A 144179-nucleotide genomic window follows, 5' to 3' on the forward strand; every position below is an offset into this window, starting at 1 on the left:
CTGGGCACTATAGCCCAGCACATTTGACCCAGAAAATTAACCATCACAGGAACTTAGTGAAGGCAAACTTACTGACATACATGAGGAAAGTGTTTGTGTTGGATGAAGGTATTTCAGAGGAAGTGATGCCACAAAAAAAAAAAAAAAGAAAAGAAAAAACCCATTTCACATTAAAGAAACTATTGGAATATTTCACAACACTGAAGGCACAAAGGATCAAATGTTGAAAGCTGATCCAGACTTAGAAAGTCTGACAATTCACTGAGGCACAGAAAAGATTCTTGCTTCATATCTTCAGTTACACAATAAGAAAAAGAAGGGAAGCACTGTTCAAACTACTCTATAGAAGTGTGAAGAAATAAAAACATTCATTCTCAATGTTTCTAATGTTTTAAATTACAGTGCACCAACCAAATTAGTTTTACTGTTTTTCATCTACAACCTATAGTAACTTAGTTTTTAATGTTTCTATTAAAAATTAAATTAAAGATCACGGCTGGGTGTGGTGGCTCATGCCTGTAATCCTAGCACTTTGGGAGGCTGAGGTGGGTGGATTGCCTGAACTCAGGAGTTCGAGACCAGCCTGGGCAACACGGTGAAACCCCGTCTCCACTAAAATACAAAAATTAGCCAGGCTTGGCAGCGTGTGCCTGTAATCCCAGCTACTTGGGAAGCTGAGACAGGAGAATCACTTGAACCTGGGAGGCGGAGGTTGCAGTGAGCTGAGATCATGCCACTGCACTCCATCCTGGGCAACAGAGCGAGACTCTGTCTCAAAAAGTATGTATATATTAAAGATCACATAACAATCCTAATTTCTTCCTATTTATTATTAAGAATGATATGACTGGCTTCTGCTTGCAAGGTCACTGTCATGGTCCCACAGAACCGTGTGAAGTGAGTACTGCATATGTAATAGTTCATTCGAAGAGATGATTTGGTGGCTCAAATGGAATCCTTTTTTCCTAGAAGGATGGGAAAGGCTGGCAGCTCCTCTGTGTGTCCTGAAGTTCCTAGTAAGGTGCGGGTGTTTAGTAAATGTTATTGACATTGTATTAGCATACAATGACTCTGGGTCAGATGAAGAGCAGTGTTGTAACATCAATAGAGCCTTACAGACAAGGTCTAGACTTGGTCTGTCACTAAACCCATCTAAGCTTCAGTTTTCTAATCTACCATGTGAGCAGTGACAATAATGGTCCTGTCTACCTTATGGGGTTGATTGGAACCTAGCACGTAGAAGGTGCTAAGTAAATGTCTATAGAAAGAATAAATGATTTGGGACTCAGTTTGACCAAGGGTAGTTACCCTACAAAGTTCTCATAACCCTTCAATTATAGTTGAGTTGCTGTTTTACACAGGAAGGCTGCCTGAGTGCTGGTTAGAATGAAGGTGAGGACAAATATTTGGAGAAAGCAAGCCAGATCCATTGAAGGTACATATATTAGAACCCCAAATGGCTATTCCTTTGCTCAGTCCTCTTTCTCGTTCCCCTTGACCTTTATACTCCTTGAATGCAGCCTGAATGGTGCAATTTGGGAAGAGAAGAAAATAAAACAAACTTTGAGTCTGACCATGAGGTCTCTGAGTGGCACATATTCTTGTATTTTTAGTTCTCTCTGTTGCCTCACTTCCTTAAGCAAAAACAAACAGAACCATGCTCTAGACTTCCACTCCAAATAAAAGATCAACATCACAACTTCCCACCCTGAGCTACTGTTGTTCTATATGTTCTTTCATTTCAGCTGCCACCCCAACAGGTTTTCCGAAACTCTTGTTTCAAAGGCAGCCAGTGACTTCATAATTTCCCATAGCCTCTACTCGGTACTTCTGTTCTCTGGATGATCAGAGAGTAAAGCTTTCTGCCTGCTGACCACACTCTCCTCTTTGGTGCTGTCTCCCTCCATGTTTCTGTGACATCACCATCACACAGAAGGCCTCAAGACTTCTTGCTTTTTGTCCCTAAATGTGACTGTTGTCCCATGTTCTGACATTGAGCCCTTTATATTTTAGTTGTAAGAGTTCTTCTGAATGAGCTCATCATCCCAGCACTATGGGTATCTCAAAAATCTATCTCTCCAGCCCTCATCCCTTTCTGGCCTCATGTTTCCATTTATATAGCTACTAATGTCTCAAGTTCAACATGTCTGCAGTAAGTCTGCAGTAAGAGAATATTTCAAATGCGCTTTTCCCTCCTCCTGCATTCATTCAACCTCATTAATTCCAGAAATAGGTCCTGGCCCAGGCTAAAGAGTTAGACATGGGGGAAAAGATCACTCTAGATAGATGCAGAGAACAAAGGGAATTGATTTTTGACTCCCAGGTTTACATAGATATTGATATGGGTCTAAAGTAAAAGGTCTTAAATGTGTATTTTTCAAGAGAGTATTCCAGTCCACCAGAGGAGATGAACTCTCAATGACATGAGTGGAAGTAGCTTTATGTTTCTTGAGCAAGTACCACTGGTTGCAAGTGCCCTGAAAGCATCATGGAGGCAGGTACAGGAACAACATTAAATATCTTTCTTATTGCTGCCTGATGAGGACCATTAAATATGTACCAAATATCCATTGTTCTTTGATTGCCTCACAGGAGGAACACCTATATATATCCCAACACTTTGTCGTCAGCATCTTCTCAAATGACTCACCTTTTTGGTTGGCCCATAACATTTTTAAGACTCTGAGAATGTATGGTAAGAGCATTTCATACTGAAGGGATGGAGTGGCCAGGAAGCTTCTGTACCTGGGCAAATGGAACAGCCAGAGAGCTTTAGCTAAACTGGTGGGAATACTTCTATTAATAATTGTCTCTATCAAACTGATTATCTCCTGTCCTCCCTGTAAACTCCTGCCCTGTACCTGCTAGTTCTTCTTTCTAAGTTCCCTATTTTTGTTAATCTTAGATATGTAGGCTCAAAACCCTAGAATCATATTCAAAAATTTCTCCCTCTGGTGGGCATTTATGGTACTTTCTGCTCATCACATTTCCCTTTCTCTAGAAATATCCCACATACTCTCCAACTTCCCTGCCCCAAAACACTAACGGGAACGTCCATGTTCTTATATGATCCCAGTTTTTCACTCATGGCTATTTTTTATTGGTTGGTCCCAGCGTAGGTATTTGAACCAAGGTGGGAAAGAGTCCATATAAGAAAGGCTTAAGCTGCAACAAAACACCTGGCAGACGGTTCTTTAAATCATTTTTTCTCATATAACAAGAAGTTCAAAGGTTAGTGGCCCAGTGCTGGTGTAACTTCTCATGGATGTCATCAGGACCAAGGTTCCTTCTTTCCGACTGCTCTGCAAACTTTTACATGGGACTTTCAGAGTCTTAGTCACAAAATGGTTGCTGCAACTCCAGACATTATATCAATATTACTATAGGGAAGAATTAGGGAGAAGTCACAGGGACTGAAAGGATAGGTACCATGAGTTAGTCCCTTTCATAAAACCTCCCTGAAATGGTATCTATACCTTTGTGAAAAAATAATTTTAAAATTACACCAGTTAAAGAAAAAGCAAGTTGACAACACTAAATTGCATTGAATATTTAGACTATACATATAAACAGCTTTAAGAACCAATTATTTTAATAATCTATGTAAGCATTTGCTACTACAGACCTAAAAGTTTAAAACACAAATTCTAGGAGAAAAAAATGAGTTAACATTTTAAAAATTCTACATCCTTGGTAATCTTACCACCCCTCCCATCACCCCACCAAAATTTCTGATGAGTTGGGCAGAAGGGTGCCAACGCAAACACAGATTTTCAGCAATATTTTGTCACTAATTAGCCTGAGTTTCTGTGTCTATCTGAAAACAACAGAACTGAGTGAATTTGGTAATACACTGATTAACTTTGGCTTTCAGAATTTTATAATTGTCGAAAATAGTATAGTTTAGTAAAAATAGTGAGAATTCCAGGGGGGGGTGTGTGTGTATGTTGTTAGAAGGCAGTAAAGCTACCAGAGGGATAAACATTAGAACTCTCTCTAATATGCACCAGCAGGCCTAAAGTAAGTTATGTTCAACAGGGCTTTAGGAGAAGGAAAAGTTCGTAAGGATTTTGAGAAGCATGTGGAGTTTGAAAAATGATGTTTATGTACTAATACCTATAAGGCCAGTCAGAATCATTTTTGGGATACGGTCACATAAAAAATAGTTGGAAAGCAATGCAAGAAACTAAGCTAAAAAACAGACAAGAACTTCTACTTTACACCTTACTTGCTACAACTTATTAGAAACTTTTTATTTGTCCCAACTAGTTTTCTGATGTAAGAAATTACTTAGATAGGTGATGTCTTTTTTCGCCCCCCCCATACCGACAAATACAACTTAAATATAAGTATCCCACTTGGGAACAATTTGAACCTCCAGAAAGGTGATTTAAACTCATACTAACGAAGTTATTGAAGCCTTTCTTAAGCATTGAATAACAGGTTGTCAGTAGGGAGGGTGCTAGGAACCAGAGGAAGAAAGGAGTGAGGCCCTTCGTATAGAGAGGCTAAGGATGAGAGGGATGGAAACCTGGAATCTAGTATGCAATTTGCTCAGGATCAGCCTTTGTGACCGGGCAAATGTTCAAAACAGTCTGTTCTTACTTAGCTTTAACTAACTTTATGGGCTTTACTAACTTTATGGGTATTTTTGGCAGAATTAGAGCAATAATGAGGGGGTTTCTTACAAATAAACGTACCAGGGAGGTTCCTTTTCATTTGATGAGGTTCATTTATCATCACCAGGCCCAGCCCAACCCCATCACAGGCATCCAGTAGAGGCCATCAACCCTTCCCACAATGACAATTCTTATTTCCTTTCCTCTGTCTCTAACTTGGCCTCCTGGCAGGTTGCACTATGACCAAAAGCTAATTGTTTTTCTTCCCTAAAAGTAGCTTAGTCACTTCTCAATTCAAGCCTTTACTTTTCACAGATTCACAGTGGTGAGGCTTGGGCAAGCACACCCACCTTGCTAACATCATGTCCCAGTGTGAGAGCTGCCAGGTGCAGTTGTGTGTGGATAACATGCCAATTGGTCTGACTCAAAAGCCATTGAAGTTCCATCAGTGCATCCTGCCACTAAGAAAACACTTGTTGGAAAAGCTACTAGTGGCTTAAATTATTATCTACTACTAGAAATTAAAATCATCCCGGAGACTTATGGGACAAATTAGCCCATGACAATAGTTCTCACACTTTTACGTCCAGGAACCATGGAGCTGTGGTATGGTTACAGGGGAGACAAAGACCTGCCTGTCAAATCTGTTAGCTTCTTTCCTCATTTCTTTAAAGGGTGGGGGAAGGGAGACAGAGTGGGAGGAAGTGAGGATATTTGCCCTGCCTAGTTTATAGCAGTTGTTGTAAGTATTAAATGTGAGCAATATTTGGGAGCACCCTACAGTAGTAGAATAACTATTTTTTAAATTCTTATTTGTTAATCACCAAAACACACCAAGTCAGGAATTTTCTACTGGTTGACCAAAACAGTCACGTTGCTTTTCCTTTTTCTAAAATAATCAAGTAGGCACTATAGAAGCAAGGCCTGGGGAAACCTTTTTTTTTGTTTTTTTTTTTTCTGAGACAGAGTCCTACTCTGTCAGCCAGGCTGGAGTGCAGTGGTGCGATCTCGGCTCACTACAACCTCTGCCTCCCGGGTTCAAGCGATTCTCCTGCCTCAGCCTCCCGAGTAGCTGAGCCTACAGGCGCACGCTGCCACGCCCGGCTTTTTTTTTTTTTTTTTTTTTTTTTGTATTTTTAGTAGAGACAGGGTTTCACCATGTTGGCCAGGCTGGTCTCGAACTTCTGACCTCATGTGATCCGCCCGCCTCGGCCTTCCAAAGTGCTAGGATTACAGGCGTGAGCCACCGCGCCCGGCCCCAGCCTGGTGAAATCTTAAGGACAGAACTGTGATGTGGACTGGATCACAGAAAGTCTTCTAGATTCTCTTCCGAGTCCATTACTAGCTTCTCCCACTCTCTTTAGAAAACCATCCTTAAGCAAGGAGTTTCCCAGCCTGCCCATCCCCTCTAAAAACTCTAGAGGACCAGGACCCCGGGCGAAGGGCGTGTCTATAATCTACAGATCCTGAGCCAGGCTCTGTATTCTGCAAACCCTGTTTGAAAATGTAAGCGGGACTGGGATCTCTGCCACATTTCCGCCCCAGTCCGCCCTCAGCCTCCCAGCCCTACTCTATCTTCTCTCCTTGGCTGAGTAAACAGCCGACCCGAGGTTGTACGTGACAAGAAAGCCTTTTTTATCTCTCCGGTCGCTTCCACAGCACCGTCCCCGCCCCGCTCTCTTCCCTTCGGACCAGCCCTTCTGGGCGCGTCGGCTTCTTATCTCCCGCCCCGCGCAGGGGCGCTGCAGGCGGCGATAGGAGCCGGAACTACAGCTCCCAGCGCGCCCCACTTCCCGCCCCCGCCCCGCGCAGGGACGCTGCAGGCGGCGATAGGAGCCGGAACTACAGCTCCCAGCGCGCCCCACTTCCCGCCCCCGCCGCCGGGACGCTGCAGGCGGCGATAGGAGCCGGAACTACAGCTCCCAGCGCGCCCCACTTCCCGCCCTCGCCGCCGGAGCCCGACGCTGCAGCGGCTCTTCCCGAAAGGTTCTTTCCGCCTGTGCGGCTCGCCGGCTCAGTCCTCCGGTGGTCTGGGTCGGGGCTCAAACGCCGGGCTCTGGGACACAGGCACTGCTCCGGGTGATAGTGCGGGAACATGGCCTTGCAGCTGGGGAGGCTGAGCACAGGCCCCTGCTGGCGCGTGGCACGGGGCGGCTGCGGAGGGCTCCGCGCCTGGTCCCAATGTAGCGGTGGAGGGCTCCGAGCCTGGTCCCAACGCAGCGCAGCCGGACGCATCTGCCGCCCCGCTGGCCCGGCTGGCACGGAGCAGAGCCGCGGGCTGGGGCACGGCTCGACGGCGAGAGGCGGCCCCTGGGTGGGGACAGGGCGGGCCGCGGCGCTGGCGGGGTTGGTGGGGTTGGCCGCCGCCGCCTTCGGGCATGTGCAGCGGGCGGAGATGGTGCCCAAGAGCTCGGGGACGCGAGCCACTTCGCTGGGGAGGCCGGAGGAAGAGGATGAGCTGGCCTGCCGCTGCAGCAGCTTCATGGCTCCGCCTGTGACCGACCTGGGCGAGCTGCGAAGGAGGCCGGGCGACATGAAGACCAAGATGGAACTGCTGATCCTGGAGACCCAGGCCCAGGTGTGCCAGGCTCTGGCACAGGTAGACGGGGGCGCCAGCTTTTCTGTGGACCGGTGGGAGAGGAAGGAAGGTAAGGAGGCCGGCCCCTGGCGGGAGGTGGAGACGGGAAAAAAGGGTCAGGTTCCAGGTTGCAGACAGAAAATATAATAGTTCACAATATGGGATGGGGTAGGTAGGGGGTACCCACAGAGAGGCCGCTAATAAAAAGATGGACACGAAAGGGTCACCAGCCCTCTGCTTGCAGGTATGGACCCGGATCAGCTGTCACTGTAGTACTGCATTTCAAAATCTTTGCAATTCCATAGCAGCATTTTTTTTGTAGAACTCTTAAGGGGTATTTGCAACGAACAAGCTTAGATGTCCAAAGTTCGTTATTGAACATAAATTTCAATAGATTGTGGAACACATTTTGTCTCCTTCTCTGGGTGAATTTGCCCTTTTTCCTCTTTAGGAGATGGAAAGAACTCATCTCCTGTGCGCTAAGTGTCGGCTAAACTCCTCCAGCCAGGATGTCATGGTGTCAGAATCTTCCCACTTCTTTTTACTGTTGCACAAGATATATTTGATTGGTTTCTCAGTGGCACTACCAAATGCACGCATCAGATTTCCTGCTAGGGAAATCTTCTCTTCCACTATCAAAATACTTGAGCATCAAAACCCAGTTCTCATAGAGGCATACATTCATGACCATGTTGTTGCCCATACAGTGAAACCCCACATCTTGAGTGGAAACCTGAAGGATTCCTGACTTTTCCTAGCTGGAAATACAACAGCAGCTTCTCACTGGCAGATTTTGAGCTGTGATACTGCCACATCTATGTTAAATGAAGTTCAGTCTAGTTTCTCCATCTTTTCAAGCAAAGACCACCGAACCAGGACACAACCTCAAGTACTAGACCAGCTGTGTGATCCTCAGAAGTTACTTTTTTATGGCTGTTTTCTGATCTATGATATATATATATATTTCATCTCATTTAATCCTCATACTACCCATATATATATATCTCCATATATATAATCTCCATATATATATCTCCATATATATATATCTCCATATATATCTCCATATATATATATCTCCATATATATATATCTCCATATATATATCTATCTCCATATATATATCTATCTCCATATATATAATCTCCATATATATATCTCCATATCTATATCTCCATATATATATATCTCCATATCTATATCTCCATATATATCTCCATATCTATATCTCCATATATATCTCTCCATATATATCTCTCATCTCCATATATATATCTCCATATCTGTATATCTCATCTCCATATATATATCTCCATGTCTATATATCTCCATATATGTATCTCCGTATCTATATATCTCCATATATATATATCTCCGTATCTATATATCTCCATATCTATATATCTCCATATATATATCTCCATATTTATATATCTCCATATATATATCTCCATACATATATGAATGGAATATACGTGAAGTGCTTAGAATATTGTCTGAAGCATAGACAGGATTTAGACAAATTTTTGCAGCCACTTGTCAGCAGTTTGATCTTGGATAAGATGTTTGTCCCTCTGGTCCTCAGTTTTCTCATTTGGAATATATGAGGGTTGTACTGGATCATCTTATGTCCCATCCAGTCCTAAATGTTCTTAGAAATAAAACAAGCCAAACATGAACTTTCATGAAACATTGCCCTTGCAGTGACCCTAGTACCTTAAGAAAAAAAATTAGTAAGGCTGATACACGTGAATACTAATGTGCATCTCACTCACTCTAAGGTTCTGAATCCCTTCAAAGTTTGATTACCTACTGTTTCTTAATTGCTTGTAAATTAAAAGGCAAGCAGCCCACTGAGAAAGAAATTTTTGAAACATTATTGATCTCTTAAATTCAGTAATAATAGAACACCCTTCAAGTCTACCCATTCCTATTTTTAACCTTAGCTTTCTCTCATATGTCATAACTGATAGATGCCATTCTGAACAGTAGAATCTGAAGGGAGAATATTCCAGTGATTTATTTTAGATGATGGCAGGAGAATGTTGAAGAAATATTCAGTTTAGTGATATGAGAAGGTCCAGTATTTGCCCAATATTAATAGCATATGTCATAAAGCTAAGCTAGTTATCTAATTGTATTGTACATAAAATGATAAATACACTGATATAAAAGATTTGGGAAATGGGAAAATAACCATCTTCATGCAAGGGTTGCATTCTGTTTTGCACGTACTCTTACATTCTCTCCTTTTTTACATTTCTATACACAGGAGGTGGCGGCATCAGCTGTGTACTTCAAGATGGGTGTGTTTTCGAAAAGGCTGGGGTGAGCATTTCTGTTGTTCATGGAAATCTTTCAGAGGAAGCTGCAAAACAAATGAGAAGCAGAGGAAAAGTTCTGAAGACTAAAGATGGTAAATCAGACAGTCTTGATAGTCTCTAATAGTCCCTGCAAACCTTATTTTGCCCACAAGTTTTATTTATAAAATAAATATTGCTTCTGAAAAAAGCCATTTGGGTTCATATGCTGCATGTTGACAAATACTTTTTTAAAATTATGTTTTTAAGAGACAAATTAAAAAGCAGCTTTTGAGAATTGACTTAGAAATCATATTAGAGTTAAATTGTATCAAGCCATTCAAGGTAACTGAATATAGCTCACTACTCGTATTTTACTTTCCAGGTAAATTGCCATTTTGTGCTATGGGCGTGAGCTCTGTTATCCACCCCAAGAATCCTCATGCTCCTACTATCCATTTCAACTACAGATACTTTGAAGTAGAAGAAGCTGATGGTAAGGGTCTCAGGAGCTATGGAAAGTACTGTTGTGCAAAATGTGCATTTTAAAACAGATAAGAGGGCATAACATCTAAAAGTGAGAAAGAATAGTCTTAATTAGGTCTCTCAGGAGGCATATAAATGCAATTTCTTGGCAAGTGCAATGGATTATGCCTGAGACATGACAAGTATGAATGGGGCCAGGCATGGTGGCTCATGCCTGTAATCCCAGCACTTTGGGAGGCTGAGGTGAGCAGATCACTTGAGGTCAGGAGTTCGAGACCAGCCTGGCCAACATGGTGAAACCCCCTCTCTACTAAAAATACAAAAACTTAGCTGGGTGTACTGGCACACACCTGTAGTCCCAGCTACTCGGGCGGCTGAGGTGGAAGAATCACTTGAACCTGGGAGGTGGTGGTTGCAGTGAGCGGAGATTGTGCCACTGCACTCCAGCCTGGGTGACAGAGCGAGACTCCGTCTCAAAAAAAAAAAAAAAAAAAAAAAAAGAATGGTATTGACTGACTCTAACCTTCCCATATTTCCTCCAACATAGAAGGAATGAACCTGAACTTCAGTGTGCACCCAGAATTCTTTGCAAACATAAATTCGTTACATCTGAAGGAACACCTTATGTACGAGGTTAAGTTGAAATAGAGAACTTGCTTTTGGAAAATATTTTACATATGCATAGCTTTGCTAGTCACCAGGGCATTAGCAGTGGGTTTAAAATGGGATGCAGTTGATCATGCCTCCTGTGCCCGTAGTTCCAGCCTGTCTTTTATCTGATACCACATGTCAGAGTACATGTGCAGTGCCACACCTATTCTTATTGGTGTCTCTGTAGGTGATGGCATTTAAAGTCACTGCTTTAACTTTTCATTTTGAAGCCATTCAGCTTGGTTCAACCTTTTATGTTTAAAGTTGGTAACTGGTATTGACAACTCATGGACCTGTGAGCACATGAAACAGTTATTCTCAAGTGGTAAGTTACCTCAGCAAGTGTTTTTACACTTTCTAGGAAAGGGGAGGGGTTGGCAGTGGTTCTTAATACAAGGAGTGTCAGAATCTCCTGGGGAGTTTTATAAACTACAGATTCCTGGGCCAGAGATGTGTGTGTGTGTGTGTGTGTGTTTGTGTGTTTATTGTGATCTAGAAGAGCTATTTTAAGCTCCTCATGTGATTCTCATATACAGCCAGAGTTGCAATCCACTTCCTGATCCACCAGCGTACTGTTTTATCATTCACTGCCCTGCATATCATTCCTTGCAAGTTCCACGCTTTCTCTTTCTTTCTTTTTTCTTCCTTCCTTCCTTCCTTCTTTCCTTCTTTCCTTCCTTCCTTCCTTTCTTCCTTTCTTCTTTTTTGTTGTTGTTTTGTTTTATTTTGTTTTTTGAGATGGAGTCTCACTCTTGTTGCCCAGGCTGGAGTGCAGTGGCGCAATCTCAGCTCACTGCAACCTCCACCTCCTGGGTTCAAGCGATTCTCCTGCCTTAGCCTCCCGAGTAGCTGGGATTATAGGTGGCCACCACGCCTGGCTATTTTTTGTATTTTTATTAGCAACGAGGTTTCACCATATTGGCCAGGTTGGTCTCGAACTCCTGACCTCAGGCGATCTGCCCGCCTGGGCCTCTCAAAGTGCTGGGATTACAGGCATGAGCCACCTTGCCTGGCTGCTTTTACCTCTTTTTTTCTGCCTAGGCCTTACTGGTCTTCAGAGCTAAAATCAGTTAAAATTTTTTTTATTGTCATCCATTTTATGCTGAATAAATTAAGCTGCTAAATTAAGTTTCCTAATAGAGCCAGTAATGCTGAATCTCAAAAGTCCACATTAGAATCCCATGTCTTGATTTGGTAGGCAACAAGCAGTGGTGGTTTGGTGGTGGATGTGACCTCACTCCAACATATTTGAATCAAGAAGACGCTGTCCATTTTCACAGAACTCTAAAGGAGGCTTGTGATCAGCATGGTCCAGATCTCTACCCCAAATTTAAAAAATGGTAGGTAAAGTTACCGAACTTTCATGACCCCAAAATTACATTCTATTCCTTCTGAAGGCAACTATTATGTCACTAAATACCCTCTTCTGCTTATGAAAATGGAACTAGTTTTCTTACTTTGCTCATCAGAAGAATTAGAATACTAGTTTTAAGTGGTTGTATTAAATTATTTACTTAGGAATATTATAATATAAATTGAGTCGTAACATCTTTTTATTCCAAGTGATTTAGAATGGTAGACTATAAACTATAAGGTGATCTATGCTTGAGAATGAGAGGCTTTTAAATCTAGAGTGGGTTGTTAAATTCTCATTCCAGATGAGAATTATTATTCCTGATGTTGACTTGGGAATGTCTAAGGGCATGGGAAGGGTTGGAGAACCACTAGAGGGAGATGCCAACATACCAGAGATTTTGGCCAAGGAGAAAGAAGAATTAGAGAATTTGTTAAAGAAATTCTAATGATAAGAAAACAAACAAACAAAAGTTGGGAGAAGACCCAGAATATTTGTTATCATCAAATGGAATCTTGGCACAAATTGTTTGGAATATGGGTGATGTACTCAATTCTGCTTAGAGCTAATTGGCATTCTTGAAAAAGGAAGGACAGAAAGACTTTTTGTCTTTTTGCTTTGTTTTTAGAGCTAATAGTTGTGGAATGTTAATATCATTTATGCAAGAGTATGGAGTTCAGCTTTAAAATCGTCAGGAAAGATGAAACATTTGAATATTCTCCTCTTGATTTAACATTACTACTGAAAACTACACAGCCATGGATGCATGCAGATACTGGTTGTTTGTTTTTTCCTCTCTCTCAGAACTTAGCATCCTTCCAGGAGGACTAACAGAGTAGACAGTTCTCTTTTTTGGTTCCTTTTTCTAGCTATTACTGAGATGACTTTAAGCAGTGTTAGGTAATACAATATCTAGGATGCTAGCTAGTTAAAAAGAAGTTTTTAGTATAAATGCTTTTGTTTGAATATTTGTCCCCTCCAAAACTCATGTCGAAATTTAACCCCCAATCTGGCAGTATTAAGAGCTGGGGCCTTTAAGAGGTGATTGGGCAGAGCCCTGATGGATGGATTAATCCATTCATGCATTAATGGGTTAAATTTATGGGAGTGGGACTGGTGGCTTCATAAGAAGAGACCTGAGCTAGCACGTTCAGCCCCCCGCCATGTGATGATGTGCGCTGCCTCAGGACTCTGCAGAGACCCCACCAGCAAGAACACTCATACTAGATGAAGCCCCTCAACCTTGGACTTCTCAGCTTCCATAACTTAAGAAATAAGTTCCTTTTATTTATAAATTATGCAGTTTCAGCTATTCTGTTGTAAGCAACGGAACACTGACTAGGAAATAAGTAGATCACTTAATTTTATAATGTTTTGAAGAGAGATTTTGAAATAGTATGATTTGGGTTAAAAACTGACTTTACAACCTTGCTCAGATATACTTTTTTAGACTATGTTAATAAAATGTGCATATAAAGAAGGCCAACAAGTCACGATTAAGGTGAATTCTACCGATGCGTCAGTTCTAGGGATTTGCATCTATTGTTTTTTGTTGTTGTTTAAGCAATTGAAGCTGTATTTAAGGTAACGTTTTAAATAGCTTTTAGTTTTTGTTTGAACATGTTTTTCTATTTAAGGACCCTTATGCAGAGATTATCAAAAGAACTACTTTTAGGATATAAACTATTTTACAAGTTTAACAGTTAGGAAATGGCTTCTTTTTTGTTTGTTTGTTTGTTTGTTTTGAGATGGAGTCTCACTCTGTCGCCCAGGCTGGAGTGCAGTGGTGCGATCTCAGCTCACTGCAAGCTCTGCCTCCCGGGTTCACCCCATTCTCCTGCCTCAGCCTCCCGAGTAGCTGGGACTACAGGTGCCCACCACTACACCTGGCTAATTTTTTGTGTTTTTAGTGGAGACGGGGTTTCACCGTGTTAGCCAGGATGGTCTCGATCTCCTGACCTCGTGATCTGCCCGCCTCGGCCTCCCAAAGTGCTGGGATTACAGGTGTGAGCCACTGCGCCTTGCCCAGGAAATGGCTTCTTAGGAAACCTGTTCTAGTAGTCATAGAGGGGAAAAGACTCAAGAACAGATTAATAGTTTTATGTGCTGCCTCACAGGGTAAACTTTCATATGTCTGATATGACATATGAAATAATAAAAGATATTACCTGAACTTTTTTTTCCACCAACTTTTCCCTCTGTCTTTCATGCTATAGAACCATCAGATTTTATTGCTGAAAGAGACCTGAGAGATTGTTTATAGTACCTTCCTTTGGTGAATAAAGAACTCACTCAAGAGAGCTTGGATTTGCACCATGGTTGGTGTCATTGTTAGTGGAAGATTCCTGTCCTCCTGCCTCCTACAAAAGCAGCAGTGCTTCCGAAGGCAGCAGCTTATTCCAAGAAATACAGTGTCGATATTGGACTGTTTCTCTTTTCACTAAAGTTCTTAGAGTTTCACATCCTTTACAGAGACTTGTGTGAAATTGCCTGGTTGCTTTGAAAATAAGAGGATATGCATTTTCAGCCAGGCGCGGTGGCTCACGCCTGTAATCCCAGCACTTTGGGAGGCCGAGGCGGGTGGATCACGAGGTCAGGAAATCGAGACCATCCTGGCTAACATGGTGAACCCCGTCTCTACTAAAAATACAAAAAATTAGCCGGGTGTGGTGGTGGGCGCCTGTAGTCCCAGCTACTTGGGAGGCTGAGGCAGGAGAATGGTGTGAACCCGGGAGGCGGAGCTTGCAGTGAGCCGAGATTGCGCCACTGCACTCCAGCCTGGGGGACAGAGCGAGAGTCCGTCTCAAAAAAAAAAAGAGGATAAGCATTTTCTACCTTGGTGATATCTGCAAAAAATCTGTCTAAAGTCCTCATTTCATTTTCATAGTTGGACAGCAAGTAAGGACACCATCCTGACATTAGTTGAGGATAGTGCTATAACCTGAAAGGCTCACATTGATTTTCATGTCTCTTTTTTCCATTTGATCCCTGGTTTGGCGCTGCTGTGTTTTCTAGGTGTGACGATTACTTCTTTATAGCCCATCGTGGAGAGCGGCGGGGCATTGGTGGTATCTTTTTTGATGATCTTGACTCTCCATCCAAGGAGGAGGTGTTTCGCTTTGTACAGAGCTGTGCCAGGGCTGTAGTTCCTTCTTATATTCCCCTTGTGAAAAAGCACTGTGATGACTCATTCACCCCCCAGGAGAAGCTGTGGCAGCAGCTCAGAAGAGGACGGTAAGTGACTGGAGAACGAATTCTTTCATGGCTAAGTGGGGGAGGTGGAGCAGCTCTTAATAATAGCGGGTGTTGTGTTGTCAGATACTTTGTAATAGTTGTGTTAATTTCTTTTCATAGCTAGATGAATATTAAGTGAATTAAAAGACATTGTGTAAAGTAATATAATTATAGCAAAGTTTATTTAATTTATCTATACATTCGAGACTCACAGTAGGCATGTAGTAAGTACTTAATGAATTTAATTCTGCTGATTTCTCTTAGTCTTCTAGTAATACCCTCCAGCCATATGTCAAGATGTAGACATCATTTAATGTCTTTGCTGCTTTGTAAATTTGGAATCACACCTTTTTTCCTTCATCTTAAAGATTTCACGGAAGTTATTTTAATGGAAATAATTTCAGAAATTTTGCCGGCCTCTACATTAGGCATTTTGTATCTGATGTTTTTCAACAAACCTGTAAGATAGGTGTAATCATCTTTTTTCAGAAAGTTAAGTCTGTTGCCCAAGAGACACAGCTGGTAAATTTAAGATCTCAGATTTGGAACTGGGTCAAAATGACCTCAAAACTTATAGTCTGTGCAGTGCCTAAAGTTAAGCAGCTGAAGCAGGTTTGTGCTTCTTACCATGATACTCACTTTAACCACCCTGTTCTGTGCAGTGAGCCTGGTGAGCTCAGTGGGGTGTCCAGTCTGAGGCTGTCTCCAGCCACGGTGTACTTGTAAATCCACTCCAAGTTATACAGCCTGCTGGCCCCAATCAGTTTCTCATTGCCACCTTAAATGCCTGTATACTACTGAAACATGGCTATAAAATGGATTTTCTCATTGACGTTAATTCTGTGTTAGGCAAAAGAAGCTTTGGGTACTAAAGAGGTAAAGCTTTTGCCTTAAAGAGGTCAACTTAAATAATGTTTCCAGTCTAAAGATAAACATTTGTGTATATCCTTTCTTATGACTGCCTATGCTATCTGGTTCCCATTTATTAACTTGAAAAACATGAGAGTAAATTTTTAGAAATTTCTTAAAGAATGCATCTATTTTGGAACATGTTTTTTGTTTGTTTCCATAAGTTATTGAATATACCTTTACCACTCTTTCCTTCTTTCACTTGATATTTATTTTGGGGCCCCTGTGATGAGGCACTATCTTGGCTACCAGGTGGCCGTAACATGGACCTGCCAAAAAGAACCTCATAGTTTAGTGGCGAAGACATACCCAAGAGGACAATTTAGAACTCTGTGCAAAGTAAAGTATTCTAGTTTTGCACAAGATTTCATAGGCAAAACTTGGCAGATTTTGTCAATACTAATTAGGTGAATCCTTTAAAACTTCATAGACGGGAGTGATGGTTTGTTTTGCGGTTTTGTTTTTTATACATCGTTTGATGGCACATCATTCTGAAAGTCGTTGTGTGTGTATCATTGCATGTCTGGTGTCATGAGATAGGCCCAACTGTGGGGTATTAGATTAATTTTCTATGGTATGGTGTGTGCCTGTTCTTCAAAGAACAGTCACACACTTCTTTCTGCCTCCCTTATCTCTGGGCCTTAAGATGACAATAAACTCTGGGGCCTACGATAACTCCAGCTCTTCTCTGGGGCTATCAACACTGTCTTTGGTTTCTAATACTGCAGTCATGACCAGTTATGTGTATCCTTTTCACTTACTGTTATCCACTTTGCCTTGTCTTCACCCTGTCCAAACACAGGTCTCCCTTTCAGCAGTCAGTCTCGTTCCCTTTTGACTTTACAGTCTCTTATTTGGCAATCTCATCCAGTTTCTTGCCCACAGTTACTGCTATCCTCCCCCAGATCTTGAATGTCAGTCTTACAGTTATCCTTTTCATAGGAAAACAGAAATTAAAGGCCTTTAACTTATTTGTTCGTTGTATTCTGGGAAAGGGAAACAGGATAAAATTTAGGCATTAGTTAAATTGAAGGGATTGGTTAAAGTCCCTAACTTATAGGCACCCCAGAGAGGACAGATGTATGGAAAGGATCAGAAAAGATTAAATAATATTATTTTAAAAAAAATATGAAAATGCTGCAACTCAACACTACCTTTTATTATGATTGCTATTAATCTGCAGAGAGACTGAATTATATGACTGCTTATTAATGCAATTAACTACTTTAAGAAAGAAGAATATATAGAATATCAGATCTATACCAGGAATAGGAGATGGAAATTTTTTATTAAAAAAGAAAGATCAGATCTAAGTGCAACTTGGTGGGAGGTAGAGAGTCCAATGTAGAGAAAGGGGCATCGTTCACTCAATAAAGGAAGGGATCCAACAGAATATTCATTTAGGAATCTTTACAAGGGTCTCTGCGATAGGTCTTCAAATACATCAATATAAACTAGAGAACCATACCCATCCCTTAGAGAGATGTTTCAGAAAGATAATATCAGGTGAAAAAGGTAGCCAAAAGATGAAATTATTTTCCATGGTCTTAGAAAAGGATTCAGAAGATTCACTTAAATTATTTTTTGAAACAGACATAAGAAAGTATTAAATAGTTTTTTGTACATAAAAGTCAGTGATAAATGGTGAGAGTTAGAAAGGGAGCATAGATAAAATTCTTTAACTTTTGCAGGGCTTTTGACAAGTTCCACATACAAAAGGTGCTTTTAAAAAATTAAAGTATTGTGGGCCAGGCGCGGTGGCTCATGCCTATAATCCTAGCACTTTGGGAGGCCGAGGCAGGCGGATCATGAGGTCAGGAGATCAAGACCATCCTGGCTAACCCGGTGAGACCCCGTTTCTACTAAAAATACAAAAAATTAGCCAGGCATGGTGGGGGGTGCCTATAGTCCCAGCTACTTGGGGGACTGAGGCAGGAGAATGGGTGAACCCGGGAGGCAGAGCTTGCAGTGAGCTGAGATCGCACCACTGCACTCCGGCCTGGGCGACAGTGTGAGACTCCATCTCAAAAAAAAAAAGAAAAGAAAAAATTATTATGGGAATCTAGAGAATATTTTGCTATAGATGGGCATCAAGACAGTCACCAACAGGTAAATAAGAATATGTGAGTGAAGTTTAGACCAAGGGAGTAATTTCTGAATAAGATAAGAAATGATCTGAAAGGGGCACTGTTTATTGAACTTTCCAGATTATGTATCAGTCTAAATTCTTTTGAGTAGTAGAAATTGTCCTTTTGAAATCGAAGCAGGAGACCCTTTTACATCCTATGTTAAAGGCAGATGCAGGGTTTTAAACTGGATGGAGTCCAGATCTGACTAGGGCAGTTAATATACTGAACCAAGTTTTGGTTGATGCTAAGGGTATTTAAAAAAAAAAAAAAAATGAAAACACTGCAACTCAACACTACCTTTTATTATGATTGCTGTTAATCTGCAGAGAGACTGAATTATATGACTGCTTATTAATGCAATTAACTACTTTAAGAAAGAGGAATATATAGAATATCGTAGTCCATTATTAATAGATTATTGTTAGCTGTAGTTGGCCTTTCAGATCAGAACTTTTACGCCATCTTAGTAGTAGTACTTGTGAGTTACAGGCAGCGAAATGAAATCTTTGACTCCGAAACATTCCAGATTATGAGGAAGGCCAGAAAGAGCTGGGTTATCCTGAGAAGGGAGGCATTTCTTTTTCTTAATTGTTGTGCTTTAAACTTCTCAGCTTTGTGTCAATGTCAGTTCTGTTTACTTTCTATGTTGGGGCAGAATCTATATTCTATTGTTTGGTGGGTTGAATACCCTTTTATTTCTGCCTGTCCAAATGGAGAGCTCTCAATGGGCTGTAGGCTGGTGTCCTCTGTGCCAGTTCCAGCTGATGGGAACTGGGGGGAGGAACCCACCCCTTTTTAAGTATTTGTTATGGGTTAGTCTTAAGATTTTATTGAGCTGGCCCTTAATGTTGTTTGATGTATTTATGGCAGGTATGTAGAATTTAATCTGCTGTATGATCGGGGCACAAAGTTTGGCCTCTTCACTCCAGGATCCAGAATTGAAAGTATCTTGATGTCTTTACCTCTAACTGCCCGGTAAGGAGATGACTCATTTTATAGTTTGTAGTTATCCCTACACTCCCAATTCCCAAAAACGCACAAAATATGAACGTTAACACCGCAGATATCATACCTAGGTCTTTGTTAGTTTTGACTTTGCTGATTTTATCAGAAAATCACAGTCAAATAAGGCAAATCAAATTGGGTATTTTAAGTGGTACCATGGTGAATGCCACAACTCTGAGGGCAAGGAGAGACTAGAGGGAGAGAGAACACAGGCTGAGTCATGGTGGCTAGGAGGTGAGATGGACCTTCTCTGCCTATTTGTTTTTCTGAGAAGAGGTATGCATAAGTATTAAGCTAAAGAAAGTTTGCCCGTGGATCACCTGAGGTTCTACACTTTATGAAACCCTGGTTTATATTAAAGGTGTATTTTGGCTCTGGGATATTAATGTTAGCCAAAGCATACCCAAGACTTATTAAGCAACTATTTGTTTGGCAAATAGTTTTTTTAAAGGTCAAGTTGGTACAAGGCACATCAGGCACAGTAGAAACAAAGAAGTATAAGGCTTTTTTTTTTATTCTTAGGATTTTATTTTTCATTTATTTTAAGTAAAGAGGTATGTGTGTCATTATTTTTTATGATCTTTTTGCTTTTGTTTTGGACATGCATAGATGGGAGTACATGCATTCACCCTCAGAGAATTCCAAAGAAGCTGAAATTCTGGAAGTTCTACGCCATCCAAGGGACTGGGTGCGTTGATGCAGGCAGAGTGGCTGTGCAGGGGTTTGGAGGGCGCAGGATGTGTGCTCTCCATGCCGCTGGTCGGCACTTTGCCACTGTGTGGCAGTTACCCATGCCTTAGTCTTCTCCACTCTGCACCCTACCTCGTGGGCAGGTGATAACATGTTTTGAATGCTGTCGGTGATGAATGATGAGATGGCAGATTGTCAGAGTCAATTGATTAAACCTCATTTATAATTTTAGTGTCATTTTATATGACTAGTTTACAAAATAGGACATTGAGTTTCCAAGTATTGAGATAAGGGAATGTAAATAGTATTATGTGTATCAGGAAACCTCATCTTGTTTTTGTTCATGTATTTTTTAAAGTTTTCCTTTCTGCCACAAAAATCTGTAGTGAAATATATTTTATTTTCATTAATTCAGTGAAGTTGAGACTTCATAGTAATTTTAGAATGCAACTTGAAGGTAAAAATTTTACTTTGTCAATACTGAAGTCTCTGCTGTAATCTTTATATATCTTTCTCCAGAGAACATAATATTGTCACGTAGATACACATTTTTCTAATAGGTATTTGGAAGCACTTGAAATATTCTTAATTTCTGCATGTGTTACAATTCAGTTATTTCTGTAGTTTGTAAACTCTAAAGTGACATTACTATTATTTAAGGGATGTCTAAGTTGTAATTTTGATTTTTGTGGAACATTGTTTGTTAATGTTGGGATTCTCTGCACTTTTGAATGTGAAAGCTTACATCCCTGAATTCTGATACTTAAAGTTTTCTATTTCAGACATCTCCATGTGGAAGTTGAGACTAAGAATAATCCTAGGGATGTCATGAATTTAGGCAATGTTTCTCATTTGGAAAATGAAATGAGAAATTATTTCCTTCTTTAAAGCAAATATATATAGTATGAGAAACTTGGAGGCATTTCATACACACATTTCTTAGGAAAATGGACACGTTGAAAATGTCCTCTTTTTTATATTATAGATTCTGCAGCTCTTTGCTCTTAAGAGAACATCACAACAGGATTCTCAATGTATGACTTCTTTGTTCATATATTATGAGTGTATTACTTTATTTGCTTCATAATAAAGTTTATAAGGAACAGCATCTCATACATATCATTATCTTGGGACACGTTGAATGTTTGTGATTGTGTGTGGCCTTTTTAGGGCTGGAAAATGTATGGATTCTTCAACTGACTTACAACAGATCTGCTAATAAATTTTATTATGAAATAAGACTAAGAAATATTTATATTTTTTGTTACCAGGATAATATAGGAAAACGCAAATATTTCTCAGTACAGTTGATCCTTGAACAACATTAGGGCTAAGGGCCCCAACTCCTCCTTACCGCACGCAGTTTCAAATCCTTGTATAACTTTTGACTCTCCCAAAGCTTAATCACTAATAGTCTACTGTTGACTGGTAGCCTGACCAATAACATAGTCAATTCACACGTTTTATGTTATATGTATTATATACTTTTCTTACAAGCTAAAGAAATGAAAATGTTATTAAGGAAATCATAAGAAAGAAGATATATTTGCTATTCATTAGGTGGAAGTGAATCATCGTAAAGGTCTTTATCCTCATTGTCTTCATGTTGGGTAAGCTTAGTGGGAGTAGTAAGAGGAAGAGTAGGTCTTGCTCTCTCAAGGGTGGGAGAGGTGGAAGAAAATCTGTGAAGAAGCAAAACTGTTCAAACCTGTGTTGTTCAAGGCTCAGCTACACTAATGCCATAGTTCCTCATTCCTAGGTATTTTACTCAAGAAAAATACAAGTTTTGTACTCAGTGGTCATAGCAGCTTTATTCAATAGTCGAAAATTAGAAACAACTCAAATGGCTAACAGCAGGTGAGCAGATAACTTGTGATATATGCATATATTAAAATACTAAGCAATGAAAAGGAATAATTATTGCTAATGACAGTAACATGGGTGAACATCAAAAGCATTATGGCAAGTGAAAGCCACACATAAAAGTACTTACTATATGACTACATTGTAAGAAAACGTAGAAAAAGCAAAGCTTTAATGACAGAAAGCAGATCAATGGATGGCAGGGGCTAGGGGATGCAGGTTTGTGAAAGGGAACAAAAGAGTATTTTGAGGTGATTTAAATGTTTTACATCTTGATTGTGGTGATGGTTATTAGACTGTATATACATTTATCAAAATTCACTGAACTTAAAATCATGGAATTTTATTGTATATGTGAATAATACTTCAATAAAGCCAATACTAGGAAAAAACAATATAGGCATATAGGAACAAATGTTCAGATCAACCTCAGTTTAGCTTTTAAAAAATAGGAAATCACTACATAATGATGATATAATGCTAAAATGCTAGCCAGTTTAGTTGTGTTTAAAGCTATGGCGGGTAAATGAAGATAAAATTTTTCTGTGCATTTGTTTTCAGTTCTTCAATAACCATGCATTTCTACTATGGATTAGGCTATGTCTGAAAAGAATTGCATAACTACTGGAAAATAGATCATCCTACTATTATTCAAAGTGAATTTCTCTTTCAAATTCTTACTGGTGTTAATTCAGTCTACCTGAACAGCACAGTGCACCTCCAAATGACCTGAACACCTAACTGTCTTATGCATGCAGATTCATGGTAATAAAGGGTGTCTGGAAGGGAGAGATGGAAATTCTCTGGAGCAAATTTTTAACCACTATTTTCTGTTCATCACTGTACTCTGCTGACCCTCCTAGTCAGCTGAGTATTTGAGATAAGTGCTTCTGCATGCTAAGGAGTACAAGATTTGAAAAGCCAAATGTTTCTTTATGACTTATCCTTCCATGTGTCTTTTGCTGTTACAATATTTAGAGGCAGGAATCTTCTGCAGGTTTTTGACTTGCATGTCTGTACATAGGTGAGGATGACTCAAAGGCTCAGCTCATCTTGGACTGCAGGCTGCATTGCCTATGGGTGGCTCAGAACATGAATTCCATGGAACAAGGCAAAGGCAGTGTGGTGGTTTTCTGTTCTAAACACTGAGGTTATGTAGTGTCACTTTCTCCACATTCCACTGGACTCCTGACAAGTCTGTCATTAAGGCCAGTTCCAGATTCGAGTGGAAGGAAATTGGATCCCAGTCATCTTCAAAACCTCCACACAGCCTTCCACACTCAAAACCATGAAATAGATTGGACTCTTAACCCTCCACATTACCCTAATAGTTCCTGGTGAGTCCCCCTTTGAAATGACTCCTGGTTTCCTTCCTCTGCCCTTTGCCACCACCCTACTTTAGTCTCACATACTTTCTCATCTGAACTTTTGCAATGCTCTCCCTGCCTCTGGGCACTCTGACCTTTCCCTCTCTTCAGAATTATTTTCCTAGGTCCCATTATCACCACCCTGCTGAAATAGTCAAAGAATCTCCTCTCCGGACAGAATTCTAAAGTCAGTCTGACATTCAAGCAATCCACCATTTAAACCCTACCTCGTGTTTCAGATTTATCTTCTACATTTCTCTGTGCACTTCAGTCTCAGACCATATACTCACCACTCACCACTTTTCCTGAACTTCCCCCAAATTATACCCCCTCTGGCCTTTTCTCAGGCTGCTGCTATCTCTGCTTGGAATGTCTTATGCGCCCGCTCATCCTTCCATGCCCGTTTTAAATCTTCAAGAAACCTTCCTTGGAGTCGATCTCTTCTACCCTTTCAGCACATTTTACTTTTAGTGTTGCTCTGAACATATTCTATTTACAGTTATTCAATCCATATCCCACTTATTACAAAATATTGAAGGTGGATCTTTCCTTATTTATAGTACCTGCTACCCAGTGAATGATGTGTTAACCTTTGTTTTCCAACACTGTTTTGCAATATATTGTAGTATCAAGCTTAGTGTTGTTTAGTTGTCTGTGTAACTGTCTTATTCCTAGTCGGTGAAAACAGAAGTTCCCAGTATCTCTAAAAGCCCATTTAGAAATTGTTTTCAAGGATGTATTGTATTATCCCTGCCACAAGTATGAATTATGTATTTGAAATCTCACATTTTAAAATTTCATCTTTCTTCCCAAAGAAACACATAACAATCCAATTTCATAATAAACCTAAATTAGCACATTGAAGTAGCGATGCTTAGACATTTGTAAATGGCTTGACTAAATTCCCTTGTACTGTTACCTGAAATCAAGTCGTAAGTTGTACAACATAAAACCTCACTGATATGGTTAGGGTTTGTGTCCCCACCCAAATCTTACCTGGAATTGTAATCCCCCAAATCCCCAGGTGTCAAGGGCGAGACCAGGTGGAGGTGATTGAATCATGGGGGTAAACCACCCCCATGCTGTTCTCGTGGTAGTGAGTGAGTTCTCACAGGATCTGATAGTTTTATAAGGGGCTCTTCCCTCCTTTGCTTGGCACTTCTCCTTCCTGCCGCCTTGTGAAGAAGGTGCCTTGCTTCCCTTTTGCCTTCTGCCATGATAATAAGTTTCCTGAGGCCTACCAGCCATGCTGAACTGAGTCAATTAAACCTCTTTCCTTTATAAATTATTCAGTCTCGGGCAGTTCTTCATAGCAGTATGAAAACAGAATAATGCACTGACAGACCTGTTTCTTCAAGTGTTTTTTTTTTTTTTTTTGAGGCAGAGTTTCACTCTTGTCGCCCAGGCTGAAGTGCAATGGTGCGATCCTGGCTCACCGCAACCTCCGCCTCCTGGGTTCAAGCGATTCTCTTGCCTCAGCCTCCCGAGTAGCTGGGATTACAGGCATGAGCCAGCACACCCGGCTAATTTTTTGTGTTTTTTTAGTAGAGACAAGGTTTCACTATGTTGGCCAGGCTGGTCTTGAAATCCTGCCTCAGGTGATCCACCCGCCTCGGCCTCCCAAAGTGCTGGGATTACAGGCATGAGCCACCGTGCCCGGCCTACAAGTGGTTTTATACTGGATATTCACTAACATATACCAGCAGAGCAAGGTAGTTGAACTGCATTTCCTCTTCCAATCAGTGTAGCCAGCTCTATTCTAGATGCTAAGCTCATTCAAACAGTATTTTCAATAATCATTTTACTGTTAATCCCTTCATATTTCAAAATGTGTTTGAACATAAAACTTGTCATAATCTAACCCATCATGGTTTCAGTGGGTTGATGTAAATACAGCCACGTAGGAAAGTAAACTGACTTTGCAGTCATTTAGAGTTGCAACATTGACTCTGTCATGGATGTGTTTTCTTATGAGATGGTTGAGAGGTATCAAAGTTCACAAAGCTGTACTGGCTGAATGCCTCTTATGTAATAGCAAGTGAATAATGCTTTCATAAATAAAAGTCTTTATAGCAATTTATCTGTGCTCAGATCTGGTCAAGGTTGCTTCCGCTTTCTGACTTGATGAGGCAGACAGGCTTTTAGAATCTGTTCCACACCTGCTGCTTGACATTCTTCTAATCATTAGTATAATATGGAAAGTCAGCAATTTCTTGTAGTTCAAACTGTAGTTTATTAAAAATAACTAGTTCAGATGTCCTCAAAGAACATTTGAATTAATACTACCTGAATACAGGCTGGGCATGGTGGTTCATGCCTGTAATCCCAGCACTTTGGGAGGCCAAGGTGGGTGGATCACCTGAGGTCAGGAGTTCAAGACCAGCCTGGCCAACATGGTGAAACCCCATCTCTACTAAAAATACAAAAATTAGCCAGGCGTGGTGATGGGCACCTGTAATCCCAGCTCAGGAGGCTGAGGCAGGAGAATCGCTTGAATCTGGGAGGCAGGGAGTGCAGTGAGCCAAGATCGTGCCACTGCACTCCAGCCTGCACGACGGCGCGAAACTCTGTCTCAAAAAAAAAACAAAAAAAAACAAAAAACAAAAAACTACCTCAATACAAATTCTGCTGAAAGTACTTTTTGTTTTTTAATGTGTACTTGATCTTATATGCTATTCAACGTGAGTGTGGTGCTTAAAAATAATGTATTCCTAAGAAGCAAAACTAAGGACCTACTTTCATCTTTACCTCTCTGCCACCCACCCCGACTCTTCATCTTAGTAATGTGTGGGAGATATGGTATCTCCCCAAACAGCAAGAGGCAGTCTTCAGCTGACGTGCCCTCGTGTGTGGAGCAAAGACAAGCCATCGCTGCTGTGCCCTATCAGAATTCCTGACTCGTAGAATCTGTGAGCGTGATAAAATGGTTGCTGTTATATGTCATTAAGCTTGGAGTGGTTTGCTAAACAGCAATAGATAATTGAAGCAGATTAAATGTCATTAACAAAAATGAGAAGAGCAGTTTTGAGGTGCTTGAAATGCTTGCAAGCTGCCTGTACCAGTATTTAGAGATGTGAACTCAGGAGAGCTCAGTCTAGAAACACAAGTCTACCAATTTTGTAAAAGTGATAGTTGAAGTGGAAGAAGGTAAGCCACCCAAGGAAGTGCATGCAGTGTAATAAAAGAGCATCACAGACCGAACTGGGGGCAGAGAAATGAACATGGGATGAGGTATCAGGAAAGACAGCTGAGAAGCAGCTATCTGAACAAATAGAATAGGAGGAAGGAAATTTAAAGAGACAAGTGGGATGTGATTGTAATAAAGGCTCAAATATTACAATAGTTGTTTCCAAATAGAAGATGTTAACATATTCTATACTCTATGTTAATATGTTTGATAAATTGGGATTTAAGTTAACACTTAAAAATGATCCTAGTCTATACATTATCAAGGTCTTCTCAGATACTAAAATTTAGATGATAAAATTATTTCCATTAACATACCAGGTAGTGTCTCCAGTTTCTCAAGAATATGAGATTCTTCAAAGAACCAGTAGGTGGAGCAGAAAATCTAATCTGCAGGGGTTTTTTTGTTTGTTTTTTTGGTGGGGAGCGGAGGAGGAGAAAGTAAAGAAAAGCGAGGAAGGAGGAGGGAGAATGAAAAAGTGCCTGGAGGAAGAAGGAGAAACGAGAGAAGAGGTGGAGAACAGGACAGAAAAAGAGGAGAGGCAAAGGAGAGAAATGAGAGAATTATCTGAAATCTGGCTCTTGTTGAACTATGCTGTTGTTGGACAGATTATCTAAAGGAGTTATTACATATTTAATCAAGCATGGCTAATTTGACTATGCTGTTTATGTCTTGTCAAATGTCTCCACTGTGTTTCATGTCTCACTTTATGATTGGGAGATTCTGAAGTTGGCAATGTCTATAATTCCAGTAATGTTGAATGTCTAAATGCTTAGCATCTGAGTTCCTTGGCCATCTCTGAACTGTGAGTTGCCTGAGAAAATGTGAACATTTTTGTCTGAGAGTGAATAATGTTAATTTGACTCTCAGAGGAAACACAATTCTAAAAAGATTGAGGGCTATTCATCTAAATGTGTGTATTCAATTTAGAGTCTATACCCCAGGGGGTGTGTGTGATTCAGTGAAGAAAGGTAAGAAAACATTTTTATCATTTCAAAAGCTCTGTTTGTGTGTGACTTCATTATGTCTACAATAAATTGATCTAATTACGTGGGTATTTCACAAATAAGCAAGCACATTTTGGGTGTAAAAAATCAGCAGCTTGTAATTGAAAAATTGCTTATTCAAATAGTGTATACGCTTTTACAATTTGATGGACTAAAAATGAAAGTGGAGAAGAAAGCAGAATGTCTTGATAAACCAAAGAAAGAATATAATGACCATAAAGCTTGGCTTCTTGCCTCTGGCCAGAGTTACAGGGCAGGAAGTGAAAGGATGCTAATTTCCCATTGGTTTTAGAGAAAACTATGGACACTGTCTAAAGAAATGGAGAATGAAGATGTTAAATACAATATAGTAAAGGTAATCAGTAGACTAGAAATATAAACCAAACTAAAGTGAGAGACTTTAAACTACAAATTTAGAAAACAACAAGAACCGTATGATAAAGCTATAGCAAACATACCCATCCTATCAATAAATAAAAAATGACATACATATCAATAAATAAAAGTATCATAACATACTGTTAAAATATTTCAAGTGGAACCATAAAGAAATAGATGCTATATAAAAGAGATACCTTTAAGACAAAATGCTTCAGAAAGTAAAAAACGATAGCTATACCAGGCAAGTGCAAACTTAAAAAAATGAAGGAGTTATGATACTCATACCAGCCATCATGGAATTCACATCTAAAAGCATAACATAAGAAAAGGGTACTTAAAATGTGAATGTAAAAAGGTATAAATATCAATGGACCAAAGTACATAACTATATTCACAAGGAGAAAAAAATCCACTGGAGGAGCTAGACTGATGCACACTTGAAGCTGTTGAATTATTTCACTTAGTAGCCGACAGAGCAAGCCAGGGGAAGCATATTAAAGATGTAGAAGACCTAAATTACATGAGTAACAAAGTATCTCTAACTTATATATATTTTGAACTCTGAACCCTGAAAATAGAGACAACCCTTCCAAGTACCTAGGGACATTCATAAAAATTGACAAAATTCTCTTCTAAATTACAAACTCCATAAGAAATTTTAAAAAACAGAAATTGTACTGACAACATTCTCTAATCATAATACAATAAGACAAAAATGAACAAGCAAATAAAAAACTAAAAACTCCAACATCTTGTAAATTAAAACAGCTTTTTTTCTTAGCCCAGTCTTGGATCAAAGAGGAAATATAAACCAAAATTACTCATATCTAGGAAATACTGATAATATAATATACACCCTATGAGACATAACTAATACAGTGTTTTCTTAAAGGTTTAAATATTTATATTGATAAAGAAGAAAAAATGAAAATAAACTATTTCTCAATCAAGAAATTTTACAAGACAACCAAGCAAACTGAAGAAAAGGAAAAAGAGAAATTAGCAGGCAGAAACAAGATAAGGATCTTCAGTATCACTACTATTATTCAATATTGTATTAGAGATGCTAAGCTAATAAGTTTAGACAAGAGAAAGAATTAGAAATACAAAGATTAGAAAAGAAGAGGTAAAATTGTTTGCAATGACAAAATCTAGAAGCAAACCAAGTTTAATAAATGGAAGAATAGATAAATAAATTCTGGTATATTAATAAAATGAAATGCCCTAGACTCATGTTATGTGTATATAAATTATAGAACTGGGAAAATTAATATGGATGAATATCACAGATATTGAGTGAAGATAAAATAACCTGCAGAACAATACATGCAATGTGGTTCCATTTGTATAAAATTCAAAAGATGCAAAGCTAGGCCATAGGCTATTTAAAGATACACTTAAGTGATAAAACTAATGAAAAGCTAATGACAAATACCAAATTCAGGTGAATGGAGAATGGAACTGAGGCAGGATTCACAGATGGCTTCAAAGTTCTTAGTAGTGTTCTACAGCTGGATTCTGATATACAAGTGGCCATTTCAACATTTCAATATATTAATAGAATATTTCTTAGTATCTTACTCATATTTTATAAATATTAATGTGTATATCAAGTATTTAATTAAAATCTTTTAAGATAGGATCAGAAAAACTCTTACTCTGATACTAACAATCACTTCTGTGGGTTTTCTTGTTGGCATCCTGATATGTGTTTCTTTAAAAATCAAGTATTTTTTCCCACATATTTAAATTAGTGTGTATGCTTTGTGGAAATCTTGGAAAATAAACAACGGTATTAAGGATATAATTACATTTTATTCCACCACTCAGAAATAACCATAAATACCCAAAATTTTGGTGTGTTTCTTTCCAGCTATTTTATGCACATTTTAATGTAGTTAAATCATATTGCATATAGAATATTGAATAGTCACTGTTTTCTTTTTTATGCCTTAAGCATCTCCCCCTGTTATTTAAACCTTTCAAAGGCAGATAATTGACTGGGGCTGGAAATACGGGATTTCTTGAAAGTGAGCAAGTGAGCTACTGACTGAGGGCTCTAGCGATTCAGCTGCCCCGTTTCTTTATGGGAACTTGGTCTCCAGCTGGGCAGGAGATTCAAGGGCTTTTTTTTTTTTTTTTTTTTTTTTTTTTTCCCAAATAGATAATGAATAGTTCTAGAGAAAAAAAAAAATACTGCTGGAGGCTTTAATATTTTCACTACAAAATGATTAGCTCTTTTCTTTGCCCCTAATTTCCTCCCAGAGCTTCCAATTGCTTCTTAGTGCCTCTTTATGAGAATAGATAGCCAAGGATAGCTATATGTAGAAAGCTAAAACTGGATCCCTTCCTTACACCTTATACAAAAATTAACTCAAGATGGATTAAAGACTTAAATGTAAGACCTAAAGCTGTAAAAACCCTAGAAGAAAACCGAGGCAATACCATTCAGGATATAGGCATGGGCAAAGACTTCACGACTAAAACACCAAAAACAATGGCAACAAAAGCCAAAATAGACAAATAGGATCTAATTAAAACAAAGAGCTTCTACACAGCAAAAGAAACTACCATCAGAGTGAACAGGCAACCTACAGAATGGGAGAAAATTTTTACAATCTATCCATCTGACAAAGGGCTAATATCCAGAATTTACAAAGAACTTAAAAAAATTTACAAGAAAAAAACAACCCCATCAAAAAGTGGGCAAAGGATATGAACAGACACTTCTCAAAAGAAGACATTTATGCAGCCAACAGACATATGAAAAAATGTTCATCACTGGTCATCAGAGAAATGCAAATCAAAACCACAATGAGATACCATCTCACACCAGTTAGAATGGCAATCATTAAAAAGTCAGGAAACAACAGATGCTGGAGAGGATGTGGAGAAGTAGGAATGCTTTTGCACTGTTGGTGGGAGTGTAAATTAGTTCAACCATCGTGGAAGACAGTGTGGCGATTCCTCAAGGATCTAGAACTAGAAATACCATTTGACCCAGCTATCCCATTACTGGGTATATACCCAAAGGATTATAAATCATGCTACTATAAAGACACATGCACATGTATGTTTATTGTGGCACTATTCACAAAGCAAAGACTTGGAACCAACCCAAATGTCCCTCAATGATAGAATGGATAAAGAAAATGTGGTACATACACACCATGGAATACTATGCAGCCATAAAAAAGAATGAGTTCATGACCTTTGCAGGGACATGGATGAAGCTGGAAACCATCATTCTCAGCAAAACATCACAAGGGCAGAAAACCAAACACTGCATGTTCTCCCTCATAGGTGGGAGTTGAACAATGAGAACACTTGGACACAGGGAGGGGAACGTCACACACCGGTGCCTGTTGGGAGGTAGGAGGCTGGGAGAGGGATAGCGTTAGGGGAAATACCTAATGTAAATTATGAGTTGATGGGTGCAGCAAAACTAACATGGCGCATGTATACCTATGTAATAAACCTGCACGTTGTGCACATGTACCCTAGAACTTATAATAAAAATAAGAGCAAACAAAATGACTTGAATCAATGAGAAAACATTAGAAAGAATAATAGATAGCCAGGGTCATCAGATATTTGAGGAAAAATCTCCAAATATAAGAGAAAGAGAAAAAATAAGTAAAGAGACCACAGACAGGCAGGCTTCTAATTAATATATAATAGAACAGATAAGAGATTAAACTTTGAAATACAGAGGTAAATAGAAAGATCAAAAAGATTTAAAAGTTGTTGCTTTTGGGCAGCAGGGTTGGGATGAATAGAAATGGAAAGGGAATTGCTGGGTTTTGTCATAACCTGTTACTACTATTTGATTGTTTAACTGATTTTATTTATTAGATTAATAAAAATATTAAAGAGTAAAGGCCATGGATTTTTAAGCCCTCAAAACATTTTAATTGTGCATATTTTTATCATATAGATGCTTCTTATTAGAAAAAACTTTCCATTCTGTTACTTTAGTTTTTATCATGTGTTGCCATTACAATTACCACTGTTCTTAAAGACCTCTTCCTGTTTTTGACCTCACTGTTGAGCTGAATAAAATACACGTTATCTTCTAACTAGTTTTAACTTTAAGAAGTAAGATATGTTCTGAGAAAAGTATTCTTTAACAGGTTCCAATTATTCTTAAAGATTCATAGAACTTTATACATGGTGCCCAAATGTCTTTTCTGTCTATATTAATAATAAGTAAAACTATTGTTTATAAAATGCAAACTAAGTCACAGATTTTGTACACTTCAAGGTATAGGGGAAGGTATTTTATAAAGTGGGTGCTGGACAATGGTTCAGATGTGTGACCTTTTTCAAGTTTTTGCTTGAGAGTTGAGAAGTTACATTTAAATCACTGATCACTGTGTCTAGGGTTATGTTTTCTAAACACAGCAGCCCTCTGGCTCAATCATGAAGATGTCTCATGAGTTCCAGAGGAACTTGGGTGTATTTCTGTTTGTATAGAAAGACACTAAAAGAAAAGCATATTCTGGGTTTTACAGCTCTACCTTATTTTCTTCAAATTAAATTTTAGTGACAATTTGAAGGAAATGCTATCAATGCTTCAAAACTCCAACGTAGTTTTTTTGTGCTGCCACCACAGCGTCATCACTTCATGGTCTGCTTGGTGTAAATACCACAGGGATAACCAAAAGCATGAGACTGAAGGACACTTTCTGTTTAGGAAAAATGGGTAACAAGTTGAAGAATGCTTCTCCCTGAAATCTTTGGGCTTCCTCTCAATGTTGTTCCTGTTGTGTGGATAGCTCCACCCCAGCTACCCACACAAGAACCTGGCCAGGGTAAAAATCAAACCCTGTGTCTCAGGCCACAACAGAGTTTGATTTTTACCCTGGCCCGGTTCTTGTGTGGGTAGCTGGGGTGGAGTCCTCTCATTCTTACTCTGCTTTTGTGGTGTGAAAGTCTAAGTTAACTGCTGTTGTTCTTCAATTTATTAGTGCTTTGCTATAATCTTAGGTAAAGTCAGAAAGCCCATCAACTCATCTTATTGACATAGGGCAAAAGTACACCTGAATTTTTATTAGTTCAGAATTGTTTTAGAGTAAGAAGTCTTACTCTATAGTCTTTGTATATATGTACAAAGAGAACACAGCATTATGTTTTCATTACCTCGTACATCTTCATTCTTGAACCTTTTAATTTCTCCCATCAGAAAATATTTTAATTACATAATGTTCAAAAAATTTAGGTGGGCATACTAACACAAAATGCGTTTTCTTTGATTTGTAAACTTTTTTTTTAATGAAGAGTTTTTGCTTCTTGCTTATATCTCTGTGGTTTGATGTTTTAGCCTCTTGATTAATCTCAATACTTTCTATCCTATGACTAAACTACTTTCCCTTGCATACACACTTGGATTTCTACTGCACATCTTTTAAATTTTATGTCATTTATCATCTATATCTCTTCATCATTTTTTATTGATTTGTGTAATTCATGTCTGTTCTTTATTTGTAGAGAATCTAAATCTAGTCTTACATAATTGCTCCAAATGACGATAATCTATTTATTTATACTTCTAATTTGTATCAGAAAGGACTTAAGGTGACATATACAATAATGCATAAAATAGAATGAGATGAATTCAATTAAAAATAAGAAAAGTTGACAAAGGGAAACTAATGGTGGGAAATTAAGATGAGGCCAAGAGCAAGGTCAGTGTCCAAATGCTTGCCTAATAGAGCCGCAGTTTGGCTTCCTGCTATATCCCTGTTTTTTGTTCACCGGCTTCATATCCCTCCGTATGTAGCTTGATGGCCACAGCCTGCTTGTGATAGTTAGGGTTTTCCAGAGAAACAGAACCAACAGGATGCATGTGTGTATGTCTGTATATAGCTTTATTTAAGGAATTGGTGAATATAGCGACAGGCAAGTCCCAAATCTGCAGTTCATGCCTGCTGCCAGAATTCTCTCTTGCTCAGGAAGGTCAGTCTTTTGTTCTGTTTAGAACATCCACTGACTGGATGAGGCCCACCCACTTTATAAAGGGCAAACTGCTTTCCTCAAAGTCCACTTATTTAAATGTTAGTCTCATCCAAAACACTCTTACAGAAACATCCAGAATAACGTTTGACCACATATCTGGGCACTATGGCCCCACCATGTTGACATAAAATTAATCACCATGCCACTAAAACCTGCAACTTGCCTTTAACCTCCACCTTGTCTTTCTTTTCCTTCCTACATGCACGCTTTCCATTTTCTCTAATTCCTGAAGCTTCAGTTATACTTCACTTTACTCCTTTTTTCTCACACCTTCCGCTAAAGACTCAGGATTCCCAAGGGGTCGTTAGGCCACGGGTTCCTATTTCCTGGGTTGGGTGAAATTCTTCTCCCTTCTGGTTGTTAACTACTGCTTTCGAATAAGTTCCTGGTCCATCTTGAGTGTCCTGCTTACATCTCCCCTAATGGCCCTTCCCCACCCTCTCCCTGTGCCCTACCCCTGGCTCTTTGTAAAAATTCCTTACATTATTACAGGCCCATCGTGAACCATTTCTGCTAAAGGACTTTACGGTAGGAATTACCTTTGCTACATTAGGCCACATTTTCTGGGTGCTGATGCAGCTGTATACAGGGTTACGTGAGTGCTTGTTTGAGTGTGTGTTATTGTCGTGAGAGTGGACCAATAAAGACAGTCCCTGGGAAAAGTTTCCCAGGACCCAGTGGTCCAGTGTGTCTCTGCTACTAGAGGAAGAATGTGGTCTGCCACTCTACTTCTTGTTCCCTGAAGCCCAGACCACAGAGAGGGGTTGTGGGAATCAGTCTCTGCCTGGCAGGTTTTTGAAGCTTGCAAGGGGAAGTAACTCTCTAGCTTTCTTTCAGATAGAAGAGAAAAAAAAACAAAAATGAAATAAAAGTAAGACAAGTGGCTGTAACACAAAAAAACTTTATAGACAGAGATTCAAATATAAATCTGAATTGTTCACCCTTTTACTTTATAACCAGGCACCAGAGGACCCGTAAATGCATAACGATCATTTCTGAAATCTTTGGTAGTATTCCCATACAACCTGAGCCCATATTTCAGACCAGTCACAGCTGTGTGATTTGGGGGACATCACACAGACTCTACTCTTAACTCCTCTGTAAAAGAGAATGAGTAATGTGTACCTCCAAAAATTACTGTGGGAAGTCAATAAAATAACATGTGGGAAAGAGTTTTACAAGCTGTTAAGTGTTATGTGGACATTAGGTATTCAGGAAATCAGTTAAAGACACAGTGAAGACATTAAAACAAACAATCAGATATTTGATACATAGAAAGCTGGGCAAATGACTGTTCAGCACTTTAAAGGTAGAAAGAAGAGGAGACTAGATCAGTCAGAGAGAAAGAGTTTAGTCATTTTCACATCATGATTCTTCCCGTCCCCGTGGAAAGTATATGTGAGCATGTATGTTTATGTAATATAGATAGATGTGTCAGTAAATTGCCTTTCACTTTCTCTAGTCAAAATCAAAAATAATAATTTTTAAGCTAGGAAAATTCAGTAATTTGATGAGGGAATTTGGCTGGAGAAATGAAAAACAATTCAAGGACAGGTATTTATAAATATATCAGAATATTATACATGTATTTTCATATGCACATGTGTTTTATTTAGGAAGGAAATAACATGTTAACTTCTGTGTATTTTAATTTTTTATTCAGCATTGACTTCCCACCTGTTGTTTAACTTTTTCATTCTTTGTTTTTTTTTTTTTCCGTTGTGATCAAGTGCATATTGAAGACCACCTTAGCTTAGCTGAGAACGTTGTACTTGTGAAGCATTTGAATGTGGGCCACATCAAAGGTGAACAAAATAATACATTTCCTCGCCCTGCTCAAGTATCCTCACCCTGAGAGTCTGCCCCTGTGGGCCACAACACTGCCACCCGTAACAGTCACACCTCTCTTTAAACCCAGGTATATTTGGTATCTGTAACTGTCACCTGACTCTCACATAACACTCAGTCAAATTATTTATCTCTTTGTAAACTTAAATTTACATTTAGATGCTCTATCTCTCTTCACACCAGCTAGTGCTAATACCCAACACTGAGGGTGCCAGACAGTGTTCTAAAATTACTTAAGTTAACTTAGTCAATATCTGAAATAACCCCGAGGAAGTTATTCTCATTGCATGCATGAGAAAACTGAGGTATGGAGGGTTGAAGTTTTTGCTCACCCCCACAGAGCCAAGTGTTGAGAAAAAGTAGTCTGGGCTGGGTGCCATGGCTCACACCTGCAATCCCAACACTTTGGGAGGCCAAGGCAGGCGGATCACTTGCGACCAGGAGTTTGAGACGAGCCTGGCCAACATGGTGAAACCCTGTTTAGTCTCTGCTAAAAATACAAAAGTTAGCCAGGTGTGGCGGCATGTGCCTGTAATCCCAGCTACTTGGGAGGCTGAGGCACGAGAATCACTTGAGCCTGGGAGGCGGAGGTTGCAGTAAGCTGAGATCACACAACTGCACTCCAGCCCGGGCGACAGAGAGGGACCCTGCCACAAAAAAAAAAAAAATAAATAAATAAATAAATAGTCTGGCCTCTGACATCACTCTGAACCAGAATTATGAAAGTTCAATATGAATCAATACCTTGTCTCACAGTTTAGGTGACTCCAGCCCCTAACCATTATTTGCATTCAAGAAAGGAACTGTAAATGTCTTATGGTTGTTACTCTTTGAAAACAAATCCTATAGTTATGGAAACAAACAAATAAAAAATGCTAGAGAACTCATATTCTCCTAATACCATCTTTGATTAAGCTTTTACTGAGTTCAGAATTAAGGAATGTTAACGATATGAAAGCTTTTATAGCACTGATTTTTTTCAAAGTACCAACCTGTGGTTTGGTGACACAACTATAGAAACATGGATAAAAACTCCCTATTATGCAACAAACCACTTCCTGCATCTGTTTATTCATTTATTTGCAGTGTTTTCACTAAACTCTTATCCATTTGTAGGGTCATATACTTGCAACTGTATCACTATATGTAGCATAAATATCACAAACTGCTGAAGAACATGGACTTGGTAGCTAGATTTTGAGGTTAGAATTCAATGTAATTCTGTATAAATAATACATACCTCAATAGGACAGTAGAAAAGATAACCTATGTTAACAAATGTAAAGCAATTAAAACAGTGCCAAGCACATAGTAAGTGCTTTATACATGTTTACTATTACTATTAAAACTCCAAAATTTCAGGAAATATACTTAGTTCAGCCTTCTGTAATCAGAAGTTTTGACTCAATTTAACCTGAGAAATAACAAAGTGAATGCCAGGCACGGTGGCTCACACCTGTAATCCCAGCACTTTGGGAGGCTGAAGCAGATGGATCATCTGAGGTCAGGAATTTGAGACTAGCCTGGCCAACATGGTGGAACCCCGTCTCTGCTAAAAATACAAAAGTTAGCTGCACTTGGTGGCACATGCCTGTCCCAGCTACTCAGGAGGCTGAGGCAGGAAAATCACTTGAACCTGGGAGGTGGAAGTTGCAGTGAGCAAAGATCGTGCCACTGCACTCCAGCCTGGGCGACAGAGCGAGACTCCATCTCAAGAAAAAAAAAAGAAAGAAAGAAAAAAAGAAGAAAGAAAGAAAAGAAGGAGAGAAAGACAGAAAAGAGGGAAAGAAAGAAAAGAAAGAAGAAAGAAAAGGAATGAAAGAAAGAAAGAAAGAAAAGAAAAGAAAGAAGAAAGAAAAGAAAGAAAGAAAGGAAAGAAAGAAAGAAAAAAGAAAAAGAAAGAAAGAAAGAAAAGTGAAGCCTCTTCTCAGAGAACATCAGATCTTAGTTTTGGAAGGAAATCCAATTGTATGCTGCTCACACTTCTAATATACCTAACAGGTAATAATAGTGATTCTGCTTGAACATTTCCAGTGATGGAGAACTTAACTATCCCTCAGAAAATTTCATTTAATAATTGGATAATTTAGTTATGAATAAATTTATATTTTATATTGAACAGAAATCTACCTTTCCATAAATTCCACCTACTGGTTCCAGTGGTTAAACAGCAAAGCAGTGGTTTTTAAACTGTCTTGTGCAGAAATGTTTCAGAAGTTCTTAAAATGTTTGATCAAACTTTCATTTTTTTAAAAAGACATTTTTGAATCATTTGTTAAAACTGAGAATTTTGAAGGATGTGTAATATCCTTGGGAAGATTGCCTAACTTCTCCAATTCTCATCTTTTTCATCTACAAAATGAGTATAATTAGTAGATGAAAAATAAGTCTTCAATAAATGTTAACTGCATCTGTATAATTCTTATCATTATATTATTTGCATTTTGATACAAGCTATTAGAAGGCTTCCTTTAAAGCTCTATGACTCAGAGGTTTTGTGGTTTCTTGCTGCAGACAATTCTCAGCTATCCTTTTCCTCAACTCAGTGGAGGATTTCTTTTGAGGGTTCAAACCCCCAACTTGGCCTTGTAATCATCTGAGCATGGGCTAACCTGGGTCTCCATCACTTCAAGGTAATCCATCAAGAGTGCTCACTCAATTCCCAGCCGCTACAGTTCCTGAAAATCTTCTAAGACAGGTGTTCAGATGCCCTGGCTTTGCTATAATAGTAGTGGATGCTTTGGAAATCCACTGGAGCTGAGTTTTGCTGACACCAAGTTGCTGAGAGGTTTTCCATTGTGGTGTGATCCTTTGTAACTGCTGCTGACTGCACACCCTGCCATCCCTGCAGATTCTCAGCTTCCTGATTCTCTGATGGACCCTATGGCTTCAGAATAGGGAGAAATGTGCCACAATAGAATTCTACTTTTGGGATAATTACCATCTTGTTAATCCAGCTTTGCAAAGGCTGAAGACTAGAGATTGGGTAGCTCTCAGTTCTCTATTCAGAAAACCAACGTATGTTTCTCCTGCCTACATACTCAGCTCCTCTGAGCAGGAGATAGTCAGGGAGAAGTCTGTCTGAGCTTGGCTCAAATGATATTCCCCTTTGGCTATGTGTCCTGTAGAGCTCTGTGGAGCATAATTTTGCTAGTTTTAAATATTATAAATGTAATATATTTTCATTGTAACTTTTTTTCAAACATTACTAGTATAAGTACACAGCATAAAATAAAAAGTTATATATCCCTACCACTATCTCACCCCCAGGTTTCACCACCCACTGATAGATCTCCTTATAAATCTTTGAGGAAATTTCTCACTCTTATGCATATAACTATGCATAAATGTCTATTTTTATAAAAATATTGAGGGAGTCATATAATAAATATATAAATATGTGCTTTATATACTTTAGTGTATTTTGGGCATTTTTCCATAGCAACACATTTAGGCTGCTTCCTTCTTTTTAATAAACACCTTATACTTTTATATTACATATTAAATATATATTAAAAGCTCTATAACATTTAATTAATATATTAAATGCACTATAACATTTAATTAAGGTTAAAAATTTATTTACCCAGTACTTTATCAATGGATATTACGATACTTTTCCTTTCTTTGTTTTTTTTGTCCTTCCAAACTGTGGCAGACAGTCTCAAAAGATGGCCCCCAATGAGCATTATCTCCTTGTGTATTCCCTTCCCTCATTGAATTAGGCTGTCCTGTGTAACAAGAAGACATTGTGCAAATGGCAACATATGACTTCTACGACCAGGTTATAAAAAGCATAGTGGCCTCTGCCTTGTATTTTCTTGAATTACTCATTCTGGGTGATGCCAGTTAACTTATCATGAAGATCCTCCAACAGTTATATTGGGAGGCAAGGGGTGAGGAGCTTGGCCCTCTTGCAACTTGTTAGCCCACAAGTCAAATTGGAATTGGATCTTCCAGCCCCAGAAAGACTTTGAGATGACTGCAGTCTCTGTCAACACGTTGACTACAACCCCATGAAACAGCCACTCAACTAAATTGCTCTCCAATAACCGAGACACAGAAACTCTATGAGATAATGATGTCTATTATGACTTTAAACTTGTAAGTTTTGGGGTAATTTTTAAGCACAGGAGTAGATAACTAATAGACAAACAATGTCACAATGATCATCCACGTCTACTTATTTTTGTGAGAATACAAAAGTCTGTAAAACAAATTCTTAGGAATAAAATTGAAAATAGTTGAAAAGAATGTGAATTTTAAATTTCACTTAATAATATGCAATTTAATTTAACAGTGTCCCACAGTGAATGAGTGGGCTTCCCCATACCTACCCTCAACATTGAAGCTCACACTATAATTTTGCCATTTTATAACTTTTAAAAAAGTTTTTTTTTTCCAACTTGGACTTAGTTATGCAGGAGGTTGAGCATTTATAAAATATTCATTGACAATTTATATTTCTGTTAACTGCCAATTTATGTCTTTACTCGCTTTATATTGAATTGATCTTTTTCCTATTAGAGCTTTTTGTATAATAAGAAAATTTGCCCTTTTTTTATAAGTATGCATGTTTTTCCCCGTTTTGAAATTTTTATTGTAACATAGTTTATATATCTTTTTAGGGCAGAAAATGTTTACTTTTTGTAGTAAAATGTATCTTTTATTTTTTCATCAATTTTTATTTTAAGTTCTGGGGTACATGTGGAGGATGTACAGGTTTGTTATATAGGTAAACGTGTGCCATGGTGGTTTGCTGCACAGATCAACCTATCACCTAAGTGTTAAGCCCAACATCTATTAGTTATTATTCCTGATGCTCTCCCTCCCCCTGCCCCCACGACACACCCCAACATGTGTTGTTCCCCACCGTGTGTCCGTGTGTTCTCATCATTTGGCTCCCACTTATAAGTGAGAACATGCAGTGCTTAGTTTTCTGTTCTTGCATTAGTTTTCTGAGTATAACGGCTTCCAGCTCCATCCATGTCCCTGCAAATGATATGATCTTATTCCTTTTTATGGCTGCATAGTATTGCATGGTGTATATATATCACATTTTCTTTATCCAGTCTATCATTGATGGGCATTTGGGTTAATTCCATGTCTTTGCTATTGTGAATACTGCTGCAATAAACACACGCATGCATGTATTTTTAAAATAGAATGATTTATTTTCCTTTGGGTATATACCCAGTAGTGGGATTGCTGGGTCAAATGGTATTTCTGCTTCTAGATGTTTGAGGAATTGCCACACTGTCTTCCACATGGATGAAATAATTTACATTCCCACCAACAGTGTAAAAGTGTTCCTTTTTCTCAGCAACCTCACCAGCATCTGTTGTTTCTTGACTTTTTAGTAATCGCTACTCTGACTTGCATGAAATTGTGTCCTATTATGGTTTTGATTTGCATTTCTCTAATGATAGGTGATTTTGAGCTTTTATTCATATGTTTGTTGGCTGCATGAATGTCTTCTTTTGAGAAGTGTCTATTCGTGTCCTTTGCCCACCTTTAAAAAGAGTTGTTTATTTTTTTCTTGCAAATTTGTTTAAGTTCCTTGTTGACTCTTGATATTAGACCTTTGTCCATCGGATAGATTGCAAAAATTTTCTCTCATTCTGTAGGTTGTCTGTTCACTCTAATGATAATTCCTTTTGCTGTGCAGAAGCTCTTTAGTTCAATTAGATCCCATTTTTCAATTTTTGCTTTTGTTGCAATTGCTTTTGGTGTTTTCACCATGAAATCTTTGCCTGTGCTTATGTCCTGAATGGTATTGCCTTGATTTTCTTCTAAGATTTTTATCGTTTTGGGTTTTACATTTGAATCTTTAATCCGTCTTGAGTTTTAATTTTGTATAAGGTACAAGGAAGGGGTCCAGTTTCAATTTTCTGCATATGGATAGCCAGTTCTCCCAGCACCATTTATTAAATAGAGACCATTTTCCCGTTGTTTGTTTTTGTCAGGTTTGTCGACAATCAGATGGTTGTAGATGTGCAGTCTTATTTCTGAGTTCTGTATTCTGTTCCATTGGTATATGTGTTTGTGTAAAATGTATCTTTTAGAAAAAGATTTTAGATTTTATAAAGCTTTCCCTACCATACTGGGAAATATTCAAAGGAAAACTCCTATGTTATCTTCTGAGTTAATAAGATACCAGTTTTTTCCTACCAGTAGCAATGACTACAAAATTGGCTCTCAAAACAACAACAAAAAGCTCTGAATTGTAGTATTTGCCAATTTCCAAAGTGTAAATACTCCCATCATGTCCAATTTCAAGCTGCTCATGTGACTTCACTGAACACAGAGTTAGGGAAAGATGTGCACAGTTGGCTCTTGCCAGCTGATACATGCCAACTCTAGCACATCACTGCACCAGAAATGTATTTTGACATAAGGGTTGAGAGAGATCCAGCTTCTTATTTTGTTCTTTTTTTCTTTTTTTCCAAACAGCTGAAGTGAATGCTGAAGTACATATAGGACTGTAAATCTGATTAAAATAGCTATGCTTTTATTCGAACACAAATTTATGTCAATTATGTTCTTACCTAATATGTGATGTATATATATGTAAGCTTTGACTTCAAGATAGGGTTTTTGAACACATGTACACAAGGAGGGGAACAACACACACTGGGGCCTGTCAGAGCCGGGGGAGGGAGAGCATCAGGATAAAATAACTAACACAGGCTGGGCATAATACCTAGGTGATGGGTTGATAGACGCAGCAAACCACTGTGGCACACATTTACCTGTGTAACAAACCTGCACATCCTGCACGTGTATCCCAGAACTTAAAATAAAATAAAATTAAATTTAAAAAAATGTTTGCAAACCACTGATCTGAGTCTTTATCAAGATGTGAGGATGGGTGGGGAAGAGAAAGACGTGTCTCTAATTCACTTACAAAGTTGCAGTTTCTCCTTAGATCTTCAGTTCTCCCACCCACATAACCCCACATATTTTAAGTACTAAATGCCCTCATCTTCTGTATTTCTGTTTGTTCAAATTTTCATTTTTTTTCCTACCGTTAAAAACTCATCTCAGAGTAAAAAAATGACTGGTTGTGGGGAGTAGGGGGGGTTAATAGGTGGCACACAGAGGATTTTTAGGGCAGTGAAACTATTCTGTATGATACTGTAATGGTGGATATATGTCATTATGCCTTTGTCCCAACCCATAGAATATACAACACCAGGAGTGAGCCCTAATGTAAACTAACAACTTTGGGTTATTACAATGTGTCACCAAAAAACCTCATCTCATATCCTTTGTCATATTAAGGTGCAAATAACTGATTAAAGATTCAAGTGCTACAAGGAAGCTCTATAGCTGACGGGCTAAAGCTCCAGTTCAGCTTGCAAGTGGGTGTGAGAGTCTACAGCAGCTCACAACCTTCCCATGAATCATAAGAGGATGGGAGTGGAGATGAGAGGTGAGAGGCAAAACTGAAAGAGGAGAGGATTTGATTTGAAGGCACAAGATTTGGGTTCTGGTGGTGGCTCTATCACTTCCTGGATGAGTGATCTTGAGAATTCCCTGAAACTCGTTTTTCTCACCTGAGTAACAAGCTTAAGAATAGCACATTCTATCTGTGCTTTAATGAGGATAAATTGAGATAATATATGAGGACATGCTTCACTAATTATAGTTATACAAAAATGCTGGTTATTGGTCACAAAAAAGACAGATGTGCTTTTGAAACATTCAGACTCCAGATTGACAATGGGGCCAGTCTGCCTGGATTCCATCATTTTTACTCTCCTTTTCTATTAACTCCGTGTGTCCACTTTCTTATTCTAAAATTGGAATAAAAATATTTATTCTCCTGGTCGTTTTAAGGATTGAAATAGATATGTTTGTAAAGTAGAAAAGTATCTGTCTCTCCCCGTCTCCAGTAAGTGATCAACCAAAGTTGTTGCAATTTCCTTCCAAAACCTACAGGCGATGACATTAATCTGTGTTATGCTCAATCAAAAGGCATGCCCCAGTGACCCAGAAAAGAAGAAATCTGTGACATTCCCATTCCCATTATTTCCCACAGGGCACTGATCACTTTGTGCTTCTCCTGGCTCACTGTGTCCATCACTCATTCCTCAACACTTTGGGTGGGCATGAGGCATTTGCCCCTACCAGTCTATTAAAATTGCACCTAAATTTACCTTAGAGGAAGTAAATTATAAAGAGCTCTTTGGACTGTTAAAAGTGAAGTGATGTATTTAGAAAGCGAGAGAATTTAAAAATACAGAACCGTGATCAATTCTGTCTTAACTTGCAGTAGTATATAGTTGAGAGCATGGTGTACCGGTGGGAGCTAGAAAAACTGATTATTTGTTACAGTTGTTATATTTCTGAAAAAGGTGTTTATTCTTATTTTCTTCACATCTGTTTCCAGTTGCCACTTGTCTTCTTGGGTGGAAATAACTTCTTTTCTATGAACTGGCAGAGTTTCTCTGGGTGTGGGGAGGTTCTGAACCTTGCGTGTGAGTGCTCTCCTTAGTTCAGTAACGAGATCAGTCACCAAGTTACCCCTTTGCTCTCTGGTGATGGCTGCCACCTCTTGTTTTTATGAGAAATGATAAAGCAAATGAGTCAGTGCCTAGGACCCTTCAAGAATGGCACGCGATGCTCAGCTAACCTCAAACCTTAGCTCTAGCTAAGGAGGTTTCAAAAAAAAGCCTTTCAGAAACTCTCCTTCCAGAAATACAGGCATGCATCTGGCTTCCTTCTCTTTTTCTCTATTGGCCTTTTATTTGGCTTTCTGGATTTCATTTAACTTTTTAAAAACACTGAAGTATGATTTTTAGTTTGAATAAAAAAGCAGTGATGTAGTAACCTGTGATCTTCCCCTTTAAGGTAAGATTCTGCAAAATTTTATGAAAAGACAATGTAGTTTTGCATAGTAGATGAGGGCAGAAATGTTTACTCTCCTAATTACCAGTTACCTCCTGGTCAACAAGTACAATCTGAGATCTTTTTGCTTATGTAGCACTGTCAATTTCCTTTTTTCACCTGAGATAATCTTTTGTTTCGATAACTGTTTTCATAACCCATGCCATGTTTTTTCCTCTGTTGTTTTTCTTTTTCTTTTTCTTTTCTATTTTTTTTTTTTGAGATGGAGTTTCACTTTTGTTGCCCAGGCTGGAGTGCAATGGCGCCATCTCAGCTCACCGCAACCTCCGCCTCCTGGGTTCAAGCGATTCTCCTGCCTCAGCCTCCCGAGTAGCTGGGGTTACAGGCATGTGCCGCCATGCCCTGCTGATTTTGTATTTTTAGTAGAGATGGGGTTTCTCCAAGTTTGTCAGGCTGGTCTCAAACTCTCGACCTTAGGTGATCCGTCCGCTTCAGCCTTCCAAAGTGCTGGGATTACAGGCATGAGCCACCGCACCTGGCCCCATTTTTCTATTTTTTAAACTACAATAATTCTCTTTGTTTTAAATATTTGTAAAGATATGTACAATAAAACTATTCTTAAATCATAGGAGAAAACAATACGGAGCAATAGAGCAATTCTAAATGAAATGCAAGCCTAAACTACTTTTTAAACAAGCTTTGTAAATAATCACTTGTTTACAAAGGAGGTGGTGATTCATGTGAGAGGAGTAGGAAGAAAGATTTTGGTCCCTTTGAAACTTTATTATTGTTCTTCTAAGTACATCGTCTAGAAAGAAAGCAAACCAATAGCATTTTGGAATTGTTTAGTCACTAATTGTATTCTATGAGCATTCTTTCTGGTTCACTAGAATTCAGCGTATAAGTCTGGGGACAAAGTGAAGCTCTGAAGTTATGAGCTTGGGACAGCAGGATGGTGAATTAAGGGTGGAAAAGGAAACTTTGATATTGGAGAAACTGGTGTAGCTCAGAACATAGAACAGAAAAAGCCACCTATTTGGCCAAAGTATCCATCTTTTAAAGAGATACAATTTTAATCAAGTGAACAGGTAGGACTTCAGTCTGGGTGTTTATTTTTGTCTATTTATACAAATTCTTTATCACTCAGATCAAAGGGTTTCCATTAGGTAGTATTATGTTTCTATATTTTCTTAAATCAATATACACAATGAATTGTTATTAGATTATAAAAAATGCCAAACTGGATCAGATTTACAATTCATCCACCCAAATCCTACCTGTTTTAGACCAATCCAGGGATATTATGTATGGCAACCTGGTGGTTACTCTCCAGACAATTTTTAAAGTCTGGGATGAGCCTATATACAATGCCTAAAACAGTATCTGGCAAGTGTTTGGCTTGGTAATGGTTAATGTTTGTTGAACAAATGAGTGAAAGATAAAATCTACCATCGTGCAATTATCTACATTCTCTTGAAGCTAATCTTTTTTGTTAGGTATTGTGTATGACAAGTCTTTTGTTCTAAGTGTATTACATTGTCTTTTTTCCGTTTTTTCTTTCCTTTCATTAAAGTGTATTTACATTGTCTTAAAAATTACTTATCTTAAGCATCAAGAGAGTTCTTTTCCAACTTTAGTATTACAGAATTTGATTTGATTAGTCTTAAAGCATTAGACAAGGAGGGAATGAAGTACCCCCTCGTTTGATGTGCTCCCCACCTCAGTTGAACCCCAGTCTTACTCGGAAGTGGAAGGATTCTGGCTCAGGTTGTAAACAGTAAACCATAAGAAGACAACTGTTTTGCAGAGTATTTTTAGTAAGTAGCCTGGCCTACCTAAAGGATAAATGTTAATTAGTTATGATTTCTTCTTAACATACGGAATGTTACAAGATTAACAGGAGCAGATAAGAAAGAGAAGCATAATTGATTAGTAATGCTGGTAAAAGGTTAATTACAGGGAATGATCTATTTCTATGAGGTAATGATTTATTACATAGATCCTAACAAAGCTTTTATAGTATATATTAATAGCACTTTGAAAGGCCTGAAGGTACTAAAAGAGGAAGGACGCAGAAGCTACTTCCTTTGGCCAACAGAGAATTTGTTGACAGAGAAACTCACTACCATATTTTACAATTTCCAAGAACTGGAAACAGTTGATTAGCCACATCTGTTCTGAGTATGGGTGTGAAGTGAGGAAGTACTTTGCCATATATTCACTAGTCCAGTACTTTGCCATATATTTCCTAAACCTTGCAGGAATTTGGCTTATTCTTTTGGATAAAAATGCAATTAAGAGAAAAGATCTAACTGAAGTTTTTAAATGAAGAAATATACTGGATAGAGCAGGACACACGAGAAGGTCCTCAGATGAAACAACTCTACGCTAAGGCTATGAAAGTTTGACTCCAGTGGCCTTCTGAAACAATGCTGGGAATTTAAGATAGGGCTCTAGAGCTTCCTTCCTTCCAGTTTAAATCTAGGAATTTGGTCCATGAGTTAATTTTATTTACACTGAGTGTATCCAAAGAAAAATAAGGTTTTCCTGTATTTAATTAGAAAGAATAACAAGTAGCAAACTTTCAGAATGTTTTTTTCCCCAGTACCTTAATCTCAGGTAGAGGAGCATATTTAAGGAGTCATTTTAGATTAAGATTGTACTCACACCTAACCCACATCAGAAAGTCAGTGTTGTTTTGCATGTGCATTGCCGGAAGAATTTTCTGCCTCTGGCTTCTCCTCAGTGAGGATACACTTTCAATGAACTGTAAGCATTAAGAGAATTGCTTTGGAAAGTACTTCAGCTAGCAAGAACTGGGATGACTTCAAAATGTCTTTTACTGGCTTCACGGCTACTTATTTTGGCACTTTCCCTGTGGGGCTGCTTCAAGTTGGAAGCCTTCTCTAGAGAAATGTGGAGAGGGCAGCACACTGTCTTCTTTCAGGGGCTTAGAACTGCTCTTTCTTCTTCTTTTTGGACATAGATAAAAGTTTTGTTGTTACAAACCCCAAGCTGCTGCACTATCTCTTGTGATCCCCTTTGGAAAGCACCCTTTGATTAATTTTGGCAAGCTGTCTGTTGCCTCCTGGGATCCTGATACATCACCTAATACCACGAAAGAATATGAGGCATTTTTAGTGTAATCTAAGAGTTTTGTACAATTAGAGAGAGAGAGCGAGAGAGAGAGAGATTCCATTTCCATTAATGGATTACCTGACTTGAGATAGGCTTTGGACTCAAACTTGGTGAAACTCACCCAATAGTTTCATAGACAGTTATTTTGGATAAACATAGAAATTGTCCCTTCTCTTCTTAAAGCTTGAAACTTACATTTGTTTTATCTGTGTTTCTTCCTGAGGATATGACCCCTAGCCCTCTCAAAAAGTATGAAAGAACTGAAACTCACCAGATCATAGCATCCAGACACTGAGACTCAGGGCCCCTCATTCATCATGATTGCACCCTTATCCCTCCCAAGTTCCTGTTTTCCCATACATAGTTACACTTCTTTCCTGCTATATAAAGTCCTAATTTTAGTCAGTCAGGGAGATGAATATGAGACTGACCTCCCATCTCCTAGGCTATAGCACTTGATTAAAGTCTTCTTCCTTGGCAATAACCATTATCTCAGTGATTGACTTTCTGTGCTGTGAGCGGCAGGACCTAGACCAAACCCCTGGTGTTTCAGTAACACTGGCAGAGCATGGACTATGGAAAGTGGCCCAGGTACAGTGAGAGACGCCAAGGTTTCTGCTTGCCCGGTGAGATCCACTGCCTGGGAATGGCTTGGTCTGCTGTAGTTACAAGTCTTACTTCTCTATTTCCGAGTAGGATCGTTTAATTCTGCCACATTTTCCTTAGGAAGCTACCACGAAAACTTCCTACCTTCGTCAGTGTCACTCTCCTTTCAGTGAAAGTTCTTTTAATTCTTAGAATTAACCTAAGGTATAAGACTATTGCAGCATCCATGTCCTACTCCCTTATGAATTTAGAATCAAAGTCATATGTTTTTCAGGTTGGAGAGGTCGTTTGAAACTATGTAGTTCAACTTCCTCCTTTCACACCTAAGAAACTGAGGTCTTTGTAGCCGGATGAGGAAGCCTGTCACCTAAACTTCATAGTTAGAGGTTATTATAGGTCCCAGATCCCATGAAAGCCATACTCCTGTTTTCCCCAGTCTAATCTTTCTATTCAGGGACCTTGGGCTTGACACGTGGCACTACTTAGATAAGAAGCCTGAGGAGGAAAGGCCTCCGTGGAGGAGTTTTGTAGAATGAGATGGGAGACTAGAAGAATACAATAAGGGGGAAATGTTTTTAACTCTTGCAGGAATTTTTTCAAGGTATGGTTTGGGGACTGTGGTTTCACCAGGAATCTTAAAATAATCCAGTCCCCTAAAATTCCTGCCATTATTTTGTTATAGGGAGGATATTTTCAGCAAATAGTAGAGGTCATGCGTGAGACAGCCAGTCTAGGAAGGCAGTTCAGCTCTCCTTCAGGTTTGCTTTAGTCATGCTATATTAAAAGTTGTGAGAATTTTCCCAGAAAAGAAAGCTATATAACAGAATGTTAAAATTGAAATTTCAACAAGGCATAAAGATAAAATAATGCAAAAATCTCAAGTAAGTTGCTAAGTCACAATATGCAGATGGTACAAGCATAATATCTGGGAATGGATTCCAAACTCTTGGATCCCTTCAGAGAATAAAGAGAGGGTTTTTGTGAGCTTTCCTTAAAAGTAACTAGTAGCTGTGCTATGGGGCCTCAGTTTTTTCCATTTTGGAAAGTTACTGTCTCCTACACCAAGCCCAGCAAGTTGGCAGGGGCTTCCGTGGGACTACTCTTAAAGAGCTTAAGTGTGTTTGCAGTATGCCAGAGCACTCTAGACAAGTTGATTCTCTCCTGAAAAGTCTAAATGCAAAAGTTGGTTCCTTAGGACTTTGATGGTCAGGCCAGGAATTTACCGTTGCGTGGGGACAAAGATGCTTTGGCAATGTTGCATGGGGGCAAAGATGATCAGGCCAGGAATCCACTTTGCATGGGGGCAAAGATGCTTCATTGTTGCCTGTGAACCAAGGGTTGGTGATGGGGGGTAGTAACTGGTGTATAGTCCCTCTGCTGGTGGACCAGAGGCTGAAGAGGGGTGGGCATCCTGGGGAATGAGGAGTATCATTTAAGTCTTGAGAGTTGATGCTGGAGATGTCTCCTATGATGGGATGTTCAAAGAACCCTTAAACTTGGCTCAACTGTATAACCTTCGCTATCTGCCATGCCCAAAGAACAGGAAGTTGCTCAACAAACCAAATCCCCTTACCTTTCCTCTCTGCCTCACCTAAGGTTATCAGAAAAAATATAAGGCTCTCAGTTAAATTTGAATTTCAGATGGAGAAATAATCTTTGGGACATACTTATACTAAAAAATCATTTACTATTCATTTAAATTCAAATTTAACTAGGCATCTTGTATTTCTATTGACTAAATCTGGTAACCTTACCCCCACTCCACCTTTCTTTGAGCAGCTGGTGAGTAGGTGAATAGTGAGAGGAAGGAAAGAACGAAATTGACACTGTGTTTTATGCTTCAAAGCTCTTCCCAAAGAGTAAGAAGAAAAGTCAATGGACCTGCCAAATTCTTCAGGCAAGGGCAGAAGAAGAGTGCCCTAATGAATAAATTTTAAAAGGATAGAATGGGAATAATAAATAAAAATCATGTTTTGCGTATACCACAAATCTTTGTTAAATAATCCAGGTCTGTCTATCCAACTCTGTTTATTGAGCTGTTCCTCTCCAGGACCATAATTATTAATTTCTCTTGGAATTAGTACTTTTCAGAACATATTTAGGGAAATTTTACCTTATTATATAACTAAAGGATTGTATTAGAGAATCTTGGCAAAGCTTTGGTGGGGAACTAGTTTATAAGGTAAGTCCCTTAGGATTTCAAGTAAAAGAAAATTCAACTCAAACAGGCTTAAATAACAAAAGAAGAGTATATGTGCAGTTATTTGGAAGGCTCAGGTGTAGGTTGGTTAATCTAGAAGCTCAGTCATGCCAACAAGGACTCCATTTTTATGTTTCGTTTTGTTTCATTTTGCTTAGTTTTGTATTTGTCTTTTCTCTTTACAGTCAACCGTGTAAACCTTATTCTATGTCTGCCTCCCTTGTTTAATAGGGTGGCTTCAATAGGGCACAGAGGAAGAGAGAGCAATGCTGTCTTGGCATTCCAAACAGCCTTGTTGGTTGGTCACATGCCCACCTTATAGTGAAGTCTATCAAGGCTTTGCCAGGAGGCTAAGAGTGGGTTCAACTTTTACAAAAACACGTGAGTTGCATGAGAAAGACCAGATAGATGACTGCCTAGGGTAAGAGTAGGGAGTCCTGAATTATTTTGAGAAAAATGAAAGCATGAGAATGGATGCTGGGTCAACTGGCAAGTTTCCACCACTGTTGATTATTTAAATTTCTGCCATTGACTGCATGCAGGGGAGATACCAAAAACTATTTATCTGTCTGCATGTTTATGCAATCAACCAATCTGAAAGGACCTGGCTCTCAGTGGAGAAGCCTGGCTCCCAAGGGTCTCTTGTTTGCAAGGTGTTAACTCCTTAGTTGCTATATTGAAGGGTCCAGAATCTACTAGGGAAGGTGACAGAAGACCATGATAGAGTGGGGCACTCAGAGGACACAGGGCAGTGGCAATTTACCAACTGAAGCAGAAATATATCAATATATTTTAACAACTTTTATACTTGTACCCACATGTGCCAGCTGAATTTTTTTTTAAAACCACAATGTGATTTTGCTTCTGAATAGACTCTCCATTTCTCTTAGTTTTCTCATTTTAAAAATGAGTGGATTGGATTAGATGATTTTAACAATTCCTCTGAAAACAATGTTTATGCTGTAGTCTATAACAATTTATATAAATGACCCTTTAATTCTATCATGTACATTGTGATATGTTTTAAACAGAATATTGTAAGCAGTTGTTACAAATTTTAAAATACAGAGAACCAAATTTCCATTTGAAATTTGGCACGTTAAATTTAACTGAATTTAAGTCTAAATTTAACTGGAGCTGCACACTGAATTTTCAAATAGATTGTTTTTAAGACCATGAGGGATTTCTTGTTGTTTCTCATTTTCTGTGTTTTGCACGTAAAATGTGAGAAAAAGACAACCAACTTAACACCTTAAAAACCACTAATGTTGTTTTGACCTTAACGAGAACTCAGGAGGCACAAAAACAGAATTGGCTAAAGGAAAATTAGAGTTAAGATGGAAGCCATTCATTCGCCTAAGGATGGTTCAGTGGCTGAAGTCATTCATTTCTGGCAGCTGCCATTGGCCAGGTTACCCAAGGATGGAGAGAGAGGAAGGGAGTAGTAGACACAGGTCATTCCCACTTCCCCACTCCCACAGGTTCAAATGCCCTCACAGGTATGGGTTTTTCTCCAGGGTTTCACCTGCTACTATAACACTTCCTGAGAAGTCTACCCAATCTCTCAGGTTTTTACCTGGCTTGTCATCTTAGATACAAAAACCTCAGAGGACAAATTTTTTTACTAAAATAAATGGGAAATCAGCGACAATGATGATGCTGTTTCCTACCTCCCACCCCTTTCTTTGACCTCCTTTATCCATCTCGCCCAAATCAGTTGATCATCCCAGAGGGCAGGGTTGCAGGCACTAAAATTATAGGCAAGAGGAAAGAATAATATAGATTATCTTTTTCTACAGGCCGTGAGTGTTTGTAGTATTTTGAATTTTTGGTCTGTCTGATGGAGCATTTCAAACATTTGCAGATCTAGATTTGTAGATTTTTCTGAACAAGTTGCCAGAGCTATCAAAGTTAAGAAAAGTTCTTGACCTTTGAAGAGAGAACTTCTTGTCTAAAGCTAGCATTTTCTCCTATCTTTAGAGCAAAACCAATGGCTAAGTAGATCCCTAAGTCCCCCTCCTCCTCTTTATATATAATTTCTGATATAGTTGTATGCATATACACATCTACATTAATCAACTCAGATGAAAAACTTTACTAAGAGAAACTTCTAAGGAAAAAGAGCCACAGGTATAGGGATGAATGATCTTATCTTTCTAAATGTGTTTTCTGTTATAGCACTGGATATAGATAAAAATGCATTCATAATGCTTTTAACAAAAATAGTTCTGAAATACAATTTATAAAATTTGTTGCCCAGAGGCTAAAATAAATTTATTAGCCACAGATGAGTACTCTGGTTCTAATAGGTCTGTATATGTGGGTAAGTATATATCATGCCTAATGTATGTTATATATAGTTTATATATATTCCTCCAACAACAGCTTGATAAACATTGTCTCTGCAATTAAATTATCTTTAAATCAAAATTCATTTTTGAATATTTATAGATCTGTCTCAGTGCATACAGGGCCAAAAAAGAATATAAAATAAAAACAAACATTACTTGTAAGACCTACAGAAGTCGCCTCACTTACTGAGTTTTCAATAACCCCAAGTTAAATAATGTTATTTTCATTTTACAGATATGAAAACTGAAGGAGAAAATGTTAATAACTTGTCGAAGGTCTCACAGACTTTGCTAGTGGTAGGCTGTTATGGTTTCAAACTCAGTTTTTCTAATTCTAAAGCCTTTATGTTTTCCACTCTATCATACTATCATATTATATATTTTTTAACTTTACCCCCCTTTTTTTTACTTAGTAAGGGGAACTAGCCATGTTGTCCAGGCTGATCTTGAACTCCTAGCTCATGCAGTCCTCCTGCTTTCAGCCTCCCTAGTAACTGGGACTACAGATACGCCACTGTACCCAGCTCATTATTATTATTGTTATCATTATCATTATTATTATTGAGATGGAGTTTCGCTCTTGTCACCCAGGCTGGAATGCAATGGTGTGATCTTGGCTCACTGCAACCTCTGCTTCTCAATTTCAAGCGATTCTCCTGCCTCAGCCTCCCGAGTAGCTGCGATTACAGGCACCAGCCACCACACCTGGCTCATTTTTGTATTTTTTTTTTTTAGTAGAGACAGGGTTTCGCCATGTTGGCCAGGCTGGTCTCGAACTCCTGACCTCAGGTGATCCACCTGCCTCGGCCTCCCAAGGTGCTGGGATTACAGGTGTGAGCCACTGTGGCCGGCCCCAGCTTATTATTTTTAAGGCATTCCTCATTGTAATTTTCCAGGGAAATAGGAAAAAAAGTTTGGAAATAGTGGAAAAGTCAATAACTTTAAACTAGTGTTTATTTAAAAAATAAACACTAGTAATAGTAATGATATTACTCGTATTTATAGTATTAAAAATTATTACCTATACAGCCTAAGGAGTCATTGAGGACTATTTTATAAAGCCAGTTAACCAAGAGACACATTAGGGGCACATTTTTACAATTCTCTACTTTGCTTAATATTTGACTTTAGTAGCATGAAAATGTACAAAACACTTATCATTCCGTTGTATAGTATGCTATGTCTTTGTCATACTTGAAAGCATTTCTCAAAAAGATGTTTGAACCTTCAGAAAATTTATATTCTCTCAGGAAAAAAAAAATTGTTCTATATATGTTAGCCCAGGTTTGCACAGAAGACCCCAAAATGGGATTAGGCAAGAAGTGGGGGAGGGAGCTAGAAGAGATGGGGAGAGCCCTCAGACTGAGGTCTGATTTGCACGGGGAGAAAAGAGGGAAGGGAGGAGAACTGGGTACCCAGATTGTTTTTCACAGGTCGTTTTGTGAATTCAATTGAGATAATATATGTGAATGATTTAACAGTTCCCAGGTGCTAAATAAATACTCCATAAACACAGGTTTTGTTTTTAATTTCAATTTTTAGAAATCATTGCAATGAGAATTACAGATACTTGGTGCAAGTCAACTGCCCTGTGCATTTTTCTTGTAACAAAACTGTACCATTATAAAGGAAAATTGATGTCAGACCGGTGGTTCTCCTTCCTTGACTGTTTAGTGAGCAATCTTCAGACATCCTTGAAGCTAGAAAACTTTCTAGGTAAACCCGAGGGAAAGCGAAAGCATTTAAAGTCAACATTTTCGTCTTATGTCTGCTTAAATAAAAATTTTATTCTAGAAATATTTTACTTTAAAAATCTTTGTAGTTTTATAAAATATCATGCTCTTTGCAAATATTTTAGAATAGAACATTTGGAATGAACAGTAAAACTCAAAGTATTATTCTGTCCCACCAATTCTAAATTACACTTAATTTAAAAGTTGAAATATTTTAAAATAAAATAAAAGTTGTGTCTACATAAACAAATTAAATTGACCTTTGATTTAATAGACAAGTCAATTTAGTAAAAGTAAACTTGAAGCTTTGAATCAAAACAATGATTTGCTGTGTTTGATATGAGAACAAATATTATTTGATTGAGCTTTAATTTACATAATTTTTTCAGAACTTAAATTATATCAAAGTCATGGATGTTAAACTTAAACTTGGACATGACATTTAAAAAATTCTTATTTTGACTTTGAAGGAAAAGGAAAAACTTGTACATATTATTGTAATATAATAAATATACAAAATACATATTATATATTTATATTTTATATAAAGATAAATATAAAATAAAATAATATTTGTTTTATGTGATGCATGACATTTATTTTAGCAGCCTTTAACATTTTAAAAAAGTACATACTCATTATAGAACATGTAAAATATTCAGAAAAATATGAAGAAAAACAAATTAAGGATAAAAACAATTTGTCCTTGGTTCTACTACCTAGAACAGCCATTGTTAACATTTTAATATATTTCCTAAATAAAGTAAGCTGGGATAATTACTCCTTAATGTTAAAAATAAATGTTAGGATTAATACTCTAGTATCATGTTCTCTTATTCAAAATTATGTTTAATTTTTCTCTTTGGTTGTGGGTTAATGATTATTAACTCATTATTTTACCTCATAACATCCTTAACTTCTCTTAAAAGTGATACACAGAAAATGTTGTTTCTTACTTAAAGAAACTTTAAATCAAGTTTCTATGTTTGGGGCAGTTTATAATGTACTACATAGAGAAACCCTTGTCTCTTAAAACTACAATTGGGAGTTGCTATTAAAACAAGGAAATCATTAACACAAATGTGCCTTCCAAAAGTGTAAATGAAGTTCCAGAAAGACAAGAGCATTGTCTACCAAATTTCTTCTGCACATGCCCAGAGCAACTCATTGTCTCAACAAGTAACATTTAATAAAGAAGATGGTAAAAGTTTAAACTCCTAATGTCAGTTTAGGTTCCATATGTCACAGGCACAAAATCTGGAGTGTGAGATTTGGGATTGAATTTACTTTTATTTCTTTGTCGCCATAGATATATAAGAAATCTGTGACCAGAAAAATTTTAAGGGATAGAGAAAATGAGATAATAGAATTTAGTACATATCTACCATTTTCTTGGTTTTAATTTTTTTGAGACGGGGTGTTGCTCTGTTGCCCAGGCTGGAGTGCAGTGACACAATCTTGGCTAACTGCAGCCTTCGCCTCCCGGGTTCAAGCCATATCTACTCTTTCTAAAAAACGTTTTCTGGTGAAGGACACTGTCATAGGTGTCATAGCATTCGTGCTTTAGTGTGGACTTGGGTGTTACATTGAGCAAAATAGATAACTGTCCATTTCCTATGTGCAACATACTTTTGAATCAACTACAGGCTTCAAGTGGCCATCAGTAGGATAGAAAATGCCATTTGTGATAGATCACAATTAAGAGATTATATAACAGAAAAGAAAACATGTTACAGTTTTTAGAAAAAGTTATATTTTTAATAAAATGGACTTCCTCTTCCCTCAAGAAGCATCTTTTTTTAATATTAATTGTGAATAGCCAAAGGATTTGTTTGAGATATTTGCTTTGGAAAAAATAAGAAAAATAATTTGAGTGAAAATTATTGCAATTAGGCAAAGGTAGTGGGGAGAGAGAGAAAGAGAAAATCTGGGAATCAGAAAAGAATACAGTGAAGTGGAAAGGCCATGAGCTTTGCGATTACGTAGGTCTGAGCTTAACTGAAATTGGGGTTTCATTTCTGGTTCATTACATTAATAATTATGTGAAATGATTCCTCTGAAGGCTATTATCTTCATCTATAAAATGGGAATGTTTCTCAACTATCACTTATTAAACTCTTAGTATGTACCAGGTAATTTGCCGAATTCCTTACATTTTCATCTTAGTTAATTAGAGGTACTACTGTTTTCTAAAGCAAGTATAATTGTTCCTATTTTATAGAGAGAAATCAGGCTCAGGAAAGTTATGAAACTTGCTCATCTTCCATAGCTAATAAATGGCAAATTCAGGTCTGTCAGTGTTCTTTAACCACAATGCTATCTTACCCTCCCAATGGTAACAGTTAAGTCATAACAAAAATTATGAATTGATGATTTAAAGATTTTATATCATGATAGTTGAGATAACTCTGTTCTTTTTAGGAAGTGCCAGCAAGGGAAAATTATTCAGAATAGCATTTTGACATCTATCTTATTTCATTTTCTGCTGCTGTAACAGAATATCACAGATTAGGTAATTTATATACTAAAGAAGTTTGTTTGGCTCATGGTTCTGGAAGCTAGGAAATCCAAGAGCATGGTGCTGGTATCTGATGAGGGTCATCCTATGACAGAAGAGCAGAAGGTGGAAGGGCAAAAGAAAGGGAAACAGACAGCCAAAGTCGCATGATAACTAACCTATTACCATAATAATGGCATTAATTCATTCATAGGGGTGGAGCCTCCGACCCAATCACCTCCTAAAGGTCCCACCTCTCAGCACTGTCATAGTGGCAATTAAATTTCAACATGAGTTTTGGTAGGGACACTTACACCACAGCACTTCATCCCTGTTGCCCCAAAATTCATCTTATTCTTATGTACAAAATACATTCATTCCATCTTAATAGCCCTCAAAGTCTCAACTCATTCTGGCATCAACTCAAAAGTCTCATCTAAATCAGATAAGGGTGACAATCATCCTACAATTTATCTTGAGGCTAATACTCTCCAGCTGTGAGCCTGTGAAATGAAAACAAGTAATCTACTTCCACAATACAATGGTGAGATAGGCATAGAATAGACATTTCCATTCCAAAAGAGAGAAGCAGGAAAGAAGGGGTAACTGGTCCCAAGCAAGTCCAAAACCCTGCAGGGAAAGCAACATTAAGTCTTAAATTTAGAGAATAGTCTTCTTTGGCTCCATGTCCTGCATCCTGGGCACAGTGAGGTGGGAATTGGGCTCCCAAGGCCTCTGACAGCCCGGTCCCTATGACTTTGCTGGGCTCAGCCCATGCTTTAGCTGTCTCAGGCTAGAGTTTCACACTGGTATCCTATAGTTCTGTAATCTTGGGGTTCACTCCACTTCCACAGCTCCACCAGGCATTACACTTTGAAACCTAAATGGAGGCAGTCATGCCTCACAGCTCTTGCATTCTTCATGCTTACAGACTAAATACCACATGGGCATTGCCAAAGCTTATGGCTTGTACCTTCTGGAGCAGTGGGGCTGAGCTACTTGAGTCACAACTGGGGCAGCCAAAGAATGCTGCACCAGAATGTGGGGATCAGAGTCCCAAGGTGGCTCTTGGCAACGAGCCTGTGTAGGGAGCCCTGGGTCCATCTCCTGAAATGATTCTTACCTGTGATGGGGAAGCATAGCCTTAAAGATCTCTGAAGTGCCTTTGGGGTCTTTCTCTCACTGTTTTAATGAAAGCACTTGGCTTCTTTGTATCCATATTAATCTCTTTTTAAGAATACATCCTTAATACTGTCTCCCAAACACACGTTTTCACACTTTACCTAGCCAGTCTGTGAATTTTCTGTCTTTATGTTCTAATTCTCTTTTAATTATCAATTTCATCTGTAAGTCATTCCAGTATGCAGTTAGAAGTAAACTTGTAGCAGCCTGAATGCTTTACTGCTTAGATATTTCTTCCACCAGATATTCTAGTTTATCACTCTTTTAAGTTCTGCATTTCATAAAGTCCTAGAACATAGACACAATTCTGCCAGGGTCTTTCCTACTTTCTTTTTTAAAAAAATTTTATTTTTTGAGATGGAGTCTCACTCTGTTGCCCAGGCTGGAGTGCAATGGCGCGATCTCAACTCACTGCAACCTCTGCCTCCCAGGTTCAAGCAATTCTCCTCCCGAGGTTCAGGAGGTTCACTCTCCTCCCGAGGTTCACTGCAACCTCTGCCTTCCAGGCTCAGCCTCCCGAGAAGCTGGGATTCCAGGGGCAGGCCACCACGTCCAGCTAATTTTTGTATTTTAGTAGAGATGGGGGTTTCACCATGTTGGCCAGGCTGGTCTTGAACTTCTGACCTCAGTGATCCTCTTGAGTGTAATTCTGGGATTACAGGCATGAGCCACCACCCCTGGCTCCTACTTTTTAACACTAATGGCCTTTACTCCAGTTTCCAACACCTTGTTCTTAATTTCTCTCTGAGATCTCAGCAGAATAGCCTTTGCTGTCTACATTTGTATCAACATTCTGGTCACGACCACATAAGTAATTTCTAAGAAGATTCATTCGGGCTCTTACTAGTTCTGTGGTCTTCTTCTGAGCCCTCATCAGAATCACCCTTAATGTCCATCCACAGCAACCTATGCTTTTTCCAGCCTACTCCTCAAATTCTTTTAGCCTCTATCCATTACCCAGTTCCAAGGCCACTTCCATATTTTCAGATATTGCTTATGGCAACTGATACTTCTTGGTATCAGTTTTCTTAGTTCATTTTCTGCTGCTATAACAGAATACTAAAGACTAGGTCATTTATAAAGAAAAGAAGTTTATTTGGCTCACAGTTCTGTAAGTACAAGAGCATGGCACCAGTGCCTGGTGATAGTCATCCCATGGCGGAAGTGAGAAAGATGGAAGGGTGAGAGAGCAAAAGAAAAAGAGGATAGTACTCCTGTGATAACTAGCCCACTCCTATGATGATTAAACCACTCCTGCAATGATGGAATTAATCCATTTAGGAGGGCAGAGCCCTCTTGGCCCAATCACCTCCCAAATTTCAACATGAGTTTTGGCAGGGGCATTCAAAACACAGCAACAGCCTTTATAGAAGTTATCTTCTGATCAATTGTTTGACTTCATAATCCCACTCTCACTCTCTCTCAAAAGTGCATAGTCATATAAGTTACTTATTATCTAATGCAGAATATATGTTTGAGTTTGTGGAAAGATTTATAATACCCTGGCAATAGCTGGTGGAACTCCTGACTATCACACAATGATTAGAAATCACTATTTTTGGTTACTAGTCATATTGGACCTGTATTCATAAAAGTCTTCCATTTAAATAGAAAATCAATGTTACACCAAGAAAGGGCTGAAGTAAAGGATATTGCATCACTTATTTCTCTAGTCAAATACAGCTGGAATGATCAAAAAAGTTAAAGGACAGTGGCAAGATTGTTCCTGATGACCTGTGACTGTAATAGACTCCCTGTCCCTCATAGTTACAGCATATCAGAAGCAAAAGACATTCAAGCAAAAATATGAATATAAAAATTTAATATTTAGCACTTGCAAATGTTTTTCATTTTCATTTTAATCAATGGTGAGATTTTCTAGCATATTCAGTTTAGTTCAACAATGATGAGTGCTTGATATGGAAGAAGTCAAGCATATGGCTACACAAAAATGAAGATGTGGCTTCTTCTGTTCCCCTACCCCCAGGGTGGAGGGAGCTCTCTTCCTACCTGGTGGACAGACATGGCACCAGATGAGTCACTATGCAGGATGCAGTAGTTGCTGTGCTAAGAGACATTATGGGAAAATAAAGGTCCTGCCTGCATGCTGAAATGTTCATCACCATTTTCAAATTTTAAATGCATAGCAGTTCTACAACTGTTGCTTTTAAGGAATTGGGTACATGTAAAGGAAACAGAGGGTCATCCTAGAAAGAAACAGATGATTACTAAGGGAGGTTTCAAGGCCAATGTAGGGATTATACTCACAGATCAGAAACACAGTAATTGAAAAACTAGAGGACCTACAACTCAGAAATGATGTTTTATAATAAATTTAGCTACTGTTTTTATCTTGTGTACTTCATTGAAAGCCTAAACTAAATTTTAGCCTTTTTTATTACTAAAAAATTAATGCATGTTGTTTTTGGAAAATACAAGTAATAATAAATATAAAAATCACTTGTAACTTCACAAAGTTAACATTTTGCTGTATAGGGTTCCAGTATTTTTGCATTCATATATGAATAAAATAGTCACAAATAATGTGGTCATCCTATAGATATAGTTTTGTAGTCTGCTTTTTTCCCTTAATTTCATTGGATTTATTATTAAGGTCTTTCCACTTCAGTATATGACAGTATTTTTAAAGACTGCATAGTATTCCATTGTAAGAAAGTACATGAACTTTAATTTACTCAGCCAATTTGGACATTTAGATTGTTTTCACTTTTCTGCTTTTATGAACTATGCTGCAATAAAAATACATGTGCATATATCTTTTCACCTGGCCGTAATGATTTTTTAGGGCAAAATCTTAGAAGTGGAATTGCTTTTGATATAGGTTTATAAATTTTTTCTACAAAGCTTAATCAATTTACACTCAATAAGCTTCCCTCACACCCGCAGACCCAATCCTGGTCAGCCTTAGTATTTAATGTTTCACTCTTTGTCAGTTTAATAGGTAAAACCATATTTTGTTTTTTTTAATATTATGTATCATGCTAAATATAAATTTACAAACTTTTTGGCAGTATTCTTTTCTACGTTTGAATTATTATAGGAAAGACACATTGATTTGAAATCCTGAGGACTAAGTTATACAGTTCTGAATTGACTTTTACTCAATTCTTTACTAATTTTCTGATGTTTAAGCTATTTCTATTAACATACACAAGTCAGGTCTGAGTTGCATAAACATCTTTTTTATTAGAAATAAGGTAGCCATTCTCATCTATCTTCAAGTGCTCTGAATCTGTATTTTTGCTTTAAACATGAAACCACAGGCCAAGTTTCGTTTCTCATTTACCACTTCTCCACCTGAGTTGTCAGTTTTGCTTTTGCTCTAACTCAAGGGCAAATGAAAGGGCATCTCATTAAATCACTGTGCTGGGCAAGGTTCATGTAGAGTTACCTACTTTGCTTTGCATACTTTTTTTAGTTTGTCATTTGGAAATAAATGTAAACCTAATGCTGTTCCAGATGTGTTCTTGTGTTTAAAATAATGAGTCTATACTTTTAAAGTCTTAAAGATTTTTAAGACTCGAGAGTCTTAACATCTATAAGGACAATGATAGCATTTTCATTTGAGGATGCTAATGTGAACATTTTAAGGAAATGTAACAATGTTTAGGAAATAACCATATCAAAATGACAATTACATAAGTGACTTGTATATGGACTAAGTATGGGCTTCTCCTAAACATTGGAAAAGACCAAGGAAAGTTATTTGACTTGTAATTTTCATTGTATATACCAAGCTCTTCTTGGGTGTCACTATTTCATTCTCTGATTAAAAAAAATAAGCAACTATGTGGATTCTAAACTCCACGAAAAACAAGTTCTGCTTCTACCTTTTTAACTCCTATAGAGTCGAATAAAGTGATATACATATATCACTATATGTATTTATTGTGAACAAATACAAATATATATATATATTTGTTCAACCTTTTTTTTTTTTTTTTTTTTGAGATGGAATTTCGCTCTTGTTGCCCAGGCTGGAGTGCAATGGTGTGATCTCAGCTCACCGCAACCTCCACCTCCCAGCTTCAAGCGATTCTCCTGCCTCAGCCTCCTGAGTAGTTGGGATTACAGGCATTTGGCACCATGCCCAGCTAATTTTGTATTTTTAGTAAAGACAGGGGTTTCTCCTTGTTGGTCAGGCTGGTCTGGAACTTGCAGCCTCAGGTGATCCACCTGCCTTGGCCTCCCAAAGTACTGGGATTATAGGCGTGAGCCATCACGCCCGGCCTCAACCTTTTTTTTTTTTTTTTTTACATAGAGATGGGGTCTCACTATGTTGATCAGGCTGGTCTCAAACTCTTAGCCTCAAGTGATCCTCCCATCTTGTCCTCCCAAAGTTCTGGGATTACAGGCCTGAGTCACTACGTCCAGCCTTGTTCAACTTTTTAGTAGAAATTTCAATCCATTTATATGCTTTTTGTAATTGCTGATATATTTATGCATACATATGCCCTTTTATTTTGTGTTTTTTATTTACTATGCTTTTTCTTTGCTTTATTTTCTCCTTTCTTGTATTCTGTATTTTGTCAGTGGATAAAATAGTTATATTCATCTCAAGTACTTCAGTCTGAATATTAACAGCAACATTCAACAGATGCTTTTCAGCTACAACTGTATACAGTATGTTTGTGTGTTTTTGTATGTGTATAAGAGAAAGAAAGGCTGGGTGCAGCGGCTCATGCCTGTAATCCCAGAACTTTGGGAGGCCAAGGTGGGTGGATCACTTGAGGTCAGGAGTTTGAGACCAGCCTGGCCAAAATGGTGAAACTCCATATCTGCTAAAAATACCAAAAAAAAAAAAAAAAAAAAAAAAAAAGGAGCCTGGCATAGTGGCGCATGCCTGTAATCCAGCTACTCGGGAGGCTGAGGCAGGAGAATCACTTGAACCCTGGAGGCGGAGGTTGCAGTGAGTCAAGATCGCGCCTCTGCACTCCAACCTGGATGACAGAATGAGTGAGACTCCATCTCAAAAAAAAAAAAAAAAAGAGAAAAAAAGATATTTTGTGAATGTGTAACTGCAATATGCCTGTTTTAGAATCCACCAGTTACAATAAAAAGATTTAACAATTTTTATGGTTGTCATAGTGCATTGTGTACGATAGACATTTTGCATTCACAGTTTGATGTTTGAGATTTTGACTGAAACTCCACAGTTGTGTGACATAAAAAGCAGACATTTAAACCACTGACCTATGAGGTGATGCGGAATGAGTCACTTAACTAGTGAGTCAGGCCAAACACTTAGGATAGATATCTCCTTTCAACTTTTCTTTTTATACATTTCGCAATAGCTCTGAAAACATTACATTTTATTCAATTTGTATGAAGTACATTATATGCTGTATTGAAGTTGGCAAATTTAGGGATTTGTGAAGGTTTTACAATGGATGGTTATGAAATACAAAGGGTCTATATATACTCTGTAAGGAAAAGAGCAGTATTGCTTGCTGAAGACTTTGCCACAGATCTTTTTAAATTAAAAATAAAGTCTCCAGTCATATGTAATTTTTGATGCACAAAATTTTAATTTCTGAATAAACATCACAATAGTAGTTTATATCTCCTGTTTTGTATATAATTAAGAGCAAACGAAAGAGTGCATTTATAGTATACAGATCACAAATATGCTAGGCAGGAGCACTTTTTTGCTTTATTTTGAACTAATAGAAACACAGAAATAAAATATTTTAAATCAGAATTGATAGGACCTAGCAAGTAAAAATGTTAAATTTCCTATCAATGTTGACAAACATGAGATACTCATAGATGATGTTTAACTCTCTCTAACATGGAAGTGTTAGAAAACTAGTTAATTATTACATATATTTAATTAGCAAATAAGAAAAATCACCGAATAATACCAAATTGATGAACATCCTTTACTAGGTTGGCAGATAATTTTAATAATAATGTGAATATTTTATCATAGATCCTTAAGCATATGCCGCTAACTCAGAAAGTTTCACTGTAATTTGAAAGTACCTTTGGATCTTAGAAATTTGGTGCTTATATATATAAACCAGAAATTTTTTAGTTTAATAATGTCTGCCCAACTAGCAGAATACTTTCCCCCTACTTTTAGGTGAACAATGAACATTTTATGTAAATTTACATTTCACTACCATTTACCTTGTCATAAGAACCTTTATGAATAGTTTGATACTTTGGATATTTAAAATAGCGTTTTTTTGTTTTGGATTTTGTTTTTAATGCGTAGGTTTATCTTAGGATGCAATTTCCACTTGTCATATATGTTTAGGAAATATAGCTCTATTAAGGAAATGACAAAGATAACAAGAACCAATGAGTGTAACTCACCCTAGGGTGGATTTTTACATTTGCAATATAAAATCAAGTCAGTGGCACATTTGTTTTTCCCTGTACACTTATATGTAAAGTCTAGTCATAATTGTTTACTTCTAAAATTGATAAAAACAAAGAATGTTGGCTCAAAAAAAAAAAAACCTTTAAATAATAACCGGCATTTGCAGGGGAAAATCCAATCCACATCAAACTCCGTGAAAGACAAAAGGAACTCGCATTAGTCAGTAACTGTTCGCAAATATTTTGGTAGTTAAAATTACCCTCTTGCTTTTTCTCCTATGGCACCTCTTTCTCTAATGGGGCTGGAGCCATTATCTTGCTGGCAGGTTACACCAATGGTCTGGTTTTAGAAGCAAATTTGTAATTCTTTTAGTTTTGCTCGGCTTTTATGAATGAGCTCTGTAGGAAAACAGGTTCTTTGTGGCATGCACATTTGACAAGTCATTTCTCACTTCTGAGATCTCTAGGTAGAATAGAGAGTGATTTGAGGAGTCAAGATGAATCACAGAGGAAGATTTTTTTCCACTCACCTTACCACCATACTGTGCATTTCTGCATCTATTTAAAAATTAACTTGTGACCCCTAGTAATAGTCCATTCTCAGTCACGCACATAGCTTCCCTTTAAGACTGCTGTTAAAACTTTTCACTACAGAAGTGATTTTGACTTGTTAAGAGTGGACAGGTTAAGGGACTCCCAGGAATATCAGGTTAGTTTCAACCTAAAATTAATTATAAACTATCAGACAACACATTACCTAGGATTTAATGGAGAGCTTTTCTGGGGTAAGTTTAAAAAAGTGATTTGAGAAATGCTTGAGACATCACTATCTTTTTATATTTGTCATTTACATCCTCGCAGTAACTTTGGACTACTTATGCAAATGACAACAAATAATGTTAACCTGTAGTGATTTCCTTGTGTATTACTCTGAATTGTAAAAATTTTATTTTGTTTTCCTAACTTTGGATATAACTGGCAAGGCGTGATTGTGTTAGGATGAAAGGGTAATTTTCCGGAAATTCTTGGCCATGTGTTGATTTGTTCTTTAATGACATTAAATTATCACAAAATAGCCTTTAGGCTAGTTTAATTCAGGTAATAAAAATAATGAAAAGGTATAAATATGAGTCTGTGATTCTATGTATATCTGTGTGTATATGTATATGTAGAATATCTACATATGTATAGAAATAGAAATTGTTCAAATTAAAAATGAAGAAATATTATTATTATTATTATTTTTTTTTTTTTGAGACAGAGTCTGGCACTGTCACCTGGGCTGGTGTGCAATGGCGCAATCTTGGCTCACTGCAACCTCCGCCTCCTGGGTTCAAGCGATTCTCTTGCCTCAGCCTCATGAGTAGCTGGGATTATAGGTGCCTGCCACCATGCCCGGTTAATTTTTTGTATTTTTAGTAGAGACGGGGTTTCACTATATTGGTCAGGCTGGTCTCGAACTCCTGACCTTGTAATCCGCCTGCCTCGGCCTCCCAAAGTGCTAGGATTACAGGCATGAGCCACTGCACCCAGCCTGTGGTTTTAAAAATATGCAAAATGTCAGACAACTAATTTGTAATAAACTTTTTAATGCTATTATAATGTAAATTACATTTCATACCAGCAGAATCCATATATGACAAAATAACATGTGAACTTAATCAAGCTTTGAACTTTTTTCTATTAGAGTTATACTACCTACAAAATTATATCTATTTTTTTCTTTCACAACTGGTACATTATGAATATAAAATAAACTAAGATTTTATTAAAGCCTACAATTATTATATCTATTTAAAGTACTAAAAAACCAATAATACATATTTTTATTTGGTGTTATTTTAAATATTCTTAGCAAAATTAAAGTGAAGAAGTAGAAATAAAATCTCAATATTTTAAAAATGAGAATGATTAAGTATTATTTGATGTTAGTTTGAAAATTTGTAAGGAGTAGTCAATAATTAATAATAGAAATCAAATCACTTTATAAAGTAACTTTTTACTCCACATTTAAAACTTTATTTATATTTATTATTTTTACAGTATCCTTGATAATTCTATAGACATAGATATTACCAACTACATTTAGGTATGAAAGATTAAAATGACCTTATTAGTATCACAACATTAAGGGTGAAGTTAAAATTAATAGCACAGGTTTTCTCCTTTCCCAACCAATAACTTAGCTGATTGATTCGCTATTTTTTTAAAGGCAGTATTTTTTAAAGACAGTAACTTTCATGATTAGTAACAGTGCTTTTGCTGATTTGTTTTAAAGAAATATGTGTCTTCTACCTTCTGTATTTTGTTTTTGTTTAACTTTCAGAGATCTATTCAATTGCATTGAATTTAGTTTTGAAGTTTTCCAAGAATATTTATTTGTTATTATTTATATGGCCTTTTTTTCTGTAACCATAATAATTTACTAAAAGGTTATTAGAATTAGTATTAATATTAATATGTTGTTAGAAATTAATACAGTCCAGAAGAATACTTACGTAAGGAAATTATATTTTTATTTAATAACAGTTTAAGAAAAATTAACAAGTTAGCCAATTTATAAAACCAAAAACTGTATTTTCAGCATCTAATTAGGCTACAAGGAGATGTCTGATATTTGAGGTTTCTCTTAATGTGAAAGACACATGAGATGAAATTAAATTGGCTAGTCTTTGAAAGGATTCTAAATTTTTTCTGATTTTCAAATCTAATATTTAGAAGTAAAATGGTAATTCATCCAAGTCAACAGTGGAGGTAAAAACATAACCCACTTTCCCTTGAATCAAAAGACGTTTACAATAGCATGCTTGCTGCTGCAGACTCTTTTGTGGTTGCCACTAATTAACATGTTTTTCACATCAAAGTCTTCAAAAGGAATATAGGTACAAATTGACTCAATAAATATTTATTGGGTAAAGGAATTCAAGAAGGTTTCTGGGTATGGAAAAAAGATATATAAAATACTAGTGAGATCTTCGTTAGAGATTTTCTACTTCGGCTGAATACAGAGCAGCCTGTCTCTCTATATTACTGGATCTTATCTTGAAATTATAGGTACCAAGCAAATGATACTGCAGGGAATGTGTAGCACTAACATTTTAATTAAAATACAAAATGATAATCTGCATCGGGGTACAGCTAAGCATTTGATGAGTTCCAATTATATTAGTAATAGCATTTTCATTTGATAACTAGATAACTGGGTAATTAAAAACATCTAATTAAAGCAAAGTCAAATCCTAATTTATAAAGGCAATGAAAACAAAAGAGCATAGTAAAACCCCATTAAAAAGTAGTTGCTACACCATTATGAATGAGATACATTTTTATCAATATCTTATAAAGCAAACAGAGGTTGAATCCTGCCATATGCTGATGTGTTAAAATACTAGAAGACCATATGATAAAGTAAGTCCCAAATCATAAACACAATACAAAATCCCCATGAGTTTTTTTTTTGCCAGTCCAAAGCCATTGTGAATAGGCATAGGATGAAGCACAATGTTGGGAGATGATGAAGAATCACTATACAAAGCTTTAAAGATTGAGGTCAGAATCTAGCTTAGTAACTCAGAAACAATTAATTGCACAGTGCAGGTATGTTATATTTTTGTTACCTGCATTGTTACTGCATTTCTCATCAGATGAAAGTAGGCAGAATCATTTAAATGTAGTCCAATCTGGAGTCCAGTATGAAGGGTGGTGGGGATGAAGTTACCACGGTTTTTGAGAAAGGAAAGGCCCAAATGTGCATTAACAATCATGAAGAAAGGGACTGGTTCAAGCAGGAGCCTTTATCCAAGAGTTCAAGGACAGATGGGAATTGGATTTTGTCTGGTGGACTTGATTGGCAAGGGTCGAAGAAGGCTGCTCAGCTGAGAAAACAGCACATGGCCTAATTATATCCACAACACAGGGATTTTTCAGTCCTCTCTTTAAAAATGAACTCTTCCTTGCATCTATGAAGCAACGTGAATCCTATCGTTAACACTTCTTTCTTTGTTGCTGACAAAAATTAACTCCTAAACCCACCAACAGAGCTTGAAATGTCACAGTTCCCTTTAGAGTGACACAGACCTCTTCCTCCTCCTGGCAAAATCTTCTGCATGAATGAAGGTTGAGAGAGCCTTAGTGAGGTGACTATCTGATGTCTCAGTGCTATTCCCAAAGTCATAGTTTTTCAGGCAAGGGCACAAGCAGTGGACAATGGCCCGGCGGATGTAGCTGTCGAAGATATAGTAAATGAAAGGGTTGACACAGCTGTTGGCAAATGCCAAGGGTCCACTCACCTCCATACCAAGCTGAAGAATGGCTGAGGGAAGATAGTGTTCCTGCTGCAACCCAGAGATAATGGCCAGGAGCTTGAAAGTATTGAAGGGCAGCCAGGAGACAAGAAAGGCTGCCACGACAATAAAGATGATCTTTATAGATTTCTTCAGCTTTTTGTTGTGCTTTCCTGACTGCTGGTAATGGGCACACAGCTTCCTTGCAATGCAACAGTAGCAGGTCACAATGCTCAACAAAGGGACAAAAAAGGTGAAAATTAAGGCCACCAGGGACCATATGAGTTTAATTGGAGTTGCCTTTTTCTCTGCACAGTATGGCTTATCATCAATCAGCGTGAGCTCCCTGGACAGAAGAGTAGGTAACCCCAGCAGGCAGGAGATAAACCAGATGCTGGCACAGACTACATATGCACAGTCTGTCCTTCTGAATTTCCTGGATACGGCTGGCCACACAATGGCCAGGTAGCGGTCAACACTCATGCAAGTGAGCAGGAGGACACTGCAGTGCATATTGACGGAGATCATGTAGGAGCTCCCTTTGCACAGGAAGGAGCCCGTCCTCCACAGTCCTAAAGATGCTTCTTTATCCACCCAGAGAGGCAATGTGACAAGGAAAATGAAGTCAGAGGCAGCTAGATTGATGATAAAGATGTCGATCAGTCTTCGGCTGCCGGGTTTGAAATGCAACGCTCCCATGAGAACAAGGTTCCCCAGCACTCCAGTCAGGAACACAGCTGTGTAAAAGACTGGAAGGAAGACAGAGGTGTAAGGAACATGGGAGTGGGTCTCCCTGATGTCAGAGTTTGGGCTCGTAGCATAGTAATAATCCAGATAAACTGAAGTTTCTTCTGGGTCCATCACCAAAGAGCAGATGCCAAATCTGGTGAGTTTCCTTACATATGATGTTTTTGTATAAATTTTAGAAACCTCAAGGGAGCTTCTTTTATACAGTGCCTGCCTCTCTCTCTCTTTTTTCCCCTCCCTTTAAAGATCTTGGACAAACATGAAAGCCGAGATTAAAAAATGCAGTTTCTACCAATCCTCAGAAAGGGCACACAAGGAGCACCACTCTGATTGGTGTTGGTTGGTTGTGGTTGTGGTTTTTTTAATTTGCATTTGCTCGTGAAACTGAGGTGCTTTTTGAGTTCTTTCTTCAAGATATTCAATTTATTTCTTTAAGGCCAGTAATTAAGAAGTGAATTAACTTGATTTTTTCACTTCCCTTAAAGACCTCCTTTGCTTTTGGCACTGAAATTTATTTTGATCTAGTCTTCTGTTTCACATAGAAGATACTGTTCTGCTTTTAGAATTGTAAGGCAACAATGATGTATTCTTTTTATTTACTGTGTTGGTGAACTAGGAAGAAAACTAGTCTTTCATTGTGTAAAGAGTGAATGAAAAGTTCCCCAAATCATACCAGTCTACAACTACGTCAAACAACATGATTCCAATTAGGGCATGAGAGTCTCCCCATCTATGTGGCTCTTTCATTTGACATGTAATCAATCCTGTTTCATAAGTTTTTAAAAATCCCCCAAAGACTGGGACCACGTTTTGTGCTCTTATTATTATTATTTTAAATTTTCCACTACAACTAGCATAGCATCTTGCACATAGTTGGTGCTTTGGAAATGGTAGTTTATTAGGTTTGATTCAGAAAATTCTTTTTGTTATCCAGCATAACTAGCAGAAATGAATTCATTGGGGTCTAACTTCAGGTATTGTTGTTATTTATGTAACTTACAAACACAGGTTTAAAAATCTCAAATTGCTATTTTTACCCTCCTACCTGCTATTGTAATTCAACCAGTGAAGTTCCCTTTTGTTAAGCATTAACATCATTGATTAGGAGATTTTCTCCCTATTAACCCTCAAATACACTTCATCAGACTCTGGATCCCCTCTGATCTTCTCTTCATTACACCACACCTGTGTAGCACTGATTTTTTAGCTTCTGAGCCATGGCCTTCTGGTACCTCCACACAGAAGTGAACATCACTTTTGGAATTGCTGATTGCTGATCTGGCAACAGATATACCTATAAGTGACATCATAACGGAGGTGCCAGCATGGACACTTATAAAAGGGAAGATTTTTTAGTACATTTAAAACACTTGGGGAACAGGCTAAAACAGAAAGAATTCTATCCCATTTTTCTCTCATATGTTTCCTTTTATGTTATGATGACCGTAGTAAAATACAACACATTTTGAAACGGACTCCATTTATTTCAGCTCTTTACTGGCCAAAGTGACTCAAGGCTCTCTTGCACTCTCCTTCTCTCCTATCTTATTTAATCTCAGAATTCTAGTTTCAGGTTGATATTGCTATTCATAGAAAAATGTATGTTTGTAGATGAAAATATAGTCATTAAACATTTGAAGCCCTTTCTTAAGTTGTTTTTTCGTTTGTTTGTTTAATTTTTGAGACAGGGTCTCACTAGGGTCTCACTTTGTCACCCAGGCTGGAGTGCAGTGTCTTGAACACAGCTCACTGCCAGGCCCATGCAATCCTCCCATCTCAGCCTCCTGACTGTCTAAGACTACAGGCATGCACCACCATGCCCAACTAATTTTTGCATTCTTTGTAGAGACGGGTTTTCACCATGTTGCCCAGGCTGGTCAGGAACTCCTGAGCTTGAGCGATCTACCTGCCTTGGCTTCCCAAAATGCTGGGATTACAGGCATGGGCCACCAAGCCTGGCCCTGCTCAATCGTTATTTCTTCAGTAATTAGTATATTAAAAAGAATCATCCTGCCGGTTGTACGTCCTCCTTCCCTCTTCCTCCTGATATGGTCTAGTGTCACTTGAGTCTTAGGCAAGTAAGCTGAGGTGAGGGAAGGATGAAGGCTCCTCTGACCTGGGACAGTCCCAGAAGTCACTCTGGAGTTGATTTGTGGGCCTGAGCCTGCCTTCTCCTGTGTCCCTGGCTGCTGTGCGCAATTCATTTAATTTCATGGAGGGCATATTCTTTACTAAATATAGACTACAGATCAGAGAAACTAATTAACCGCTTTGACATTTCTGGGACAGAAATCTTTCCCACTGGGTAAGCTTTAATTATTTAATAGAATAATTCATTTTGTCAAAAATTGAAGGAGGACAATATTTACTCGAAAAAGATTAATAGGGTAATATAGAATATTTAAACACATCATCTATATCTGTGTGCCTGTGTGTTTAGTACTAATCATATATATTCTTTAAGTGCACTGAAATTTTAATATTAGAATTCTGTACCCTACAACCATAAGTTCTTTTGGCATTTGAGAAAATAAGGTTGATTCTGGGTCTACGGTTTTTCTTCTTTTTTTTAATCCTTTGATATGTCTCAAGAATTCAACATAAAGGTATTATAAAATGGAAAAAGAGTTCATGCTCATACTGTAGAGGAAAATATTTGGCTGCACATTCATTCTGTATCCCTTAAATTTTTTTTTTCAAATTTCAAAAGTTGCTGGACTGCTGATGTAAACTATCTCAAATCCGATTTCCTCAGCAAACTATTGAAGCAGTTGTAGATAAAATAGTTTGCTTTATCATATATGGCCACTTTGAAGTATGATATTTAATGGTAGAATGCTACAATGTGAGAATACCCCCCGTGGATCAACAGCATCTTTGTACCCAAATCAGAAAACAAATTAAATGTTTTAAGCCAAAAACGGTCACATAGCATAGTGCCAGTCTTTTAGTACCTCAGAGTACAATGCTAGTACAAGACATAATCCACAATAAAGCTGGCTAAAGTGGGGTTGTAAATAAGCTGGTGCAACGGTCAATTTTAGGACTTTGAGTGTTCTTTAAAATAAACATGAAGAGACTAACAATAGAACAGACACCTACACATAGATCAAAACTCAAAAGCAACACTGGGTTCCATAAACATATGAAAAGTCAATGTAAACAGAATGATGGCAAAAAAAAAAAAAAGAATAAGATGTAAGTATTAGTAACTGAATTAGGGCATATATGCCACCTCTTTGGAATTTTTTTTTCTCAGAAAATAACGCTCAACTTTCCTCCCTGACTCCTGGCAGAAATAACTGCTTCTTCCTTTGTATTTCCTAAGAACTTTAAAAATACTGGTTACAAAGTACTTATCTCTTTTCACACTGTTAGTTTTCTTTGTATCTGACCCCTGGAGCTGATAATGAGCAACCTGAAGACGGAGTCCATTCATTATCTCTGGACTGGCCTCTAGCATACAGAAGTTACCCAACTAAAGTTCTTTTAGGACTCTTAAAGCCATTGTTTTGAACCTGTGGATGCCAGATCGTATTACCCAGATTAGAGTCATCAGGGACACCTGCTAAGCTGTAGCTTGCCAGACCCTATTCTAGATGTCTTCAGTCAGAATCATTGGGGAAGAAGTCTAGGACTTTATATTTAACAAGCATTCGAGGTGATTCTTATACACACTGAAGTTTAGAATCACTGTTCTAATTTATATAAGTTAACCAACATTATATATTATGCTTTGTTATTATTTTGACTAATTTTTAAAAAAGACTTAAAAGTTATCTCAAAATTTGAAATTTGTGGAAGTCTTTTAGTCTGAATATCACAAAATTTGAGGAATTAATTTAGATTTCCAGGCCCTACTTATTCTATGTTCCAATTCCAGAGTTATGCTCAGAACTGGTTCAGGTGTTGAAGATGAAGACAGAGAAAGGTTTTCTCTACTGAAACGTCTGCTTGAGTGAATCCATTATTATTTGCTGTGGCTTGCAGCCTCTGCTTCACAAGCAGGCTGAAGATTTAATAATAGAGCCACCCCAATTAGGCTTATTGAATTTATGATTATATTACTTCAGCCTCTTCCCTGTCAACCACCATATCAGGTGGAGACTCATTAGATTACATGCATATAGCACAGAAGAAAGAAATCCCTGGATACGAAGCCTTTGATTCACACATGCTCTGCTGATATGTCCCAGAATAAATGGCAAAGAGCATGAAGCAACTAATTATTTCTCAATAATCTCATCAGTCAAACAGTGTCATTATATATTCACTTGTTAGATACATTATCTTGTCCATTTCTTACAAGTATCATAAAGTGCAAAGTCAAATAGTTAAGTTTAAGAAAAATGATTATACTGTTTATACTCTAGGAGTTTATTTTTATTTTTAAATTCTCAGTTACTTGGAGAATTTAGTACTATATAATGTAATATCACATCATGCCAAATTAAGTGGCATGTATTCACTATTATGAGGGCCCCCCACTTAATTTACTGGGTTATTTCTATTGGTAACTAATACTTATATAGATAAAAATGATGTTACTATTCTAGGAATATATACTTTATATATATAATATATATAAATAATATATACTTTAGGTTTCTTCGAAATAGTAGGTTTAATCTGAATTTAGGTTGTGCATAACAAAAATTATGTTTATTTATGTTGGTGTCCTTGGCATCCAGCAGAGGGTCTGGCAAGCAATAGATGGTCAATAAACGATTGTAGATCTGGGATGAATCATGCTTGAGTTTTGAGTTATTTCCGCAGAGTAGGGACTTTTCACAAACTTCTTAGACAGCTTCCATTTTCTATTCAATCCTGGGATCTTTGTCACATCATAAACTAATATGAAGAGATGTTTCTAAGTTAATGCAGCACATTTTTTGTCAACTTATGCTAATGTTTTCACTTGGCACATCTTGTTGAATCAGAAGCAACTTGCAAACCAATAAATGTGAAAAATATCATTATCATGGCCTCATAATAAGTATGACGGACAGTGATGAGAAGAGGACTCTCTCAATGAAGACTCTTAAGTTTATTAATAATTAAATTAATTGATTATATTAGTTTCTTATCTGCAATAAGATTTTTTGAAAAGTTATTTTTGGGAGGCCCACAATTCATACTCATAACTCTATACTAACAAGTCTCAATTAGAAGAAATCAGAAAAGTTTCCTTCCATAATTTTACCTTCATAATTACTGTTAGTCTTTAATATAGCAAGGGCTGTTTTTTGGTATCTTTTCAAATCAGAATGCACATAGTCTTCCTCCTTTTCTTTGCAATCTACATTTGCCACTATCTCTGCTTCTAGTACATTGCCTAGGCTTGAGGGATAGGGTATATGAATTCTGCAATGAAACTCTAACGCTGTGGATCTATGAAAAACCATATTTTGTAGTTGCATTATTCTTCTTCCAGTAGAATTATAAACTGTAAAATTTTAGAGCTTCAAGTGGTATTAATGATCATTAGTACAACTATTTTACTAATGAGGACCCTAGGGTCCAGAAAGGGGTCATTAACCAAAGATCCATTGACAATTTTTAAATAAAGGATAATTTAAACTTAAACTTCTCATTTACATATGGCTCATTCACTGTCTTTCAGAAGCATGGGCATCTAAAAATTATAGTTTTTTATTATATGTGGCACTTTACAGGAATTACTGAAAAAAAAAGGAGGCATTTTAGATGCACTTTTCTATTTGCCTTGATCTTGATTCTGTTATTGTTCTACAGTGAATGGGTGCAAGGAAATTCAAAGATAGGTACATTTTTAAAAATGGTTTTTGGTTGGAACCCAGAATTGTACGTATTCCCATTTTCTTCCTTTCTGAACTCCAAAGTTCACAAGGAAAACAACACAGGAAAAAAAATTACATGAAGAAACATAATGTAAATATATCTTATAATGTAGATATAACTTTTAATTCCTAAAAATGTGCAATTAAAAATAAAATATTAAATCTATTGGGGAATTTAGTATTGATGGAAATTCTAGTGTGAAGAGTTGTTTCATAAGTACATAATAAAAACAAGTTACAACATCTGAGTATCTAGATTTTCAGTTATTGGTTTTATTTTAAATGTGCTATAACTATAATGCCTTCAGGTTGAAACTAGAACCATCTTTAACAAGTTAAGCTAGATGCCTCATTTAACTTTGCTTTTAAACCTAAATTCCATAATCTCTACATGGTTGCACAAAATCATCTTTCATATTTGTGAAAATATGAGGCTAGCTACCGTTTCTCAAACAGCAGAGTAAGAAGCAGAAGTAGAAATTTAGCTCCATTAATTAATTAAGGATTTATTTTACCTACTCATACAACAAGCAAGCATAAATAGAAATTAGGAAACACCAAAGATGCAGAGATAAACCAGAAATACGGTTGTGTGGTTGGTGAAACTGGGTGTGAAGAGGCCGTTCAGGTCCTCTCTCAGAATGATCAAAACTGCAAACACGTCGACACCTCCAGGTTCACACTAGGTTGGTCAGTGAAATGCGTCCTGAGTGTTTTCTAGGCATTCTGAAGACTTGAAAGGTGCAAGTATCCTACTCCTTTGCAAGTCTTCCCAGAAACATCCACCTCCTGAGTCATGACGATCCCAGGCCTGGGAATCTCCTGAGCAGGGCTAAACAAGGATGCCCAAAATACTAGCCCTGGCAAATCTTTCCTAGTCATTTGGTGGTTAGTCCAGAGCTTCTCAAACCTGCTGAAGCGAGCAGGAACACCTCTCTCTATAAATGGCTTATCTCCATTTAGGGGTAGCCTCTAGGGTTCATGCAGGAGCTTTGAAAGCTGTCTGTCTTTTTCCGTCCTTTTTTTCCCGGTCCGCGCCTGCTCCCTGCGTGCCTTGTCGCCATGCTTCCGAAAATTGAGGAAATTCAGGACTTTCTGTTCACAGCCCAACGAAAGGATGCTGAATCTGTCAAGTTCAAGAAAAATAAGGACAATGTGAAGTTTAAAGCTCGATGCAGCAGATATCTTTATACCCTGGTCGTCAGTGACAAAGAGAAGGCAGAGAAACTGAAGCCAGTCCCTGCCTCCTGGTTACCAGGTGGTGAGGGAGTTGAAATGAACCAGCCACACTGATTTGAACTGTATTAGAATACAAAAAAACAAAACAAAACAAAACAAAACCAAAAAAACTGTTCTCACTAAGCTTACTCAAATATTATATTCAACAAATACTAATAATTTAATGATTCTTTCCTAAGCCTCAGGTCCTGTGCTGGGCGTTTACATGTATTTTCTCAATCTTCACAACGATCATGTGGGATAGATGCTACTGTCAACATCCATATTTTGGAGAAAAGAGAACGGAGACTTAAAGAAGGCTAATTCTCCAAAGTCACAAAACGAGTATATTCAAGTGTGTTACCATGGTAGTCAGTTACTCTAATATCCAAGTTTGCTACCAAGTCAGTTACTCTCTCTAGTTCCTTTATCTGTAGACTGAAGTTGTTTCTTCTCTCCCCTTTAAATTTCTCTTTTGCCTGGTTTACTGACCACATGATCTCAGTGGAGAGGTAAATCCGAAAGTGGGGAATTTCTTTTTTTGAGGCGGAGTCTTGTTCTGTCGCCCAGGCTGGAGGCTGGAGTGCAGTGGCGTGATCTCGGCTCACTGCAAGCTCCGCCTCCTGGGTTCATGCCATTCTCCTGCCTCAGCCTCCCAAGTAGCTGAGACTACAAGCGCCCACCAACACGCCTGGCTAATTTTTTTGTATTTTTAGTAGAGACAGGGTTTCACCGTGTTAGCCAGGATGGTCTCGATCTCCCGACCTCATGATCCGCCGCCTAGGCCTCCCAAAGTACTGGGATTACAGGCGTGAGCCACCACGCCCTGCGGAAAATAGGGGATTTCTAATGAAGGCCAATGGATGAAGATATTTCCTGGAGTATAAAGGCATTTATGCGTCTTACCACACATTGACAATTTGCCTGTGCCCCTCCGCCACTTTCTCTAGTTGGTACCTCTGACAAATTTTGATTATACGCTGTATATGAAAATCCAGAGTCATGTTTGAATATATTTGGCTACTACCTTATTATGTGCTGCATATGAATATCAGTTTCACCCACTCAGGTGAAAGAAATGTAACTACAGATAGAGAAACATATCATGCCTTTAATCTGTAAAAGTGGTAGAAATCTAATATCAACTTGAAGCTCCCATCTTTCTCCTGTGCTAAATTACAAGGCATTAGGGGACAGGGTGGGGGTTTAAGAGCCCCTCTGGTCCTTGAGTCAGCTTTCTTTGTCGGTTACTGTTGAGAAATCCACCATTTGCTGGTCCCAGGCCACGTTAATAGTTCCACTCATGTTATTGTTAAGATGTCTCTGCTTCCTGTCCATGAATTTCTGTGTTAAATCTGAGGGTTCAGAATCATTGTTGCCCCTGTGCCACACATCATCTGCAATCTCCAATGCTGTCCATGACCTTATCTGCTTGAGTGATGTTCCCCAAATTTCAGTCCTTTTCCTACTATACGCACAATTTTTTATTCATTTTTTGACATATCTGGTATCCTCAGTATTATTAACTTAATAGTTTTTGAATTAAATGAAAAAAATTTAAAAGGAACAACATTGCTGCAATAGAAAACTAGTATCACTTGTCATAAAAAGAAGGCAGCTACAAACATTTTATGAAACCCAAATAATGTCATTACATTCTTGATGGATACTGTCTGCTAGGTCACATACTTCTTAGCCTAAACTTATGCAATAAAACCAGAAGGATGCTCTGCTCCAATGGGAGGGATTCTGGGAGAGGGAAATAAAATGGGTCAACGTTTCACAAGTAGAATCCCATTTTTGTTCATTTATACTTAGATCTAGAGGCAGGGTGGTGTGATAGGGAAAGCACAGGCCTAAAAGTCAGACCTAAGTTATACAAGTCACGGTCATTGACTCGAGGTGACCGGAAACAGGACCGCTTTACTTTCTGGACCATTTTCCCTTCCTCCCTAAAATGCAAGAATCCAACAGCCTAGACTTCCCTTCTGCGTACCGGCTTGCCCTGAGGAGCTGAACTACATCTCCCATAGGGCACCGCGCGCGGCGCCGGGAATGCCTATCGCCGCCTCAGACATCTTTCAGTCTGTCCCTCCTACAACTCCCACAAGGCCCCTCGGCCCCGGGCCGCGGCCCGGCCCGGAGTGGGGGCGGGCGGAGGCGCGGGAGTTATGGAGGGGGCGGGCTCTGCAGGGAAGTGCGTCAGAGGAGGCGCGGGGAGAGTAGGGTGCTGTGGTCCGAGCTAGAGGGTGAAGCTGGCGGAGCAGGAGGATGGGCGGTGAGTGAGCGGGACCTGCGTCGCCAGGCGGGGGTCGCGTCGCAGTTCGATGTTCCCGGCGGTTTGAAGAGGGGGCCCCTTCCCGGGCGTGGTCGGGACTGGGCGGGTTCCCAGCGGCGGGTTTGTCCCTGGGCCGAGCCCTCTAGGGCGGGGCCTGGTCGGGTACCGGGAGACCCTGGCCCGGGGCCGAGCACGGCTGCCCCGCCCCAGCCCTGGCCTTCTCCGGCCCCGCCGTGAGGCCCGGGAGGTGACCGCTCCAGGCGTCCGGCTTGGACGAACCGCCGTTCCCAGTGCTGGGACCCTTTAAGGTCATTTGAGAGCACCAGGATGAAGGGGGGATTTTAAAAAAATCAAAATACAAATCCAACTTTTTGAGTTATCGTTGTCATTGCCCTTATCTTTCCGGAGTCACTTCCCATTTTCCAAACTCAGCAACCCCAGTTTGCGAGTCTGTTTTCGTGCACCTTTGTAAGGTGTTTGGTGCGGTCGCGGTGTATACTTGCCGTGTAGTATTTGACTCAGCGCGATCCGCCTTGAGTCATTTTACCGCGGCCATTTACTACTGCCGTTGAGCCCTGTCCACGCCTGGGGAGTGTTGATATTTTGAGAGTTTTCTGTCTGGCTGAGGAGGGATCATTTAGTTTTTGCGGACATATGTTGCACTTAGGAGATAGGGAGAGAGCAAGATTTCTGTTGAGGAGGTTCAGAAGTATAAGGAATAGGGAGAGTAGATAGGAGTGAAGCATTTGGCTTAGCTTTAATGGATTAGGGAGAGATTGCTATCCAGCATTATTACATGTTATTGTTCTCTTTGCTATTTTATACACCTAGAACAACCTTTCCCTCGGGGTTAACAAACATCTTCAACTCTGTTTTCCGTATGGCTCCTGACTCTTACCTTTGTTTTAGGAGGCTTCCCTCTTCAGAGGAAACTGGGAGAAGCCAATTTCCACTGCTTCTTTTTCCTGTGCCTTTTTAACACTCAAACCCGAACACTTAATCCTCTGCAGCTTGTGCAGAAATTCAGTCTGTAATTTAAAATGTGTGCAGGGTACACTGCTGACCATGGGCATGTCTATTGTTTGTATCTGTAATGTGTATGTCCATTTCAGTGTTGTCTGTTTTAGTATGCAGGTGATAGACTAGAGAACAAGACCTCTGTCTCCGTAGCATCCTGGGTATGTGAGCATTCAATAAGTACTTTTATGAGAATGAGTTTTGTTTTAAGCTTAATTAAAAACATGCTTGCTTTCTAAAAAAAATTGTTAATGGTTATATGTACGAAGGGATGGGGAATTGGGTAAAGGGTGCATTTGGAATAATTCAAAATAATCTTTCTTATTTGTCCGTAAAGTCTAACTTTTCTTCTTTCTTCAACTTTTAAACAGAGCAGTCTGAATGCCAGAATGGATAACCGTTTTGCTACAGCATTTGTAATTGCTTGTGTGCTTAGCCTCATTTCCACCATCTACATGGCAGCCTCCATTGGCACAGACTTCTGGTATGAATATCGAAGTCCAGTTCAAGAAAATTCCAGTGATTTGAATAAAAGCATCTGGGATGAATTCATTAGTGATGAGGCAGATGAAAAGACTTATAATGATGCACTTTTTCGATACAATGGTACAGTGGGATTGTGGAGACGGTGTATCACCATACCCAAAAACATGCATTGGTATAGCCCACCAGAAAGGACAGGTATTTCTCTTATTTTAACTTCTCTCTTCTTTACCTGGTTAATAATAGACAAAACGACCTAATGATTGCCCAATTACATGTAAGCAGGTTTGTTGGTTCTCTCTCTCCTTAAATAAGTAAATCATGTGTATCTTCTCTTTCTACCGCCTTCTCTTCCCAGCTTCTTTGCATTACCATGGTACTCATCAGTATTGGCTGGATGAGGAACTTTTCTTATCCTTGGAAAGCCATTAAAATTTTTTTTCTTATTTACTCACTCATTAAAATACTTTTCGTTATTCTAACACATGTCATAAAGAAATAGTTGGAAAAATAAATCGAAAGACTTTTAAAAATATTTGGTAACTAGTAAAAGGACTACCATCGAAAATCAACTCAACAAATTGTCCTTTTATGGGTTAGCTGTATTATGATACATATCTATCATTTGCCCCTATGTCTTAGAGGATATAATTTGACCAGCTCTACATTTAAATCTGTGTAATTATGAGACTGTTTTACAACAATCTTGATGCAGAGTTGGTAGGTTAAGAAATTTATTACAGAAGTAAAAAAAAAAAAAAAACCAAGTTTTTCAGGTTTATTTTGCAGGCATTCTTATTTAACACTTAAAGATTTTAATTTCCAGTTATTAAAATGGTAGCTTTAGAACTCTTTGTAAGGAACAACTTTACAGTTTATTTATGACTACTTCTGTTGGCCCCTTAGTGGGGAAGCATTGTATTCAAATCATAGCAGAACAGGCTTGAGTTACGATATATCAAAAGGATGATAATATGTCACTGTATCTGGAAAAAAAAAGGAGATAATTTGGAAGGAAAGGAGGGAAAGTTGGTTAAAATTCATTGTAAAATGTTCAGTTTGACTTACAAGGTTACAGGAGCACTTGATACTGATATTGGAGTTGGAATTGGAGTGTTACCATTTAGTCATTTATTAAACAAATAATTTATTGCATGTCTCCATGTTCCAGGGCCTCTTAGCTGGGAGAACATCAGGAAAGAGAACAAAATCCTTACTCCTGGGGAGCTAGCATTCTAATAAAGGATGACAGGCAGTGAACAGAATATAACAGTATAAACAGAATAAATAATTATTTAGTATGTTAAAAGATGACACGTGCTATGGCAAAATAGAACACAAAAGGGATTTGGAAATAATGTGGGAAAAGGAATATTGGTGGCCATAGGTTATGATTTTCAATAGGGTACTTAAGGTAGGTCTCATTGAGAAGACACCACTTGAGTAAAGAATGTAGTTAAAGACTAGACGAAAGAGTTGGCCATATGGGTAAATGGGGAGGAAGTCATTTAGGTTGGAAAGGACATCTACTGCAAAGGCCCTATGGTGGGAGCATGCCTGAAATATTCAAGGACCAGTAAGGAAGCCACTGGGTCGGAATGGAGGGAGAGATGGGAAGTTGGGTATGCTGTTAAAGACCTACTTTGGGAGCAGGACTGGGGCAAATCCTGGAGGACTCCAGGCATAATGAGAACTTTGGTGTTGACTCCAAGTACAATGCTGAGCCATGATCTGGTCACCCTGGCTGTTGTGAGAACAGAGGCAGCAGACAAAGGTGGAAGCTAGAAGACTATGGTTAGGAGGCTATAGAAGTAATTCAGGTTAAGTGATGATTATGACTCACACCAGAATGGTAGCACTGAGCAGCAGCTGGGTTCTGGACATAGTTTGAAGGAAGAATTCCTGAGATTTCCTGATGGAGTGTAAAGGTACAAGAATTACTCTAAAGTTTCTGGTCTGAGGAACTGGAAGTGTGGATTTGGCATTCCCTGAGATGGGGATATGGTTGGTAAAGCAGAGTTGGATGAGAAGATCAACATTCCTATTTATTTCGGTCTTTGTTCCCTCCCCTTCTTCCTAGGCTTTCTACATAGCTATTCTGCCATTCATTTTACTGCTTCTACTTTATTTTTCTTCCTTGTGCCTATGTCTTCAGCATGCCACTGAGAACCAGTGGCATCCATTGCACATCTATGAAACCTGTGTGTCAGTCAGGGCCAGAGAAGTTGCTGACCCCTCTGGAAACATCCTTTACTTTTTACTTCAGAGAATAATTACTGAAAGAGATTTTTGTTAAATGTTTATAATTAAAACAACAGGCAATTGTTCTTGTTCCAGAGTCATTTGATGTGGTCACAAAATGTGTGAGTTTCACACTAACTGAGCAGTTCATGGAGAAATTTGTTGATCCCGGAAACCACAATAGCGGGATTGATCTACTTAGGACCTGTGAGTACTTTGATTTCACCAGGACAGTTGGGGGAACAAAGATAATTTTATTTGTCTCTTTTTGGACTATGTTTTTGGAATAAGATGAGTTAGTAGATTGCGCCAGCGTGAAATAAAATATCTAATAGTATCAGTGATCTGTATTCTGTTGATATTTTAGAAGGTGGATACATGCTTACCAAATTTCAGATGATTTGAAGTTGACAGGGGCAGCTACTTCATTGGATGATGGGATCTAGACCTTCAAAAGATGTTATTAATGGGCCCGTTTAATAAAAGGAAATTTAGTTGGGATAACTTATAAATTCCTATATTTGAATTAAACACTTTACACTGCTTGAGTTCAGATAAGTATATGTGAAAAAAGTTGACTGCAAGCTCTAAATGAGTCAGTGAGTTGTCAGGCCTGTCAAAAGTGTTTATCCAGTCTTAGGTGATAGTAACAAAAGGGTAGATGTCAAAAAAGATGAAAGTATTTATTAGGAACAGTCTATCCCTTGATGGTCAGGCAGCCCATGAAATACTGTCTTCAGATTTGAGCCTCAGTTTTCAGGGCTATAGGGACTTGCCCAGAAGAATGACCATGTTGTAAGAGAAAAGGTTGAATAAGATGTAGGTATTCAGTTTTATAAAGAGAATGTGTAGCAAGCAGTTTATTACTAGGAGAGTTTGAAAGAAAGTAAGTTAGAAAAACACTTAAGAAGTTCCAGAAAGCAGAACTAGCACCAAAAGGTAAAGTTTGGTCAAGACTGATATGAATGCATTTCTAATAATGAATATTATTGGAAAATGGAATGGCATGTTTTGTGAGGTCATCAGGTTTTCTTCCCATGTTGATGAGAGATTTATGATAATTAAAACTACCTTTAGATTCTCTGCTTTATGCTTTATGTATATTCCTTCAACAGCCCTATAAGACAGGTCATTTATAATTATCATTAATTTACTTGTTGTTATGGCCTTTAGATCCTATAAAGACCTAGAGATTGTTGGTAGGTAGAGTCAGACTGATTTTTGTATCAAATCCTGGCTCTACCACTTACTGTGTTATTTTTACAAGTTATTTATGACTCTTGCCTCAGTTTCCTTAATTACAAAATGGAATTAATAATAATACAGCTGTAGCTATGGGGGATTGGATTCAGGACCCCCTGCTAATTCCAAGGTTGATAAAGTCCCTTATATAAAATGGCATAGTATTAGCATATAACCTACACAATCCTCCTGTATACTTTAAATCATCTTTAGATTGCTTATAATACCCAACACAATATAAATGCTATGTAAACAGTTGTTATACTATATATTTGTAAATTTGTATCATTATTTTTTTTTTCTGAATATTTTTAACCCTTGGTTAGTTGAATCTGCGGATGCAAAACCTGCAGATATGGAGGGCTGACTGTACCTACTTTCTAGGGTTGTTGGGAGGATTAATACAGAAAATGTGTAGACAAACAGCATGGAACATAGTGAACCCTCAGTAATTGCTACTACCTGTTAGTGTCCTTTTACTTTTATCAGGACAAGAGTAGCATCTTTTTGAATAATGTGCTTTAGAAAAGAGGCCTCAATGTTAAAATACTTTCTCACTTTTTGAGAAAAGATCTAATTAGAATATGAAAGAAATTGCCGTTGCGGGGAAAATGGTCTGAAATCACGGTAACATTTCTTTTCTCTCTTTTTAAAAAATCAGATCTTTGGCGTTGCCAGTTCCTTTTACCTTTTGTGAGTTTAGGTTTGATGTGCTTTGGGGCTTTGATCGGACTTTGTGCTTGCATTTGCCGAAGCTTATATCCCACCATTGCCACGGGCATTCTCCATCTCCTTGCAGGTAGGTTTTGTCATCATACTTACCTTTAAGCTTCTTCCTGTCTCTTTAGGGACCAAAGAGTTACAAATCTTAAATGTTCATGTATTAACTGCCCTGTCACACTGCCTGAAAAGCTCTTTACTGTGCTTTTACCCAGCCATGTTTTGTTTTGTTTTCTAAATTTTCCCCCAAGGTCTGTGTACACTGGGCTCAGTAAGTTGTTATGTTGCTGGAATTGAACTACTCCACCAGAAACTAGAGCTCCCTGACAATGTATCCGGTGAATTTGGATGGTCCTTCTGCCTGGCTTGTGTCTCAGCTCCCTTACAGTTCATGGCTTCTGCTCTCTTCATCTGGGCTGCTCACACCAACCGGAAAGAGTACACCTTAATGAAGGCATATCGCGTGGCATGAGCAAGAAACTGCCTGCTTTACAATTGCCATTTTTATTTTTTTAAAATAATACTGATATTTTCCCCACCTCTCAATTGTTTTTAATTTTTATTTTATTTGTGGATATACCATTTTATTATGAAAATCTATTTTATTTATACACATTCACCACTAAATACACACTTAATACCACTAAAATTTATGTGGTTTACTTTAAGCGATGCCATCTTTCAAATAAACTAATCTAGATCTAGACAGAAAGAAATGGATAGAGACTTGACACAAATTTATGAAAGAAAATTGGCAGTAGGAATGTGACCCAAAACAAGTTGTGCTGATGTCTGTTAGACTTTTCAGTAAAACTAAAGTAACTGTATCCGTTCAACTAAAAACTCTATGTTAGTTTCTTTGGGAAACCTCTCATCGTCAAAACTTTATGTTCACTTTGCTGTTGTAGATAGCCAGTCAGCCAGCAGTATTAGTGCTATTTTCAAAGATTTAAGCTCTATAAAATTGGGAAATTATCTAAGATCATTTTCCCTAAGCATTGACACATAGCTTCATCTGAGGTGAGATATGGCAGCTGTTTGTATCTGCACTGTGTCTGTCTACAAAAAGTGAAAAATACAGTGTTTACTTGAAATTTTAACTTTGTAACTGCAAGAATTCCAGTTCAGCCAGGCAAGGATTAATATTATTTTTAACTCTCCATAAGATTTTCAGTACCACCAAATTGTTTTGGATTTTTTTTCTTTCCTCTTCACATACCAGGGTTATTAAAAGTGTGCTTTCTTTTTAACATTATATTACAGTTACAAAGTAAAATTCCCCAACTGCTATTTATTTATTCCAGCCCAGTACCATAAAGAACGTTTCACCATAATGACCCTCCAGAGCTGGGAAACCTACCACAAGATCTAAAGTTCTGGCTGTCCATTAACCTCCAACTATGGTCTTTATTTCTTGTGGTAATATGATGTGCCTTTCCTTGCCTAAATCCCTTCCTGGTGTGTATCAACATTATTTAATGTCTTCTAATTCAGTCATTTTTTTATAAGTATGTCTATAAACATTGAACTTTAAAAAATCTTATTTATTTATTCCACTACTGTAGCAATTGACAGATTAAAAAAAATGTAACTTCGTAATTTCTTACCATAACCTCAATGTCTTTTTTAAAAAATAAAATTGAAAATGAAAAGAGACTCAATTGTATATAGAGTGTCTGAATTGATTTAAATCTCAACACTTTAGGATAAAGAAGTGGAGGGAATCTCTGTGGTTGTCTGTGGAAAGTGCATCTTGCTGTACAGGGCTGTCGTTACGTCCTGTGTTTGGGTCTCTTGTTTTATCTTCCGGAAAATGTGGGAACCCCTTCCCCCTATTAGAAATAAGAAAATCTTTATCTTTTATTTTTCAGAATTTTAAACTATGTTCTCAAAAGTAGTTTTGTTATCTCTGCATGTCATACTTAATGTGGCTAGTTTTCAGTAAAGTCATTTAGTGACTGTGGATGTTTGTGTTCTGTAGTAAATAACCAAGTCAGCTTCTGACTTAGGACAAAGTCAGCATTACTCTGTAGCCAATTACTGCCTGTGAAATGGCTGGTTACTCAGGTTTCTATCTAATCTTAATTCTTGAAGATTCATTACCCTTCAGCCTCTTCTGTGGAAGGTGGAAAAGAGAAAAGCTAAATGAACAAACAAAGCACCTTTGGGAATGGGATAAGAAAGTTTTGGCAGCATGACATTTTTGTATTGGTCAGTTATTTTAAACAATGTCCCTGCCTCTTAATACTCCAGAGTTACATGGGAAGCTAGCACCGTAACCCCTGGTGCTGCATTGTAGTTGGTATTTTTAGCATGTTGCAGGGTAGCTGAGGTTATCTTTCCTGCAAAGACTTTTTTTCTTCGGAATATATAGAGCTGTATTGTTTCATTTAATGTGAAACTGATTCTAATCAGGTTGAACCATATGAAACTGCTGATATTCAACCATTTTTGATCAACCTAATAGATAAAATCAGTGGCAAGGCAAAACCTATTAAATTTAATCTTTGAAAGCAACCCCCAAAGTAAAAAATTCAATTTTCAGATTTTTCAGAATGAAATTTTTTTTTTTTTTTGAGACGGAGTTTCACTCTTGTTGCCCAGGCTGGAATGCAATGGTGCGATCTTGGCTCATCACAACCTTCGCCTCCCGGGTTCAAGCGATTCTTCTGCCTCAGCCTCCCGAGTAGCTGGGATTACAGGCATGTGCCACCATGCCCAGCTAATTTTGTATTTTTAGTAGAGATGGGGTTTCCCCATGTCGGCCAGGCTGGCCTCGAACTCTCGACCTCAGGCGATCCACCCACCTCGGCCTCTCAAAGTGCTGGGATTACAGGCATGGGCCACCACACCTGGCCTCAGAATGAATTTTGTGGCAATTTAACAAATGTGTTTTAAGACCTTAATTTTATAGCTCCTAACTAAATGATGTGGGTAAATATCCTCTATGATTTTTAGCAAAAGACTCATTTCAAAATTTATTAAGTATAGCCATAAAGCACAATTTGGCACAACAACAACAAAAAAGGAATTCTAGAAGAATTTATTCAGATAACACTTAGTGTGCCTTCTGTCTGCATCATATTACACTAGGATTTCAAATTCATAATCTAATGGGAATGTGTTAAAATTTTACCTGCTGTAGTTGTGTGTGTGCACATGCACACGTGCATTAAGGTTAGGATAGGGTTGACAATCACTCCTAGGTGAACTCATTTAGTCATGTGATTTGAGAAGAATGAGATGATCACAAACCATATCAATTTAGTTTGTTTTTCCATTCCAGAAATATCACCAAATTGCAGACTAGCACAGTTAAAACCTATAGACCCTGTCATGTTCAATTGACTATAACATATATAGATCAGGTCATGTTAATACTTAGCCTTCATATAAACTTTCACCAAAAATGAAAACCTGTTAACCTAATTTTGCTGATTGAAAAACTTTCTTTTTTGTGAAATGGAGTCTCACTCTGTCACCCAGGTTGGAGTGCAGTGGCCCAGTCTTGGCTCACTGCAACCTCTGCCTCCTGGGTTCAAGGGATTCTGCTGCCTCAGCCTATGGAGTAGCTGGGATTACAGGTGTGTGCCACCATGCCCAGCAACTTTTGTATTTTTATTAGAGACGGGATTTCACCATGTTGGCTAGGCTGGTCTCAAACTCCTGACCTCAAGTGACTCACCCACCTTGGCCTCCCAAAGTGCTGGGATGACAGGCGTGAGCCACTGCACGCTGCCTGATTGCAAAACTTTCTGAAATTCTCTAGCAGCTAAAAGAGCAGTTAATGGGTGCAGCTCTGAAGATGCAAATTGTTATTTTACAAGCTTGATGCAGCTGTGTCCTAGCACAGATGGGTGGAGGCTTTTGTCCTCCTTTCAGCACTCTTCTCAAAGGGAACAATGATTCATACCTTGAAAAGCGAGGAATAAACAAGGAAACGGATCTAAATTATTTTTCTATTGCTCATCAGGTGTTCTTATACTCCATCGTAATAAGATACATTCTTCCCTGGGGCCAAATTATATGCCATCATCTTGCAAATTCATGATGTGAAAATACTCAATTGTAAAAGGAGTAACAGAATTATTATTTGCCCTATAGAAGAAGTTAGCATAGAGTGATTACATTCCCTTCAGTGCCAGAATTTCTATTACTAGCATTACATGTATACAAATATATATTATTTGACATGTAAATATTTACATACTTTCAGCAAACTTCTATAAAAGCAAGATCCAATTTATATTACTTTGTATATTTGCAAAGGTTTAGAAATGTGAAATGAGAATTTTCTTTCTGCCGTACACCTTTTAAAATATCTGAGTTACTAAGTAATGTGTCATCTTTACTGGTCCGGTGTTAGTGTCTCAGTATGTGAGCTTTACCTCACCTGCCCTGCAGGCTTTCAGCCCCTCCCAGTCTTCCGCATTTTGTTCATTTTTTCCCCCCTTAGCTTGTATTGTCATTATATGTTCACAAACATCTTTGGTTCTCTTGCTCCCATAATTTCCCATGACACCTGCCTTCACAATCCTTAGCCCTATCTTCATAGACTGTGCTGTCCAGTTTTCTTAATCTTAAGATATCAATGATGGCTGTTCAGAACTACCAAGTTGATTCTATAAAAAATTATGCTGTTTGACTTCAACTGCTTTGTAATTCTAAGCATCTCTAATAATTGATCTTTTAACACCCTGCCACACATTTTCCAAGTCTCTACAAATGTTAGTTGTTGGAAACCTTTATTCTACCTGCTTAACTTCCAAGGAAGGAGTTTATGCTCTCTTTTAGAAGGGAATACTGGAGTCAACTCTTGTAGTATCTCCCAGCCTTATTTGCTTCTCTATATAAAAGAAGAATGTATTATCTGGCTGGAGAGGTTGCTGGAATCAGGGCATCCCCAAGGAGCAGCATGGTATATGGTGGTTAAGTATTTAGCTTGGGAAACAGAATATGAGCTTTATAATCCCAGGTCTGTCTTTTGTCTCTTAGCCTTTTTCCAAACACCCCTTTTCCCATCTGTGAAATGCTTTATCATGTGTCTCTTAGAGTTGTGATGAGGATTATGTAAATTGCTTAGGATAAAGTAATCACTCAAAAACTGCTAGTTATGACTGACTGCATTATGAGGGGTTGGGGTTGCCAAGCCTATAAAGTGGTGACTCTTAGCCTAGGCCGCACATTGGAATTTCCTGGAGAACTTAAATGTTTTCATTCGAGAGAATCTGATTTAGTTGGCCTGGGCTATGGTCGGGTCATTGAAATTTTTAAAACCTTTCCAAGTGATTCCAGTGGGCAGTTATATTTGAAAGCTATCTTTAAAAGCAAGAAATAGGATTCTCTCTCTCCTAGGCAGATTATGAAAGAGTGGGCTGTGGAGTAAACAGACCTGGCTCGGTGTCTGCCTTCTAAAAGCCATTTCTCTACTGTGCTTTCCACACTCTTCTGTTGACTGGCTCTTTGTGACAGGTCCCAATCCATCCCACCTCTGATAGTTGGAGATGCGTATGAAGAGTCTGCCCTGCAGATCCAGTGCACCCCTGGTTCTCAGGTTCAGATTTGGCGGGATGTAATAGGAAGCCTTGTTTGTTTTGGCTTCAATTCCAAATTATTTTCTCTAATCCGGTACTTTCAGGGACCCTGTAATTTGAGGTCATTAGGCCTCTATAAAGAAAGTGAATATTCTGATCCCTGTCTGCTTATCAATTCATTGTGTTCATACTCTTGGTTAGAACTAGGAAGGAAAGAGGCATGCATGAGTGATTGATGTTAACTTCTACCCAAGCTAGAAATTCTGAGGATGAACATATAATAGCATTATCTATAAAATGGGACATTATCTGCCTCAATAGGTTTTTGTGATGGTTAAATAAGAAGGTATATGTGCAAGTGGTTAGAACACCTTTGGAAACATAAGAGCTCAAAAAGTGTTTGGTACTATTATTTGGACATTAATGCAGTGCATGGGAAGGAGGCAGCCTTTGCTTGCCCTGTGTGGTCCAGCTCTAGGGCATGCGGGACTCTGAGCTGTTGGGGTTTACCACAAGGCTACACTCCAATGGGGATTAGAACTGGGGCTGGTGTTACATTATTGGGGAAGTCTTCTGTTTCCAGTGAAGGTTTGTTTCAAAACAGAAAGAGCTTCATTACATGGGCTTTTTAGCCATACAAGCCTCTCAAGGTGGAAGAATTTTTGCTTTTAAAACTCACATTTTAATCCTTTTTTTCAAGTAGGACAGCAGTGGGGTGGAACTTTTGGCCTTTCAATGATTGTGCTATTGGTAAAGCAAGATAAATGCATCAAAAACCTTTCTATTAGTCCATTTGTGATTCTATAACAGAATACCTGAGACTGAGTAATTTATAAATAATAGAAATTTATTTTTTATGGTTCTGGAGGCTGGAAAGTCCAAGATGCCAGCAGATTTGGCAATTCTGATTCCAAGACAACACTTTGCATGCTTCATGTTTCAGAGGAGAGGAAAACTGTTCCTCACATGGGAGAAGAGTAGAACGGCAAAGAGGGTGAGAGAGGGCCAAACTGTACCAATTCCATCCATGAGGGTGGAGCCCTCATGGCCTAATCACCTCTCAAAGGTCCCACCTCCTAATAGTGTTACAATGGTAATTGAATTTTGACATGTGTTTTGGAAGGGGCAAACTTTCAAACCATAGCACTGTCTTTATGTTGTTTAAAATTGGACTCAGGTCCATTGAGGGAAGTGGAAGAACTTGGATTCCTGCAGCTTGTTTGCAGGCTCCTGAAATCAGCCTCTACCACATGCAATCCAATTAGACTTGGATGGTTCATTTTAAGTTCTGAGGGTGGAAGTAGATTTCAGGGATCCACACCATGGTTCCACTGCTGAGTAATGGTGGGTATTATTCATGAGCACTTAACAAGATGCCAAGTGGCACTTGTTACCATGGACTCAAAGGAGGATTCAAAGATATGAAAGATAAGACATTATCTAAAAATTTCTAGAGAGAGTTCCAACACTTGATGCTAAAACACCCTTGTAATGGTTAATATTAAGTGTCAACTTGATTGGATTGAAGGATGCAAAGTATTGTTCCTGGGTGTGTCTTTGAGGGTATTGCCAAAGGATATTAACATTGGAGTCAGTGGACTGGGAGAGGCACATCCACCCTCAGTCTGGGTGGGCACAATTGAATCAGCTACAAGGACAGCCAGAATAAAAAGCATGCAGAAGAATGTGGAAAGACTAGACTGACTGAGTCTTCTGGCTTCCCTCTTTCTCCTGTGTTGGGTGCTTCCTGTCCTTGAACACTGGACTCCAAGTTCTCCAGCTATGGGACTCTTGGACCTTTGACTACCGACTGAAAGCTGCACTGTCGGCTTCCCTAACTGCCTTCCTTGCTCCTCAGCTTGCAGACGGCCTATTGTGGGACCTCACCCTGTGATCATGTGGGTCAATACTTAATAAACTCCCCTTTATATAAACATCTATCCTATTAGTTCTGTCCCTCTAGAAAACCCTGACTAATGCAGCCCTCAAGGACTAATTTAGAGCAGCAGTACCCAGTTTGTCATCTTAACCATTTACCCCAGGCCTTGTACCCTCCACCTAAAACTCCCAACCCCCAAGCATTTGAAATAAGATACCTGGGGGAAGGAAAGGGAGGGAAAGGCCTTGAGCCTTTGAGTGGAGAGTGCTGTGGCCTCTCCCTCTTCACCACAGAAAGTTAGGTGTGGACCCCCTCCTATGCATTAGGCATTATTCTAGGTGAACAAGTAGAGCTACTCTGTAATTAATTCTTGACTTTAACATCCACAGAACTACTCTGGATTTAAACAGATCCGTTTGCAATCCCAGTTCTTTTTACTAGTTGAGAAACTTTGGGCAAGTTCTGTCATTCTTTAGGTCTCAGTAGGATAATAATGCCTATTTTTCACGTTCACCGTGAGGCTTGTAAGGTAATATATGTAAAGTGCTTAGCATGGAGTCTGGTACAATTTAAGCTTTCAATCAACGGTAAGTGTTATTAATCGTCAGATGATTTCAAATCCCCAGCCCTGCCTTCTCCCTAAACTCCAAGTCCAAATTCCTAGGTGCCTTCAAGGCAACTTCATTTGAATATTTTCAAGATACCTAAAATGTAATATGTTTAAATTTATACTCATTTGTCTTCTCATAACTGCACCAATTCTCATTTGTTTTACATGTTTTCCCATCAACTAGACTTTTAATGTTGACATCATCTTTGACTCCTTCTGTTCCCTGGCCTTCTATATCCAATTAGTTATCAAGATTTTTTTATTCTATTTCAGTAATGCCTATCTCACTGAAACTCTCCTGTCTAGTCACCTTAGTTCAGGTTCCTTCCTGGATGATGACAGTAGACTCTCTGCTGGTCTCTTTGCCACTAACTAGCTCACCCGAAACCCATTTTACACATCCTGCCAGCCTAATTTGCTAAAGCATAGATAATATCGCATCAACCTTTTACCCCAAAACCATCAACAACTCTCTACTGCTTACAAAAGCAATCTAGAATAAAGTCTAGATTTTGTCTAACATCAAAGCTGTAACATTGTCTAGCTCTATCTTTGGATCATTTTCTCCTGTTCCTCTCCTATACTTTAGTCATAGTCATTGTTACGTTTGGACTTTCTTATATCTGTGATTCATCTTATATTGTCTTTATTTATGGAACGCTATTCTCCACATACTCAAATCTTGATCTATACCACTTCACTGCAATTCCAGTTTCAAAAATCATGACCACTTCTTTACCAGTTGAAATAACTGGAGACTCATCTCAAATGTCTTGCTCTTCTGCATCCCTGTAGCATTCGGAGTAACCCCCTTCTTGCTGCTTTTGCCACTTTCTACTTTTTGTATAACAGTGATTGTTGTGCATATCAACCTTCCTACTAGAACTTGTTGCCTATTTAATCTTTGTATCCTTCCAACATCTTCCACATTGCCTTGCAAAGAATAGTCCCTCAATAAATGAGAGAGTGGCTTCTGAGTTATAATCCTTGAAATTATTAGAAAGCTGCATTGTAAAATATATACATGAAACTAGATGAACTAGGGAAAAATTAGAGTTGATAGACTAGAGCTCAAATTGAACACCTTGGAGAGACTAGGCTATGTAATGGGTCCTTCAAGGTAATTTTGAGATTTACACCTCCTCCACTTCTTGCCCTGGAGCTGGAAGAAGATGAGAGTTTGGTTGTTTGTCTATTGTGATATCACATCCACAATTTTACCCAATCACATAGGCTTTTGTGATTTTTGTTCACTTCATATAAAGTGCTTATACTAGAAAATGTTTAAAGACTTTTGTTGACATAGAAGATAAAAATTCAAAGCTGACCACTGTTGGCAAAGTTTGGTGAAATAAATGTATCCTAATCTGTATTTAAACTATGAAGTAAAATTCTACAATGAAATCGAGTATTGTTAGTTGTAAGTTTAAGAAATGAGGCCGGGTGTGGTGGCTCACGCCTGTAATCCCAGCACTTTGGGAGGTCGAGGTGGGCAGATCACAAGGTCAGGAGATAGAGACCATCCTGGCTAACACGGTGAAACCCCGTCTCTACTAAAAATACAAAAAATTAGCCAGGTGCGGTGGCAGGCGCCTGTAGTCCCAGCTACTTGGCAGGCTGAGGCAGGAGAATGGCGTGAACCCGGGAGGTGGAGCTTGCAGTGAGCTGAGATAGCGCCACTGCAGTCCAGCCTGGGTGAAAGAGCGAGACTCCATCTCAAAAAAAAAAAAAGAGATGAATGGAGGGGAACATAAATACTTTAACAAACCTCAAAATGAAGAGGGCTCTTATTTCAAATGCACATTCATCAAAAGGTAACTTTTCATGAAGAGGAAACTTTACCATACATTTCCAATCTGGCCTGGTTACCCCCAAATCTGCCCAATATTATGCAATGTGTCTTGACTACTATAGTGGAGCTTGTCTTGATTAAAAGTAGATTCTTAACAAGCAATAATTTATTTCTTTCCATAGGAAATTACTCAGATTCTTGGCTCCATGAATAATTTTAATGATCTTCTACATTATCCTTGATAATTACTCATTTCTCAATAATCTTTTAATTTCATCCCATGACTCTGAGGATAGCTTCCAAGCTCTTTAAATGGCCTTACAAACTCATTGGCAATTTCTATACTTCAGGCACACTGACCTTTTAGTTTTTCCAGTGGGCCATGCCTATGGTAGTTTAAAAACATGGCCTTAAAATCCTTTGATTAATCTTGCATTGAGATTCCCATCCTCTTGAATCTAGGCTGGCTTGTGATGGTTTTGACCAATAGATTGTGCCTGAAATGACACTCTTCTCATGAGGTCATAAAGATCATGTGTCCTTAAACCAGTTTTCTTGGAACACTCAGTCTTAGAACACTCCCTCTCCAAACCCAGATACCATGCTGTGAAGTCCAGGCCACATGGAAGGGTCCTGTGTAGATGCTCCAGCTGAAATCCCAAGCTAAGCTCCCAGCTGACAGCCAACATCATTTCCAGCCATATGCAGGAGCCATCCTGGATGTCCAGCCTTAACAAGCCTTCAGAGGACTTCAGCCACAGCTATTATCTTACTACATCCTTGTGAGACTCTAATAAAGAACCAACTAGCTGAGCTCAATCAACCTATAGAACTGATAGAAATAAAATGAATTGTTGTTTTATGCTGCTATGTTTTGGGGTCATTTGTTATGTAGCCACAGTATCTGCAACAATGCTGTTTCCTACCACAGGCTTTCTCACGGTTTTTTCCCCCTTTTTCTGAATAGCTTTTTCTGACCTTTACACTCCTGTGTCCCACTCCTTTTACTCTGGTAACCCTTATTTTTCAGATCAAAACTTAATTTTTGCTTCTTCAGTCAAGTTTCCCTAATTATCTATTTTGGGTTAGTTCTCTTACATTTCATCGCATTGTGAAGTTCCTGAATGAGGTAGTTATTGACAGCAGTAGACAGTTAAGTCTAAATATAAGAGTGATTCCACTTGCTACTACTCCTTTGAGACTCTGTAGATCCATTTTTTCTATACCTCCATAAGATCTAAGGTAGGTTTTTTAGTCATTTAATAATTAATTAGCCAGGCACGATGGTTCATGCCTATAATTCCACTTCTTTGGGAGGCTGAGGTGAGAGGATGGCATGAGGCCAGGAGTTTCAGACCAGCCTGGCCTTTGTCTCTACAAAAAATTACCAAAAAAAAAAAAAATTAATGAAGTAATCCCTTTTGAGGTAGAGGAGCACTAAAAAGTCAGTCTAATAATCACATTCCAGTTCAATTAGGGAAGTATAAAAACTCACTATTCAATGTTAAAACTCTTCTCTCTCTTAGCTTCGGTTTGCCTGTCGTTGGGAGGCCCAAAGTGGGGAAGGAGGCTTTCTCAGCCTCTTCTCTCTGTCCTCAGTCACTGACTGTTTCTGACCTCTCTATGGTCAAACCAGTGGGAGAGTAGATTAGGGCAAAGTATATTTTGATTGTGGCTGGTACTGTTATCATCTGAACCTGGAGACATGGAGGGCCCATGCATAATGCAGGCTCTTTCTCTTTTTAGAGCCATTCTGTGAGTTTCTCAGAGACTTTCCCTCTGCAGATCTTCAGACTGCAGCTTTGCTAACATGTAAAATCAATATCTGTCCTTCATCGGGCTGCCCTTCAATCCCATTCCTGGCAGGCTGGTTCCCCTCTGTTGGGACCACATTGAAGAATTCTCTTTGGGTCTGGACACAGTGGCTCATGTCTGTAATCCCAGTACTTTGGGAGGTTGAGGCAGAAGGATCACTTGAGGCCAGAAGTTTAAGACCAGCCTGAGCAACATGGCAAGACTTTGTCTCTATAAAACATTTTAAAAATAGGCATGGTGGCACATGCCTGTTCCTGCTACTGGGGAGGCTAAGGCAGGAGGATCGCTTGAGCCCAAAATTTGAGGTTGCAGTGAGCTATGATCTTAGCCTGGGTGACAGAGTGAGATCTTGTCTCTAAAAACTTTTTTAAAAAGAAGAGTTCTCTTTTACTAGGACCCCAGGCCGGCTCCTTCTCTTAGGAAGACTTTTAACCCAAAAGAATCATGAAGGATCAATGGACAGTGGGAATGCAGGTCTCTCTCAACTCACCTTGAGGTCTCACTATTTCAGGGCTGTCTAATCAAGCCCTTTCACCTTTGGACCCCTCAAAGGGGAGTCATATACTCTTCCATAGGTTTCCCAAACTCCAGGGGACATGTATCAAACTCTGTGAGTAAAGACCCTCTCAACTGGGTAAGTAGAGTGAGCGGGGCCAAGCCTCTTCATTGCAATGGGTGGGAATAGAGGAAAGCCTATAAGTCTTTCTAGAGAATGTCTGTGTCTGAATTCTCCAAATTCTGATTAATTCCCAAGACTTGTAAATAGTTGAGGGGGATAATGAGTCAAAGGTCACAAGATAGGTTTTTAAACCACTCTCTGAAAATCCTGCACAGGAGTCTGGTGTCTTAATTTGGAATGTGGAGCTTCTGATAAAACTAAATTGAGATGTCAGGAGAAATTGCACATAAATCTTAAACATTTATTAAATTGTAATGATTTTAGTTTAACATCTTCCTCTCAGGACTTCTGTAAGACCCATGAGAGAAGAAATCTTGGCTGACTTTACTCATAGTGCGTGGTGTATTTTAAAAATGCGCAGTAAGTATTTATTGAATGATGGATGAATGAATAAATATATTTAGATTATGCCACTGGCATTTCGTTGTCTATGAACTAATTATTTGGTTATCCATAATACACATTTTTCAAATGTAAAAGTACATAGTCATACTCATAATTATTACATTTTCAGCTTCATTGTTTTCTATCAGTCCTTAAACAAATAAGTTACTTTTTTGGTGTATATTTTCTCAAGGAGAGTAATAAATCTTTCTATCTCAAAAATAGTAATTTCCCTTTAAATAAGGGTTATGTATTTAAATATGAAGTTAAATAGAAGAAAAAATTGAGAAGGGAAGTATTGTGAAGGATAAGGTTCTATAGGTTTACTGTTAGTCAATTATATTAAATGTGCTATAAATATACTATACCATTTTATTTTCTTTTTTAATAGCCTGCATTAGATACATTTCTAAGAAGCAGGGATTGTGCCTATGTAATTATTTTGACTGTGTGTGTGTAGCCCTTTATCATTACCCATGTGATATGGTTTGGCTGTGTCCCCACTCAAATCTCATGTTGAATTGTAACTCACAATTCCCATGTGTTGTGGGAGGAACCCAGTGGCAGGTGATTGAATTATGGGAGCAGGTCTTTCCTGCACTGTTCTCATGATAATAAATAAGTCTCATGAGATCTGTTTGTTTTAAAAATGGGAGTTTCCCTGCACAAACTCTCTCTCTCTTGCCACTGCCATTGCCATGTAAGAAGTGCATTTCACCTTCCACCCTGATTGTGAGGCCTCCCCAGCCATGTGGTACTGTAAGTCCATTAAACCGCTTTCTTTTGTAAATTTTCCAGTCTTGAGTATGTCTTCATCAGCAGCGTGAAAACGGACTAATACACCATGTTAAGGGGAACTAACTCAATACATACTCTGCTGGGATGAAAGAAGACATGCTTTACAGGAGGGCATGAGGATGCAAGGAAGAGCAGCAGTAAAGGTGAACAGCCGTCAGATTGCTGAGGAAATTATACCAGATTTTATCTCTTTGGTGCTCATTGCCTGCCTCTCTGCAAGAATTCTCATCATGTTACATTTCAGTCTTACTTTTTTTTTTTTTTTTTGGTGACAGTGTGAGACTGAGAGTGCTCAGGTAATGGGGTTTTTGGAGAGTCACACTCCTAGTTCAGCCAACATGAAACTAAGAAATAGAGCTTGTATGAGGGTCCTCCTCCCACCCACTTTTAGAACCGCCTCTTCCTATGAACCCAGCTGCCCCCAGTCGTCCAGGAACCTCAGTTTGGGACATTATCCGGTCTTGATTTCTGAGAATTAATGGCTTCCTTGATATTTGCCTCATTCATCTAGGCTGTTTCTTGTTGGAGAGCAAGCAATGTAGATTAATTGATTTGTGCTACTGAGACAATGAGTTACACCTCCCAAAGTTTTTGCCATTTTGACACTTGGACTTTCAAGACCTTAATCTTAATTTTTTACTTCTTGTCTTTCATGCTTCTTACCTGCTTGCCTTTCTTTCTTAATATAGTTTTCGAGCACTTCAGTTGGTGTCATGCATTTAATAGACTCTGAGACACAGACCGCCCCACTCCCTGCACAAATAAGGTGGACTATATGCCGCCACATTTGTTTTAAAAATAAATAATTTTGTAAAAATAGGGAAGCATAACACATTTCATTTCTGAGTCCAATCAATCGTCCTCTTACTCATTTGGCAGGAAAGATAAAATCTATTCATCATGTTTGCCTCAATTTAGTATTCTAATAGTGCAATATGTACTTGCTATAGAGTTGGAGAAATATTTTGATTAGAATAGTTTAGGTGCCCCTCATATTACATTACTTGACCTACACATTGGGTTAATCTATACATATTTGCCTTCCAGGCATGAGTAAATAAATTTTCCCTGCCCTGTTATCCCCACTTGTGGTAACCTACAGTAACTCATTTAGTCTATATTCAGATTGATTGCAAACATTCAAAACATGTCTCCTCCCCACCCCTGGCCGCCCATCTTAAATGGTATACCAGTAATCTCCGACGCCTGCATTCAGGTTAGGATGTCCTAACATGCCCATCAGGCATCATAGCCAAAAGGCTGTTGTTTACTTCTCATGTTAATTCTCTGGTTTTATGAAGAACTAGTTCACCATAGATACATATCTCTGTATAAAGTCATGTTTAAAAAAATCCCCAGTAAGTTATTCTCCCAGTAGAAATTTTGTGGTTTTTATCTCAGTCAGTTTTCCTTTATTTCATATGTATTATTTTATCCTTATCTTCTAAAGGGAGCATCAAACAAAATAGACCTGTAAGTCATATCGGTATATGACTCATTTCTCCAAAGTTATCATACTAATTTGATAATACGTACTTTCCCACATTAGTATTTGGCTTTCTTTCCTTTATGAAAAGGGAGCTACCTTTATTGTTAACACCTTAAACAGGACTAACTGGTATCTGTTCTCTCTGTTCCCTGGGATTGATGTTGATTCATCAACAAAAGCAAAACATAAAATTATCATGCAGAGATGAAGCTAATTCAAACCAAATAAAATAGCAAGTTTATAGTTAATAAAAAGGGTTGGTCAATAACCATATTTAGTAAAATATATTTGCTTAAAATGAATTATATTGATTATTATTCTACCATATTTCTATCAAGTTCATACCTATATCTCCTGTCCAATAAAACTGAATAATTTTTTTATAAGGAATGTACAGCTCAACAGTTAACTGTTTACTGTATAAGATTTTCTTTTTTAAAATAATGTATTTGGCTTATTTTTTTCTTTTAAGGTTTTCTTAAGGTTTAAAGGAACAATTAATATTTTATCTCTTTTTTTGTTAACTTCAGTACAAAAATGCAGTTGATGACTTGACAAAAGGGCTGCATCTATGGCTTAAAGGTGCAGCCCTTTCATCAAGTCATCAACTATATCTCTGTACTGTTGAATTTCTCCAACAGTGACAAAGGAGAGCATGCTTCCAGCTGGAGCTGAGTCCAGGCACACAGCCATTCCTGCACACGCATGCGTGCAAACAGGGAAGCCCAAGTAGGAGAAGAGGAAAGAGGTTGTAGGGATTTGGGAAGAACCTTGATTATTCCCTGGAGGAAAAGACAAATCTACTTCCCAGAAATCACCCTCAAATCTACTTCCACCCTCAGAACTTAAAATGAACTGCATCCTTTTTTTCATCTTCTTTTCTTCTCCAGTGAAGATGATCTCCAAACCCTTATTTTTTCTTTGAACTGTAAATTTTCCACTCATGGACGATGCAACCAACAGATGCAATCTCTGTGAAGATGAAAATTGGGGCCTCTTATTATAAAATTGACCTAGCTGGACTCAGGAAACCAGGGAAGAAGTCAATGCAGGCATTTAAAATGTAAAGCTTCTTCTGGTTACATCTATTTATTTTTCTTGTAGGTTGAGTATTTCTTCCCAGTTTTTCCGCTCTGGTGTATAACAAACAGGTCAAAATTTCCCATCTTTCCTCCTGGTACTAGTTGAATCCTGCCTTGCATACTTAATGCATAGTGAAATGGCATCTAGCAGAAATACACACCCCCAAAACACACCACCATTTCATTAGGTGCCCAACAAATTCTGTATTTAGCTTATTTATTTATTGTTATTTTTGCATTTTCTTAACCCGCTATATATTGACTGCAAACGAATTAATAAATTATCCCTTCTGGAACTTTTTGGTCATTTCTTTTTTTTAATGTTTTCACTATAAAAGGTAAGCTGAAATATTGAGAAATTGTTCAAATCAGCATATTTTATAATTCACAACTACAACTTGGTAAATATTTTTACTGTAAGTAAGCACTGAAATAATGAAGTATGATGAGAGGCAGTAGTTTTTAATGCAAAGATGCAAAGTTATAAATTTAAATGTTCAGAGGGGCCAGGGAGGTGACATAAGAATTGTTGCCACTTTTTCAAGAAAAGTCAAATTTTGCTTTTATAAAAATTTTTAATAAAAATTTTAAATAAAAATTCTCCTGATATTTAAATCTCTTAAAATTAATTGTCCAAAGAACACTATGCTGTTCTGCATTGCGTAGGATGAACAATTCTGTGCAATCTCTGGGTGACCTTTTGTGATTTCTTATGTAATAATTGAGAATGTAGTTTTTGTAGTTAGGCAGCCTGGGGTTCAGGTCATGCAGACTTCTGTGGGTCACTGAACAAGTGACTCAACCATACTGTATTTCATATTCTCACCTGTCACATGGGATAATAATTGCAATTCTCTCACAGGATTTATGAGGGTTAGATGAGGTAATGTGTATATACAGCTTAGCACAGGATGGACGCATAGTAAGTATCCAAGTACATTTGGTGATGCTGATGGAAGTGCATTAGGCAAAAGCTCAGCTGATGGGGTTTAAATTTGAAACAGGCAAGGAAATACTGAAATGTCTGAGTATAATTGGAATGAACTAGGTTAGGTTTTCTTGGAGGTTACAAATATACACTACATTTTTATAGTTTTGCATTCATGATTTAGGGAATTATATCTAGAAATATATCTGTTTTCTACTCCTTTTTCTATATAGACTCAGCATGCTGATTTTCCATGTAATGCCAGCCTTTGGTGGCTGGCTAGCTTGAGGCCCACTGCAATCTGACAATTGCCTTCTGGAAATTTAGATGTAACCACAGAGCATCAAGAGAGGAGGTGGAAGGGAGAATTTTTCTGTTACTTGTTATGGGTCCTCCTTGTTCCAGAAGTTAGTAATTAAAATAATGGCAATGTTCTATTATTTAAGAAGATGAAAAGAGTGGTGTCTTGGTCATTAATATGTCTCAGCATCTAGAACAGTGCTTGCACATAGCAGAATCTCAATAAATATATGTAGAGCGAGTAATTGGAAAGTATCTCTTTAATGATGTCACATAAGATTATTAGGTTCTATCCATATTAAACAACTTTAAGTTTTGCAATGGTGAAGGAATAAAAGAAAATATTTGAGATAAGCCCCGTCCACAGTTCAACAATCACACTTTTTTACGTGTTTGTATATAATATTCCCAAATGTTGTGTCTCCATTGTTTAACCCCTTCCTCACATCTCAGGAATGGGCACAGAGAAGTTTAGCCTAATTCACTGACAATGAAGGCTCTTCAGATCTACATGAAGTTTGAAATGTTTGTCTAGAACTTTATGATACGGTATCTTTATGCATGTAGGTTTTGGAGTAAATAAAATTTAATGTAACCTGTCTTGAAATTTGACATTCTGATTTTAATTATTTAAATGTTTAAATCATTTAACAACAACTTCAATATAGAAATATAATATTCATTTTTATTGGCACGATCACTTCCTGACTACCTCATTCTAACTACAGTAATGTCCCTCACACGCTATTACATTTTCTTCCTTAAAATTCACTTGCCATTTTTGTTGTTCATGGATGTAAGTGATTTCGTTGGTTGACTGTTCACATGATCTTAAACACTTGACTGTAATGCACATGTTGTAAGCTGTAGAGTGGGCTGGTTATCAAAGCCCACTTTGTAAATGGAATGGCTTTTTATATTTGTAACTGGTAGTTTTGCTCTTGTTTTGGGTGTTGATCATCATTGATGCTAACGCAGTCTATAGACATGGTGGCTTTCTACATTGCTGCTTGAATGAATTCAATGTCTAGATGTGCTTTTAAATTCTGAGTAAAGATTTAGCACAGTTCACTCCTTTCCATGAATTTTCCCTGTCACATATTTCTGCTTAATTTGATTGTATTTTGATATGTTTTAATATTTTGTATACAATTAGTACACTTCCTCTGTGTAATTTTATTTAGAAGTTTTTTGAGCATTAAACCATTAAGCTAGGATAGATGTCATTTTTTCACACTTTCTTGAGATTTTACGTTCAGCAGAATTTTTCTTAAGACACTTATTACTTCCTTGTTTCTCAGACTATAAATGAAAGGATTTAGTAAGGGAACTACTATTGTAAATAAAATAGCAGCTGGTATATCATTACCTCCTTCTTCAAGCAAATTCGGTCTAATGTATATGAAAAAAATAGATCCATAGAATAATGAAACTGATGAAAAGTGGGATGCACAAGTAGAAAAGGCTTTGGCCCTTCCCTCTTTGGATTTCATTCTGAAAATAGTAAGAAGAATATAGAGATAAGATATTAAGACACTACCTATGGTAAAGACTTGAATTGAACCTGAGAAGATGAATAGAACCAGTTCATTGATGAAAGGGTCAACACAGGAGAGTCTATACAAGGGAAGAATATCACAGTAAAAGTGTTTGATGTGATTTGATCCACAGAAAACTAACCTAAATACAAGCCCTACATGAATCATGGAATGCAGATTTCCAGCTATGAAGGCCCCTGTGGTCATCTGAATGCAGAGTTTCTTGGACATCATGATGTGGTACTGCAGTGGGCTGCATATGGCCACATAGCGGTCATAGGCCATTGCTGCCAGAAGAAAGCAGTCTGCAGTTTCTACAGTGCAAAGAAAATAAAACTGGACTGCACACTCATAGAAGGAAATCCTTTTGTTCTCAGAAAAGAAGTTCTCTAACATTTTGGGGGTAATGGCACAGGAGCAGCAAGAATCCACAAGAGCCAGGTTTCCCAGAAAGATGTACATTGGTGTGTGAAGCTGACGGTGTGTAAATATCAGTGCCACCAAACCAATATTCCCCACCACGGTGATCAGATAGATGGCAAAGAACACCACAAACAGCAGAGTCTTCAGCTCAGGGTGATCTGTAAATCCTGTGAGGATAAACTCATTTTTCATGGTATGATTTTCTTCAGCCATTCCTGACTCTCTGAAAAAAATTGTAGAGGAATAAGGCACTAATTTATAATATGCCGCAATTATTGAGGTCTCTTTAGCAAGGAAGGAGAGCATCTTCCACAATGTTTCCTCATGTTGCCTGGAATTTGGTGCATGCCGAATTCACTGCGAGAATGAGTCTCCTGAGGCTACTACCTTTGTGGTTATTGGTTGAACATGCTTCTAGCATATTTGGAAAAAACATCTGACTGGGTGCACAAGGATGGCTTTTGAGGTCTTGAGAGAAATATTCAGAGCACAGAACTTCTCTATATAGTGTAGGTAAAGCTGATTCGTAATTTAAGTGTCAGTAATTGGTACCAGTGTTCCCAATTTCAATGTTTGTATATGTAGCGGTTAACAATGTGTTTAAAAGACTATTTTTGTACACTAATGTTAACAGCGTTATCTTCAATAGCAAAAAGGTAATAACAACCCAAATGTTCATGGACAGGTGAATGGATAAATAAATTGTGATGGAATATTACTCAGTCTTATAAAGGATTGAAATTCTCATACATGTTACAACATGGATTAACCTTGAGGACATAATGCTGACTGAAATAAGCCAGACACAAAAGGACAAATATTGTATGATTCCAATTACATGAGAAAGCTAGAGTAGTCGAACTTACAGAGACAGAAAGTTGAATGGTAGTTGCCAGGGGAAGGGGTCTACTGGGAGCTATTGTTTAATGGGTACAGTGTTTCTGTTTGGGAAGATGAAAAAGTTCTAGAGATAAATGATGGTGATCATTGCACAACAATGTTAATGCACTTAATACCACTGAACTGTACACTTAAATATGACTAAAATGATAAGTGTTATGTTGTGTATAATTTACCCCAATAAAAATATTTTTAAATTACTATTTTAATCTGCCTATTTCAGCAAATTACCATCTCCAATACTGGTGGAATATACACTTAAAAATAAGATGCTCTAGGGGAAAAGGGAATATTTACAAGATATTTATATTCCTGGGAGTTGGGGAGTAAAAGTGTTATGGATGGAAGCTGGGAGAAAAAACAAAAGGCTGTATTTAAAAAGTCTGGCCAGCACATTGGCTTATGCCTGTAACCCCGGCACTTCAGGAGGCTGAGGAGGGAGGATCGCTTGAATCCAGGAGTTCCAGACCAGCCTGGGCAACATAATGAGGCCCTGTCTCTTAAAAAAAAAAATTAAAGTATATAAAATTACCAGGGCATTGTGACATGCTCCTGTAGAGCCAGCTACTGGGGAGGCTGAGGTGAGAGGATTCATTGATCCTGAGAGATGGCGGCTGCAGTGAGCCATAATAGCATCACTGCACTCCAGCCTGGGTGACACAGTGAGACCCTGTCTCAAAAAAACCAAACCAAAACAAAAAAGCCTCCTATGTTACTAATGATACTATGAGTAAAACTACTTCTGTGCATAAAGAAATTAATGCTATTAAAAGCAATTGGAGAAATCCTGAGTTAAAAATATATTCAATTGTCTAACTACATATCAAAAAATTATGAATAAAATGTCAAACACAAACTGGGAGATTATCTGCAGTAAATTTGATAAAGTTTCTGTACCTTTGTTCTATAAAATCTCATACAATTGAGTAGGAATAATTACTAGAAAATAGGTAAAGCCCAGGAATAGAAAAATCTCAAAGAAAAAAACCTTTTTAAATAAATTAAAAATGTTTGATTTTATTACTAATCAGAGAAACATCATTCAGAAACACCTATGAAGCTATATTTATTTTGCCTACAAAAATAAGATTTAAAAAACTGATAATATTGAGTGTTATCTAGAATACTACTGTATTGCAATCTTGGTAATTGTATAAATTGGTGTAATGATTAGAAAATAATTTGGTAATAGATTAAAGAAACTCTTAAAGTTCATACCTTTTGACCAGTAAAAATAAATCTGTCAAAAAGAAATAACTAAAACAAGAAAATATGTACATATAATGATGTTCATTATAATCTCACTCATAATAGTGAAAAATTTAAACACCTAAATGGTAGCCAGTTAGTTAACCAGTATGATTAAATAAACATGAACCATCCACATGAATGTATACTGACAAATATTTTAAATGGTGTTTAGCTTTAATATCTATTATAATAAAACAGACACAAAAATATTGCATAAAAACAAAATAAAAAGTTTTACATGCAGTATAACCGGCATTACCGAATAAATGTTTACATGTAAATGTAATAGAAGGTAGTACAGAAGCACATCAAAATGTTTTTACTAGTTTTTGCTATGTAATAAAAATTATTGGTCATTTTTTCCTCTTTATATTTTTCTCTATTTTAAATTTTCTATAATAACTGTTCCTCATATTCAGAAAACAACCTTTATTAAGTACATAAAATGACATACTCTTAGATCTGCTATGTTTTATACTTTGATAAGTCCATAAAAATCATTGGGGATTCAACTAAGGTTTTCTGCACTTTACAAATCTACAGTGGAGAACATCAGAATGCACTTACTGAACAAGTGCCTGCTTCATTCTCATGATGATGACATTGGTAGTTACAATAATTATTTGCTGACAGTCTTGCATGTATCTCAAAACATTAAGGGATATGTTCGCATCTTGTGGTGATGCATTCTTACAGTCCTTTACCTATGAAAGCAGTATCACCTTAGTGTCAACTTTTACTCTTTTAAACATCGTGATTCTATGGTGTTCCTAGATTCTATGATGATCACATTTGTTCAAATTTGAGAATATTTTTAAAACTTCCATTACTAACCCCTTAGGTATGTCCTTAAACATGGAGTTCTAATCTGTTGGAGCATGTTTTATTTCAATCTACCTTCATTTATTATAGTTACGTTTGGAAGCATATATGCATTGTCCTGATATCGGATGCCTGGTTTATGTTACTTTCTTTAAAATGTAGTTGAGACTGTTCTAGATGTTTACAGATTGATAATTTTCTGGATAGTTATTGACCACAAGTACACTCCAAATTTCAGGAACAGAGAAAATGTTTTGGAGAGACATAGAAAGACCTCTTCTATTTTAGTTTCCTGAAAATATTGCTGACTTTTAAATATCAGATTATTTGGGGGATGATATCTTTAGAAACAATATTTTAAAATGAACTTTGAAATGTATATAAATATAATTTGAATGCTTTTTAATTAACTGGTTACCCTTGCCAGTTTAAAGTCACATAACATAAGATTTCCTTCAGTATTCTCAGTTGATTATAGTAAATTAAACAGACATAAGGTTTATATTGGTATTTCATTTCTCTAAGAATCGAAAGAGAAACAAGAACACTCCCTAAAATTATATTGGGGGTTTAAAAGATTGGTTTGAAATTATAGTCCTTGCTCAAATAATTTTTTTAATACATAGGGAATGCCCAATACAAACATTTTCAACACTATTTCATTGTAGAGGTTACCACATTATTTAAAGAACTTTAAAAATCTTCCCTAATGTAGTCTGTTATTACTACAAAAGTATACTCTTATTTATTTTTGGATCAGTGTAGGTTCCTCTTGAATTCATAAGTGATACAAATGAATGATAGTAAATTGTCTAGAGTTTACACAATAGACTTTAGATTTAGAAAAAGAAGATAAGAATCTGAAAAAATTGAAAAATTAGAAACATAAGGAAAAAGAAAACCATAAATAACTCAAAGAAAAAATGTTTCAGGATATTAATTTCTCTAGTTTCTAATTTAATAATAAGTGTTAAATTCTTACCTCGATTTTCCTGACAAGAGTTATATAGAGACCAGTTGGTTGCCTGGTATTAGTTTTTAAATTAGATGCAGCAATTAAACTATCTTCTTGATCATTTAGGAGAATATATGCACAGTGAGATCAATGTTAATATTTATGTTGTTGTAGAGAATGACCCAACTATTCAAAATAATTCTAAGAGGATTTATTTGGCATTGACATCAAAGTATAGCCTAAGAGACTTAATCTTCTGAACATTACAAACATACTAAATTGGATTAATTAGCATATCTTTTGAGACCTGGAGAATAAGCCAAAAGCTGATTAATAAACAAATTTTAAGGGCCATATTTTGATTTCCATTCATTTGAGTTTATACCACTTATCCTTATCATCAATCTGAATATAAAATCCTTAGTGGGAAAAAACATTCATACTGGAGAGGTCAGCAAAGGCTTCATGGAGGAATTGGAAACCAGGATTGGTTGCCTTAGAGGGGAGATTGCTTTTTGTGAGCAGAGTTTGGAAATTAACACATTCTCCATATTTTTTTCTTTGGTTAGTGATAGTATTTTATTTCAGGAGCTCTGGCCTTACTGTAATTTTTTAAATATATTTTTTAATTGGCTCATAAAAATTGCATATGCTTATGGCATACAACATGATGGGTTAATATATGTATATATTGTGGAATGGCCAAATCAGGTTCATTAACATGTATTGCCTAAACACTTATTATTTTTGTGTGAGTCATATCATTTAAAATTTATACTCAAATATTTTCAAGAAATCAATACATTGTTTTAACTATAATCACCATGTTGTACAAAAGTCTCCTGAACTAATTCCTTCAGTCTAACTAAAAGTTTGAATCATTTGAGCAATATCTACCCACTTCACTGTCCAACCGTTCATAACCACTCTGCTGTACTCTGCTCTATGAGTTTGACTATTTTTAGATTCCACATATAATCAGATCATATGGTACTTGTCTTTCTGTGTCTGGCTTATTTCCCTTAACCTCATGTCCTCCAGGTTCATCCATGTTGTTGCAAATGACAGAATTTTCTTCCGTTTTAAGCAGAATAGTATTCCACTGGGTATATTTATGATGTTTTCCTTATTAATTCATTTGTTGATGAACACTTAGGTTGATTCCGTATCTTGGCTATTATAGATAATGCTACATGGTTATAGGAGTGTAGATTTTTTTTGACATATTGATTTCATTTCGTTTGAATATATACCCAGTAATGAGATTGCTGGTTAATATGGAAGTTCTATTTTTAATTGTTTAGATTTGCCTCTATATGTTTTTCACAATGGCTGTATTAATTTTAATTACCATTAACAGTGTGCAAGGATTCCACTTTCTCCATATCCTCACCAACACTTGCTATCTTCTGTCTCTTCAATGATAGTCATTCTGATAGATGGAAGGTCATATCTCTTGGTTTATGCGTGTATCTGATGATAGTGATGTTGAGCAATGTTTTATATATCCATTATTCATTCTTTTGAGAAATGTCTATTCAGGTCCTTTGTCCACTTGTAAAATCAAGTTGTTTTCTTACTATTGAGTTATTTGGGTTCCTTATGTATTTTGGATATTAATCCCTTATCAGATGTGTGGTTTGCAAATATTTTCTCCCATTTTGTGGGTTTCCCTTCATTGTATGCATGCTTCCTTTGCTGTGCAGCAGCTTTTTAGTTTAATGTAGTCCTATCTATCTATTTTTGCTTTTGTTGTCTGTGAGTTAAAGGTTATATCAAAAAAATTATCATCTAGACCAATGTCAGGAAGCTTTTTTCCTATATTTTCTCCTAATAACTTTATGGTTTCAGGTTCTACATTTAAGTAATAACATTTTGAGTTGATTTTGGAAAATAGTATGAAATAATGGTTTAACTTTATTTTTCTTCATGTGGGTATTTACGTTTCCCAACACATTGAATAGAGGACTGTCCTTTCCCCATTGTATGCTCTTTGCAATTTCATTAAACAGCAATTTGATCTTAAATGCATGGATTTATTTCTGGGCTTTCTATGCTATTCTACTGGTTTATGTGTGGAATGTCAGTACTATGCTGTTTTGATTTGTAGTAAATTTTGAAATGGGGCCAGTTTTGATCTTTTTGCTTTACACTGCTTTTGTAATTTGAAATTTTTTATGGTTCCATTGTAATTTAATAAAGTTTTCTATTTCTGTGAAAAATGTTGTTAAAATTTTAATATTTCATTGAATCTGCAGATAGTTTTGAGTTGTATGGACATTTTCACAGTATTAATTCTTCTGATACATAAACATGGGATGCCTTTTGTTTTATTTGTGTCTTCAATCTCTTTTATCAATGTTTAATAGCTTTCAGTGTACAGATTTTTTGCCTCACTGGTTAAATTTATTCTTAAGTATTCTATTTTCATTTAATGTTATTTTAAATGAGATTATTTTCTTGGTTTCTTTTTCAGATACTTTGTTGTTACTATTATATAGAAATAGTAATTTTTGTATGTTGATTTTGTATCCTGCAAATTTATGGAATAATTTAGTAATTCTAATGGTTTTTTGGTGGAGTCATTAAGATTTTCAATACTTAAAACTATGTCACCTTCAAATACAGAAAATGTTACTTCTTCCTTTCCAATATAAATATATTTTATTGGTTTTCTTGCCTAATGTCTCTGGCTAGGACTTCCAGTTCTATTTTGCATACAGGTAGTGAGGGTAGACATTCTTGTCTTGTTTTTTTATCTTTCAGAAAAAGCTTTTAGTTTTTCATGCTGAGTATGATGTTACCTCTGGGTTTGTTCTATATGGCCTTTATTATTTTTAGGTACAATTCATCTATACCTAATCTGTTGAGAGTTTTTATCATATGAAAGCATGTTGAATTTTGTCAAATGCTTTTCTGCATATATTGAGATGATTTTTTAAAATTCTTTCATTCTGTTAATGTGGTATATCATATTTGTTGATTAGTATGTCAATCTTCTTTGCATCCCAGGGGAAAATCGCACTTAATCTTGGTTTGTGACCCTTTTAATGTGCTGTAGTATTCAGTTTGCTAGTATTTTGTGGAGGACTTTTGTGTCTATGTTAGTCTGGGAGAGTAGCCTTGTAATTTTTTTTTTTCCCTGAAAAGTCCCAATCTTGCTTTTACCAGTGTAATGCTGGGCTCATAAACTGTGTTTGGAATATTTCCCTCTCTTTAATTTTTTTGAAAAGTTTGAGAAAAATTAGCATTAATCGTTCTTTATATTTTTCCTAGAACTCACCAATGAAGCCAGCAATTTGCGGACTTTTTTCGTTGTAAGTTTTCTGATTACTGATTCTATCTCTTTACTTGTTATTGATCTGTTGAGATTATTTCTTTATGATTCAGGCTTGGTAAATGTCATGCTCCTAAGACTTATATATCCATTTCTTCTAGGTTAACCAATTTGTTTATATATATATAATCATTCATAACAGTCTCTTTTGATGCTTTGTATTTTCATGATACCAGTTGTAATGTCTCCTCTTGTATTTATAATTTTATTTTTGTGAGTCTTCTTTTTATTTTTCTTAGTCTAGCTAAAGGTTTCTTGATTTATCTTTTCAAAAACAACTCAGTTTCATTAATATTTAATATTTTTTTCTAGTTTTTGTTTTATTTACTGATGATCTGATATCTATTATTTTGTTCTAGTTCCTCGAGATGTAAACTTACGATTTTTATTTGAGATCTTTATTCTGTGTTAATATTGGCATTTATTGCTATAAACTTCTCTCTTAGAACTGCTTTTGCTGCATCCTATATGTTTAGGTATGTAGTTTCTATTTTCATTTGTCTCCAGATATGTTTTTATTTCTCTTTTGATTTTCTCTTTTTCCTATTGGATGCTTAGGAGTGTGTAATTTAATTCCTACATGTTTGTGTGGATTTTCCAATTTTCTTCCTGTCATTGTTTTCTGGATGCTGTTGGAAAGGACACTTGATATTATTTCAATTTTCTTGAACTTTTAAAGACTTGTTTGGTGACCTAACATATAATCTATCCTGGAAAATGTTTCACGTGCACTTGAAAAAAAATAATACTGCTCAAGTATGCTACTGCTGTTGGTTGAAATATTCTGTATATGTCTACTAGGTTCCTGTGGTCTATAGTGTTGTTAATGTCTACTGTTTCTTTATTGATTTTTTGTCTTAATTACCTGTCCATTGTTGAAAGTGGGGTATTGAAGTCCCTCACTATTATTATATTGCTATCTATTTCTTCATTCAGTTCTGTTAGATTTGTGTTATATATATTTAAGTGTGTCAAGATTGGTATATATATATTTATAATTGTTACATCATTTTGTCGAAGTGACTTCTTTAACATTATATAATGACCTTCTTTGTGTTTTATATCAGTTTTTGACTTAAAGTCTAATTTGTCTGATAGAAGTATAGCCACTCTTTCTCTCTTTAAGGTCAATAATTAAGTAATTATTGATAGGTAAGGACTTACTACTATGATTTTTTAGTTGTCTTCTAATTATATTGTAATTCCTTCACTTCATTCCTCTTCTCTTGTCATCTTCCTTTGTAATTTAATGATTTTTTTTTGTGCTGGTATGCTTTAATTTCTTCTCTTTATCTTTTATGTATCTGCTGCAGGGCTGCAGTTGTTGTTTTGTGTGTGTGTGTGTGTGTGTGTGTGTGTACTTACCATGAGGTGTACATAAAATATCTTATAGCCGATGAGTTTAAGCTGATGACAACTTAGCTTTGACTGCATACAAAAACTATATGTTTTATTTACTTCTCCCCTCACACTTTATGTTGTCAATGTTACAATTTACTTACTTTATATTTTGTGTATCCAAACCTAAATTATAGTAGCTACAGTTATATTTATCCTTTTATTTTTTAACTTCATACTATAGTTAAATGTGATTTGTGTATCACCTTTACAGAATGAGAGTATTCCAGATTTGATTATATTCTTATTCACAGTGAGCTTTATACATTCATATATTTTCATGTTGTTAGATAGCATTCATTAGTTTCAAGTTGAAAAACTCCTTTTAGCACTTAGGCTTTTTTTTTTTTTTTTTTGTCTGAAAAAGTTATTATCTCCTCTCTATTTCTGAAGGACATCTTGCTGAGTATAGTATTCTTTGTTGGTGGTTTTATCCTTTCAGCACTTTGAATGTATCACTCACTCTCTTCTGGCCTGAAATAATATCTCTGGGAAATCTACTGATAGTCTAATTTGGCTTCTCTTGCATATAACAAATTGCTTTTCTCTTGCTGCCATCAAAATTCTAGGTTTGTCTTTGACTTTTTGAGCATTTTAATATAATGTGTCTTAGTGCAGATTTCCATATACTTAATGTATTTAGGGTTCTTTGGGATTCATGGATTTGGATGTTTATTCCCTTCTTCAGATTTGAGAATTTTTTCATCATTATTTTTCTAAATTAGCTTTCTGTCTCATTCTTTTTTGCTGACACTTCTGGATCTTCCATAATGTATATATTGGTTCACTTGATGATGTCTCATAATTTTCATAGACTTTGTTCCCTCTTTTTCATTATTTTTGCCCTCTGTTTCTCTGACTGGGTGATCTCCAATGACTTTTCTTCAAGCTCACTAATTCATTGTTTTACTTGATTGAGTCTGCTGTTGAACTCTTTATGGATTTTTCATGAAGTCATCTAAAGCTCCAGAATTCCTGTTTGGCTCTTTTTAATGGTTTCTATTTCTTTAAGTTTCTAATTTTATTTATTGATTTTGTTATTACATTTATTTGTTTATCTGTGTTCTCTTGCATCTTACTAAGCTTCTTTATTATTTTCATTCTTTTTAGGCAGTTCGTAAGTATCCATTTCTTTAGGGTCCAGTTATTGGTACTTTATTTTGTTCCTTGGTTGGTGTCTCATTTCCCTGATTGTTCGTGTTCCTTGTGGCTACGTATTAGTGTCTGCACATTTGAAGAAGTAGGCACCTATTTCAGTGTTCACCAACTGGCTTCAGCAGGAGATGCCCTTCAGAAGTCAACCAGTCTAGAGATTCTTGTTAGGCCATTTGGTGGAGTTCATGGGTGGGTGGACTTACTGTTGGAGTTCTTGGCAGGTTGGCTGGCAGCTAGTGTTCACTGGGATGGGTCAGGATCTTGGATCCATGAGGAATTGCCTGCATTGTTGGGCTACAGGGTTTTGCCTGGATGTTGGGTTATTCTGTGTCCTGGGGCTCTGGATGTCAGCTTACTCCATGGAGCTGCAGGTGTTATCCTGGAACTGGGTTGGGCATGGAACCTGGGTCTGTAGGAGGTTGGGCTGGAGTCACGGGTTTTGCAAACAGGTCTGTCACAGGGGTCGGCTTGAAGCTTGGGGCCACAGGAGCTGGCCTTTGGATGTGGTGGGCCTGCAGTCTAGGGCTTCAGGTTTGGCCTGATACCTGGGTCCCTGCATACTTACCTGGAGCCTGAAGTTGCAGAGGCCAACCTGTCATGGATGTCAGCCTGAAGTGTGGGACTACAAATGGGGGCATGGCACAGGGATGAGCCTGAATCCATGGGCTGTGGGTGCTGGTCTCACCTGGGTCTGCAAGGGCTGGCATGGTTCTGGGGTAGGTCTGAGACCTTGGAATGAGAGGCAATAAGCAAATGAGGCCAGCCTGGAGGCTCAGCTCTTGTGTACTGGGTGGGAATCTGAGGTCACAGGGGATGGCCAGGCGCTTGCATCCATAGTAAATTTGGGTGATTATTTCAATCTCCTTTCCCCAAGCAGAGTCTACCTCTCTCATAGCTGTGCTATGCAGGCATAGGTATGTGTTGGGAGGGCATGACATGAGTCATATGGAATTGTCCTTTTTACTCTCTTTAATCTGTCTTATTTCTGTTTTATGCCCATGTTCTGTAACCTTCAACCTGGTTTCCTTAGTTCTTGTGAAGGTATTTTCACGCATGGATAGTTGTTCTAATAGATGTTTCTCCTAGGAGACAAACACTAAAAAGTCTTATTTCACCATTTTGGTCTATCTCTAAGCTTTATCTTCTAATTCTTAATTTTTTTTAAAAATCTGCTTTTTAAAATATAACATTTCAAATTTTTTAATATTAAGTTTCACTTTTATATTGCTTCTATTCTTGTATTTTGAATGCTACAAATTTTTAATTTGTTTGTGATATGATTACTTTTGGAAATTTTATTTTGTTGTCTGATTTGTCTTTTTTTCTCAAAGTATTTTCTTTCCTTCCTTTTTTTTTAAAAAAAAAAGTTTGCTTGTTTTCCCGTGAGATCTAGGAAGCCCTTCTATGTCCAGGACTCCTGTGGGGTTGATTCAGTCTGTCAAGTGTCTATTGTATTGAATTCCTCTAGCTACCAAATCCTTTTTTTTTCATCCCTTCCATAAGAATTGACTCCAAGAGCATTCCCTATTAAACATCCACACACTAAACTCTATCTAACATCTTATTGCTCTTGAAATCCAATCACTGACAATTAGTTTTGAGAGAGATGGGTTTGGCATAAGAAGGAGAATATATTTTTCATTTCTAGTATGGCATCTACTTGATTAAGCCCCTCTAGAGAGAGAGGTGAGGCAGAACTTAAAGTCTGCATGAAGGATCTGCTGAAACTGTCAGCAAAGGCTGAGGGCCAAACTGCTTATGGAATATCTCAAAGATATTTTAATGAGATTCTAGGTTTAAGAAAAGTTTGATGCTCATGCCTCGTATTGGAATTATTTGTGAAAAAATATATTTTGACAAGCCATCAAATTGCCAGTATTATACCATTTTTTTTGGTTAACAGAAAGGTTTCATATGGGTTAGTCTAAAACATTTTAGCTTCTTGAGTACAAGTTTTACTCTTTGAAGTTGACACTAGGTCTTATTTAATTTTTGTTTTAACTCAGCACCTACCTTAATGCTTCACATATTGCAAACCTCAGAAGTGGGTTGGCTGAATAGGGGAATAGATCTTGCACATATGGAAAAAATAAAAATGAAAGAAAAAGTCTTCTGAATTGATTAAATTAATGGAAAAACAGTAAACAGGGAAATAGTGAGATAGCATAATAAGAAAGGAGTGATATTTTACATCAGTCTTAGGAGAAAATTAGAATTGCCATTTATATGTTATCCCCAGGGAAGGTGAGAAGAGGCCATGTGGAAAAATATTTGTACCATATAATACTCTGAACTTATCCAACTTAGCACTGTAAGAAGTATAGACAGCAAAAGAGCAGCAGAAACCAGAAGCTTAGCCTAAGATAAATTTTGAAGAAATAAAAATGACTGATCTTTGCTACTACCTAGGAAATATAAAGTTCTTGGTTAGGCAGAGCCAACATGCAAAGATTCAGGTATAAGTTGCAGGCTGCATGTTTAATGTTTAATAGAATGAATAATTAGTAAATGTTTCTTTAAGAAATATTAAAAAACAAATTGTCATTATAGAGTCTTAAAGTTTTTACAATTATTTTAAAAATTATCTTTAAAATTCAGTTTTCTGAAGTTTTGAAATTGGGTTATTTATTAACTACCAAGGACGAAGGAGGATGAATACATTTTGATAGTATCAGGACAATATAAATATTTGTAGGAAAATATAACCTCTTCTACTTGTGACTCAAGAGCTACAGAAAATGGAACTAAATTATGAATATATGTATTATGTATATGCACATGAGATATCTTTTGAATACAGATAGTCAATTTATTGTATATTTTTGTTGTTTTTGTATCACTGCATACATTTTTTCTTGCTATAATTTGGTACGTATCTTTTGAAGAAAGGAATAAGTCCAGCCCACTAACAAGGCTATTCCCTTTGAAAAAGAAATAGAAAATTATATTTTCAAATAGTTAAAATTTTATTATTTATTTTTAATTTTATTTAAATAAACACATTTATGAGATTTCAAATGATAGAAATAATTCATCATAATATCAGTTTTAAATCTTTGAAAGACATGCAAGGCTGACACATCAAAAGGTAGAATAAGGTCAATAAAAGACCTTATTGACCTGATATAGATATTGCTCTGATACAGAAACAATTTCCGAGTAATACATATAACTTTTTTCTTCTCCTGTATATAATCTTAATACAATCCCATCTTAATATATTACAATTACTACCTGAGAGTTATATTAAACTGAAAAATTAATATTTCAACAGTTAGTATGACTCTAGAGTTGAATGGGCCATAGCTATTACATTCTACTTCTCAAATGTTTAATCAGCATCACTTATGACCCAACATTTAAAATTATGTGTTAGCTGGGCAATGTGGCTCGCGCCTGTAATCCCAGCACTTTGGGAGGCCGAGGCAGGTGGATCACTTGATGTCAGGAGTTTGAGACCAGCCTGGAAAAAATGGTGAAACCCTGTCTCTCCTAAAAATACAAAAATTAGTCAGGCACTTGTAATCCCAGCTACTTGGGAGGCTGAGGCAGGATAATTATTTGAACCCAGGAGGCAGAGGTTGCAGTGAGCCAAGATCACACCACTGCTCTCCAGCCTGGGCAACAGAGTGAGACTCTGTCTCAAAATAAATAAATAAATAATAAAATAAAATAAAATTATGTGTTGAAATAGGCTTGCTGATAAAGCAGACTTGTACAAATAAACAGTGTCAACTTTAGAGCACTTTTCCTGAGCTGGTAATGTGTAGGAATTGAAGACTAATATGATCTGAAGGGGCATGATCTGTGGAAGGGAGATAAATGGTGTCCCCAGAGATGAATGTATAAAATAAATATTCTCTAGTCTACCAAACTTTGGATACCCAGATAGTTAGCAATTCATCCTGGATGACAGGAAATGGCATATTAGGATTTAGGTAATACCTCAATAATTAAAATGTAAAAAGAAAGTGCTTAGCAACATTAAAAATTTCTACAAATTAATTTTTCTTTTTTGAAAAAATGGCAGACAGGAGGCAGGACTAACTTGCAGCTCCCTCTTGGATGGACAGAACAGCATGTAGAGACTCACATAGTGAGTCCAAGAACTCCAAGAACTAGCACAGGAACATACGAGGAAAACTGAAAGAATTCACTGACTTTTTGAAAGAAGTGGCTTGCTGATGCAAACTTTGTGAAACAGCTGAAAAACTGTGAGTGCCCAAAGTGTGAGTGGGGAAGGTCCACCTCCTAACACACATCCTCACATCCTCACTGGGGAACCTGAAAACCCAGATCATGGAAGAAGGATTTAACCTTACCTAGAGCTGAAAAGAATTTAGAGAGCTGAACAAAATATAAAAGTAGAAGAAGTACTGAAAAAGCTCTGTAGGCACTCCCGGTTCCCAGGGAAGCCATTTCTGACTTTATCTCACTGAAGTCATTGGGTAGGGCTGCCAGTGGAATTGGGGAAGGACAGGTAGAAGAAAACTTTCAGCTGAACTTTGTAATAATTTTGACTGAGTGCATATTTTCCTGGGCAGAATCCAGGGTGGAGGGAATGGGAAGTACAGACAGGAGCACAGAAGCTGTGGCAGGTAAGGAGGGGTGGGGCCTGAAAGCCCTGCTTTCTCAGCTAGAAAGCATGTAGCCTGGGGCAATATCCCAGCACTGCTCATTGGCTGCCTGGATATAAACTAGGTGCTATTGGTGGGGCATGGTGGGATTCAGACTGGCCTTGCTGGCTGCATAGGAGACGAGTGAGGCTTGTCATTGCCAACTTTCTCCCACTTCCCTGAGAACCTGTATGATGCAACAGAGGCAGCCATTATGCCCCTGGGAACATAGCTCCATTGGCCTGAGAACCACACCCCCATCATCCACAGCAGCTGCAGCAAGTCCCACCCAAGGAGAGTCTGAGCTCAGACACCACTAACCCTGCCCCCACTTGATGGTCTTCCTTTACCCACTCTGATAGCCAAAGAAAAAATATACTATCTTTTGGGAGCTCTATGGCCCTGTCCATCGCTTGAGAAACCCAAATATTTATCCAAGTGACATTAGAGCAAGCTTGTATCTCCCCTATACTACTGCAGCTGATGCTGTCTTGAAAGTGCCATCTCCTGGCTGGAGGCCAACACACTCAAACCATTATATCAACTCATAAAAGAAAAACCCTGCTTCAAGAAAGGAGAAAACAACAGCTAATTCCACCACCAAAACATCCTGGCTAACCAGAGGTCCTGAGTCTGTCCAGGTAACAACTTCACTGCTAGCACAACCACCATTCAAGAAAACCAGCACACTAGAAACTACCACCATGGACCCTCAAAGAGTCTACTTCATTCCCTTGCTACCACCACTGGTGCAGGTGCTGGTATCCACAGCTGAGAGACTTGAAGATGGATCACATGACAGGACTCCTTGCAGACACTCTTCAGTAACAGCCCAGAGCTCAGTAGTGCTGCTGGATGGCTAGACCCAGAAAAGCAATGACATCCACTGCAGTCCAAATCTCAGGAAGCCCCATCCCTAAGGGAAGGGGGAGAGCACCACATCAAGTGATCACCCTGTGGGACAAAGGAATCTGAATAGCAGCTCTTGAACCCCAGATCTTTTATTTGATATAGTCTACTCAGATAAGAAGAAACCAGAAAAACAATTCTGGTAATATGACAAAGCAAGGTTCTTTAACACCCCCAAAAGATCACACTAGCTCACCAGCAATGGATCCAAACCCAGAAGAAATCTCTGAATTGCCAGAAAAAGAATTCAGAAGGTCGATTATTAAGCTATTCAAAGTGGCACCAGAGTAAGTTAATTTCTTTAACTTAAAGAAATTAAAAAATAATACAGGATATGGATGAAAAATCTCCAGAGATATAGGTAGCATAAATAAAAAACAATCACAACTTATAGAAATGAAAGACACACTTAGAGAAATGCAAAATACACTGGAAACTTTCAAAAATAGAATTAAACAAGTCAAAGAAAGAACTTCAGAGCTTGAAGACAAGGCTTTTGAATTGTCTTTGAACACGGCTTTGAATCTGACAAAACTAAAGGAATAAATGAGAAATGACCAAAGCCTCCAAGAAGTATGTGATTATGTTAAGGGACAGAACCTAAGAATAATTGCTGTTCCTGAGGAAGAAGAGAAATCTAAAAGTTTGGAAAACTTATTTGAGGGAATAATCCAGAAAAATTTCCCTAGCCTTGCTAGAGATCTAGACATTCAAATACAAGAAGCTAAAAGAACACCCTGGAAGTTCATCACAAAAACACTTCATCACCTAGGCACACATTCATCTGGATATTTAAAGTTAAGATGAAGGAAAGAATATTAAGAGCTATGAGGCAAAAGCATCAGGTAACCTATACAGGAAAATCTATCAGATTAACAGCAGATTTGTCAGCATAAATCCTTCATGCTAGAAGGGATTGGGGTCCTACCTTTAGCCTCCTTAAAACAGTTATCAGCCAAGAATTTTATGTCCAGCAAAACTAATCTTCATAAATGAAGGAAAGATACTGTCTTGAAAATTACCAAGGATATTCAAGACTTGAACTCAGCTCTGGACCAAGCGGACCTAATGGACATCTACAGAATTCTCCACCCCAAATCAAGAGAATATACATTCTTCTCAGCACCACATAGCACTTATTCTAAAATCTACCATGTAATTGGAAGTAAAACACTCCTTAGCAAATGCAAAAGAATGGAAATCACTCACTCAAAACCACACGACTAAATGGAAACTGGACAACCTGCTCCTGAATGACTACTGGGTAAATAACGAAATTAAGGCAGAAATAAATAAGTTCTTTGAAACCAATGAGAACAAAGACACAGTGTACCAGAATCTCTGAGACACAGCTAAAGCGGTGTTTTAGAGGGAAATTTATAGCACTAAATGCCCACAGGAGAAAGCAGGAAAGATCTAAACTCAACATCCTAACATTACAATTAAAATAACTAGAGAAGCAAGAGCAAACAAATTCAAACGCTAGCAGAAGACAAGATATAACTAAGATCAGAGGAGAACAGAAGGAGATAGAGACACGAAAAACCCTTAAAAAATAAATGAATCGAAGAGCTGGTTTTTTGAAAAGATTAACAAAATAGGTAGATCACCAGCCAGACTAATAAAGGAGAAATAGAGAAGAATAAAATAGACACAATAAAAAATGATGAAGGGGATATCACCACTGATCCCACAGAAATAAAAACTACCATCAGAGAATACTAAAAACACCTCTATGCAAATAAACTAGAAAATCTAGAAGAAATGGATAAATTCCTAGACACATACGCCCTCCCAAAACTAAACCAGCACAAACTTGTATCCCTGAATAGACCAATAACAAGTTCTGAAACTGAGGCAGTAATTAATAGCCTACCAACCAAAAGAAGCCCAGGATCAGATGGATTCACAGCCTAATTCTACCAGCCTTAGTACCATTCCTTCTGAAACTATTCCAAACAATAGAAAAAGAGGGACTCCTCCCTAATTCATTATGAGGCCAGCATCCTCCTGATACCAAAACCTGGCAGAGATACAACAAAAAATAAATAAAAAAAATTTCAGGCCAATATCCCTGATGAACCTCAATGTGAAAATCCTCAATAAAATACTGGCAAACCAAATCCAGCAGCACATCAAAAAGCTTATCCAACACGATCAAGTTGGCTTCATCCCTGGGATACAAGGCTGGTTCAACATATGCATATCAATAAATGTAATCCATCACATAAACAGAACCAATGACAAAAACCACATGATTATCTCAATAGATGAAGAAAAGGCGTTTGACAAAATTCAACACCTCTTCATGCTAAAAACTCCCAATAAATTAGGTATTGATGGAACATATCTCAATAAGAGCTATTTTTGACAAACCTGCAGCCAATATCATACTGAATGGGCAAAAGCTGGAAGCATTCCCTTTGAAAACCAGCACAAGACAAGGATGGCCTCTCTCACTACTCCTACTCAACATAGTATTGGAAGTTCTGGCCAGGGCAATCAGGCAAGAGAAAGAAATAAAGGGTATTCAAATAGCAAGAGAGGAAGTCAAATTGTCTCTGTTTTGAGATGACATGATTGTATATTTAGAAAACCCCATCATCTTAGCCCTAAATCTTCTTAAGCTGATATGCAACTTCAGCAAAGTCTCAGGATACAAATCAATGTGCAAAAATCACAAGCATTCCTATATACCAATAACAGACAAACAGAGAGCCAAATCATGAGTGAACTCCCATTTACAATGGCTACAAAGAGAATAAAATACATAGAAATACAACTTAAAAGGCATGTAAAGGACCTCTTCAAGGAGAACTACAAATTACTGCTCAAGGAAGTAAGAGAGAACACAAACAAATGGAAAAACATTCCATGCTCATGGATAAGAAGGATCAATATCATGAAAATGGCCATAATGCCCAAAGTAATTTCTAGATTTAGTGCTATCCCCATCAAGCTACCAATGACTCCTCATAGAATTAGAAAAAACTACATTAAATTTCATATGGAACCAAAAAAGAGCCCGCATAGCCAAGACAATCCTAAGCAGAAAGAACAAAGCTGGAGGCATCACACTACCTGACTTGAAACTATACTATAAGGCTACAGTAACCAAAACAGCATGGTACTGGTACCAAAATGGTTATGTAGAACAATGGAACAGAATAGAGGCATCAGAAATAATGCCACACACACATCTACAACCATCTGCTCTTTGACAAACTTGACAAAAACAAGCAAGGAGGAAAGGGTTCCCTATTTAATAAATGGTGTTGGGAAAACTGGCTAGTCATATGCACAAAACTGAAACTGGACCCCTTCCTTACACCTTATACAAAAATTAACTCAAGATGGATTAAAGTCATAAACATAAGACCTAAAACCTTAAAATGATACCCAGAAGAATTCCTAAGCAATACCATTCAGGACATAGGCATGGGCAAAGGCTTCATGACTAAAACACCAAAAGCAATGACAACAAACACCAAATTAACAAATGAGATGTAATTAAACTAAAGAGCATCTGCACAGCAAAAGAAACTATCATCAGAATGAGCAGGCAACCTACAGAATGGGAGAAAATTTTTGCAATCTCTCCATCTGACAAAGGGCTAATATCCAGAACCTACAAGGAACTTAAACAAATTTACAAGAAAAAAAACAAACAACCCCATCAAAAAGTGGGTAAAGGATATGAACCGATACTTCTCAAAAAGAAGACATTTATGTGGCCAACAAACATGAAAAAAAGTTCATCGTTACTGGTCATTAGAGAAATCCAAATCAAAACCACAATGAGATATCATCTCATGCCAGTTAGAATGGTGGGCATTAAAAAGTCAGGGAACAACAGGTGCTGGAGAGGATGCGGAGAAATAGGAACACTTTTACACTGTTGGTGGGAGTGTAAATTAGTTCAACCATTGTGGAAGACAGTGTGGCAATTCCTCAAGGATCTAGAACCAGAAATGCCATTTGACCCAGCAATCCTATTACTGGGAATATACCCAAAGTATTATAAATTATTCTACTATAAAGACACATGCATACACATGTATATGTCTATTGCAGTACTATTCACAATAGCAAAGACTTGGAACCAACCCAAATGCCCATCAATGATAGAGTGGATAAAGAAAATGTGGCACATAGACACCATGGAATACTATGCAGCCATAAAAAAGGTGAGTTCATGTCCTTTGCCAGGACATGGATGAAGCTGGAAACCATCATTCTCAACAAACTAACACAGGAACAGAAAACCAAACACTACATGTTCTCACTCACAAGTGGGAGTTCAAAAATGAGAACACATGGGCACAGGGAGGGGAACAGCACATAGTGAGGCCTGTCAGGGGGTTGGGGGGCTAGGGGAGGGATAGCATTAGAAGAAATACCTAATGTAGATGACAGGTTGATGGGTGCAGCAAACCACCATGGCAAGTGTGTATCTATGCAACACCTGCACATTCTGCACATGTATTCCCGAACATAAAGTATAATAATAATAATAATAAAAGGAATGGGAAAAAAAGATACTGTCTTTTTTAGACAAACAAATGCTGAGGGAATTTGCCAATTCCATGCCAGCACTACAAGAACTGCTAAAAGGAGTTCTAAATCTTGACATAAAACCTGAAATACATCAAAATAGAACCTCCTTAAAGCATAAATCTCTCAGGGGCTAGAAAACAATAACACAATGAAAAAAACCCCAAGGAATTCAGACAACAACTAGCACTTTGAATAGAATAGTACCTCACATCTCAATAATAACATGGAATATAAATGGCATAAATGCTGCATTTAAAAGATACAGAATGGCAGAATGGATAAGAATTCACCAACCAAATATCTGCTGCCTTCAAGAGATTCACCTAACACATAAGGACTCACATAAACTTAAGGTAAAGGAGTGGAAAAATATATTCCATGCAAAAGGACATGAAAACCAAGCAGGAATAGGTATTCTTATATCAGACAAAATAGACTTCAAAGCCACAACAGGTAAAAAAAGACAAGGAGGGACATTATATAATGATAAAAGGACTAGTTCAACAGGAAAATATCACAATCCAGATGTTTATGCACCTAACACTGGAGCTCCAAAATTTATAAAACAATTACTACTATACCTAAGAAATGAGATAGATGACAACACAATAATAGTGGGGGACTTCAATACTCTACTGGCAGCACTGGACAGGTCATCAAGGCAGAGAGTCAACAAAGAAAAAATGGACTTAAAATATACCCTAGAACACATGGACTTCACAGATATTTACATAGCATTCCACTCAACAACTGCAGAATATACATTCTATTCATTGGCACATGAAATATTCTCCAAGATAGACCATATGATAGGCCACAACACAAGTCTCAATAAATTTAAGGAAATAGAGAATATATCAAGTACTATCTCAGACCACAGTGGAATAAAATAGGAAATCAACTCCAAAAGGTACCCTCAAAACCATGCAAGTACATGGAAAGTAAATAACCTGCTACTGAATGATTGTTGGGTTAACAATGAAATGAAGATGGAAATTAAAAAATTATTTGAACTGAACAATAATAGTGACACAACCTATCAAAACTTCTGAGATTCAGCAAAAGCAGTCCTAAGAGGACTGATCATAGCATTAAATACCTACATCAAAAAGTCTGAAAGAGCACACATAGACAATTTAAGGTCACACCTCAAGGAACTAGAGAAACAAGAACAAACAAAGCCCAAACCCACAAGAAGAAAGGAAATAACCAAGATCAGAGTGGAAATAACCAAGATCAGAGCAGAAATAAATGAAATTGAAACAATAACAAAAAATACAAAAGATAAATGAAACAAAAAGCTGTTCTTTGAAAAGACAAATGAAATTGATTGACTGTTAGTGAGATTAACCAAGAAAAGAAGAGAGATCTAAATAAGCTAATTAGAAATGAAATGGGAGATATTACAACCGATACCACAGAAATACAAAACATCATTCAAGGGTACTATGAACATTTTCACATGCACAAACTAGAAAGCCTAGAGGCGATAGATAAATTCCTGGAAATATATAACCCTCTTAGATAAAACCAGGGGACATAGAAACTCCAAAGAGACCAATGAGAATCAGTGTTATTAAAATGGTAATTAAAAAATTGCCAACAACAAAAAGTCCAGGACCAGACGGATTCACAGCTGAATTTCATCAGACATTCAAAGAATTGCTTCCCATCTTATTGGAACTGTTCCAAAAGATAAAGAAAGAAGGAATCCTCCCTAAATCATTCTATGGAGCCACTATCATCCTAATACCCAAACCAGGAAAGGACATAACAAAAAGAAAAAAAAAGAAAATTACAGACCAATATCCACGATGAACATAGATGCAAAAATCCTCAACAAAATATTAGCTGACCAAATCCAACAGTATATCAAAAGATAATCCACCATGATCAAGTGGGTTTTATACCAGGGATGCAGAAATGGTTTGACATATGCAAGTCAATTAATGTGAGACATCACAGAAACAAAATTAAAAACATAACTCACGATCATCTCAATAGATGCAGAAAAAGCATTTGACAAAATCCAGCATCCCTTTATTATTAAAACCCTAAGCAAAATCGGCATAGAAGAGACATACCTTAAGGTAATAAAAGTCATCTATGACAAACCCAGAGCCAACATTATACTGAATGAGGAAAAGTTGGAAGAATTCCCCTGAGAGCTGGAACAAGACAAGGTTGCCCACATTCACCACTTCTATTCAACATAGTACTAGGAGTTCTAGCCAGAGCAATCAGATAAGAGAAATAAATAACGGACATCCAAATCAGTAAAGAGGAAGTCAAACTGTTGCTGTTCACTGATGATGTGATCATATACCTAGAAAACCCTAAAGACTCCTCCAAAAAGTACCTAGGTCTTATAAATGAATTCAGTAATATTTCGGGATACAAAATTAACATACACAAATCAGTAGCACTGCTATACACTGACAGCGATGAAGATGAAACTCAAATCAAGAACTCAACCTCTTTTATAATAGCAAAAAGAAAACAAAACAAAACAAACAAACAAACACTTAGGAATATACTTAACAAGGAGGTGAAAGACCTCTACAAAACTGCAAAACACTGCTGAAAGAAATCACAGATGACACAAATAAATGGAAACACATCCCATCCTCATGGATGGATAGAATCAATATTGTGAAAATGACCATACAGCCAAAAGCAGTCTACAAACTCAATGCAATTCCCGTCAAAATACCACCATCATTCTTTACAAAATTAGAAAACACAATGCTAAAATTCATACAGATCCAAGAAAGAGCTGGCATAACCAAAGCAAGACTAAGCAAAAGGAATAAACTTGGAGGCATCACAATATCTGAATTCAAACTATACTATAAGGCTATAGACACCAAAACAGAATGGTACTAGTATGAAAATAAACACATAGACCAATGGAACAAAATGGAGAACCCAGAAATAATGCCAAATACTTATAGCCAACTGATCTTTGACAAAGCAAAGAAAAACATAAAGTGGGGAAAGGACACCCTATTCAACAAATGGTGCTGGGTTAACTGGCAAGCCACATGTAGAAGATTAAACTGGATCTTCATCTCTTGCCTTATACAAAAATCAAGTCAAGATGCATCAAAGACTTAAATCTGAGATCTGAAACTCTAAAAATTCGATTCTAGAAGATAACATCAGAAAAATCCTTCTAGATGTTGGCTTAGGCAAAGACTTCATGACCAAGAACCCAAAGCAAATGCAACAAAAATACAGATAAATAGATGGGACTTAATTAAACTAAAATCTTCTGCACAGCAAAAGAAATAATCAGCAGCCCAAACAGACAACCCACAGAGTGGGAGAAAATTTTCACAACTTTGCATCCGACAAAGGACTAATATCCAAAATCTACAAAGAACTCAAATGAATCAGCAAGAAAAAACAAATACCATTAAAGTGGGCTAAGGAATAGATAATTCTCAAAAGAAGATATAAAAATGGCCAACAAACATATGAAAAAATGCTTGACATCACTAATTATCAGGCAAATGCAAATTAAAACCACATTGGGATAATACCTTACTCCTGCAAGACTGCCCATAATTCAAAAATAAAAAATATTAGATGTTGGCATGGATGTGGTGAAAAGGAAACACTTATGCACTGCTGGTAGGATTGTAAACTAGTACAACCACTATGGAAAACAGTATGGAGATTCCCTAATGAACTAAAAGTAGATCTACCATTTGATCTAGCAATCCCACTACTGCGTATCCACCCAGAGGAAAAGAAGTCATTATATAAAAAAGACACTTGCACACACATTTATAGCGGCACAATTCACAACTGCAAAAATATGGAAACAGCCCAAATGCCCATCAATCAATGAATAAAGAAAATGTATACCATTGAATACTACTGAGCCATAAAAAGGAAACAAATAATGGTATTCGCAGCAACCTGAATGGAGTTGAAGACCATTATTCTGAGTGAAGTAACTCAGGAATGGAAAACCAAGCATCGTATGTTCTCACTTACAAGCGGGAGCTAAGCTATGAGGATGCAAAGGAATACGAATGATACAATGGACTTAAGGGACTCAGGTGGAAGGCTGGGAGGGAAGTGAAGGATAAAAGACTACACATTGTGTACAGTGTACAGTGCTCCAGTGATGGGTGCATCAAAATCTCAGAAATCACCACTAAAGAACTTATCAATGTAACCAAATACCACCTGTTCCCCCAATACCTATTGAAATAAAAATAAAATAGAAATACCTATAAATTAACCCGTGTTAATCTTTTACACATAATGAGGTAAAGTTATGATATTAACTGATGAGTCAACAAGGAGATTCACGTTATCATGTCATTCAATATGTCAGTTCCTGAAGTGACAATGCTGTCTAGGCAAGTAAGAATTGTCAGAACTCAAATGTTCCTAAGTGAACCAACCACTTCTAGAATTACTTTCCCCTTAACCATTTCTCCATGCTTCACTCTAGTGCCTATCTTCGGCCATTGTTCCAATATCTCACCCACTAATTTTCTGATACAGTAAACATGCTTGAACTTTAGTGTGAAATGATCTTGAGAAAGATGTGATCGATTTCATGAAGTGGATGAAAATTGTGTTGGATAGCCACTTGAATGAAATGTAAAGCCCTATTGACAAGTAGGTCCTTGCAGACATAAAACAATTAAAATGTGAAAAAAGAACAAATGAGAAAAATATAAACAAATTCAAAAGAGAAAAATTTGTGCAATAAAGAAGTGATGCCCCTGTAGTGTCACTGTTTTTTTAAAAAATCAGTCTATTATTATTATTATTATAATTACTATTATTCCTTGAAGTAAAAAGTTAAATAAAGGTTGTTTTGAATTTTCATACTTTCATTTTCTGAAAAATAATACCAAGGAAAATCCTCTATATTTGATTTACTCTTTTTAAAATTTTTAAAAAATTATGTACACATTTGTAATTATAACTAAACTTTGATTAAGGATGAGATAAAATACTTATAATTTTTAATTTTATTTTTCAAAATATTGTCTTAAACATGTCTGTTTTCCTATGCATACTATAAAATGAGCTGAGATTTTAAAAATATTCATTTTATCAGACATTTTTCTCCCATAACCTGTAATTCTCAGATAAAGCCTGCCTGTAATTCTGTCTTACTCAATAACTATGCCTGCCGTTTCAGACAGTAACCAGGGCAGTTCATATTTATTGATATAAGAAAAGGAGGCCAGAGCCATAAAACAGTGTTATCCCTCACTTTTTTTTTATTTCTGAGCATACCTTTGATATTCCAGACAGAGAGAATAGACTAAGACAGAATCTCATTTCTGAGTCCAATTTTATTCCATAAAAGTACATTCGGGAAACATTTGTAATGATGTGAAAATTAAGTATTATCGTAGAATTAAGGATTCAGTCAGTTGGGAAAAAAAGCAATATCAAGAAGGGAAGAGTTCGTGTTGCCTGGAAAAGGTTCTGTGGTTTCAATTCCTAGGGGGTGTCCTGGCATGGAAGTGGGGTGACAATTGCTCAGGGAGGTTTGGTGACTTGTGTGCAAAAGGGACCTTCAAAAGGGACCCATGTAAGCTTTCAAAATCCTACATCATACTGGTATTGTGTAGCATCGGAAGTGCAAAAATGATGCATTTCAACATTTCCTGGACCCACTGGGAAGAGTTCAAGAGAATTTACTCAGAAATTAGCAGATGAAGAGTAAGAGAGAGCCAGCCAACCCAAAGCCTTGTGGGTTGGATAAATAGATATTTTAGCTGAAAATCGATGTAGCCTGAGGAGTAGACATCGACGTAGACACCTGAAGTGATGGTGGCATGAAGAAATAACCAGAGGGTCAAATAGGCTCAAACATCTCAGAGAATCATAGCTTGGACAGAGCTCATATATAATCTGGCACCTGTGCTTAGTGCCATGATACCAGGCAAGGACCTATACATTTATATGCGATGAAGGAAGGATGTAGGTAGTGTTGGGTAAATCCTAAATTGATGGAATTTAATTTGAAACAAACAAGATTTTCACATGTCCAAGTATAATTGGAATGAACTAGGTTAGATTTTCTTGGAGGTTACAAAGAAAAACTAGGTGGTTATATTTTTGCATTGATGAGTTAGGGAATTGGAAATTCATCTGCTCTCCTATTACTTTTTCTGTACAGACTCAGCATATTGATTTTTCCTGTGATGCCAGCCTCTGGTGGCTGGCTAACCTGGAGCACTTGACAATTGCTTTCTGGGAATTTAGACAGGTCCTCAGAGCAAGAGGTGGAAGGGAGATTTTTTTTCTATTATGTGACATAGGTCTTTCTTAATCCAGAAGTTAGTAACAAAAATTGTGGCAACATTCTATTCTTTAAGAAGATGGAAAAACTGGCATTTTTTGTAACTGATATGGCCCAGCACCCAGAACAATGCCTACCTATAGCAGGATTTCAATAAATATATGTTGAGTGAATAAGGAAAGTAATTTTTAAAATGATATCACATTAAGGTCATTACTCTACCCACAATCCCAACTTCAGGTTTTGCAATAGTGAAAAGAAAAAAAATTTAGATAAGCTCTACCTACAGTTTAACAATGCTACGTTTTACATTTCTATATATAATATACCCAGGGTAATGTCTCTATTGTTGAAACCTTTCCTCACCTCTCAAGTAGGATCACAGAGACATTGAGCCTAACTCACTGACAAAGAAGCTCTTCAAATCCTACATGAGGTTTGAACTGCTTTTCTGGAAGTTTATGTTATGGTATCTTTATGCAGGTAGATATGGGAGTAGATAGAACTCTCTTAACGTAGCTTGTCTTGAAAATTGACATTCTGTGTTTAATATTTAACTCAGTAATAATTTAAATTTGGAAATCTGATATTCACTATTATTTGACACCTTTGTTTTCCTAATACTTCCTTTCTAACTACAGTAATGTCCCCATAATGGTATTAAAATTGATTTCTCAAAATTTGCTTGCCACAATTTTGTTGCTCATGGATGTAAGTGATTTTACTGGTTTACCATCACATAATCTTAAACTCTTTCACTTTAACCAAAATGCTCATGCTCTAAGCTATTAAAATAGCTTATCTGGTTATCAATGCTTAATGGAATGGTCCTTTGAACTTGTAACTTCCAGTTTTGCTGTGTTCTTTTGGATGCTTATCATCCCTGATGCCAACACAGACCAAGAGCTTGATAACATACTACATTGTTACTTGAATGAGTTCAAAATTAGAATTTCATTTTTGTTATTTTGAATTAAGATTTACCACAGTTTACTCTTTTTTTGTATATTTTACCCTTACCTCTTGCCACTTAATTTGAATGTATTCTTATATATTAAAATTTTACTTATAATTTGTGCATTTCCCCTGTGTAATTTCACATGGAAGTTTTTGCTGCATTTAAATCATTGAGCTATAGTAGATGTCACTTGTTTCCATCTTTCTTGAGATTATTTTTTCATCAGAATTTTTCTTAAGACACTTATTACTTCCCTATTTCTCAGGCTATAAATGAAAGGATTTAGTAAGGGAACTACTATTGTAAATAAAATTGCAGCTGGTATATCTTTATCCCCTTCTTCAAGCAAATTTGGTCTAATGTACATGAAGAAAAGAGATCCATAGAATAATGAAACTGACAAAAAGTGGGATGCACAGGTAGAAAAAGCTTTGGCCCTTCCCTCTTTGGATTTCATTTTGAAAATAGTAAGAAGAATATAGAGATAAGATATTAAGACACTACCTATGGTAAAGACTTGAACTGAACCTGAGAAGATGAATAGAACCAGTTCATTGATATAAGGATCAACACAAGAGAGTCTATACAAGGGAAGAATATCACAGTAAAAGTGTTTGATGTGATTCGATCCACAGAAAACTAACCTAAATACAAGCCCTACATGAATCATGGAATGCAGATTTCCAGCTATGAAGGCCCCTGTGGTCATCTGAATGCAGAGTTTCTTGGACATCATGATGTGGTACTGCAGTGGGCTGCATATGGCCACATAGCGGTCATAGGCCATTGCTGCCAGAAGAAAGCAGTCTGCAGTTTCCACAGTGCAAAGAAAATAAAACTGTACTGCACACTCATAGAAGGAAATCCTTTTGTTCTCAGAAAAGAAGTTCTCTAACATTTTGGGGGTAATGGCACAGGCACAGCAAGAATCCACAAGAGCCAGGTTTCCCAGAAAGATGTACATTGGTGTGTGAAGCTGACAGTATGTAAATATCAGTGCCACCAAACCAATATTCCCCACCACGGTGATCAGATAGATGGCAAAGAACACCACAAACAGCAGAGTCTTCAGCTCAGGGTGATCTGTAAATCCCATGAGGATAAACTCATTCTTCATAGTATGATTTTCTTCAGCCATTCCTGACTTGTCTGAAAAAATGTGGAGAAAGAAGGCACTAATTTATAATATGCCACAATTATTGAGGTCTCTTTGGCTTAAAGGAAGGAGAGCATCTTCCACAATGTTTCCTCATGCTGCCTGGACTTTGGTGCATGCCCCATTCATGGGGAGAATGAATTTCCATAAAGGAATTACCTCTTTGGCTAGTGATAAAATATATTTTCAGCACCTTTTAAAATCATTTTTAAACCATTTTAATAGTACCTAATAGTAGTTTTTCAGTCTCTCTGTCCTTCCACCCTCCACTGTCAAGTAGGCCCCACTGTCTGTCGTTCCATTCTTTCTGTTCATGTGTACTCAGTGTTTAGCTCTCACTTATAAGTGAGAACATGCAATACCTGGTTTTCTGTTCCTCCATTAGTTTGCTTAGGATAATGGCCTCCAGCTCTGTCCATGTTGCTACAAAGGACATGATCTCATTCTTTCTTATGGCTGCATAGTATTCCATGCTGTGTATGTACCACATTTTCTTTATCCAGTTAATTGTTGATGGGCATTTAGGTTGATTCCATGTCTCTGCTATTGTGAATATTTCCAGCACATTTTGAGGAAGAAAGACATCAGATTATCTTCACAAAGGTGGCTTTTGAGGTCTTGACAGAAAGATCCAGAGAACAACACTTCTCTTATGGGTTAAGTAAAGCTGATCCATAATTTAAATGTCAGCAATTAGTATCAACATTCCCCAAAATTTCAATGAGTATATATGTACTGATTAACAATGTTGTTTAAAAGAGTATTTTTATATGCCAATGTTAATAGCAGCATTATTCATAATAGTCAAAAGGTGGAAACAACCCAAATGTCCAAGGATGATGAATAAATAAATGGTGGTATATACATATAATGGAACATTATTCAACCCTAAATAGGGAAGCAATTCTGACATGTTACAACATGGATCAACCTTGGAGACATAATGTTAATTGAAGTAAGCCAGTCAAAAAAGGACAAAGATTCTATTATTCCATTTACAGGTACCTATACTAGTCAAATTTATAAAGACAGAATATAGAGTGGTGGTTGTCAGTGGGAGGTGGGAACAGGGAGCTATTTCTTAATGGTTACAGTTTCAGTTTGGGAAGATAAAGTTCTGGATGAGTAGTGGTGATAGCTGTATTAATACAACATTGCAAATGTACTTAATTCTATTGAACTACACTCAAATATGGCTAAGATGATAAATTTTATGTATTTCCTACCACAATAAAAAATTTAAATGCCTATTTTCAGTTGTATATTCTTAGTAATTATCTCAAATACTACTGGAGTGTACACTTAAACATAACATGCTTTGGAAGCAGGCTATTTTTAAGGTATTTGTACCCCTCTGGGGTGGGGAGGAAAAGGGATGTGGACGGAAGTGGGGAGGAGACAGAGAGATTAGGGGAAATGAGAAAAAATGCCTATACTAGAAACCATCCAGGTTATTTATAATACAATTTATGCATACAATTTAAAATTATTCATGTGCGCATGAAATTTAAATGCTATCAAAAATTCAAGAAAAAGGTTAAAAATTGATGAATTTATTTATATATGTCAAAAATCATAAATAAAAATTAAGCATCAAACAAAAACTGGGAGACTGGAATAAATAGGATATTGTTTCTCTAGTTGTATTTTAGGAAGGAATTAGTACAAATAATCACTGTTCCTGTCAATGGCAGGAATAGAAAAATCTGAAGGAAATATAATTTTTTACAAATTAAAAATTTTTAACTTCATTACTAATCAGAGAAACATAATTTGAAATAGCTATGAGGCTATATTTATTTTGCCTATTAAAATGGCAAGATGTTTTTAAAAAGAAATGATAATATATAGTGTTATCTAAAATTGGTGCAATTGTTGGAAAATAATTTGTAATAAATTAAAGAAACTCTTAAACATTCACATCCTTTGGCCAATAATAATGAATTGACCAGAAAGAAATAATTAGATTCTCCCACAAAGATTGACATAAAATGATGTCCATTCTAATTTCATTCATAATCATAAAAAATTCAAAACACCCAAAAGTGGTGGTATAACTATTTAGTCAGTTATGATGAAATAAATGTGAATCATTCACAAGATGGCATATTGACAATCATTAAAAATGCTGTTTACCTTGAAGATTATTGTAATGATAAAATAGAAATACGTTATGTAAAAAACAAAATAAAAAGTTTTATAAACAAAATAATTGCAATTTTGAAATAAATGCTTACATATGAAGGTTAAAAAAAGTAGCATGACAATACATCAAAATATTACTAGTTTTTTATATGCAATAAAAATTAGAGGTCAATTATTTTTCTGCTTTATATTTTCCTCCATTTCAAATTGTCTGCAATGGCTATTGCTTCAATAATCAGGAAAGAAATTTTTTATTAAGTAAATAAAATGGCATGCTCTTAGGTCTGCAGTGTTTTATAACTTGATTAAGTGCACAATAATCATGGGAATTTAACTAATGTTTTCTGCATTTTACAATTCTACTGTGAATAATGTTACAATGGATTCACTGAGCAACTGCCTACTCCACTTTTATGATAATGGCATCACCAGTTATAAATAATAGTAATTTGCTGGCAATCCTGCATCTCAAACTATTCAGGCATATGTTCACATCATGTGGTAATGCAATCTTAAGGTCACCTCCTCTATGGAAGCAATATATCTTTGGTGTCAACTTTTACTCTTTCAAATGTCATGTGTTTTCATTGTATTCCTAGATTCTAGGGTGTTCACATTTATTAAAATTTTGGGATATTTTAAAAACTTTCATTATCTACTCATTATATGTACTTATAGACAAAGAGTTCTTACCTATTGGGGAGCATTTTGTTTCAATCTACCTTATTTATCTTTGTTACTTTGGGAATCATGTATTAATTGAGCTGATAGTCATTGGATGCCTGCTTTATGCTACCTACTTGCTTTGAAAGGTTAACTGACCCTCCTAGATATTTCTAGATAGACAGTTTTCTGGATATTCATTGACCACAACTATACTCCGAAGTTTGGGAACAGAGGAAAACCATTTTGGAAAGATATAAAAAGATCTCTTCTTTTTGGTATCTGAAAGTATTACTAACTTTCAAATCTCAGATTACTTGAAGATGGTGTATATATATATTTTTTAAAAAGTTTATTTTTTGAAACAGGGTCTATACTCTGTTGCCCAGGCTGGAGTGCAGAGGTACAATCTTGGCTCACTGCAACCTCCACTTCCCAGGTTCAAGGGATTCTCCTGCCTCTGCCTACCAAGTATGAAATTACAGGCATGCGCCACCCACTTGGCTATTTATTTTTTGTATTTTTAGTAGAGGCGGGGTTTCATCATGTTGGCTAGGCTGGTCTCAAACTCCTGACCTCAAGGGATCCTCCTGCCTCAGCCTCCCAAAGTGCTGAGATTACAGGCATGAGCCACCGCACCCAGCTGATGTATCTTTAAGATCAATATTTTTAAAATAACATTTGAAACTTATGTAATTTGAATAAATTTTTCATTAACTGCCTTGCCCTTGCCAGCTTGAAGTTATATAATATAAAATTTCCTTCAGTTCACCCAGTTGTCCATTGGTCAGATAGAAATAAATTTTACATTGATATTTTATTTCTCTAAGAATCAAAAAGAAACTGGAACATTCCCCAAAATTATATTGGGATTTGAAAGACTGGTTTGAAATTATAGTTCTTACTTATATAATTTGTTTAATACATAAGAATGCCCAACACAAAAATTTTAAACACTGTTTCATTGTAGAGGTTAATAATTCATTTCATCAAGTTTATAAGTAATAGGACAAACTACATTATTCACATAAGTTTCAAAGTCTTCATTAATGTATTCTGTTATTACTATAAAAGTGTGCTTTTATCTCTTGGTATAAATTTAGGCTTCTGTTGAATTCAGAAGTGATACAAATGAATGATAGTCATTTGTCTAAAGCTTACACAATAGACTTTAGATTTAGAAATAATTTAAAGAGCTTAAAACATTGAAAAATTAGAGTTTTAAGAAAAAAACCTTAAATAACTTAGAGAAAGAAATGTTTTATGTGATTAATATTTCTAGCAAAAATAAGTTTTAAATTCTTTCTCACCTGAATTTTCCCTGATAAGAGTTTTAAAGGGGCCAGTTGGTTGCCTGTTAACAGTTTTTAAAGTAGATCCTGCAATTAAACTCTGTCTTCTTGATCACTTAGGAGAATAGTTTTACAAAGAGGTTGATGCCAATATTTATGTCACCGGTAGAGAATGGTTCGGATGTTCGAAATAATTCTAAAGGGATTTAGCTGGCATTGACTTCAGAGCATAGCCTGAGAGACCTAATCCTTTGAACATCAGAGACCTACTAAATTGGAAGAGCACAGTCTGAGAAACGTAATCCTCTGAACATCACAGACCTTACTCCTTTGAGACCTAAAGAGTAAGGCAAATTCCAATTTCTAAACAAATTTTAAGAGCCATGTTTTGGGCACACATTTACCTATGTAATAAACCTGCACATCCTACACGTTTCCTGGAACTTAAGATTTAAAGAAAACAGAAATGTTTTAATTTTTATTCATTTGAGTTTATACTATTTATCCTTACCACCAATCTGAACATAAGATCCTTAGTGGGAAGAAAAAATCCCCACTGCAGTGGTCAGCCAAGGCTTCATGGAGAAAGTGGGAACTGAGCTAGGATTGAGGGCCTCAGAGAGGAGATTGCTTGCTGTGATAATAAGATGAAAGCGGCACCTTTCCCACCTCTTTTTAATAGCAGTATTTAATTTGCAGAATCTTCCTTTGACGTTTTATTCATAATGTTGCTAACTTTATACCTTAGTCACTAAGATAAACTTCAGAAAATTTCTTCCAAATCCAGAAGCAGCTGCATGAAAGCCTTCTTTCCTCATAATACCATCCCTCTTTCAGGACTCTGCTATCATTTTGACGTGTGTTTTTATTTGTATGTTTGTTTTTTTTTTTGATGGAGTTTCGCTCTTGTTGCCCAGGCTAGAGTGCAGTGGCGTGATCTCGGCTCACTGCAACATCTGCCTCCCAGGTTCAAGTGATTCTCCTGCCTCAGCTTCCCGAGTAGCTGGGATTACAGACATGCACCACCATCCCTGGCTAATTTTGTATTTTTAGTAGAGATGGGGGTTTCTCCCTGTTGATCAGGCTGGTCTCGAACTCCTGACTTCAGGTGATCTGCCCGCCTTGGCCTCCCAAAGTACTGGGATTACAGGCATGAGCCACCACACCCGGCCCATTTATGGTGCTATGACTCCTACTGATTAATTGATTGCCCACAAATTTCAAGTGTCCATTTGTTTAGGAGAGCTTATCCGGATTTACTGGGGGAAAACTTCCACCAAAGGAACAATGGAAGAATGATGAATATTGCTCCTACCCAGGAAACTATGTAGGGTCAGTGGAAAGATTCATAGGAGTCAGTGAAAAGAATCATGTAACTCATTTCTTTTTTTTTTTTTTCATTCTTGAATACTTTTATATTACTTCCTATCACATTTTCCTCTACATAATTGCAAAACAACCATCAAAATCAAGAAAATAACATTAATATACTGCTACTATCTAATACTCCGACCCCATTCAAGTTTTTTTTTTTTTTTTTCTTTTATTATTATTATTATTATTATCATTATTATACTTTAGGTTTTATGGTACATGTGCGCAATGTGCAGGTAAGTTACATATGTATACATGTGCCATGCTGGTGCGCTGCACCCACCAACTCGTCATCTAGCATTAGGTATATCTCCCAATGCTATCCCTCCCCCCTCCCCCCACCCCACAACAGTCCCTGAAGTGTGATGTTCCCCTTCCTGTGTCCATGTGTTCTCATTGTTCAATTCCCACCTATGAGTGAGAATATGCGGTGTTTGGTTTTTTGTTCTTGCGATAGTTTACTGAGAATGATGATTTCCAGTTTCATCCATGTCCCTACAAAGGACGTGAACTCATCATTTTTTATGGCTGCATAGTATTCCATGGTGTATATGTGCCACATTTTCTTAATCCAGTCTATCATTGTTGGACATTTGGGTTGGTTCCAAGTCTTTGCTATTGTAAATAATGCTGCAATAAACATACGTGTGCATGTGTCTTTATAGCAGCATGATTTATAGTCCTTTGGGTATATACCCAGTAATGGGATGGCTGGGTCGAATGGAATTTCTAGTTCTAGATCCCTGAGGAATCGCCACACTGACTTCCACAAGGGTTGAACTAGTTTACAGTCCCACCAACAGTGTAAAAGTGTTCCTATTTCTCCACATCCTCTCCAGCACCTGTTGTTTCCTGACTTTTTAATGATTGCCATTCTAACTGGTGTGAGATGGTTATCTCATTGTGGTTTTGATTTGCATTTCTCTGATGGCCAGTGATGGTGAGCATTTTTTCATGTGTTTTTTGGCTGCATAAATGTCTTCTTTTGAGAAGTGTCTGTTCATGTCCTTCGCCCACTTTTTGATGGGGTTGTTTGTTTTTTTCTTGTAAATTTGTTGGAGTTCATTGTAGATTCTGGATATTAGCCCTTTGTCAGATGAGTAGGTTGTGAAAATGTTCTCCCATTTTGTAGGTTGCCTGTTCACTCTGATGGTAGTTTCCTTTGCTGTGCAGAAGCTCTTTAGTTTAATTAGATCCCATTTGTCAATTTTGGCTTTTGTTGCCATTGCTTTTGGTGTTTTAGACATGAAGTCCTTGCCCATGCCTATGTCCTGAATGGTAATGCCTAGGTTTTCTTCTAGGGTTTTTATGGTTTTAGGTCTAACATTTAAGTCTTTAATCCATCTTGAATTGATTTTTGTATAAGGTGTAAGGAAGGGATCCAGTTTCAGCTTTCTCCATATGGCTAGCCAGTTTTCCCAGCACCATTTATTAAATAGGGAATCCTTTCCCCATTTCTTGTTTTTGTCAGGTTTGTCAAAGATCAGATACTTGTAGATATGTGGCATTATTTCTGACAGCTCCGTTCTGTTCCATTGATCTATATCTCTGTTTTGGTACCAGTACCATGCTGTTTTGGTTACTGTAGCCTTGTAGTATAGTTTGAAGTCAGGTAGTGTGATGCCTCCAGCTTTGTTCTTTTGGCTTAGGATTGACTTGGCGATGCGGGCTCTTTTTTGGTTCCATATGAACTTTAAAGTAGTTTTTTCCAATTCTGTGAAGAAAGTCATTGGTAGCTTGATGGGGATGGCATTGAATCTGTAAATTACCTTGGGAAGGACGGCCATTTTCATGATATTGATTCTTCCTACCCATGAGCATGGAATGTTCTTCCATTTGTTTGTATCCTCTTTTATTTCCTTGAGCAGTGGTTTGTAGTTCTCCTTGAAGAGGTCTTTCACATCCCTTGTAAGTTGGATTCCTAGGTATTTTATTCTCTTTGAAGCAATTGTGAATGGGAGTTCACTCATGATTTGGCTCTCTGTTTGTCTGTTATTGATGTACAAGAATGCTTGTGATTTTTGCACATTGATTTTGTATCCTGAGACTTTGCTGAAGTTGCTTATCAGCTTAAGGAGATTTTGGGCTGAGAAAATGGGGTTTTCTAGATATACTATCACGTCATCTGCAAACAAGGACAATTTGACTTCCTCTTTTCCTAATTGAATACCCTTGATTTCCTTCTCCTGCCTAATTGCCCTGGCCAGAACTTCCAACACTATGTTGAATAGAAGTGGCGAGAGAGGGCATCCCTGTCTTGTGCCAGTTTTCAAAGGGAATGCTTCCAGTTTTTGCCCATTCAGTACGATATTGGCTGTGGGTTTGTCATAAATAGCTCTTATTATTTTGAGATACGTCCCATCAATTCCTAATTTATTGAGAGTTTTTAGCATGAAGGGGTGTTGAATTTTGTCAAAGGCCTTTTCTGCATCTATTGAGATAATCATGTGGTTTTTGTCTTTGGTTCTGTTTATATGCTGGATTACATTTATTGATTTGCGTATATTGAACCAGCCTTGCATCCCAGGGATGAAGCCCACTTGATCATGGTGGATAAGCTTTTTGATGTGCTGCTGGATTCTGTTTGCCAGTATCTTATTGAGGATTTTTGCATCAATGTTCATCAAGGATATTGGTCTAAAATTCTCTTTTTTTGTTGTGTCTCTGCCAGGCTTTGGTATCAGGATGATGCTGGCCTCATAAAATGAGTTAGGGAGGATTCCCTCTTTTTCTATTGATTGGAATAGTTTCAGAAGGAAAGGTACCAGCTCCTCCTTGTACCTCTGGTAGAATTCGGCTGTGAACCCATCTGGTCCTGGACTTTTTTTGGTTGGTAAGCTATTGATTATTGCCACAATTTCAGCTCCTGTTATTGGTCTATTCAGAGATTCAACTTCTTCCTGGTTTAGTCTTGGGAGGGTGTATGTGTTGAGGAATTTATCCATTTCTTCTAGATTTTCTAGTTTATTTGCATAGAGATGTTTGTAATATTCTCTGATGGTAGTTTGTATTTCTGTGGGATCGGTGGTGATATCCCCTTTATCATTTTTTATTGCATCTATTTGATTCTTCTCTCTTTTTTTCTTTATTAATCTTGCTAGCGGTCTATCAATTTTGTTGATCCTTTCAAAAAACCAGCTCCTGGATTCATTTATTTTTTGAAGGGTTTTTTGTGTCTCTATTTCCTTCAGTTCTGCTCTGATTTTAGTTATTTCTTCCCTTCTGCTAGCTTTTGAATGTGTTTGCTCTTGCTTTTCTAGTTCTTTTAATTGTGATGTTAGGGTGTCAATTTTGGATCTTTCCTGCTTTCTCTTGTGGGCATTTAGTGCTATAAATTTCCCTCTACACACTGCTTTGAATGCATCCCAGAGATTCTGGTATGTTGTGTCTTGGTTCTCGTTGGTTTCAAAGAACATCTTTATTTCTGCCTTCATTTCGTTATGTACCCAGTAGTCATTCAAGAGCCGGTTGTTCAGTTTCCACGTAGTTGAGCGGTTTTGAGTGAGATTCTTAATCCTGAGTTCTAGCTTGATTGCACTGTGATCTGAGAGACAGTTTGTTACAATTTCTGTTCTTTTACATTTATTGAGGAGATCTTTACTTCCAAGTATATGGTCAATTTTGGAATAGGTGTGGTGTGGTGCTGAAAAAAATGTATATTCTGTTGATTTGGGGTGGAGAGTTCTGTAGATGTCTATTAGGTCTGCTTGGTGCAGAGCTGAGTTCAATTCCTGGGTATCCTTGTTGACTTTCTGTCTCGTTGATCTGTCTAATGTTGACAGTGGGGTGTTAAAGTCTCCCATTATTAATGTGTGGGAGTCTAAGTCTCTTTGTAGGTCACTCAGGACTTGCTTTATGAATCTGGGTGCTCCTGTATTGGGTGCATATATATTTAGGATAGTTAGATCTTCTTGTTGAATTAATCCCTTTACCATTATGTAATGGTCTTCTTTGTCTCTTTTGATCTTTGTTGGTTTAAAGTCTGTTTTATCAGAGACTAGGATTGCAACCCCTGCCTTTTTTTGTTTTCCATTTGCTTGTTAGATCTTCCTCCATCCTTTTATTTTGAGCCTATGTGTGTCTCTGCACGTGAGATGGGTTTCCTGAATACAGCACACTGATGGGTCTTGAGTCTTTATCCAATTTGCCAGTCTGTGTCTTTTAATTGGAGCATTTAGTCCATTTACATTTAAAGTTAATATTGTTATGTGTGAATCTGATCCTGTCATTATGATGTTAGCTGGATATTTTTCTCGTTAGTTGATGCAGTCTCTTCCTAGTCTCGATGGTCTTTACATTTCGGTATGATTTTGCAGTGGCTGGTACCGGTTGTGCCTTTCCATGTTTAGCGCTTCCTTCAGGAGCTCTTTTAGGGCAGGCCTGGTGGTGACAAAATCTCTCAGCATTCGCTTGTCTGTAAAGTATTTTATTTCTCCTTCACTTATGAAGCTTAGTTTGGCAGGATATGAAATTCTGGGTTGAAAATTCTTTTCTCTAAGAATGTTGAATATTGGCCCCCACTCTCTTCTGGCTTGTAGGGTTTCTGCCGAGAGATCCGCTGTTAGTCTGATGGGTTTCCCTTTGATGGTAACCCGACCTTTCTCTCTGGCTGCCCTTAACATTTTTTCCTTCATTTCAACTTTGGTGAATCTGACAATTATGTGTCTTGGAGTTGCTCTTCTCGAGGAGTATCTTTGTGGCGTTCTCTGTATTTCCTGAATCTGAATGTTGGCCTGCCTTGCTAGATTGGGGAAGTTCTCCTGGATAATATCCTGCAGAGTGTTTTCCAACTTGTTTCCATTCTCCCCGTCACTTTCAGGTACACCAATCAGACGTAGATTTGGTCTTTTCACATAGTCCCACATTTCTTGGAGGCTTTGCTCGTTTCTTTTTATTCTTTTTTCTCTAAACTTCCCTTCTCGCTTCATTTCATTCATTTCATCTTCCAGGGCTGATACCCTTTCTTCCATTTGATCGCATTGGCTCCTGAGGCTTCTGCATTCTTCACGTAGTTCTCGAGCCTTGGTTTTCAGCTCCATCAGCTCCTTTAAGCACTTCTCTGTATTGGTTATTCTAGTTATACATTCTTCTAAATTTTTTTCAAAGTTTTCAACTTCTTTGCCTTTGGTTCGAATATCCTCCCGTAGCTTGGAGTAATTTGATCGTCTGAAGCCTTCTTCTCTCAGCTCGTCAAAGTCATTCTCCGTCCAGCTTTGTTCCGTTGCTGGTGAGGAACTGCGTTCCTTTGGAGGAGGAGAGGTACTCTGGTTTTTAGAGTTTCCAGTTTTTCTGCTCTGTTTTTTCCCCATCTTTGTGGTTTTATCTACTTTTGGTCTTTGATGATGGTGATGTACAGATGGGTTTTTGGTGTGGATGTCCTTTCTGTTAGTTTTCCTTCTAACAGACAGAACCCTCAGCTGCAGGTCTGTTGGAGTACCTGGCCAGCTGTGTGAGGTGTCAGTCTGCCCCTGCTGGGGGATGCCTCCCAGTTAGGCTGCTCGGGGGTCAGGGGTCAGGAACCCACTTGAGGAGGCAGTCAGCCCGTTCTCAGATCTCCAGCTGCGTGCTGGGAGAACCACTGCTCTCCTCACAGCTGTCAGACAGGGACATTTAAGTCTGCAGAGGTTACTGCTGTCTTTTTGTTTGTCTGTGTCCTGCCCCCAGAGGTGGAGCCTACAGAGGCAGGCAGGCCTCCTTGAGCTGTGGTGGGCTCCACCCAGTTCAAGCTTCCTGGCTGCTTTGTTTACCTAAGCGAGCCTGGGCAATGGCGGGCGCCCCTCCCCCAGCCTCGCTGCCGACTTGCTGTTTGATCTCAGACTGCTGTGCTAGCAATCAGCGAGACTCCGTGGGCATAGGACCCTCTGAGCCAGGTGCGGGCTATACTCTCCTGGGGCACCGTTTCCTAAACCCGTCGGAAAAGCACAGTATTCGCGTGGGAGTGGCCGGATTTTCCAGGTGCCGTCTGTCACCCCTGGAAAGGGAACTCCCTGACCCCTTGCGCTTCCCGAGTGAGGCAATGCCTCGCCCCTGCTTCGGCTGGCACACGGTGCACTCACCCACTGACCTGCGCCCCGTCTGGCACTCCCTAGTGAGATGAACACGGTACCTCAGATGGAAATGCAGAAATCACCCGTCTTCTGTGTCGCTCGCGCTGGGAGCTGTAGACCGGAGCTGTTCCTATTCGGCCATCTTGGCTCCTCCTCCCCATTCCAACTCATTTCTTGTTACTCTGATTTTCCTACAAATTTATGAAAATTTTTATGCTTTCTTTAAAATTATGAAAAGTCCTCATATTCAGAACTACAAATCAGCTTCCACTTATTGTATCATTTATTCATGCATTCATGTAGTAAATACTATACGGTGCCTACTTGTTACCATCATAATTATTGATTCTGTTCTCATGGAACTTACATTCTAATCAAGGGGCGCAGGCAAGCATATATAAATAAATACATGAAGAAGAAAAAAGCAGAAATTACTAAGTGCTATGCTGGAGGTAAGATAGGGTGGATGTGATAAAGAATGCCTAGGAGTTACTTTAGATACAATTATTAGAAAACATGTATAGG

General features: G+C 37.5%; 5 protein-coding genes and 1 pseudogene across 10 annotated transcripts; 3 read left to right on the forward strand and 3 right to left on the reverse strand.

Annotated features, from left to right (window-relative positions):
• Nucleotides 1-6544: 6544 nt before the first annotated feature.
• CPOX (coproporphyrinogen oxidase) lies at nucleotides 6545-21204 on the forward strand. The gene is made up of 7 exons (XM_054482657.2): nucleotides 6545-7267; nucleotides 9470-9613; nucleotides 9883-9993; nucleotides 11833-11974; nucleotides 15004-15222; nucleotides 19131-19235; nucleotides 19875-21204. Exons 1-7 carry the CDS (start codon nucleotides 6715-6717, stop codon nucleotides 19960-19962), a joined length of 1362 nt encoding a protein of 453 aa, XP_054338632.1. The 5' UTR covers nucleotides 6545-6714; the 3' UTR covers nucleotides 19963-21204.
• A 23169-nt stretch (nucleotides 21205-44373) lies between these two features.
• Nucleotides 44374-86238, forward strand: CLDND1 (claudin domain containing 1). 6 transcript variants are annotated; one of them, XM_054481126.2, is made up of 6 exons: nucleotides 78726-78879; nucleotides 80007-80057; nucleotides 80268-80577; nucleotides 82717-82827; nucleotides 84524-84661; nucleotides 84834-86238. In XM_054481126.2, the coding sequence occupies exons 3-6, from the start codon at nucleotides 80286-80288 to the stop codon at nucleotides 85052-85054; spliced, it is 762 nt and encodes a 253-aa protein (XP_054337101.1). In that variant the 5' UTR covers nucleotides 78726-78879; nucleotides 80007-80057; nucleotides 80268-80285; the 3' UTR covers nucleotides 85055-86238. The 6 variants fall into 6 exon arrangements, with proteins under 6 accessions (XP_054337100.1, XP_054337099.1, XP_054337097.1 ...); XM_054481121.1 differs by having other exon boundaries at nucleotides 78733-78879; nucleotides 80014-80057; XM_054481125.2 differs by lacking the exons at nucleotides 78726-78879; nucleotides 80007-80057 and adding an exon at nucleotides 44374-44482.
• GPR15 (G protein-coupled receptor 15) lies at nucleotides 66463-69817 on the reverse strand. Its single transcript, XM_054481120.1, has one exon. It carries the CDS (start codon nucleotides 69676-69678, stop codon nucleotides 68596-68598), a length of 1083 nt encoding a protein of 360 aa, XP_054337095.1. The 5' UTR covers nucleotides 69679-69817; the 3' UTR covers nucleotides 66463-68595.
• LOC129033104 (large ribosomal subunit protein eL38-like) lies at nucleotides 69663-76790 on the forward strand (annotated as a pseudogene).
• Nucleotides 86239-103095: 16857 nt separating the features above from the next.
• On the reverse strand, nucleotides 103096-104046 carry LOC129033105 (olfactory receptor 5K1). The gene has a single exon (XM_054481127.1). The coding sequence runs from the start codon at nucleotides 104044-104046 to the stop codon at nucleotides 103096-103098; it is 951 nt and encodes a 316-aa protein (XP_054337102.1).
• Nucleotides 104047-128764: 24718 nt separating this feature from the next.
• On the reverse strand, nucleotides 128765-136358 carry LOC129034011 (olfactory receptor 5K1). Its single transcript, XM_054483333.1, has 2 exons — nucleotides 136252-136358; nucleotides 128765-132126 (listed from the first exon to the last, which is right to left on the reverse strand). The coding sequence occupies exon 2, from the start codon at nucleotides 132113-132115 to the stop codon at nucleotides 131189-131191; it is 927 nt and encodes a 308-aa protein (XP_054339308.1). The 5' UTR covers nucleotides 132116-132126; nucleotides 136252-136358; the 3' UTR covers nucleotides 128765-131188.
• Nucleotides 136359-144179: the final 7821 nt, after the last annotated feature.

Source organism: Pongo pygmaeus, chromosome 2, assembly GCF_028885625.2.
Source record: "Pongo pygmaeus isolate AG05252 chromosome 2, NHGRI_mPonPyg2-v2.0_pri, whole genome shotgun sequence".
NCBI lineage: Eukaryota > Metazoa > Chordata > Mammalia > Primates > Hominidae > Pongo > Pongo pygmaeus.

Excerpts from the sequence above, each read along its gene's own strand:
- CPOX (XM_054482657.2), top strand. The coding sequence starts at position 6,715 with ATGGCCTTGCAGCTGGGGAGGCTGAGCACAGGCCCCTGCTGGCGCGTG. Across the intron at positions 7,268-9,469 it reads CCGGTGGGAGAGGAAGGAAG|GAGGTGGCGGCATCAGCTGT; the intron begins GTAAGGAGGCCG and ends TTCTATACACAG. Across the intron at positions 19,236-19,874 it reads TCTTTACCTCTAACTGCCCG|ATGGGAGTACATGCATTCAC; the intron begins GTAAGGAGATGA and ends GGACATGCATAG.
- CLDND1 (XM_054481121.1), top strand. Across the intron at positions 80,058-80,267 it reads CTGTCTCCGTAGCATCCTGG|AGCAGTCTGAATGCCAGAAT; the intron begins GTATGTGAGCAT and ends ACTTTTAAACAG. Across the intron at positions 80,578-82,716 it reads TAGCCCACCAGAAAGGACAG|AGTCATTTGATGTGGTCACA; the intron begins GTATTTCTCTTA and ends TTCTTGTTCCAG.
- LOC129034011 (XM_054483333.1), bottom strand. The coding sequence starts at position 132,115 with ATGGCTGAAGAAAATCATACTATGAAGAATGAGTTTATCCTCATGGGA.
- LOC129033105 (XM_054481127.1), bottom strand. The coding sequence starts at position 104,046 with ATGGCTGAAGAAAATCATACCATGAAAAATGAGTTTATCCTCACAGGA.
- GPR15 (XM_054481120.1), bottom strand. The coding sequence starts at position 69,678 with ATGGACCCAGAAGAAACTTCAGTTTATCTGGATTATTACTATGCTACG.